This window comes from Notechis scutatus, chromosome 3, assembly GCF_049901735.1.
Source record: "Notechis scutatus isolate UNSWTSFEM ecotype Mainland chromosome 3, rNotScu1.2, whole genome shotgun sequence".
Lineage (NCBI taxonomy): Eukaryota > Metazoa > Chordata > Lepidosauria > Squamata > Elapidae > Notechis > Notechis scutatus.
The window spans coordinates 192,217,627-192,361,805 of record NC_142011.1 but is presented as its reverse complement, the minus strand read 5'-3'; the positions used below and the strand labels follow the sequence as shown (position 1 = coordinate 192,361,805).

Here is a 144,179-nt window from a genome sequence, read left to right as displayed (position 1 = left end):
GCACATAGTGCTTATAAGCAGTATCCTGAATAACAGGCAGAGAGCTTCCTATAATTTTCTTGGCTGTCTTTAACCACTTTCTATCTGAGGCACTGCTGCCACCGAACCAAACAATGATGCAGTTTGTTAACATGCTCTTAATTGTGCCTCTATAAAAAGTGGCCAGGACAGAAGGAGACAGATGTGCTCTCCTCATCCAATGCAGACACATTTTCTGTATCGGGGGTATTTCTCCATGCCCTGTTTGTGAGGTGATATTTCTCCATGTCCTGTGTGTGAGAATCTGCTTGACCATTGTAAGAAACAAAAGCTTGGACTGAAAAGGTCTTGGTTTAAAGCACGAAGCTATTCTTATGTTCCTATCACAACTCTATTTTGTCAATGTCTCTGTTTGAGTCTTATGACCCAACACATGAGTCCTTTGATTAAAATTAATTCTGCTAACAATATGCAAATGATGTCAGTTTGCCAATGAGAATTGGATGTTCAACAGGACTGCGTGAAGTAAGAAAGCCTTTGCAGGCATAAATATATATGAATTGGCTTCCATGGAGTCTGGATCCAGATAATACAGAGAGTGGTTTGCAGTGGAAGCCAGTGTACCTACTACCATTTATTGGGAATTTTTTTTCCTGATTTTGGTCATGCTTGATATGAAAGTTTTCCAGGAAATAACTATATTTTAGCAATGCTGGAAAGAGGTGGAACTTCTGTGGAAGGTTCACGTGATGAACATTTTAGTTTTACAAATAACTTAACAATGTCTTTCTTAAAATTCAACTTCCAGAAGTGCGCATGTCTCACATTTTAAAACTAATACTGTGCTGAAATCTTTCTAGGAATTTCTCAAAAATGTTCTACTCTTGCTAAAGAGGGTTCCATATTTCTACTTTATTTTCAAGGAACATGGCAAGACAGAGGCACGGTGGCAGAAACAACAGTGTCTTTTCTCCAACTGGCACCTTTTAAAGGACCTGCCTTGCTGCACAAGAGATGTCAGAACTTTAAAAAGAGGCCTAGTGGAAGCACAAAATGATACTGTCATTGGAAAACTAGAAGGAAAAAGAAGAGACCTAGAGGGAAAGGAGTGTAGAATGAAGACATGAGGTATCTAATGGAGGTTTTGGCGGCAGCAGAGAGGATGGGAGGTTGAAAACAGCAATATTGCTGTGCAGCGAAGGAAAAAAATGTAATTGCCCAGGCAGCCATGGCAGGCTTGAGCAGAGACATATGATCCAGAATACTATTAGAATAGGACAAAAGTAATAACAATGGAAAACACTGATGAGCACTTGGAGGAACACGTAGCAGCAGTAATCAAGTTAACCATGGAAGCTGGACAAGGCAATGAAAGTTGGATACACAAGTTTCCTTAGTCTGAGTTACAGGACTGGGCAGGGAGAAGATAGGGAAAAGAAACATAAGTTAAAATAAAAGTTAGGAGTAATTTAAGGTATAGGTTAAGGAGTAGGATTTAGAAGTGGTGATAAGAACGAGCTTTAAAATAGAAAATAAGACAGCACATGACTGCATTAGGTGAAAAATGCTAAGGAGGGTAAAAAATAAAATGAAGCTTCAGAAAATAAGCAAAGGTAGGGGAAAGTAATCTAGAAGAAAAGAGGCTAAAATCTTAATTTTACTTTCAACTCTTTAAGAACATTTTGATAATAGAACAACTTTGAAATATTTTCATCCTATTCAACAAATTTTGGCATAAATTTCTGTTTCAGCAAGTTGAATTAGAACTGGCAGAAAAATAGATTGGAAAATTAAAAACAACATGGATAACAAAGCCCATGTGGAAACGATCTGCCTGAAGAGAGGTTTTTCACTTTATGTTGTGTATCAAGACTCAAAGTATTAATTCACTCATGCTTTTAGGGTGAAAGATGTCTGTGATGAGGACCTGTGTAACATTAACACAGTGGGAAGTCCTATAATCTAAAAGCATCCTTGTGCTTCTAAACATAGGAGAATAGAAGTGATGTGACTTGTGAAATAACCACTCTTCTGGGGATAATTGGAATAGAGAGCTATGTTTTATTCTTGCCTTTATTCCTGTACATTTTATGATGAAGTGATTATTATAATTCACCAACCAAGAAAGATAGGTAGCATTAATCAACAATGTAATTTTTTTTATGGACAAAGCAATTACTTTAAATAGTTTGATGTCAAGGTTGCCTGCTACTCTACTTTTATTTAATTCTCATTTGAAGTAATGCTTTCTTAATCTGAAACAATAAAATAGGGCATATCAAAAAAAGCAGTAAGTCTTTGCTAGCCTCAGCCACTAAATCTATTAACATCTGCTAGACATCTTCCATAGTTAGCTTGCTTTAAATCTCCATTAATAATGTCACTGACTCTTTCATTTATGGCAATTTTGAACCTTCATGAACATTATGGAATCCTTTACCTGGAACTGTATATTGCTGATCTTTCCTAAGAGCTAGTAGTCTTTGTGTTGTCATTGAAAGATAGTTATTGTTTGGGTTTTATTTTTGTTTTTCAAAGTAGTAAATGTGAATTTGAGATTAGGAGACCATCAGTAATCCTTGTTCTTCCAAGTTATTGTTGACAAAGTTAAAGTAGCTTAGGAAAATGATAAAATAGAGTTTTCACTGTACTTTCCACAATGTCAAAGAGGCAAGTCATTTATATGACATGCTAATGAAATAATCCATTTCAACATTTATAGCAATTTATGAAAGTTAGAGGTAGAAATATTTAAAGGTACCTCCCAGGCAATGTCATTCACACAGAGAACAATACAACAGTTACGTTTGAAATATAGAAATGCTTTTAGGTGATTTGGGGTGAACTGATTGTAAAATGAAAAGAAGCAAGAATTCATAGCAGGGAAAAAGTTGAAGGAATTAATACTACTCATTGAATCCACAAAGATCACAGATGGCATCCATACATAGAGGAGGATGCTGTATTCTTAATGGCTACTATACTAATCAATTGGATGAAGAAAACCTTTGACTCAACAACTAGAATGTGAAATGGGCAGACATACATAACAGATTCAGATAGATGATGGGTAGGTAGGTAGATAGGTAGATAGGTGGATGGATAGATGGATAGATGGATAGATGGATAGATGGATAGATGGATAGATGGATAGATAATCCATCCATCCATCCATCCATCCTCATACAATGTCTTTGCTTTATCTCAGCATATCATGATTTAAAGAGCCAGTTTGGTCAGTGGTAAAGGCAACAGGCTAAAAAATGGGAAGCCATGAGTTCTTGTCCTGCCTTAGCCATGAAAGTCAGCTGGGTCACCTTGGGCCGGTCACTCTCTCCCAGGCTAACTCATCTCACAGAGTGGTTGTTGTGGAGGAAAAATAGGAAACAAAGGTTTATTGGATGTGTTGGCCATTTTGAGTTAATTATAAAAATAATAAAGGCAGGGTACAAATAAATAAATGACTTATTCTTTGTAACATATTATATTCAAACAATGCATAGTTCTTTTTATTTTATTCTACATACTGGAAGGATTAAGCAAATTAATAATCTGTTTGCAATAAAATGTACCAAGACCAAAACAATTCATTAATTTAGTATGGCATTTAGGTAGTTTTGTTTTAGATACCTCATCATGGTGCATCTTACATATTTCTTCCTAGTGTTCACTCAAACTTTTAATGGAAAATTATGGCTCTATGAACATCAAACTTTTTGTACAAGTCTTAGGGCTGAACAAGCATCATTCTAGGAAAAGGTTTCGGGACTGAATTGGCTTTTACTCTTTCAGTGTGTTCAGCTTTTCAGCCAGACTTTGACAGGACTTTAAGGTAAATGAGGAAACCTTTGCACATAAAAAAGCTAATATGAATTTTTCCATAGTAAAAGTGATATAACAAAGGAAAATATGGCCATGGTTGAACAGGAATGAATGTGACCACCGTCCCTATTCTTTTGAATGGAGCATCCCATAATGCAGTGAGAACTGTCTTAGAAACAAACCTGTGCCAACCGGAAATATCTCAATGGCATCACCATAGCAACATGCAGATGTACTGTACATTCCATGCTTTATTTATCCAGGGATTTTGACTCCAGTGCATGCCAAAAGTAATGATAAGTGCTGAACTAGCACAGCCTGCAAAGATTTACAAAATACAGCCTGAATCAGGGGTGGGATTCTACCAGTTCACACCTATTCAGTAGAACCTGTTGTTAACATTCTAAGCAGTTTGGAGAACCAGTTGTTAGAAGAAATTACTGGCCTAATCCTGTAAGGAAGGCAGGAAGGAAACATTCTGGTGTTGCTTACAGAAACTGCTTTTCCGTTAACTCTTATTACATTCTTGGCAGGACTAGACTTCCTGTCTCAGGAACTTCTCTGGAGACATTTTCCCTCCTTTGCTGGTACTTTGCTTGTGTGGAGTGACCATTCAAAGTTACAATGGCACTGAAAAAAGTGACATGACCATTTTTCACACTTACGACTGTTGCAGCATCCCCACAGTCATGAGAGGCCAGGCAAGGAGATGCTTGCCTCGATGTGAGTGATATTGAGTTGGCCATGCCCAGCCAATAACATGACCACCAAGCCACGTCCACCCAGTCACATGACCACCCAGCCACTCCCACCAACTAAGCCATGCCCACAGAACCGGTTGTTAAAAAATTTGAATCCCACCGCTGGCCTGAATTAAAGCACTTTAAAATGAGCTTGGTATACAAATGTACAGGGAAGAAGAACAATCTCTGCCCTGAACGATTCCCCTCAAACCCAACTTCTGGGAAGCCTTCCCAGGTGTGCTCAATCTTTGCAAGAGCTGGCAAAGAAATGTAGACCTAAACTATGATAGTTAATATGAACAAAAATGTCCTGTTATGAAAAAGCTTTTCATCCTGCTTATACACACACTTCTATGCCTTAGCCTTGAATAAATTGTAGCTGAGTCTTTTAGTTTTATGCTTGAAGCAAAACCACAATTCCTAGATTTCCTTAAGTTCTTGTCCATATGCACACACATTTCAAGAGCACCTGAAACAAAAGGGACTCAGTCCAATATACAAACCCTGTTAGAAAGAGGGGGGGAGAAACATCTTTCTCCAATCTTCTGTGATGGAGATAATTTCCATACAATAACCCCTGTTATCTCCAGTTCCCCTATATCAGTTCCACTCCACCAAATGTATGGACCCAGAAAAATATTCCTTATGAAGGTAGCAATGGGACACTGACTTCTATCCATTACCTCCTCCAGAGCTCTTACAATGAGCTGTAGTTTAAATTTGTGAACCCATCAACTCTGAGGAAATGTTAGGGGCCATAAAAGGGAAGATGGTGGGCCATTTTTAGTCTCTCAGCTGCAACTTGGCACACACTTGCTTCATAGATAGTAATAGGTAGCATCAAGAGCACAACCAATTCATTACCTTGTTCTAATTTCAGTGCTCTGGTTTATAAATAGGGCTGTGAGTGGCTATATGTTACCTGGATTGTACTGCCAGAAGGAAATTGAATGGCAATTGCTGAGGAAAAAATATGATTTTGGTAATCTGTGGCATTTATTTCTTTGGGGCTGAGCTTCTGGTAGTCATTAGGAAAACAATTTGCCAAGCTAGATGGCTTTTTGTGTTCTTAAGTGAACACAAAGGCTATTGGGGAAGGGGATGGAGGATTCCTTTTACTTTTGAAAAACCGTTTTCAGACAAAATTAGTAAAAACCAGAAGTAATTCTCTATAGAAAGCCTCTCTAGGATATGTCTTCTTTCTTGGCTCCATGTTAAGAGTGGAAGAAAGAATCTCTCTCCCTTAACAGTTCCACAGTGAATCTTTTTATTTCAATCTTTAAATCACATAAAAAGAGTCTGTTTCAGCCTTAATGAGCACGTGTTATTGTTCATTTGTTGATCATGTCAAATTCCAGCTTAACAAGTTCCATATTTCCTCATGCAGCAAAAGCAGTGTAGCTGAACAATTTTTTTTTTTTAAAAAAAATCAAACCTAAGTTTGATTTATGAAGGCTGTGGAAATAGCTTAGTATTCTGTATTGGAATGAGAGAGGGGCACTGGTTTTAGGTAAAAAAAGCATCTGTTGTCTAAATAGCATTTCTGCTGCTTATTCTAGATCGGGTCTCCAAACATGGCATAAGACATGCTCGCTGGGAAATTCTGAGAGCTGGAGTCCACCAATCAAAGTCGTAAAGATGGGACACTTCTGTCCTAGACAGAAAAGGAAAAAAAACCCCCCCACTTTACACCTAAAGAGCTTTGTTTTGTATACTGTGCCAGCTTTGTCCAACAGCATAATAAAGTAAATGGTCAGTCTATTCAAATTCAGGTGTACAACAGCTGTTGCATGACACAATGTGAGAATTCTGGGCCACAATTTCCTCTTCCTGCACACCTGGGGATCTCAGGCTTCAGTGAACTAAATACAGCCCATCTGTTCTGCTGTTTTCTCAAGACTCAAGAGAAAAAGGAGAAACCTTTTTCTCTGCTAATCAAAAAAGCCAAAAATAAATTGACTGTTAAGGGCAGTGTGATTTCTACATGCCTGAGAACTGCACTAGAGAATGGGGCAGAGGTGGTATTCAGCCAGTTCTGACAGGTTATGGAGAACCAGTAGAGGAAATTTTGAGTAGTTCGGAGAACCGGCAAATACCACCTCTGGTTGGCCCCACCCCCATCTATTCGCTGCCTCCCGAGTCCCAGCTGATCGAAGTCCCAGCTGATTGGCTAAGTCTCCTTTGGGTGCCCTGCACAGGAGAACAGAGCTGGAGAGCAGGTTAGAGGGGTGGGAAAGGAAAGGGGATTTTACAGTATCTTTCCCCTGAAATGGAGTGGAAATGGAGATTTTACAGTATCCTTCCCTTGCCATGCCCACCAAGCCAAACCACGCCCACCAAGCCATGCCCACAGAACCGGTAGTAAAAAAAAAAAATTGAATACCACCACTGGAATAGAGGCATGAACACTTATATCCGCATGCTTGTTCCTGTGTAAACCTGTATTCTGATAAGCTTTATTCTTTGTCCAGAAAATATCCAGACATTTCAGTGGACCTGCTTTTAGCTATAGTATTTGTAACTGAATGTACACCATATATCACTACCATTTCATCACTGTCCTGCTTCTGGACACCCTGGTGTCCATTAAACTGTCTAGGTACTCAATTATCACAACCAAGTGCCTCCATGGGGTCTGAGAATTGGATTTTAGCAATGACATAGTAAGAATGGTCACAATGTACTGTACAAAGTTAGCACCCACCCCTCTCCTAGAAAAGAAATATTTTGGGAAATATTAAAAAGGCAGAATATTATATTTCCCTAAAGAAGAAGCATGTTCTAAGCAGCCCCTACTTTTGTTAATAGCCCCAGCAGGACTGGGCCAGCTATCTACAAGACAAAAGACCTTCAGTCTCAGGGTGATGGGATTAGCCCTCACTCAAGATCTGAACCAGGGCAAAGCCATTAAGACACAATAGGAATTGTCCAACACCCTTTCAGAACACAAGCCTCTTCATTGCATCATCACCCAGCAAGCTACAACCAAGCCGGGGAGCTCAGACTACCTCAGCTATCACCCCACATGGCCCCATGGGAGTCTGACTACAGCCAATAGAATACATACAGGAACAGGAAACTCAAGGGCAAGGCCCAAGAAAAGTATAAATAACCCTAATTCTCAAGTCCACATGGTCAGCTGCCCAGTACCTCAAACCCATGTGGTCTTGTTCATTAATAAACCATCTTTCCAATCAGCCTCCATGTTTCCAATGTCTTTCATCCCACTTGGAACTGAACCAGATGGATATTTCTTCAAACAGTACATAACAAGGATAGGTGTTCTTTTAGAAGCAAAACATCCCGTTGTTATTCTCAAAATCACCCCATATTCCAATTTGACATTATAAAATATCTGTGTAGTGTCAATGAACTGCTGCAGGCTGAATGTTGCCCAACTAGGACTTGGGATTGCAAGTGATGGATGTAAACAATGTAAACTGTTAAATAATATTAACATCACAGTAGAATGTATGATTAAAACTTTGGGGACCTTGATACACTTTAAACTTGGTTGTTTTCTTGCAGAGCTTTCATTACCCAACTAGGTCACATCATCAGAACTAGAAGGAAGTGGGATTTGCTCTTTGTTCATATACTAACAGTGTTGGTAACATTCCCATGAACACTGACAAGTCAAGCCACCTTATTTAAACAAAGAGCAGACCCCACTCCTTCTAGCACTGATGATGTGACCTAGTTGGATAATGAAAGCTCTGCAAGAAAACAACCAAATTTAGAGAGTATCAAGGTGAAACTTCTACAAGAAAACAACTAAGCTCAGACAGCATCAAGGACTTAAAGTTCAACCTTGACCTATTGAGAATATTGATATTCTCTTCTATTGACTGAAACTTTGTAAAAGACATATCCGTTTACTATGAACTACTGAATTTGTTAACAATATTACATATTTTAAAAGAGAACATTTCCTTTGAGTTGAGCTGTACAAAGCCTCACTGCTTCTAAAGATTGTCTTTTCCTGCTGTCAAACGCAAGATTAATAGTTTCCTTTACCTCTCAGTTTCATTCATTGGAATCACAAAAAGCTTAACCAGGGGTGGGATTCAAATTTTTTAACAACCGGTTCTGTGGGCGTGGCTTAGTTGGTGGGCAAGGTTCGGTTGTCATGTGACTGGCTGGGCGTGGCCAACTCAACATCACTCATATCGAGGCACACATCTCCTCGCCTGGCCTCTCATGACTGTGGGGATGCTGTAACAGTTGTAAGTGTGAAAAACAGTCATAAGTCATTTTTTTCAGTGCCATTGTAACTTTGAATGGTCACTCCACACAAGCAAAGTACCAGCAAAGGAGGGAAAAATAATGCCAGAGAAGTTCCTGAGACAGGAAGTCTCGTCCTGCCAAGAATGTAATAAGAGTTAATGGAGAGGCAGTTTCTGTAAGCAACACCAGAATGTTTCCTTCTTGCCTTCCTTACAGGATTAGGTCAGTAATTTCTTCTAACAACTGGTTCTCCAAACTGCTTAGAATGTTAACAACAGGTTCTAGCGAATAGGTGTGAACTGGTAGAATCCCACTCCTGAGCTTAACCCTCCATGCATCACAGCACTAAATAATGATCCTAAATATCACTAAGGTTGCTTCTTCACCTTTCATTTTTCCACTGTTTCCCAAGGGTCTGTTTGTTTGGAAGGATGAGGAGAAGGAATGGAAGATCTTAAATGTACTCATTCAATTCTGAATTCATCCTTGAAAGTTGAATCCTTTCTCCTGAAATAGTGCATTTATAAAAAGAAGTAGAGCTTCTTTTAAGTTGAACTTGTATCTTGGTGTGGGAAAATCCATGTAGTTTTCTTCATGGGAATGCAAAATGGTTTATCATTATCTTCTGAATATTTTCTCATTTCTAGGTCAGGTCTACAGTCTTGATTTCCCTGGTAGTTTTTCAATCTTGTACAAATCAGACCAGAATAACAGACTTGGATGGGACCTTGGAGGTCTTCTAGTCCAACTCCCTGATCAAGCAGGATACTTCATACAATTTCAGAGAAATGGTTGTCCAATCTCTTCTTCAAAATCTGCAGTGTTGGATCACCCACAAATTCTAGAGGCAAGTTGCTCCACTGATTAATTGTTCTAATGGTCAGGAAATTTCTCCTTATTTCTACATTGGTTCTCTCCTTGATTAGTTTCCATCTATTGCTTCTTGTTCTGTCTTCAGGTGGTTTGAAGGATAGATTGCCCCCTCTTCTTTGTGGCAGCCCCTTTGATATTAGAACATCACTATCATGTCACCCCTAATTCTTCTTTTCATTAAACTAGACATAATCTGGTTTGGTTTGGGTTGGTTTGGTCTGAACAAAATCTCCCAGGCAGTGGGTATATAAAGTTTTGGTTTACATATTAGGGTATGTAAAGTTTTGATGAGGTGCTTTGCTTCCATACACTTTCACATGGTACATCCCTTTGAAGCTACTTTGCAAAGAAACATAACACCCCACCTCCTATTTCTAAAATCAACCAAAATAGCTGTTGTTTCATTTTGTATTTCTCCAAGGCCTTTTGAGGTGGCTCCAGAAGTTACATATTTGTTCTGGCAATTCCAAGATGCTCTTTCTCAAATTATCTACCAAATCTTTTAAATGGTAATGTAGATCAGGGAATACACCAGCCCTTCTTTTCCAACAGCTATTCTTCCAGCTAAAATGCTTGGTCTGAGTCCCTATCAAGATTATACTTAATCTTAAACATAAACAGTTAAATGCATCTCATTCTAATATTTATTTTGCCATGATGCTCCCTCCTCAAAGTATTTTATTTGCTAAAAGCTAGATATATTCTTTTTTAAAAAATATGGGCAAGCAGTCAACGTAAACAATGTAAAACAGGCTATAATGCTCAAGGTGTTCAAATAAATTTTTATAACTTTGTCACTTGGAGCATTGTTAGCCATTTATTACTTTTCTCTTACCAGATAATTAGGAGACAGAAAGTAGACAGAGAGGAATATATAAGGAAATAAATGGCTTTCATAGATGCTTAAATGCCAAAGGGAGGCATGACATAATTTATAACTACAACCTTGTTTTATCACTGCTAAGAGTCCTTTCTTTGCCCTTAGTGCTATGCTATTACCCGGTACAAGGAAAGGAAATTAACAGGAAATGCATCCTTAAGAAACAGTAGAAAACAGTTGATTACATTAGAGGTTTTCTTTTCTCTCATGTCTTTAAACTATATCCAAAAGTGTAGGCTGCTTCATATTGGAGACAGTTTTTAATTACCCAGTAGAGCCATAGTTATTTCTTTTCTTAAAGGAAGATCCAAGATGTTTTTGTTGCCTGTTATAAACAAGAAAATGCTATTCTAGAACATCAAATAATAGGATTGGAAGGGACTTTGGAGGTCTTCTAGTCCAACCTGCTGCTCAAGCAGGGACTCTCCCCTACTTCACCTTCAAAAGTTGATTCATTGCCTACTTATTATGTACCCTTATATCAGGTTACAAACTACACCTTATGTACCATGTAACCACTCAGAGTCACTGGGAATCAGGCAGTGTATAAATTTTATAAATTACTATGGTTGGTTACACAGATGTTTAGCTGGATGTGGTATTTTTATCACCTATTGAATCCTTCCCAAGGACCTGGAATAAGCAGATGCTTCTTCTTCTTCTTCTTCTTCTTCTTCTTCTTCTTCTTCTTCTTCTTCTTCTTCTTCTTCTTCTTCTTCTTCTTCTTCTTCTTCTTCTTCTTCTTCTTCTTCTTCTTCTTCTTCTTCTTCTTCTTCTTCTTCTTCTTCTTCTTCTTCTTCTTCTTCTTCTTCTTCTTCTTCTTCTTCTTCTTCTTCTTCTTCTTCCTCCTCCTCCTCCTCCTCCTCCTCCTCCTCCTCCTCCTCCTCCTCCTCCTCCTCCATTTTAGCCATTGTCTATCCTCTGCAAAATGAAGGTCTCTTCTGCATGTTTCCAACTAATATGCTCCTGAGTTTTCTTCTGCCAATTGGGTCTACAATACCTGCTGATGTCCTTGAACTATCTTGCTTTAGGTCTCTTTCATGACTCTTTTTATCAAGTGGGATCCATTCTAGGACTGCCTTGGTTTATCTGCCATCAGTTCTTCCTGCTATGTGACCAGCCCGTTTCCACTTCAATTCTTTTGCTCTCTTGATGATATTGTATACTTTCATGTGTTCTCTAATCCATGTGTTATTTAATAATATTAAAGGTAAGTATGTAAGCCATTCAAAGTAAGGCTGCCTTTTGCAGTTGACTAAGAGTGACTTTGTCAATGCTGATGTTGTTCAAGTATTCCAAATGTTTTGGGATTGCACCAAGACAAGTATTATATAGGTACCATCTTTGCTTTCTTTTGCCACAGTCGTTCTACTTCCATTTGCACAGACTCTCTATTTTGTGATCTTCCTCTTCCTCCTCCATAGAATAACATCTGGCTACTTACATCTGATGAATCCTAAATAGGATAAAAGTGATCACACAGTGATTACCCACTGCTGATCAATAATCAATGTAATTGAAAACATCGTATAGGATAATGCCACATCCGTATCTCTTTTTTTCTGAAGTTTACAGGAAGATGGGCTTTACATATTATTCTATGGGCAAGCCAGATGGTATAGGGTTTGTTCTCCAACCTATTGTCTATTGCCAGCATCTGCTTGAAGCAACTTCAAGCATCTGCTTGAAGATACTTGAAGCAATCACTGGTTGGTAGGATCATCCCTGTACTAGGAAGCTTAAAACAGGCTGCATGCAATTCAGTCTAGATCAGGTGTGTCCAACCCATGGCTCTCAGACCACATGCAGCCCTGAATAGCTTAGTAATGCAGCCCCATAAGATTGTAAACTTTTAATTTTATTATGTGATTTATATACATTAATTGTATTACATATTTTAGATGTGGCCCAAGAAAATTCCTTTCTTACTCAATGTGGCCCAGGCAAGCCAAAAGGTTGGACACCCATGGTCTAGATCAGTGGTCCTCAGACCCCGAAGGGCTGTGATGTCATCACAGGGGGGAGGTCTGTGAAGGCTTTGAAGAAATGTTATGATTTAAATTTGGAGTTAAGTCTGGGTGGTCTGTGACCACAAAAGGTATTTAAAGAGGTCTACAGTGAAGAAAAAATTGAGAACTGCTGATCTAGATTATATCATCAAAACTATTTTCTTCTGTCCTTCTGTCTAAAACTACTGCCAAATTCTATCCATTTTGCCAACAATATTTTGCTATATGCATTATATTTACATGTTCTTTCCTCTCTAAACCTTGCTTGTCAACTTTAGAAGTTGAAAGATATCTCGATTTCAAGTCCCAGAATTCCCCAGTCAATATGTTGGGGAATTAAAAGTCCACACATCTTAACATTGAAAAAAAGTTACTCTATACCAAAATTTAACAGAAAGTATTCAAGGCTGCCTGAGGTGCCCTTTTCTGCACCATGCCCCCTTCATGTTTAGAACTGGAAATTTTATTTGATAGTTTCCTTGTTATGCTTTGCTTAAGACTTATAAGCTCAGCATACTTCATGAGGAAAAAAAAACCCCAAAACTGCAATCTCAACTCAATTATTTGATTGATGGATTGGCTGCCTAAGTCCAGCGGACTATTTAGGTTATGCCTGTTTTGTTTTTGGCAAAGATATTGTGTCCTTTAACCACTGCACTCCTGTATATCCTGCAGATATATTAAGCCAGTTCTTTAATGCTCCAGTTAATTTCACACTCACCATTCCTTGTTTGCACTTTCCCCTTCCCGTGTAAAGACATAACAAATAAGAAGCACTTGCCTATTGTTCCATATATTGTTCGAAATGGCAGTCTCTTGGCAGCTTCTGTGAACCTGCTTCTGAAGATGGTTCAGAGTTTGCTCTGAGCAGGACTGTTTGTTGCATAAATGGAGTTTGATATTGTGAGCATCTGGAGCCCATCAAACAGACTATCAGATGAAACCTGTAATGGCTTCTGTTCACAAGTAATTGAGGAATTGCATTGCTCCATTAGGTGGCATGGTGCTCCAATTTATAATGGGGTAAACTTCTATTTAAGATGTCACGCAGCTGATGAACCATGAAAAGGGGAGATGTGAAGATTCTTGTCTATTAGCATTAAAACAGACAACTCCACTGTTTATCTTATTCCTCTTTAAGAGGAAATGCTTTTCAAAGTTTAAATTATAGCAATTATTTCCAAACCTCTAAATTAGTATGTATAGGTAGTCCTCGACTTATGATCACAATTGGGCACAAAATTTCTGCTGTTAAAGTGAGACATTTGTTAAATGAGTTTTGCCCCATCTTATGACCTTTCTTGCCACAGTTGTTAAGTTAGTCACCCGATTGTTAAGTGAATCTGGCTTCCCCATTGACTTTGCTAGTGAGAAAGTACAAAAGGTGATCAGAGTAGAATAGAGGTACCTTGGAGGTATTCTAGTCCAGCCCCCCCTGCTCAAGCAGGAGAACTTACATCATTTCAGATAAGTGACTGTCTAGTCTCTTCTTAAAAACCTCCAGTGACGGAGCGCCCACGATTTCTGAAGGCAAAGCTGTTCCACTGGTTAATTGTCCTCACTGTTAGGAAGTTTTTGCTTAATTCCAGGTTGTTTCTCTCTTTGATTAGTTTCCATCCATTGTTTCTTGTCTTTCTTTCTGGTGCTTTGTAGAATAATTTGATCCCCTCTTCTTTGTGGCAGCTCCTCAAATACTGGAATACTGCTATCATGCCACCCCTAATTCTTTTCTTTAGACTAGCCAAACCCAAATCCTGCAGCCATTCTTCATATGTTTTAGTCTCTAGGCCTTTGGTCACATGATCTTGGGATATAGCAATGGTCATAAATATGAACCAGCTGCTAAGAGTCTGAATTTGGATCACATGATCATAGGGATGCTGCAAAGATCATAACTGAAAAACAATTGTAACTTTGAATGGTCACTAAGCTAACTTTTGTAAGTCAAGGACTACCAGTACAGATTCTTTTACACATTCATCTCTACCTTTTTCTTTTTTTGATGATGTACTTTCTTTTTCTGGAATAATCTGAGGGGGTGAAGGATTTTGAAGCAAAAGATAACTCCTGGCTGGAAACTAGAGAAGGACCATTCCTTGCTGCAACATTTGGGCGTCTTATTCAAAATGTTTTGCATCAAAGCAGCAATCTGTTTCCCATCATTGTCATGGGTTCCAAAAATATTTTCCAATGAAAGATTGAATCTCCATCTATGTGATCTTTGTAGGCATTGTTCCTTTTCATTTTGTGAAGTATTTTTCTAACTATCCTTTCACCCTGTTCCCAAAATAATTTATGAAATGTAAACCCCCCCCCCCCCCTAACTTTATAAACTCCCCCCCCCCCCCCCCCCCCCCTCCCCCCCCCCCCCCCCCCCCTATTTTTTTTCCTTTTCCCCAATTTACCTATATAAAAAACCCCCAAAAAAAAAAAATTAAACAGTTAAAAAGTAAATAGAAAACAATTACAACAACAACAACAAAACCCCCTAGTCATACAGCCACAATAAAAACAGTCAGCAATTATTCTACAAGGCAGGGATACAATGAAAAAACTGCTTTATGCCATACAGCATTGATGTTTTTGAACATTGGTGTTGGAGAAGAAGACTCCTGTGACTTCTGTAGGCAGCGATGAAAATAAAGAAATGGATCATTGAACTAAATTATCCTACTTCAGGCACATTAAGTGAAGATCTGGTTCTCTGGAGAAGGCTCTAATGCTGGGAAAGTTGGAAGGAAAGTGAAGAACAGGACAACTTGGAGCACAGTGGATGGACTAAGTTACAAGGGTGATGGATGCACCACTGGAAGACCAAGTTTGGGAGTGATTGTCATGGAGAAAATGTATCTGTGTGGTCAACAGAGTTAACACTGATGTTGTGGCAATTGTCTTTCTATTTTGCTGTGATAAAGAGAAGGACTTTGTTGATAGCTTCTCCCCTGTTTCCTACTGTCCAAAATAACACATTTGATGTTGACTGTGCATTGCGTTTTGTCTCTTTTTTCCCCTTTCACTTTTCTATAAAAGTGGGCTTTATTTTTTGCTCAGAATGCATGAGGATTTGCTTTCGATTTGTCTAGGCAGAAAGAAATTGCAGGTGTTTGGGATATTTTTAGTTGACTTGTTGGAAATGGCAGAAGATGCTAATGTTGGTGATGTTTCTTCGGTTACACATTTTTCTGCATTTGGAAGCTCTCTACCTAACCATATTTCTTCAATCTGAAAAGCCTCTAGGGAGGACTTTCTTTTAGAACTTAATTGGGATGGTGGGGAGACTGCAAATTACTGGAGAAAGGACTGCAAAATAAAAGACAAGCTAATTATATATCTGGTGCCTCAACAAATACAATTGACAATTTTACCATGATTGTTTTCTCCTTTAAAATAATTTCTAAAGCATCCTCTCTTTCATTAAATTAATGCGATAGGAAGAAAGCCAAGAAACATTTTCACACAGCATTCTCTGTGTCTCCTTGGATTAGGAAGTTCCCTGTTTTCTATGAAGTACACAGTGTAGATTATGGAAGAGCCTACAACTTTTTGCTTCTTCCATTTCATTGATTTTTGAGAAATTAAAATGAAAAGCCTGGATGCCACTGTAAGCACCTGTATTATGCAAATTGAAATTCTAGATCTTCTAATGACCTAATTCAATTATGATAAATGATAATCTGTTCCAGGTTATTTTCTCATGGTACTGACTTTCATTTATACTGGGGAGTTACATAAGGCTGGGGGTGCATTCCTAGATAAGATCCAAGTTCTGGAAGGTTGCATGGAGACTTACATGCTTGGCTTATGTCCTGCATGAATTCTTCGGGTCCTCAGATCTTGGGTTAAAGGAAAATAGAGTGAAAAATTTAGGCATGCTATTATCAGGGAAATGGAGTAGAAGACATTTGTGTGTCTGGCCTGGGGTATTATTATATAGAAAACACGTAGTAAAGGATAAGAACAGTGGGTACCTCAACAGTGGTGTTTGTCAAAAGTAGAAACTCAGTCATTGTTGACTATTGTATTGAGCCAAACCATTGACCACTAGAAATATGTTCTAATCACGTATATTCATTGATGATTCTAAATTCTGACAGGGATTATGGAAGATGAAGTACAGCCAGGAGTATCAGGTGTGGGTAGTGACCATGTTATATTATTGTGTAAATGTTGTACATTTGTGACATCATTATGGGTTCACTTGGACGACAATAAAATTACCAAATTTGAGGGATCAGATACGGAACCCTTCAGGTATTTGGAAATAGCAATTCACCTAGTCTTTTTGTTTTATTGTTCCTTTTGTTTCATTTAGTTTATTTCTGTTCTCATATCTTCAGTAAAGAGTAGAAACTACTTTTGAGATTTGGCTCACCTACTGTTCTAACCCTTTACTACCTGTTTTCTGTATAATAAAACCTCATACCAGCCACACAAATATCTTCCACTCTTTGAGAATGAATGATGGTTGGCCTAAACACAATGAGTCCATGTGGCCAACACATTATATGCACATTATTTGCAACATATGTATGCCCAGTGAACAGACTGAAATCAGATTGGAAAACATGTACAGATAGTCCTTGAATAACAATCACAACTGGGACCAGAATTTGCTAAGGAAGGTGGTTGTTGAGTCATTTCCAAATTTATGACTATTTTTGCTATGGTTGTTAAGTGAATCATGGTGTCCAGGGGTGGGATTCTACCAGTTTGCACCTATTCGCTAGAACCGGTTGTTAACATTCAAAGCAGTTCGGAGAACCGGTTGTTAGAAGAAATTACTGGCCTAATCCTGTAAGGAAGGCAGGAAGGAAACATTCTGGTGTTGCTTACAGAAACTGCTTCTCCGTTAACCCTTATTATATTCTTGGCAGCACTAGACTTCCTGTCTCAGGAAGTCTCTGGAGTTTTTTCCCCCTCCTTTGCTGGTACTTTGCTTGTGTGGAATGACCATTCAAAGTTACAATGGCACTGAAAAAAGTGACTTATGACCATTTTTCACACTTACGACTGTTGCAGCATCCCGACAGTCAGTAGAGGCCAGGCGAGGAGATGCGTGCCTCGATGTGAGTGATATTGAGTTGGCCATGCCCAGCCAATAACATGACCACCAAGCCACGTCCACCCAGTCACATGACCACCAAGCCACACCCACCAACTAAGCCACGCCCACAGAACCAGTTGTTAAAATTTTTGAATCCCACTCCTGATGGTGTCATTAAGTGACTCCAGTTTCCCCCAACTGACTTTGCTTCTCAAAAGCCAACTTGAATGTCAAAAAGGATGCTCAGATGACCCCGGGATGCTGCAACCATGGTAAATACATGCTAGTTGCCAAGCTCCCAAATTTTGATCATGTACCTGTGGGAATGCTGTTACGGTTGTAAGCACAAGGATTAGTTATGAGTAACTTTTTTTTCCAGTGCTGTTGTAACTTTAAATAGTTGCTAAACAAATGATTGTATATCAGGGACTACGTGTACATGAAAACTCTGGAATAAATGTTTCCTATAATATAATTTATCTTGAAGTGTAGTAACATTTTATGCTGACATAGTCACACATTCTACTAGGATCACAGTGTCTATTAAATTAAGAATCACACCTATGAGTGACACGGCTCTGTTGTTCTTTTTAATGGAATTCAGGTAGACCCAAAATAAGTTCTTTAGATTAAATAAGTTCCTTGCTAATTGATCATCTAAATAAGTTGAATAACCATTAACTGAACCAATAAAAGGTTGTCACTGCAAGTTTTCAAATTTCTCATCACATTCTTTATTGCCATAAAAGACCAATTGAAAATATGATTTTAGCAAATAGATATATAAATAGCCTGAACTCGCAATGGGCTTTTTGAAATAAATCGCTAGCTATTTCTTTGAGGAATGATGTTTTAAAAACATTATCTATTTGAACATTGGTCTTTATCATTAAGGCTATTAGTTTTGGGCTACAACAAACTTGAAGGCAGGACAAGAAGCAATGGATGGAAACTAATCAAGGAGAGAAGCAACCTAGAACTAAGGAGAAATTTCCTGATAGTTACAGTAAGAACAATTAATCAGTGGAAGGGATTGCTTCCAGAAATTGTGGATGCACCAACACTGAAAGTTTTTAAGAAGAGATTGGACAGCCATTTGTCTGAAATGGTATAAGGTTTGTTTTGCTGCCTGAGCTAGGACTAGAAGATCTTCCTTTCAAATCTATTATTCTGTCAATCTGGGTTGACAATACATTTCAGCAGATTTTAATTCCTTGAGACACCTAATGGATGTCCAGATGCTTATACCCCAAATCTGAAAGCCATCTTTATAATGAAATCCATTTTCTGAATTTCTTGCTCCTATCTCTTGTTTCTGAACCTGTTTATTACTTTGGAGAATTATATTTCCACCAAAATGAAGCTACATTTTCATCACATTCCAATACATTAAATTTGTGTTTCTGCCCTATATTAGCCTGATAGAGGCTGGCAGGCATTCTGATTGATCCTTTACCTCCACCCCAAAAATTGATTTGGCAATCTGAAAGGGCCTCTACAAGAATAAGTGACAGTGCAAGGTAAAACTAAGTAAAAACTATATATTAAGTTTGTGAAATTTGTGGAATTTTTGTTATCCCAACCAACATTGCTATCCTGAAGATATTTGGATGCCGATAGAGGAGTATAACAGATAATAACAGATAATTAGAGTTGGAAGGGACCTTGTAGTCATCTAGTTCAACCCCCTGCCCAAGCAGGAGACCCTGCACCATTTCTGACAGATGAGAGTACAATCTCTTCTTGAAAGTCTCAAGTGATGGCGCTCCCACAACTTCCGAGGGCAAGCTGTACCATTGGTTGATTGTTCTCACTGTCAGAAAGCTTCTCCTTATTTTCAGGTTAAATCTCTCCTTGTTCAGTTTCCATCCATTATTCCTTGTCTGGCCTTCGGGTGCTTAATAAATTAGCTTGACCCCCTTCCTCTCTGTGGCAGCCCCTCAAATATTGGAACCCTGCTATCATGTCTCCCCTGGTCCTTCTCTTTACTAGACTAGCCAAGCCCAGTTCCTGTAACTGTTCTTCATATGTTTTAGTCTCCAGTCCCCTAATCATCCTGGTTGTTCTTCTCTGTACTTTTTCTAGAGTCTCAACATCTTTTTGTAGTGTGGTGACCAAAACTGGATGCAGTACTCTAGGTGTGGTCTTACTAAGGCTTTATAGAGTGGTATTAGTACCTCCCTTGATCTTGATTGTACCCCTCTGTTAATGCAACTTAGAATTGCATTAGCTTTTTTGGTTGGTGCTGCACACTGCTGGCTCATATTTATCTGGTGGTCCACTAAGACTCCAAGATCCTTGCCTAACCTATGGTCACAAGCCACAGTCATCCCCATCTTCAAAAAGGGAGACCCAAGCCTAGTTGAAAATTACAGACCAATCTCCTTATGCTGCGTCACCTGCAAAGTCATGGAATCAATTATTAACCAATCCATCATCCTCCACTTAGAGACAAACAACCTACTCTCCAATAAACAATTTGGTTTCAGAAAAAAACTATCCTGTAATCTGCAACTCTTACACTGCAATAACATATGGACGACACAACTCGACCAGGGCAAAGCAATAGACGCAATCTACATAGACTTCTGTAAAGCCTTTGATTCAGTGGTACACGACAAACTACTCCTAAAAATAAAATCCTATGGTATATCTGGACAACTGAATAACTGGATAGAAGCATTCCTATCAAACAGACAACAAATGGTCAAAATTGGGAGAGTCCTATCAAATCCAGTACCTGTCAATAGTGGTGTCCCTCAGGGCAGTGTTCTAGGACCAACTCTCTTCATACTCTACATAAACGACCTCTGTGATCATATTAAGAGCAATTGCGTTCTCTTCGCTGATGATGTAAAGCTGTTCAATACTACAGACAATACTGCTACCCTACAAAAGATCTTGACTATGTATCCGAATGGTCAAACAAATGGCAACTTCAAATCTCAACAAATAAATGCTCTGTCTTACATATTGGCAAAAAAATCAGAAAATAAAATACAAGCTGAATAGTCAAGACCTTGTTGATGACCCAAGCTCTGTAAAGGACCTTGGAATACTCACCTCTAATGATCTGAGTGCTAGAGCCCACTGCAACTACATAGCCAAAAGGCATTAAGAGTTGTTAACCTAATCCTACGTAGCTTTTTCTCTGGCAATATCACACTACTAACCAGAGCATACAAAACATTTGCTAGACCAATACTCGAATACAGTTCATCAGTCTGGAACCCTCATTACGTATCTGATATTAGCACAATTGAGAAAGTCCAGAAATATTTCACAAGAAGAGTTCTCCACTCTTCTACTCGTTGTAGAATACCTTATGCCACCAGACTTGAAATTCTAGAACTAGAAAACCTTGAATTACGCCGTCTTCGGTCTGACTTAAGCATGGTATATAAAATCATACATTGCAATGTCCTACCTGTCAATGAATACTTCAGCTTCAACCATAACAACACAAGAGCACACAATAGATACAAACTCAAAGTAAACCGCACCAAACTTGATTGCAGGAAATACGACTTCAGCAATAGAGTAGTCAATGTCTGGAATACTCTACCCGACTCTGTAGTCTCTTCCCCAAACCCCAAAAACTTTAACCTTAGACTGTCTACCATTGACCTCACCCCTTTCCTAAGAGGTCTGTAGGGGCGTGCATAAGCGCACCAACGTGCCTACTGTCCCTGTCCTATTGTTTCTCTATTCTTTTATTTTTCTTATATGTACCCATCTCATGTATTCACAACTATGTATACACTTATACTTATTATCTTATAAACAATTGACAAATCAAATAAATAAATAAATAAATAAGATCCCTCCCACTGTTACTGCTATTGAGCCTGGTTTCACCCAGTCTATATGTGTACTTTTGGTTTTTCTTGCCTAAGTGTAGGACTTTACTTTTCTCTACATTGAATTTCATTTTGTTAGAAATGGCCCAGTGTTCTAGTCTGTCAAGATCCATATGGATTCTGAGCCTATCTTCTTGGGTGTTAGCTACTCCTGCCAGCTTAGTATCATCTGCAAATTTGGTAAGTTCCCCTTCTATTCCCATATCTAAGTAGTTAATGAAGATATTTTATTTATTTATTTTATTTATTTATTTTGATTTATCAATTGCTTACAAGATAATAGGTATAAGTATATACATAGTTATGAATACATGAAATGGGTACATATAAGAAAAATAAAAGAAACAATAGGACAGGGACGGTGGGCACGTTGGTGTGCTTATACACGCCCCCTACAGACCACTTAGGAAAGGGATGAGGTCAATACTAGACAGTCTAAGGTGAATGTTTTTGGGGTTTGGGGAAGAAACCACAGGGTCAGATAGAGTATTCCAGACATTGACCACTCTGTTGCTGAAGTCGTATTTCCTGCAATAAAGTTTGGTGCGGTTAACCTTGAGTTTGTATCTATCGTGTGCTCTTGTGTTGTTTTGGTTGAAGCTGAAGTATTCATTGACAGGTAAGTCATTGCAATGTATGATTTTATATACCATACTTAGATCAGACCGAAGATGGCATAATTCAAGATTTTCTAGGTCTAGAATTTCAAGTCTGGTGGCATAAGGTATTCTACAATGAGTAGAGGAATGGAGAACTCTTCTTGTGAAATATTTCTGACTTTCTCAACTGTGCTAATATCAGATGCATAATGTGGGTTCCAGACTGATGAGCTGTATTCGAGTATTGGTCTAGCAAATGTTTTGTATGCTCTAGTTAGTAGTGTGATATTACCAGAGAAAAAGCTACGTAGGATTAGGTTAACAACTCTTAATGCCTTTTTGGCTATGTAGTTACAATGGGCTCTAGCACTTAGATCATTAGAGATGAGTATTCCAAGGTCCTTTACAGTCTTGACTATTCAGCTTGTATTTTATTTTCTGATTTATTTATTTTTTGCCAATATGTAAGACAGAGCATTTATTTGTTGAGATTTGAAGTTGCCATTTGTTTGACCATTCTGATACATAGCCAAGATCTTTTTGAAGGGTAGCAGTATTGTCTGTGGTATTGAACAGCTTTACATCATCAGTGAAGAGAACGCAGTTGCTCCTAATATGATCACAGAGGTCATTTATGTAGAGTATGAAGAGAGTTGGTCCTTAGAACACTGCCTTGGGGGACACCACTATTGACACCACTGTTGGTCCTTAGAACACTGCCTTGGGGGACACCACTATTGACAGGTACAGAATTGGATAGGACACTCCCAATTTTGACCATTTGTTGACTGTTTGACAGGAATGCTTCTATCCAGTTATTCAGTTGTCCAGAGATACCATAGGATTTTAGTTTCAGGAGTAGTTTGTCGTGTACCACTGAATCAAAGGCTTTACAGAAGTCTATGTAGATTGCGTCTATTGTTTTGCCCTGATTGAGTTGTGTAGTCCATATGTTTTTGCAGTGTAAGCATTGCAGATTACATGATAGTTTTTTCCTGAAACCAAATTGTTTATTAGAGAGTAGGTTGTTTGTCTCTAAGTGGAGGATGATGGATTGGTTAATAATTGATTCCATGACTTTACAGGTGACGCAGCCTAAGGAGATTGGTCTGTAATTTTCAACTAGGCTGGGGTCTCCCTTTTTGAAGATGGGGATGACCATGGCTTGTGACCATAGGTTAGGCAAGGAGCTGGTCCTGAAAGATTTTTCAAAGATTATGCTTAGAGGTTCGGCTATGGCAGTGGATAGCTTTTTAAAGAAGTAGGCACATATTCCGTCCGGTCCAATAGATAGAGATGGTTTTAATTGCGTAGTGCTTTTCCAACATTGTCTTCTTTGAAATTGATATGTATTAGATCATTGTAGTTGTCTGTGGTTTGGCTAGGAAATACTGGGCATGATCCATTGCTGTTTACAAATACTGAGCCAAAGAATGTGTGAAAGATATTGGTTTTAATGGTGTCGTTGTTGTAGTCTTTACCATTAGGTCCTTTCAGGGGTGGGATGGACCTTGAGTCTTTTAGTTTGTTGTTTACAAAATTGTAAAAACCGCGGGTGGATTTGCTGCATAGGTTTTCCTCTTGTTTAATGTGATAATTGGTGCATTCAGTCTTTATCTGGTGGCATAAATTTTTGTATTGGCTTTTGAAGTTGGCAATGTGACCAGATTTGTTTTTCCACCAGAGTGATCTCTTTTTGGATTGAAGCTTCCTTATTGTTATGGGTAATCTGGTTGTTTTTTTTTGGGGGGGGGGGGAGTTGTTATTGGTACATATAGTTTGATGACTCTTTTCATTTCAAGTAAAAATATGTTGTAATGGTCTTCAACAGTATTGCATCCAGTGAATAGAGATTGCCAATCAAGGGATGAGAGATCATTGTCTATAAGATCATAGTTGCCTTTTTTGAAGTTATAATTGGGGATTCTATCGTTGTGATGATTTTTGTGTGGGCGTATGTTGAGACAAAAGTCAATCATATTGTGGTCACTGTTGGAAAAGGGTTCTTTAGTTTGTATTCCATAAATTAAATTCAAACTATTGCAGAAGATGAGATTGAGGCAGTTGTTAAGTCTAGTATTATTGGTTACTAGTTGTTCCACTCCCAGATTTGTAACAGCATTGTAGAAGGTTGCATGTATGGGTTCAGTTGTACATTTGTTTAGGGTCCAGTTTATATGAGGTAGATTGAAGTCACCAAGAATGATAAGAGCATATGGGCAGGATGCTGCCCATGTTAGTAGTGTATTTAGGAACAAATACAAATATGATGTCAAATTTAGCCAGATTTAGTAAGAGGAGAAATTCAGGTATTTTATTCACAAGGCTTCTTGCATTGAGTAGCTTGCATTTAAGGCCATCTGTAGTTGGAATTGAGGTAGTTAGGGGCGTGTGTGCCTAGTCTTGGGTGATGGTGGATTGGTTGAAGTAGGGTTGTGGTTGAAGGTTAAAGCTGATTTGCGGGTTGTGTGACTTACTTTTGATACAGTCAGCATGGTAGTCAATGTACAGGTCCTTCCCTCCATTGTCTAGATGTTTTTTGAGTTCTGTGCAGAGTACACGGGAGTGGGCATGTTGCTGTATGGTTAGGTCAGGGCGAGAACGGAGGTTCTTATGGTTGGTGTTGCTTTTGGCAAGTGAATTTATAGTATAAATGAATTTACGTTTGCTTGATTCATTTTTGCAAATGACCCTACAGAAGCATGGGGACACAGAGCCGTCTCTGTTTTTGAGCTCTTGGCCAATGTGGGAAATGTCAAGTATTTCATCAGGGGAGATGGTTGATGCTTGATAATCACTGATGATGTTTCAGACAGTTGTGATGTCATCATTGTCATTGATGTCCTCTAGACCAAATAAGATGGCGTTTGGACGTTTCCGTTCGTGCTCAACAGTTTCTCTGATGAGGATTGGGATATCATTATTTGTCTGATTTATATTTTTTGTGGATTGGGTTGTGGATTGGGTTGTGGTTGTTGGGTAGAGATGTGGTTTGTAGCTATTGGATGTTCAGGTTTTTGTGTTGTGTCTTTTTTTTCAAGGTTGGATAATCTTTCTTTTAAAGCATCCAGGGATGCTACTATGGTGTCAAGGGATGTTATTCGTGTTTCTATGGTATCAACTCTTTCAAACAGATCCAGTTTGGGTCTGCATGATTTGCAGAGATATGGAAACTCATTGGATGATTCTAGGTATTGAATCATTTGCTCGGGTAATCCCAAGCAGTCATGATGAGCGTATTTGTTACATAGAAAACATTTGATGGAATTTTCATTATCCTTTAGAGTTTTATAGCATTTAAGGCACGTGCAGGAGTCTTGTGGTTCATTGGTGGGGATTACTTTCTCTTTAGGTTGTGGTTTGGCATTGGATTTTTTTTTCTTGGCATGGTAGGTTTGTTAAGATGGTCCGTTGATTAAATTAATGAAACAATTTTGGGTAATCAATATAGCCAATATAACACCAATCAATCAATTGCAATAATCTCTCTAGTCAAATAATTTTGCTAAGCAACAATCAGCCTAATCAATTAATTACACTAATTGCTAATCAATTAATTATACTAATCATTAATCACACTGTTCAATTAAATTCACTAAATAACTAATTTTACTAATCAATTAAATTACATGAATCTTGATCTTTTAAACTAATCAGTAATCACACCATTTGCACTAAACACTCTAATCACACTAATCAATTAAAACAATACATCAATTAAACCATTAATAAATTATTTTATAGAAATTGATTATCTAATCATTGATATAGGTAGTGAGGTAGAAAAGTTGTAACTTTTGAGGTAATGAATTAATCAGTGTTTGATTAAAGTAATGAGGTAGTATTGAGAGTCTGCAAGGAAAGGATAAATTGTTTTACTAGCAGCTGTTATTTCCTGGGTGGGAGGAATTTATTGCTCCGATGGCTGCTGCTATTACGCTGTAAACAATAGGTTGTAATAGGATGTTCAAAAGCACGCTGGATTATTGAAAGAGAACAAAACTCGTTGAATTAAAACACTTTAACTACAATCAATATGTCTCTGAATAAGATTGTTTTCCAATAGTTTCCAAAGTTCTTCAAATTGAGTAGTAGTAAAAATACAGTCCAGAAATTTGGGTTAACTAATCCAATCTGTCCTTTACTTTTAAAGTTACTTCTAGCTGCAATATCTTTTTTTTTCTTTACTAAATCTGACAGTCACTCCCAATCGTTAATCACAGCTAATTTCCTCCTTTGAGTCCCACTTTCCAAGGAAAATTCCACTGCAGAAATTGGAGTGATTCTTACCAAGACTAAGCACGCTGTTACAAGATCTTTCCTTTCTTTTTCACTTCCGTCTCAGCTGCCTTCCCAGCTTCAATTCAGCCATGCTGGCGGTTCTCTTTTTAGTTCGGATGGAGGGGTTTTCTTCAGGTCAGTCGAGGAAACTCTACTCTCATCCCTCTGCCTTTACCACCCGTCCAGGGTGACTTTCGGCTCCCAAGAGCCTCAGGGCTTGAAGAAATTGGCGGGAGTTCATGTAGCTTCCGCTCGTCCACACTGCTTCGTTGCTTCACCCTTTGCCCAAAGTTATTTATTTATTTATTTATTTATTTATTTATTTATTTATTTATTTATTTATTGAAGAGTACTGGGCCTAAGATGGAACTTTGTGGCACCCCATTAACATAATTGTAACTCCAGGTTGAAATGAGGGGACCTTGGTGTTCTCAGAGTTGGTTGTTTTCTTACAAACATTTCATTACCAAACTAGGTAGTGTCACCAGCATGTACAGTTAATCCATAGTATGTTATTTGGTTGGTATTTGCTGAAACAGCACTTACTTTAAAACATGGGTGTCAAACTCACAGTGTCATGCTGCCATCACGTGACATGTCATGATGTTTTCCTCCTTTGCAGAACTTGGGTGGATGTGGCCTGTGCATGACGCATCCGGCCAGTGAGCCTCCAGTTTGACATCCCTGCGTTAAAGGAGGCCTGTTGCCACATAGTAGAGAAAAAGTAGGAGGCACTGACAGAAACACCTAAAATGTGTTAAGGCAAAATTAAATCATTACCAATACATGTCTATTGAGATTCTCAGTCATCCAGGTCATTGTTGTCCCAAAGGTATAGACTTTCTGTTTTTTCTTTGAAAATGTTTTCCTTCTCATCCAAGAAGCTTCTTCAACTCTGACTGGCTAGTGGGAAATGGAAGGATTGATACTCCTTGCTGACAGCTGGTCATTTGCATTCTTTTAGCCAGTCGCTAAAAGTCCAATTGCCTCTTCAAAAAGCACCTTTGGGACATTACCAATACAGAATATATCGATCAATCCGGGAATGATAAGAGTTTCTTTTGAAGTGCAGCCTAGAATTGTATTTTTCCTTAATTACAAGGAGTCTCAAAAGGCTGGATGAGTTTGTTGTGGGCTCTGATTTGGTTACTTATGCAGAGTTAGTCATCTGATGCAGAAGCAAAAAGAATTATTCCAGTATAGAGGAATGCAATAGCCTCATATTCTTTTAGAAGTTAGTAAGAACTGTTCGAAGGGATGTGGTTGCTCAGTGGCTAAGACGCTAAGCTAATCGATCAGAAAGGTCAGCAGTTTGATGGTTTGAATCCCTAGCACCATGTAATGGAGTGAGCTCCCGTTACATGTCCCAGCTTCTGCCAACCTAGCAGTTTGAAAGCATGTAAGAATGCAAGTAGAAAAATAGGGATCACTTTGGTGGGAAGATAAAAGCATTCCATGCATCTTTGGTGTTTACTCATGCCAGCCATATGACCATGGAGATGTCTTTGGACAGCGCTGGCTCTTCGGCTTTGTAACGGAGATGAGCACTGCCCCCTAGAGCCAGAAATGACAAGGGGAACCTTTAAGAACTTTTCCCAAAGTAGATAGGTTCTTCTCCATGAAGTTAATCTGGCTGACTCTCTTTCTCCCTAACTCACTTGCTACTTTGTTGCTCTGAACATCAGAACACACAAGAACACACACATGCATGCACACACAAACACACCAGTGCAAGCTTTTTCATTTGTCCTAATTAGGAGCCCTTGTCTTACCTTAGTCTGTTTCAAGGTGGTTTGAAACACAAACACTTTGCAACTTTTTGGTTTTTACCTGGCACAATTTGCCCTTGTGGGGAAAATACCTGTAGAACTAAAATAAGTGATGGACACCAGGAGATCATATGCCACTAGGTAGGTTCTGGTATCTGATCTTGTCTATCTACCTTGGACAGGTAACTGGTTTCAGGCCTAATTAGTACTTCACATGATATGTTGAACCAAAAACTACCAACTATATTTTAACCTAGCATGTTGTATTAATTCAACCATTATGGTTATGTACGTGTTTGGGTGTGTAAGCATATGTGAGTGACTGAGTGCAACACAAAAGAAAGGCCTCTTTGTATAATATAGGAAACCATATTTAGTCCACTTGGATATGCTGCCTCATAAAAGTTTGAAAAAGCTACTGCAGTGTGCTATAAGCAAACCATATGCTCAGTAAATGTCCATATTTATATGTGTGTGTATACATGCATGTGGATGTAGAGATGTGCAAAGATTAAAAGAGGGAAAATTAGTAAGAAAAGGGTGTTATGAGAAAAAGGGTCTCCTTTATCTTTCACTAATCTTTTTTACCCATTCCAAATTTTTATGGACAATTCATCACTTGATCTTGAGGGGTGCAGTGGCCTAGGGGTGGAGCTCTCGCCTCACAATCAGGAGGCTGTGAGTTCGATCCTAGGTAGAGGCAGATATATTTCTCTCTCTGGGCACACTGAATAAAATTCCGCATTGGCGACAGGAAGGGCATCCAGCTAGTAAACACTCAGCTCCATTTCAGTTGCCCAGCTCCATTCAGTCTACCCTGCAAGGGATTATGCAGTCGTTAAAAGAGGATGATGATTCATCACTTGATCTTGTCAATAAACACTTTAAATTACTGAACTGGCCTCGGATGCCTAGCAGTTTAAGTGTGGTGACCCAGGGTGGGATACAAAACAAACACAGTTACAGAAAACAGGTGAAGCCCCTTTTATTCCTTCACTTTGCTTCCAAGCTCTGAATATCCTTGACGGAAGACAAAAAACTCCCACACAAACAGTTACAAAAAGGAGGAGAAAGCAACACAAACCAGGCAAGATAGGGGCTGGAAGATGTCCACAGATAACAGAACACACACTGGGAAGGATGCCAAACTCAGAGAGGAACCATAAACTAGAGATATTTCCATGCTTTGTTTCCAGTGCTCACCTGTATGCATGTCCATTCTCTTATTCAGTTTTCAAAACTGCAGCCCATGAAGAGGATCAAGGCCCTCTCCTCCCAAGTAGACCATGTTTCTCCCTTATCCTCTCCTCCCTGCATGCCCTAGGATGGAGAGGGGATGGGCCTGGGTCCTCCTTTGACTGCCCAGCCAGCCTCTGCCCTTCCCCAGCCTCCTCCACAACCTCCAGAGCCACACTTCCACTCCCTGTTGCCTGTTCGTCCTCTCCCTCAGAGTCAGTCTCTACCAAGGGCAAGACATTAGGCATAAAACTTTGAAGCATGGAGAAACTTGGTCATAGTGCTATTATCAGCCGCGGTGGTACAGTGGTTAGAGTGCAGTACTGCAAGCTACTTCTGCTGACTGTCAGCTGCCTGCAATTTGGCAGTTCGAATCTCACCAGGCTCAAGGTTGACTCAGCCTTCCATCCTTCTGAGGTCGGTAAAAGGAGGACCCAAATTGTTGGGGGCAATAGTCTGACTCTGTAAACTGCTCAGAGAGGGCTGTAAAACATTGTAAAGTGATATATAAGTCTAAGTGCTATTGCTATTATCTGTGGAATAACAGAGATAGAGTGTGCAGCTTTTCTTCTGCACTGGACTCTCTTCTCTTATGTAGAAATACAATGTACTGAGCCCCAATTGCACAAATAATTTTCCATGTTCCCTCTAAAGACCAGAGCCTGTCATAAGCAATCATGTGGAGAAAAGCAATCAAAACACAGGGACCAGCTTTCCAGAGTGTCCTTTGTTCCATTTGGTTCTCTGACCTACAACCAGATGAAAAAGAATAATTCAGGCTTTCTTGTGGCCAAGCCTCATATGCTATGGTACCAGTGCTACAAGCCAAAAACATAAAAGTTAACTTCTGGAATGGACTTACGGGTTGACAGAATTGTCCATGTGTTATCTATAGAGCTCTGGAATGTGTTCTTGTGGTATTGAGTTTCCTTGCCACAAACTGCAAGAGCAGAATTAGTGTTTTGTATCCATGACATACTCCGTTATCTCCCACCAACAGTGAGCTCATCCAGATGATACCAAGGGAATTCTTGCATTTTATCAGTGGCGCCTTCTTGCACCATTTCCAGTTGCTTTCTTGAAGATATAATAAAAGATTTATGTCTGGGGGACTCAGATGTGGTTTTTCATGGAAAAGCCAAACTACTTCTTTTTTATTTTTTTATTATATTAAAAAAAAACCAAATGGATGCTTAATTGTAAACAGTGTCAATGAGCCTTAAAACTTAAAATCCTCCTCCTCTTTCTTGATTTTTAAATGTACTTAATGAAAAAACTAATGATAATGTCTCTTGCTTTGTAAGCTGACACATTATAGATGCGACCCCCTATTTACTTCAAACCATCCTAGGCAATTCTCTCCTCCCCTAATTTCATTCCAAATTCTTTTGAGTTATTAATTTTTTTTATACCAAATTAAAACAATTTACTGCTAAGCTGCATCTCTCATTATCAGACATCAAAGGCACTTTCTTCCCTTTGTATATTTGGGCCATGCAAAGGATCACAACAATCCCTGGAATGCTGCACATTTTAATTTCGGCTTAAATTTTCCCTCTTTCTATTCGCAGTGCAGATGTCAATTTAGACTGCAGCTCTTTCATATTTATCCACCCACCCGGGAGCCTCCACAAATTCCCATATTGATTTTAGTGGAAATTCTACCCAGAAAAATAATACATAAAAGGTTTTGGAAGACAATAGGATCTAGGCTGGTTCTCCCACATCTTTGTTTTCTCATTTGCCTACTCTAAGACTCTTCCCACTTCACTCCCAGCACATAAGCAGGGAGCCTGGGGCAGTGTAGTGGTTGTGTTATTAGATAGCAATAGCATTTAGATTTATATACCACTTCGCAGTGCTTTACAGCCCTCTCTAAAGGTTTGCAGAGTCAGCATATTGTCCCCAACAGTCTTGGTCCTCATTTTACCAACTGTGGAAGGATGGAAGGCTGAGTCAAACTTGAGCCAGTCGGAATCAAATCCCAGGCAGTGAGCAGTGAGTTAGCCTGCAATAATACTGCATTCTAACCACTATGCCACCATGGCTGTAATGGGCAATGGGAAAACCAGATTCCAGTCCTCTCTCCAGCCTTTCTCCATCAGTCCAACCTTCTTCACAAGGGGATTATAGGGAAAATGGGAGAAGAGAATGTTGTAGGCAGCATCTTGAGCTTCTGAATATGCATATGGTACATCCAACAAATACATAAATAAAAAGGGTCCTCATTTGTTTCCAAAAGGAAGAGAAAAAAGGGGCACAGATTCCAGAAAAAGGAGTCTTGTAGCTCAACCACCAAGATAGATTCACAGGTCGAAGCTTCCTTCATTATTGTGCAATATCATTTTCTCTATCCAATGGATGGTCTCTCAGTCTAGACTTAAAGTCTAGATTCTCTTAATGTGGCCTTACAATAAAGTGCAGTTAGCTCACTTTGTCATGTTTCCAGTCTTGTTTATGCAAGAGAACTAACATCAATCTTGCAAGTCTGAAGGTACAAAGTTTTAACAGTTTAATTCATTAGGGCAGGAGGTCCTTCCTAAGTTTCTTTCCTTGACCATTAAGTGACTGAGGAGGAAAACATGGAACAAATAGAAACTCCCTACAGAGAAAAAGATAGTTGTCTCTTCTACATATCTGTAAGATCTATTCTCACCACCACATTGTGCATAGTGCAGTGATGGGAGCAGTCTGAGAAGATGCCATTTTTCCACAAGATTTCTCCTTCCATGAGAACTAACACTTGGTTTGTCCTGCTCTTCCTCCCCTCCCCCACTCCATTTTGTTAGTCTGGCAAAATTCCACTATGCTTCATTAGCAACCCTCAGGAGACCATTTCTAAACAAATGAATTTAGTTACTCTAGATGATGGTAGGTGGAATTAGAACAAAAGTAATGGGAGTGTGATTAATGTGATTTCAAGATGTAACTCATACAAAAGGCAGAGGAAGGCCGGAACAGGTTGCAAATTGAATTTTACACAGGGGTAGGGCAGGGAAAAAGGAAGAGAAGGGGAGTGAGAGAGCAAAATATGGCTAGCAGATCAAAGCGTATAACATTGAAAGGATTTCTAGGAAAATAAAAGACCAGAGTAAATAAAAATGGGATTTAATGATGGCTTTCTTTCTTTCACACAATACCAGTAATTAAAACTAATTTTAAATATAGGTTTCTAAATGTTTGATTCAGTAACCAATAAATCTTTATGAATCAATAATATTAAAATAAAGAATTTGGGAGAATAAGAGATAGCCTGAATTATACAGTCATTCCAGTTTCAGCCTGAAAATGAAATGCCAATCATGTTTAATAGAGATAAGTGCATATTGTTGTTTTGCATATTCAAAGGATTTACAAATTGGGGATCCTTGATGTAAACATGTTTGGCTGGAGCTATTGTTCCAATGCTAACTCCTTTATCTAAAAGCAAATTCAGGTGCATACTGATGCTTATTCATTTATCCAATCAATATCCTGCCTTTCCTTCAGGAACTCAATGTGTTATACTTACAGCTCCCACCCATTTGTTAAGATAGAGATAATGTTTGACTACTTCCAGTTACCTGCCAATTCATTGGTTGTCCTAGTGTGATGTTTCTTTAGACACTTGAAGAGAGCTATCATGTCATTCTCAGTCCACTTTAACTGGTTTTCAGGATCTGAGTATGATTTATTTCAGGGTGGGGATATCTTTATCTTATTGACTTTATAAGTTCAATAAATAAATACACAAATGAGTAAATTTTAAACTATTAAAAAACCCCAATGTCTTTTCTCAAGGCTAATGTTTGAACGTCCTTCAATTTTCCCAATTGCCATTGTTCCAGTTTCTCCAAATCCTTTTTCAGATGCAGTGCCCCCAAACACAGTGTTTGGCTATCATTTATATCTGGTTTATAAGTTTGGAAGGGTTGGCTAGGTCAGTCCTCTCTCTCTCCATCTTAGATCAGACCTGGGTATTTTACAGTCCTTGGATCACATCTGGCTCTTTGGCTGTCCCTGTTCAGCCTGAATGAACGTATGGGATCCTGTGTAGCTTTCTGTTTTTACCCACAATGCATCACACCCACAAGTTTCCGTCTATGGTACAAACTCAGTCCTCAATCAAAATATTGAAACGGAACTACTCCAGTCCTCTAATTTATATTTAATTTAATTTATAGTCATCAGTAATTATTGGAAATGGCAGGAATGTATATAATGCAATTATATTGGAAATGGCAGGAATTTACCTCATATAATTTTTAATTTATATAATACAAATCTTTTTAAAAAGAAAATTAATGCATAAGACCTTTATAAATCTCCTGGAGGTTTTTTTTCCCCATGATTTGAGAAAAGGAATTTATATCTGAACCATATCTGATCTGTTGCAGGTCAAAAATATAATATGAAAATCAAAGGAAATATATTACAATGAAACATCTCCTCCCCCTCGCCCACTAACTCTTTCCAGATCCATGAGCCACAAATCCATTAGTGCTGAGTGATGACATTATTTGTGATTTAAATTGTTCATGGTGGGGTATAGCAACTCACATGTGGATTTTGAGTGAGAGGAATGCAAATAACCCGAAGTGGTGGTCCTTGTAGGCAAAGTCTCTATTAATGGCTTCTATCAGCCATTAAGAAGAGATTGGAAAAGCACACCCATCAGCGCAATTTATGAATAACTAAGAATTTATTAACATCTAGAATGAATCTACACTATAACATCGTGCATGGGATAGCGGAGGGTATGTATTATGTGAAACACTTTGTCAGTACGTAGGCTGTGATCTTTTACACACAAATTGGCCAAGGTGCTATTACTTATGGTGCAGCACCAACTTCAGAGAGAATGCAGTTGTGTCTATTTCTAACAGGGACTAAGTCCTATTCATTTCACAATACTTCCAAACAACTTTTGAAAGCATGCATTGACAGAATAGAATAGCAGAGTTGGAAGGGATCTTGGAAGTCTTCTACTCCAACTTCTTGCTCAAGCAGAAGACCTTATACCATTTAAAACAAATGGCTGTCTAATCTCTTCTTAAAAACCTCTAGTCTCCACAACTTCTGGAGACAAGCCATTTCACTGATTAATTCTTCTCACTGTCAGGAAATTTCTCCTTAGAATGGATCTTTTTAAAAAATAAGTTTCCATCTGCTGCTTCTTATCCTGCCTATATGTTTTGGAGAATAGATTGAATCCCTCTTTGTGACAGCCCTTTGAAGAGTGCTAACATAGAAAGCTTTTTTTGTTTTGTTTTGGGATGGTTTTTTCTTTTTTGCACTGATTGCTCTAAATCGGTATTGTCTCCCTAAATCAACCAGGCTGTTCACAATTTAAAATAAGCTAACATAGATTTATTAAAAATAGGGATGCTGGGTACCATTGTGGTTTAGTGATTAGAAGATGGAGGAAGATTGAAGAGACCTGGGTTGGAGTCCAGACTAAAGTATGGAAGATCTCATTGTATGGTTGTATGGGTAAAGTTGTAGAAGGAAACACTTTGTTTATTTTATTTATTTATTTATTTATTTGATTTGTCAATTGTTTACAAGATAATAAGTACAAGTGTATACATAGTTGTAGAAACAATAGGACAGGGACGGTAGGCACGTTGGTGCGCTTTATGCACGCCCCTACAGACCTCTTAGGAAAGGGGTGAGGTCGATAGTAGACAGTCTAAGGTTAAAGTTTTGGGGTTAGGGAAGAGACTACAGAGTCGGGTAGAGTATTCCAGACATTGACCACTCTATTGCTGAAGTCGTATTTCCTGCAATCAAGTTTGGTGCGGTTTACTTTGAGTTTGTATCTGTTGTGTGCTCTTGTGTTGTTATGGTTAAAGCTGAAGTATTCATTGACAGGTAGGACATTGCAATGTATGATTTTATATACCATGCTTAAGTCGGACCGAAGACGGCGTAATTCAAGGTTTTCTAGTTTTAGAATTTCGAGTCTGGTGGCATAAGGTATTCTACAACGAGTAGAAGAGTGGAGAACTCTTCTTGTGAAATACTTCTGGACTTTCTCAATTGTGCTAATATCACAAACGTAATAAGGATTCCAGACTGATGAACTGTATTCGAGTATTGGTCTAGCAAATGTTTTGTATGCTCTGGTTAGTAGTGAGATATTACCAGAGAAAAAGCAACGTAGGATTAGGTTAACAACTCTTAATGCCTTTTGGCTATGTAGTTGCAGTGGGCTCTAGCACTTAGATCATTAGAGGTGAGTATTCCCAGGTCCTTTACAGAGCTTGGGTCATCAACAAGATCTTGACTATTCAGCTTGTATTTTATTTTCTGATTTTTTTTTACCAATATGTAATACAGAGCATTTATTTGTTGAGATTTGAAGTTGCCATATGTTAGACCATTCAGATACATAGTCTAGGTCTTTTTGTAGGGTAGTAGTATTGTCTGTGGTATTGAACAGCTTTACATCATCAGCGAAGAGAACGCAATTGCTCTTGATATGATCACAAAGGTCGTTTATGTAGATTATGAAGAGAGTTGGTCCTAGAACACTGCCTTGGGGAACACCACTATTGACAGGTACTGGATTTGATAGGGCGTTCCCGATTTTGACCATTTGTTGTCTGTTTGACAGGAATGCTTCTATCCAGTTATTCAGTTGTCCAGAGATACCATAAGATTTTATTTTTAGGAGTAGTTTGTCGTGTACCACTGAATCAAAGGCTTTACAGAAGTCTATGTAGATTGCGTCTATTGCTTTGCCCTGGTCGAGTTGTGTAGTCCATATATTTTTGCAGTGTAAGAGTTGCAGATTACAGGATAGTTTTTTTCTGAAACCAAATTGTTTATTGGAGAGTAGGTTGTTTGTCTCTAAATGGAGGATGATGGATTGGTTAATAATTGATTCCATGACTTTACAGGTGACGCAGCATAAGGAGATTGGTCTGTAATTTTCAATTAGGCTTGGGTCTCCCTTTTTGAAGATAGGGATGACTGTGGCTTGTAACCATAGGTTAGGCAAGGAGCTGGTCCTGAAAGATTTTTCAAAGATTATGCTTAGAGGTTTGGCGATGGCAGTGGATAGTTTGTATACTGGGAAAGTAAATGTAACAAAAGAATGAAGAACAGAAGGACTAGGGGTGATATGACAGCAGTGTTCCAATATCTAAGGGGCTGCCACAAAGCAGAGTGGGTTCTTTATTCTCTGAAGGCAGGTCAAGAAGCAATAGATGTAAAATAATCAAGGAGAGAAGCAACCTAGAATTAAGGTGAATTTTCCTGACAGTTAGAACAATTACTGGAACAACTTGCCTCCAGAAGTTGTAGGTGCCCCAACACTGCAGGTTTTTAAGAAGAGATTGACAACCTCTGATATGGGCTTGGTTGTTGTTGGTTTTTTTTGCCTAAGCAGGGGGTTGGACTAAAAGATCGTTTCCAACTTTGTGTTTCTGTTATTCTGTCTCTTCCTCTGGAATGGAAATAATGAATTTGAGGATGATGGTATTCAGCAGATTCTGACCAGTTCTGGAGAACCAATAGCGGAAATTTTGAGTAGTTCAAAGAATCAGAAAATACCAATTCTGACTGGAGATTTTACAGTATCCTTCCCCTTCCATGCCCACCAAGCCACACCCACAGAACCAGTAGTAAAAAAATTTGAATCCCACCACTAGATGAAGCAAAGTGCTTGTTTCAAGGAACGCATGCAAAATCAGCCTCTGTCAGCCTTCAAGATTTTCTCCCTTTGCTTTGCATCTTTCGGCTGTCATAAGTAACGGGTGGAGGAGGGGGGGATTTGGTTGTGGGAAGTGAGCTGGAGGTATTACAAAACAGAATTGTATAAGCTGAGGGGAGGGGGTAGACTCTTGCTTAGGCTTCTATCCTATGCTATGCACAGCTGCAACTCTTTATCAAAATATGTCAAGGTCAATGGACAGAGGCCTCATCACCACCTGGAGATGCCCACATGATGATATACACAACGTTTAATTGGATGAGCCAATTGTACTATTGGGGTGGGAACGTTGCCATTACTTTGTATATGTGATTTACGCGCCCATTTTCTCAGATTCAGAATAATGTCAGCTGGTGCTCCATTCAAAATCCAAGAAAGAAATACTTAGACTCCATTAATTAGAGAAAAGATATCTTTTACTGGAAATCAAGTGGTAGCAACAAAAGAATTCTGAATTCAAAAGGGATTAGAAAGTAATAGCAATGAAAAGCTCACTGATTGGTTTCAAACAATACACAACTTTTAAATTCACATTAGGAAAACTCAGTTCCTGGTGCATTGGACATGCTGTCCCCCTTCACAATAATCCTATTACGATGGCAATAGAGTAACAGTGTCATCCACAGGATCTGACTCTTTAATCAGAACAATGAAAGCATGCTCGTTCCCTCTCTCCCTTTTAAACATGTGCGAGACATCACAACACACTTCACAAAAGAGGTGGAGCTTGTACAGAGTTGATGCAACACTGGTTCCAACATGCCCCTAGACACTCCTTCCATGAGATAATAAACTTAGCTTCAAGAACATGCTGTAGTAATTGCTGTGGTAAAAGGCTTTCCATCCTTTCAGTGGGTGGGATTCAAATTGTTTTACCACCGGTTCGGTGGGGGTGGCTTGGTGGGTGTGCTTTGCCTAACGCCGGCGCACAGCTTTCCTCACACCAGCTGAGACCCGAAGCACCAATCAGTGAGAGGAGAAAGAAGAGAAAGCTCAGGGGCGGGTGGGAGGGCCCATCCTGCGCTTTTCTCTTCGTTTTCCTCTCAGCTGATTGTCAGCTTTTTTTACTACCTGTTTGGCCGAATCGGTCGGAACCGGTACCAAACCACCACTGCATTCTTTCCATTATTACCAAATTTCCATATTACTTATTTTGGGGGGAAAAGATTGGGAAGTTGGGGGGAAAGAGCTTTTATTGTCCTTCTTAGAAAAATATAACTAGCAGGCAACACCCCAATGCTTTGTTTGGAAGTGGGCCATGTTCAGATGACAAAGATAAAACTAAGAGGGGGTGACAGTAGGGTTTGTAAGGGGGGGGGATGGCCAAGGAGGGTGTTAACCAGTAACTTCACCAGTTGACTTTTTAAGAGTTGTGGGGAGATCCAGATTGCAGAAAAATAAAATAATAAAGAAATAGAAAATTTATGTATTTATTTAAATAGGAAAATTGGTCATAGCCACTATGGCAACAATGGTCAGAGTGTCCACAACATTTTTGAATATTTCAAATTTGCCCATCTAACTCAAAAGCTTACCTATCCCTTCTTGGCTTTCATGAAGTTATAGACACTTTTTCAATACTGGCACAGTAAAAAGGAATTCTTTATACATTTCTATCTACCTCTACCTCTACCTCTACCTCTACCTCTACCTCTACCTCTACCTCTACTACCTCTCTGTCTGTCTGTCTATCTCCTGCCATTCCTCTAAGAGCTTAAGCTTCTGTGTAGTGCTCCCTCCTTCCATTTTTCAATAACAACAATCTTCTGAGATAGGCTGGATGAAGAATGAATCACTGGGTCAAAGTCATCGAATAAGTTTTGATGGCTGAGCATGGACTTGAATCTACATCTCTCCCATGCTATCAAAATTTTAATGAAGATCAATATAATTACTATTTCAATAGACGTACTTATGGAGCTAAATTGGAATGGAACTTGCAAAGGTTTTGATTTTTACATTTTCCTGAATTAGAAAACCTTAGCCCTGTTAAGGTTGAGCACATGTGGTCTAAATTAATCCCAACAATTAAAACCAGACCCTTTTATCTAAAGAAGAATATGCAAATCTTGCTTTCAGCTTTACAAACAGCCAGGCTAAAGGCGCTTTAAGTTCTTCAGGATGAAGATAACTTATTTCCAAGCAACAGAATAATAGCAATTGGCAAGGTAGGAGGTGCAGGGTGAAGTCCAAGGAAGGTCATACTTAGGATAAGAAAGGCCCATTGTTCTTGTATTGTAGGGCTGTGCTGAAGAAAACACACAAAAAAGTTCATTGGCACTTATGAAGCATCCTTAAAAGTAATTGTGTGTCCTCTGGAAGAGTTAGCACAACTCCTTTGAAGTCTTTCCCTTAGCTGGCTCTGTGTGTGCATTGGCCAGTAAAACAGCTGTGCATAAACACAGATGTGCCTACAGCCTTTGAAGGGGTTGCATCAGCCTTTTTGGAGGACGCAGCAACATTAATGCTCTGAGGAGTGGTTTCCTGATGCCAGCATGCTTTGCCAAGCACACTTGTTCAAAAGCTTTTTGAATAGCTTGGACCTTGGAGTCTTAGTGGACAATCACTTGAATACGAGTCAGCAGTGTGCAGCCGCCACCAAAAAAGTTAATACAATCCTTGGTTGTATAAACAGAGGCATAAAATCAAAATCACACGAAGTATTAGTACCACTTTATAAAATGTTAGTAACATTACACCTAGAATACTGCATCCAGCTTTGGTCACCACATTACAAAAAGATGTTGAGACTTTGGAAAAAGTACAGGGAAGAACAACTAAGATGATTAAAGGCCTGGAGATTAAAATATATGAAGAACGGCTGCAGGATTTGGGTTTCTCTAGTCTAGAGAAAAAAAGGACTGGAGCAGCATGACAGTAGTATTCCAGTATTTGAGGGGCTGGCACAAAGAGGAGGGGGTCATTTTCCAAAGCACCATTAGGCAGGACAAGAAACAATGAATAGAAACTAATCAAGGAGAGATGCAACCTGGAATTAGAGAGAAACTTTCTAACAGTGAGAACAATTAACCAGTGGAACAGCTTGCCTTCAGAAGTTGTGGATGCTTCATTACTGGAGGTTTTTAAGAAAAGACGGGACAGCCACTTGTCTGAAGTGGTACAGGCTCTCCTGTTTGAGCAGGGTTTGGACCAGAAGATATCCAAAGTCCCTTCCAGCTCTATTCTGATTGATTGGTTGATTGAAACAAAACTCTCATGTTGCATTTTCCCAGAAGAACACCACCCAAAGTACTGAGCTCCTAGATTTTGGAGGATTTGGGCAAGAGAGCCACTTTGCTTGGAGATGTTACTTGGATGTTTCTAGTGTCAATGGTGGTGATACAGTTGGATTGGGCATTAGCTAAGCAGTGAAGTTTAGCCAGTACCACACCTCCCTTCTACTGCCACTGCTTCTAACAATATACTCTTGTTCCTAATGAATAACGACAACCTCCATGTGCTTCCTATACAAAGGGATGATCTCGTTTTCTGAGTCTTTACATCCAGACTTCCTCAATGCATGTCCCAGATCTCTCTTCCTGATAATCTGGCAGGAGAAGGCTGATGTAGTTCTCTGTTCCTGGTTCCAATAGATATTTTGCAACCACATTTTTAGACTGCTGTTTTCTCCCGTTGTTGCACCTCCAACGAAGGATGGGAAACAGGTTTGAATTAACTATTAGCCAGCTGGAATTTTCTTGAACCAGAACCATTTATGATATTTTAAATGTCTGGCTGACTCCTCCACCTTTCCCTGGCATGTCAGTACTTCTTCCTATTATCTGGAACGTCTAAGGAACATATTCTGCTTAAGGGAAGCCTCTATTTGCAACCCTCGTAGTCTGGACATAATCAAGGAAAATTAAAATGCTTACTAGCTAATGTTACAGAAACGGAGAAGGCAAAATAAGAGATTCTTATCTTTTTTTTACTGTGAGTTTTCTTTTGTTTTAAAAAAGCAATATTGCGCTCTGGCTGCATCATGGTTAATGCTGAAGCAAAAAATGGTAAGGTTGACTGAGCATTTGAAATGTGTCAGAACAAACTTTTTATTGTATACATTGGGAATTAAATAGAGTGTTTTGCTGGGATGTTGGTGGTGTGGATATAAATGGGGAACTTTCCCTCCTATTTTTTTTTAATCTATATATAATTTGAGGAAAGTCACCATACTGTTTCATGAACTGGTTATCATATTTGCCAATTAAACATTTCCTTCTCCTTGTTACTAAAGATTTTTGTAAACCATGTTTTATTTGTAGATATTTGATAAAACATAACTAGCTCTTCATATGTGCTTTACAAATCCCATAGTTCCCAGTGAATAAGGATTATGGCAGTTGTAGTATAGCATCTGGAGAGGAATGAGCAAGAACAAGTTTGGCCATAGTAGTTTATAGATTGTTTTTTTAAAATAATATCTTTTTAAGTGTTTAGTGATTCAGATAAAAACTGCTAGTAAGCATGTTAAGAACTCTAACAATTATTTTAAACATAAAACACAGGTTTTTTTTTTCTTTATTTGTGGAATACTCATTTTTAGTTTGGAGATTTTTGAAGACAAAAGACTTGGGAAAATGTTCACAATCACTTTTATTGCAGTAATTTTGGTCTCTGTGATGGAATAAAGGAAATGAAATTTGATTGAATTTTTTTTTTAAGCAATCTGAGGAGAAACGTTTGAATTACAGCTAAACTAGTTTCTAGAGAGCTAAAAAGGCCTGTTGGAGCTGGGGAAAAAGCCTTATTCCAGTTCTTGGCTGTTTCCAATTTATACAAAGAGAAATTGAGAGAAACGCTATCTGCTACTTGATTAAAAAGAGAGAAAAACCTTATTTTTAAGCCTCTTAAAGGAACAACAGCATCTTTAGGTATGGCCAAAAAATCAAGAAGCAAAGCCCCATTCCTTTTGTGATGTCACAATTCAAAGGGGCAGGGCTTGAATTACACTGCCATGACAAGAATGTTTGTTTTGGGGACTCCTTCATGATAATGAAAATAATTTTTTGTTCAACTAGGCAATACTTCAGCAAATAATTCTACTTCTAGAACGTTTGCAGCCATTGGTCATCTTTCATTCCTGCAGAACTGTTTTTTTTAAATTGTTTGTTAATCATTAACAATTAACATTAAAAATATAGGTTTGGTTTTTTTAAAAAATCCACCTACCTAAAGTTGCAGTTTGGGAAAATATGAAATTTTGAGATAATTTTATTAAATAAGTTAGGTTCAGGAAAAGCAGGAATAGGTTCTGCACTTCAGGAAATGCAGGAATAATTGTCAATGGTGATCTAAGAAAACACTGTGAGATACAAAAAGAGGCAAGACAGTCTCTTCTTCAGTATATTTTATTCTTGCAGTAGTTCTTGAAATAGATATAAGGCAAGTTAAGATGATTGTGGAAGTAAAAATTAAAAGAGAAACTTATAATTAAAGGCCATTGGCAGATGACTTAATGTTGATTTTGTATGTTCTAATAAGAGGAATAGAATTATTAATGAGAAAATGAAAAGTATTTGGTACAGTTTTAGTTTTAAGATTACTAATCAGAAGAAGAAGATATTAATAAAAATATGAAAGCAGAGAAACAAACAAAACTGATGAGAAAAACAGGCTTCAAAATTGAGAAAAAAGTAAAATATTTGGATATCAACATGACAAATGCAAATTATATCTTATTTCAAAATAATTATGTTAAAGTATACATGAAGTTTAAAAAGATATGTTAAGATGAAAAAAAATACATTGGCATTGTTGGGGAGAATATATCTGTGATAAAAATAACTACTTTTGCTTAGAATGGATGTCTTTATTTGAGACAATACCTGTTTTGACTATTGATGTGTTATTTAAATAGTGGCAAAAGGATATAGGTAAGTTTGTATAACAAGGGAAAAATCACAAGTTAAATATAAGGGGTTGTAAGATGCAAAGGAAAAAAGGATTTACCTGATTTGAAATTGTATGTTGTAGCTTGTTATTGATTTGGATGAAAGAAATGCTGAGAAATTGAAGACTTAGAGTCTGAAGAACATGACCTGAGTTTTGGATGGCATAGATATTTGTGGTATACTAAAGTTAAGGTCAATATTCATTGAAAAAATCATTACAGTGTATTAGATGTGCCATATTGAGAATATAGAATAGATACAAATACAGGTTGTCCCTATAAACACCCCTTGACAATATAGGGAGCTTTCAGTACAAGAAGCATTTTATAGATGAGAAATAAAGAAGGCAAATACAAATGGTGAGATAATAGAATTCTGTCAAGGAGAAAACAAAATAAAATCAAGACAACAATTGATTGTAGCAGGACATAATAGTCATGGTTTTTCTATTTACAGTAATCAAAAGACACAAAGGAGACAGAAGAATTTATGGTACTGTATATTTTAAGACTGACTTTGAAATGGAATTGTACACAAATGATAAACATGTGATTGCTAAAATGTATAAACTTTTATTGAAATTTGAAACAGAAGAACAAGTGAAAAATGTATGATAAAGTGAGTTAAAAATGTTGATTATAACATACAGATGAAACAATGGGAAAATATGTGGTTGACAGGACAAACATGTACACTATGTTATGATCTTAAAGAGAACTTTTAGTAAATGATGTACTGTTGTTATATGACACTAGAAAAATTATCCAGAATGTATAAAAGTACTAGCTCTATACCCGTGCTTTGCTACGAAACTATGTGATCGGGCTTAGTTTTGGGGGAGGAAAATAAGGGATAAAAATTGTGCCTCTGGCTACCAGCATCCATCGGTATTCATCTGCCTAGCATCCTGTCAGTATGTTAGAGAGTTGAGGGCTGTTTGGAAATTGAAACATGGAAACAGAAACAGTATTTGCTGTGTGAGCAAGAAGGAGACGGCAAGGCATGGCTTAGCTCAACTGTTCTGTACTAAAGCTGATTGGTGCTGTGAAACTAAAACTGAAACTCATCCACTCTGCTTGTGTTTTGCATTTGGAACAGATTTCTTTTCAGGTGGGGAAACTCCTTAGCATCAGAGCGTGTTAATAATAATATAGGAAATACTAATGCTCCGATGGTCATTTTGAAAAATCCTTTCTTAGTGAGCACCTAGAAGCCAAGAGGAACATACATGCCAAATTTCAAATTGGTGGGCTTTACGGTTCTGGAGATTTTGTGATATATACATACATATATACATACATACATACATACATACATATATTTTTTCTTAAGTTTTCGCGGGTACTTACATGTATGGCATTCAGCTTTGTTCGGGTATTTTCCCACGTCATTATAGTTGTGCTTTTAAAGTTGTAGCAACGTTTGGCAGAATCTCATCTGCCATCATCAGGCTTCTGGTTGTGTCCATCTGGGATGGACAGACGGACACAACCAGAAGCCTGATGATGGCAGATGAGATTCTGCCAAACGCTACAACTTTAAAAGCACAACTACAATGACGTGGGAAAATACCCAACAAAGCTGAATGCCATATATATATATAATATATATAATATATAATTCCACCAGGCTGTCAATCATTTGGAAGCCTGCACTCACAAACAAAAAAATCTCCACACCACAAGCCAGGCAAACACCTGGGCACAAACAGATCCCCCCTGATACCTCCAGCTCAAACACACCCCAACCAGGCACCCAGATGAAACCCAGCTTCCTAACTAATGATAGCCGTCCATTTAACCGAAGCCAAGCTGCACTAAAGGCCTCCAATAAAGTAAGACAATGTTGCCAGCCAATCAAGATACAAAAAGAGCCAAAAAACAGACAGAAGATATTAGAAACACCAATCAAGCAGAACACAGCAAACTCCAAGACCAATAAACACAGACCAAGACTCCCAACCAATCAGGATGAAGAAAAAACCATTCTGGCACAGCAATAGGCTGCCCCAAATTTAAATCTGAAACCACTGTAAAAGTCTGACTCACAGACGAACACTATACAGAAGCCTGATGATGGCAGATGAGATTCTGCTGAAACGTTGCTACAACTTTAAAAGAACAACTACAATGACGTGGGAAAATACCCGAACAAAGCCGAATGCCATTATATATATATATATATATATATGTTTTCTTAAGTTTTCGCGGGTACTTACATGTATGGTGTTCGGCTTGGTTCGGGTATTTAGAAGTATTTAGAAGTGCAGTAGAATCCAGCCTAACTAAATTAAATACAGATGAAGCTGATAAAATAAGACACCAAGTTACCAACATCTTATGCACAAGCAAACCACCAAAAAGCAACTTACAGAAAAATGAAATCAAAGCACTACAAACCCTGAAAAGAGATAGCAGCATAATCATCCTCCCAGCAGACAAAGGGAATGCCACTGTAGTAATGGACAGAAAAGACTACGAAACAAAATTGACAGACCTACTCCAAGACTCCACATACAAACCCATAAACACTGACCCAACCACATATCTGGAAAAATTAACCAAGAAGAAAATTATAACCAGCCACATAAGCAAAGAGATCCAACACATGATCATACCCAGAGAGAAATCTTCCAGATGCCCCAAACTATACGGCCTCCCAAAAATACACAAAGAAGGCATACCTCTCAGACCCATAGTCAGCTCCAGAGGAGCACCACTACAAAACCTAGCTAAACACCTAGCAAAGAGCTACAGCCCCATGCTGAAACAGCAGCTTCTCATGTAAAAACTCATACCACTTCTTGGAAATGATCAAAGATCTACACGTGGAGCAAGAAGATCTGCTTGTAAGTTTTGACGTGGTTTCACTATTCACTCAAGTCCCGATAAAAGAGACCCTTGAAATCATCAAAAATAAATACCAACCAGCTAAACACCTCATGGAACTAACAGAACACTGCTTAACCAACACATATTTCATATACAAAGGACAAAGATACAAACAAATAGAAGGAGCTCCCATGGGATCACCACTGTCACCTGTCATTGCAAACCTGTTCATGGAAGAATTCGAATCCAGAGCCCTGGCCAATGCCACCCTCAAACCCAAACTATGGTTAAGATACATCGATGACACATTCGTGATTTGGCCCCATGGACAAGAAAACCTAAACAATTTCCTAACACACCTAAACAGCGCACACCCCAAAATCAAGTTCACCATGGAAACAGAAACAAACAAACAACTACCATTCCTAGATGTACTAATCTACAAAAAACAGATGGCACACTAGGACACACCATATACCAGAAGAAAACCCACACCAACCGCTACCTCAACGCCCAATCCCACCACCACCCAGCACAGATAAACTCCGTGGCTAAAACACTAATTACCAGAACCAAACGCCTGGCAGACAAGACACACATTAAGACTGAACTATGCACCCTGACTAAAGTACTGACAGCCAACGGCTTCCACAAAAGCAAAATCACCAGCTTGATCCACAAAAACACACTGAAACATAATAGAGACCCAGAAGATGAACAGACCTATGGAACAGCTGTCCTGCCCTACATAAGAGGTACTACAGACAAAATTAGTAAGGTACTACACAGACATCACATCAGGACTGCCTTCAAAACAGACAGAAAAATAGCAGCCATCCTTAGCAACCCCAAAGATAAAATTGACCTGGAAAACCAAGGCATATACGAAGTCCCCTGTGCATCATGCCCGGCCACATACATTGGACAGACCAATAGAAGAATAAGCACCCGCCTGGATGAACACAAAAATGCAGTCAAAAATCTGGAACACACTTCCTCACTAGTCCAACACATGGAAGCCACAGGTCATAGCATCAACTTCAATGGCACCAAAACCCTGGCCACTATAGAAAACCCTAATCACAGAATCATCAGAGAAGCCATAGAGATTGAAAAAGACCAGAAAGCATGAACAGAAGAGATTATTCCACCAGGCTGTCAATCATTTGGAAGCCTGCACTCACAAACAAAAAATCTCCACACCACAAGCCAGGCAAACACCTGGACACAAACAGATCCCCCTGATACCTCCAGCTCAAACACACCCCAACCAGGCACCCAGATGAAACCCAGCTTCCTAACTAATGATAGCGTCCATTTACCCGAAGCCAAGCTGCACTAAAGGCCTCCATTAAAGCAACACAATGCTGCCAGCCAATCAAGATACAAAAAGAGCCAAAAACAGACAGAAGATATTAGAGACACCAATCAAGCAGAACACAGCAAACTCCGAGACCAATAAACACAGACCAAGACCCCCAACCAATCAGGATGAAGAAAAACCATTCTGGCACAGCAATAGGCTGCCCCAAATTCAAATCTGAAACTACTGTAAAAGTCTGACTCACAGACGGACACAATACAGAAGCCTGATGATGGCAGATGAGATTCTGCTGAAACGTTGCTACAACTTTAAAAGAACTACAATGACGTGGGAAAATACCGAACCAAGCCGAACACCATACATATATATATATATATATATATATATATATATATATATATATATATATATATATATATATATATATATATATATATATATATCACAATAAGAAGGGTCATTTTTATCGTGATTGATGATGCAATATAGCTAGAAAATTTTGAGTTCTGATGAATACATTGATTCAGTAGCTTTTTTAATATGCAACTGAAACCAGTGCTTTTCTTCTTGAGACTGATGGTTAAACAATTGGAAAAATGTCATAGAACTTTGTTTTCATATATGATAACCACTGTGAGATTATTCTAGGCAGAATGAGAGAAATATATGGCAAAGCCTATGACTGAGGAATGGCTGGTGAAGATGATAGAACTTGCTAAGATGACCAAATTGACCAGTTTGATTAGAGAAAAGACATTTTCTGTCCATCTAACTAGACCACCCTGTAGCTTGACAAAAGGCAAAGGCAATTAAGGGCAAAGGCAAAGGATGGGAAAGTTAGTGTCTAAGACGGGATGAAAATTTCCACATCCTGTTTCTCTCGGTAGCCAACCAGATGTCCCTGGGAACTTATCAGTATATGTGATATGAAGATCATCATTCTCTTCCACTCATGGCATTTTAACGAATTTATACTTTCATCAGAACTCATTATAATTGCCCCTAAGACTTTCTTTCTTGGATTTGTCCATTCTCTTGACATTTATCTTACTATGTAGGGTCTACCAGAAAGTGGATTCCATACTTAATAAGTCATGTTTTTGTGAAGAAATACTGGTTTTCTACTCTGGTTTGAGAATTTCTTTCTAAATTCTCCTCATGGCATTTTAAAAAATGTATTTCATTGTTGGCAGGAGTGAAGGGACTTTGGCTAAGATTGTTTTGCACCTTCCAAACACTTGGGAAACTTCTTGGCTTTCCAGATTTCTGAATATGGGGAAGAAAATCCACAAGAGAAAGGGTCTTCCAATAAACTGATATACTAGATCTGTGATGGCAAGCTTATAGCATGCGTGCCACAGGTGGCATGCAGAGCCATTTGTGTGGGTAGGTGAGCCCCAGCCAAACTTACCTTACTGCGCACGTGTGGGTGCTTCCCAGCTGATTTTCGGCCTCCCAGAGGCTTGAGGGAAGCCTCTGCAGCCTTTGGAGGCCAAAAAACATGCCCGTTTGGTCACTTCCTGTATTTCCGGAAATACCAGAAGTGATGAAACAGGCCCATTTGAGGCCGAAAAAGGCCTCAAATGGACCCAAAATTAGCTGGGAGGCACTTGCATGCCCAGTGCAGGTAAGGGGGTGGCAGCGGGAGGAATCACACGCGCATGCACAGGGAGTGTGGGGGGCTCCACGCACATTGCCTTCTGGGTGCTGGCACATGAGCGCCGGTGCACATGAGCATGCATGCAATTTTTGGCACAGGAGCCCAAAAAGGTTAGCCACCACTGTACTAGATGTTGGAATACCTAGAGCTGGAGGCTCCTAGAGAGATAATTGACATGAAAAGAGGACATTTACATACATACTTTGTCTATCATGTGATGAAAGAAGTGCAGGAACACCACACTCTGCTTTAAGAATTTCACCACTGAAATTTAAAAGAAATGTTAAAATTGTCTTTCATCCAACTGGAAGGAAATTTTGCTGCACAGTATTAAATCTGAAGCAAAATGGAAGGCTCTATTGAATTCTACTGTATAGTGCAGTATTAATGCAATATCAGGAGTTTTCAATTCAATGTATAGAATGTGAATGATGTGTGTTTGTGTTTATTTTCATAGTCATAATGTACACTGAAGATGGTATTTAATTTTGTCATACAAGGTGCAATGACAATAAAGTAAACTAAACTAAACTAAACTAAAGGGAAAATTCTATCAAAGTAATAATATAATATACTTTGTATTCTATCACCAGAATGGAATTTCTCTCAATATCAAAACAACTACTTTATACTACTGCCTAAAATTGTCTACTTGGAGGTCTTGTAGCCATTCAATGGAATACTTTTCAATTTTGGCAACTTTAAGATGTGTGGACTTAAACTCCCAGAATTCCCCAGCCAGTATTCTGGGAGTTGGTCCACAACTCTTAAAGTTGCCAAGTTTTTTAAAAATTGAAATATATTGGGTTTCTAAATCTATTGCACAGATGAATCCTACATTAGAACATTCCTAATTGATACAGATACTTAATAGGACTGTGTCAATGGTGGGAAAAATCAGATTTGAAGCAATCCAGATATTTGATTAGAATTATCTGATCCAGCTGATTCAATTTGGAATTCTGAACTGATTTAGAAAAATGGATTTCTGCTCATATACAAAGGCGCCCATTCCCAAATCAATTCTATGAATTTGGTTTTTATTTGAGTCTGATATTTGATCAAATCAACTTTAGAATAAAAATGAATGGTATATTCGAATGTAGCTTGACCACTGTTAGAAAGTCAACAGCTTAAGAAAGTCCTCAAATTTCCCCAAGGAATTCCTTCCACTTACTGCTCTTTTTTTTATTTGAAATGTGGATTATTATTTTATTTATTGATTAGACTCTCATCCCATCCGTATTCTTTTATAAGTAACTCAATGCATACCTAAAACTTCTTCCTTCTCCTATTTTCTCCACAATAAACACCCTAGGAGATGGTGTTGGCCCTCGATCACCTAGCTGGCTTTCATGCCGAAAGTGGAATTAGGACTCACAGTCTCCTGGTTTCTAGGCCATCATCTTAAAACATTATATCAAACTATAGTGCAACATAAACCAGTAAAATATAATCATTGACACTGGGCAGCAGAAATTATTTCTTTTGCTTAAGATGACAATCTCTGAGGTACCAGAAGAATATTTTCCAGTGCAATGGCCTAGAGGTGGAGCTCTTGTCTCACAATCAGGAGGCTGTGAGTTCGATCCGAGGAAAGGTCTAATATTTGGAATAGACTCTCCTGTTGGAGCACGGGATTGGACTAGATGACTTCCAAGGTACCTTCCAACTCTGTTATTCTGTCTATTTTCTTATTCTTCAAGTTCTTTATATGTCCACATCAAACATGTCAAGTTCTTTGAAGTTTTGCATAGAAGACTTGTTTCTGTCTTCAGCTGCCCTCTGAATCTGTCCCAGTCTCTCTAAATTAGAAGTTTTTACTAAATTTAGGATTGTTCTTTGCTTACTAAGGTCATGTTCAGGGGTGCTTCCGCAAATACAGCCAACTGGCCTGGAATGAAAGCTAAATTTGATTTTATTTCATTGATATTTGAAGGCAATTGAAATTAAATATAAGTTAAATTAAAGGAATATATTTACCCTTCTGTTATTTGTTTAATTATTTTTTTCTGAAGCCTTATTAAACAATATATTAGTTGTTATAACAGCAACAACAGCAACACAACTGCCTCTGGTAATCATTTTTTTGAGGTTTAGTGTGGTAGTGTCTCAAGCTTTTAAGGCTGAGTGTACTGCTATTTTATATTTGGTAGATTGCAGTTTCCAGGAAGTGATAGAGTGTTTTATTTCAGGAATATTAAATAGAGTGAGAAAATTATTTATTTGAGCATTCCTACATCATCAAGGCTCACGTCCTGGATTTCAATGTCACCTATCCTCTTTACAAAATAGATAGCAAAAATATTTCATGAAGCAGTACAAATTTGGATAGTTAATATCACTGAATTATTTACGATGGTAATGAGAATGCTATTGGCGCAAATCTTAGTAGAGCCATATATTTTGTCACGGAAAGAAATAAACCCTCCTCAACATGAGGTCTCAATAATGCCTCTTGCTGGCTGTCATTTTTGTTTTTGAATTATGAACTGCAGATAGATGAAGCTTTATTACTCTGAAAACAGAGGCAGCAGAAGATATGGCCTGAAATGATATTGGTCGTGATTTTTGTTTTTCATCTTGAATGCCCGACAGATTTTTCAAAAAAAAAATATGTTATTAAAGTCTCCCATCTTGCCTGAGAGAGAAATTGAGGGAGCAGCATTTGTTTTATTTGATTGAGAGGAGAGCACACTGATTTTTTTTTCTAGGATTGGTTTTCCTTACAAATGAATGTACAAATGTATGTTGGAAGCAAACTTGTTCCCTTAGTAGCAGCAGCATCTTAAATAAAGGCACCCCGCAAAAAAAATAAATCAAAATGGAGGTTGTGATACAGATAGTTTTCAACTTACAGCCATTCATTAGTGACTTGACAATGTCTTGCTTAGCAATGGAAATTGTGGTCCAAGTTGTGGGATACATTGAGGACTACCTATAGATGATCAAAGCAAGACACAAGTTCAAAAGTGGTGGGGCTTTGATCCCACAGTTGTGGCTGGCATGTTGATTTTTTTTTTCTTCCCAATATGTCCCTGCCAGCAGCAAAACTGCTGAGCTTTCAGCAGATTCCCAAAGAAGTTGTTTTTCTCCTATTCTGCAACCTTTCCATTCCTTTTACTTTGAAAAGACTGTAATATCTATTAGCAGGTTTGGCATCATTGAAAAATGCTGGTGACCTTCTACCACTGCACCATAGAGAGCATTTTAACATACTGCATCTCTGTATGGTTTGCCAATTGCACAGTGGCAGATAGGAAAGCACTCAAGAGAGTTAACGTCATTGCCCGGAGGATCATTGGTTGCCCTCTCCCCTCTTTGGAAGAGCTTTATAGCTCCCACTGTGGTAAGAAAGTTCAAAACATTCTCAAAGATCCATCTCATCCTGGGAACCCTTGTTTTGAACTAGTACCATCTGGCAGACGATACAGAATAATAAAAATAAGGACAAATAGCTGAAAAACAGCTTCTATCCCAGGGCAGTAGCTCTTTTGAATTCTGCTGTATAGTGCAGTGTTGGTGCGGTGTTGGGGGTTTTCAATTTAATGTGTGGAGTGTGAAGGATGTGTGTTTGTGTTTATTTTCATGGTCATGATGTGCACTGAAGATGGTGTTTGATTTCGTTTTATGAGGTGCAATGACAATAAAGTAAACTAAACAAATTAGCTGCTTTGCAATGATGTTTCTTCAAAAGAAGAGGAAAGAAAGAGGGGTCAAACCATCAAGAATTATTAAGGTTCTTTTGATATTATCTCAGTTGGATCACTTCTTGCTTGCCCATATCAAATACATCCTCTCCATCACCCTGTACCCCATTATCTTATCTTCATGAAGTGCTGAACAAAGAAATATTTATGTATGAGTAAATACAGGAGCCGTGATAGCTCAGAGGTTAAAAGATGCTGAACTTGTCAGCTGGAAAGCTGACATCCTAGGTTTGATACCACACAACGGGGTGAGCTCCCATTACTTTCCCCAGCTCCTACCCACCTAGCAGTTTGAAAACATGCAAATGTGAGTAGATGAATAGGTACCACTTTGGTGGAAATGTAACAGTGTTCCATGCACCTTGGCATATAGTCATGCTGGATGGAAGTGTACTATACAGCACTGCCTCACTCAGCTAAGAAACTATCCCCTAGAGTTGGACAGAACTGGACAGGAGAAAACTTTACCTTTTTAAATACAGGAGTAAGGATGAAGTTATGTTACCAACCACCTTAATCCAAAACTTACCTTCCAGAATAGTGTTATCTATAATGACTGCTATTGAGCATATAGGCAATATTGCTTATTGGTAATTTTTATTATCATGATAACTGAATCAATCTGGATTTTCTTTTTTTAAAAAATGATTGAAGTGGTTGGTTAAAGCACCAGTTAGTCTACAATAAAATTCTTAGAAAAAGAGAACAAAATAAAGCACCCAAACCCGCAGAATGGTGGAGTGAGTGGAACATACAAATATAGCAATGCTACTAGCATCGTGCATATGTTGCTGTAGCTTTTAAAAGAAATAATAATTAAAGCAAGCCTTAAATTTCTATTTCCAAGTTTACAATGATATCTTTCAGGCTGTTCAACGAACAGACCACAATTCTCCAGAGAACTAGCTTTTTTGAGGAAAGAGATTTTATATTTGAAACTGCCATTGAGTGTCACTCTCATTCCACTTGTTTCCACTGACTATTGATCTTCTTGCTGTTGTTATTATGGGATGTGACAGAGAAAAAGAAAATACCTCACAAAAAGCACCTTTCTTTGCTGTTTTGCTGCTCCACTTACTTTCTTAGATGTATTGATACATTGTTTTAGTGCTGGAAATTACACTGGGAGCTCATACAGGTTAAGAAGGCTTGTTTAAGCCACTTTTTGGCATCAAAAAGCATAGGATTCTAATTATGTATCAGATGAACTACACTACTACTTTTTTTCCCCAAGAATAATTCTTTAGGTCAGGGCTGTCAAACTCACAGCCCACAGGCCAGATGTGCCACATGCTGCCCACGCCCATGCCCAGTTTAGCGAAGGGGGGGAAGTCACAATACATCATGTGATGCCGCCATGACGATGCAAGTTTGACACCCCTGCTTTAGGCTTTATTTATTTATTTATTTATTTATTTATTTATTTATTTATTTATTTATTTATTTATTTATTTATTTATTTATGTCAAAAGCTTACAATACAGAAATAAGAATAAACATAAGTTTAAATATAAGAAATAGGAACTAATAATTGGGGACAACAGGACAAGGACGGTAGGTACGATTGTGCGCTTATGCACGGCCCTTACAGACCTCTTAGGAATGGGGTGAGGTTAGTTTGAGGTAAAGGACTGGGGGTTTGAACAGGTAACAACAGAATCAGGTAGTGAGATCCAAGCATTGATCACTCTGTTGCTTCCTGCAATCAAGTTTGGAGTGGTTTACATTAAGTTTATATCTGTTGTGTGCTCTTGTGTTGTGGTTAAAGCTGAAATATTCATTAACTGGTAAGACATTGTAACATATGATTTTATATACTATGCTTAAGTCCCATCTTTGCCGGCGTAGTTCAAGTTTGTCTAAGCCTAGAATCTCAAGTCTGGTGGTGTAGGGTATTCTGTTGCGAACAGAGGAATGTAGTACTTTTCTGGTAAAATACTTCTGGACTTGCTCAATTGTATTTATATCTGATGTACAGTGCGGATTCCAGACAGCAGAGCTGAATTCAAGTATTGGTCTAGCAAAGGAGCTATGGCTCCTTCCTTCATTTCTTTTGTTTATTCTCAGAATAGGATTAATAATTATTGTTGCAAAGAAATGCTGGATTGAACCTCTAAGTTCAGGGCTAGACAACTTGCAGGCAGCAAGCCATACATGATCCTCGTAAACCACCCTCTGAATATTAGCACCAGGGACTGAGATTATGCTCTATTGCAGGAATTTTCAAACATTTTCAAGTCACAGAATCTGTTAAAGATAAAAACTGGTTTAAGGGGCAAAACTGCAGGATTCTGCAGAAGGCAGGAAAATTGGCAGTAAAATCAAGATTTCACTTGTTGGAATTTATTTATATAAAATTATATATTATTAAATGTATTTGAATTGCGCCAAAACACATGTCCAAAATTACTGTTTCAGAAAGTTGTTCCATTTAGGGGAGTATAAGTAGTAACTTGTTTATTGAGAATGTAACATTCATGTTTCTCTGGTGCAAAAAGGAAAAACTGAATTTCCTAATTATTTGGGAGGCTAAACATTTTAACCAAACACATCAAAATTCTGCAACTGGGATGTGACTGCTTTTGCTTGGATAAATGTTCAGATTTGGAGCAATTGGTATTACTATACAGTACTTGTAAGCAGATATCAATTTCTGTAGTTAGCTTATTCTTATTTTTTGTTGCTGCATGTAAAGAGGTGTCCCCCGCCCTAGTGATACATGGCTGCAAATGGCATCAGGTCTTTTAGTGCTGGAATGGCAATTTCAGGGTGTTCTTTTAAAAACTGCATTCAGAAATGCACAATTCCTGTATGTGGAAATGTTGCATGCAATGTCTGTACATTTTCCTCTATCCTTTAATAATTGCTTGCTTGCTTGCCTGCCTGCCTACCTGCCTACCTATATATATCCATGCACCCATGCACCCATCCACACGTCCACACATCTGTCTGTCTGTCTGTCTGTCTGTCTATCTATCTATCTATCTATCTATCCATCCATCCATCCATCCATCCATCCATCCATCCATCCATCCATCCATCCATCCATCCATCCATCCATCCATCCATCCATCCATCTATCTATCTATCTATCTATCTATCTATCTATCTATCTATCTATCTATCTATCTATCTATCTATCTATCTATCGGCAGAAGGTCACCCAGCTGGCTTTCATAGCTAAGGGGGAACTTGAACTGTTTTCTAGCCTGGTGCTTTAATGACTAGACCAAGCTGACTCTCTGATGGTAATCTCTCTAATGGATAAATTAATGGTTGCAATAGAATGGTTTGGGATCTAATCAAATACTTTTATTGGAGGGGGAGCAGATTCCTTAATTAATACTTCTTAATATGCCTTAAGCACTCAGGATTATTTATAAGAACATACTTACTCAACACATGAAGTTGAACTGCATCCATTTTTACTTGGAAGTTTAAATCTAGCTAATGTACCTTGTAATGAAACATTAATATTATTCAGAGAATTAGATATATTTTTCAAAAATATCACCATATGTGAGATCATTTAGAATAAGTCTCTTGCCTGGGAAAGCTGATGGCCTGATGTACACAGAGCATAATAACATAAAAATTATAAATTAATAGAATAAATTAATAAGAATAAAAAGCTTCATCTTAATGACAGAAATTCTTCTGAACAATGACAGCTGTGCTTTACTGCATCTTAATATATATTTTTAAGTTCATTGCATGCCTTAGCATAATCATTTTGAAATAACATACAATTCATATTTGTCATAGTGATGCCCTCTATATGTGTTGATTCATTATGATTAGAAAATAAAACTGGCAGGACTTATTGTATATATAGAATATACCACAGTTGTGAGCATAGATTGTACAGTATCCTGAGATTCCCAGTTGTTCAACTTCTCAGCCGACTATGAAAACTTCCATTTCTGCAGTTTACACAAAAGAGCAACCATCTGGATTACAAGTGGGTTACCTTATGAGCTCTCTTTGGTCCAGAGAGATTTTGCCAATTAGTGTCCACCTTTCAGCCAGCGTGTCTTTCTGTACCCACAGAAATGTCAGTCTGCCACAATTCCTCACCGGAAATCCCCTCTGCCTCTAATTTCAATTTCATATCTGTCCACTTGCTCTTCTACTCACCACCCTTGGCAATCATTGCTGCTGTTTCTGTTTCTTCTTATGCTTATTTACAGAATACACTGCACTCTATGTGGCTCTCCTCCTTTCCTTAAGTCTACAGATATGATTTAAGACAAAAGCTCCAAAACAACAGAACAATAAGCTATCATCATTGCAGAGTACGAAGACCTAGCCTGAAGCAGCAATGGGGCAATATCTATAAGCAGATAACACAACTGGATTTTTTTGAACATCTTGTAGGTGCATTCATAACAGATCTACTATTATGGGTGGGGCCAGTTCCAAAAAAATTCAAGTACCCAGAAAGCAAAACGTGAGTTCCTTTTCTTCAACATATCTAGCTATCCAGCTGTTCTCTACAAACCTAGATTACTTGTATCTCTTTTTTAGGACAAAGAGACATAATTTCAAACAAAGTTCTAGACTGCAGCAGCCACATGGTTTGTCTCCAAAAATCAAGTAGCTGATTGCAATAGGGTGATTTATATTTATATTATTTATATTTATTTATCCTATTTCTTAACTGCCATCTGCCTTTGACTCAGTGCCATCTCCCTGACATCATAATTCCACCGTTTTTTTAATGGACATCACAGCCTCCATCTTGACTTTTTTGATCATATCCTGCAGTCCAGTGGTGGGATTCAAATTGTTTTACCACCGGTTTGGTAGGCGTGGCTTGGTGGGTGTGCTTTGCCTAAGCCAGCGTGCAGCTTTCCCCATACCAGCTGAGATCGGGCAGTGCCAATCAGCCGAGAGGATAAAGAAGAGAAAAACTCAGGGATGGGTAGGAGGGCCGATCCTGTGCTTTTCTCTTCTTTTTCCTCTCAGCTGATTGTCCAAGGATTTTTTTCCCCTCCACTTAGCTGATTGTTGGCTTTATTTTTTTTTTACTACCGGTTCAGTCAAACCGGTCTGAACCAGTAGCATACCACCACTGCTAGCAGTGACCCTTCAATATTATTTTCCAAGGATGCCTAGAGTAATTACACCAGTTATAATGACATTATTGGAAATAAATAATAGCAGAATGAGACATGTTGCTTGGCAAAATAATTTACTTCTCTCTAAATAAAATATTTTTTTAAAATAATCAAAGTTACGACATGTTCCGAAGCTTGGTAGAAAAGCAGAGACATTAATGGCTAGAAGCCCATTATTCCATGCTCATAATTTGTAGGCTCCTTTAGAAGATTAACTGTGTGGGCTTGAAGGTTGCTGTTTTCTCTTTGTTTCATCCTTTTTTTAAATAAAATCTGCATAACCTGATATATTCCTGCAGTAGGCGGCATGAGGGTTAATTATTAGTATCCATAAAAGATTCAGAATCTGCCAGGAAAGGCTGCGGCAGATGGATAAATTATTATTAATACTAGTCTCACTAGAATGGAAGTCTGAGTGTTTTTGCGGAATGCAGCACCAGGCAGAATTTTCCATATGTTGTGATTTGATTGAACATTTAATCTGCCTCTTCTCTTTAGCATCTTTAACCTCTTCTGAAAAAGAAGAAAAATTACTTGGAATGCATATGAGAATTTAGCCATCTCTGGCCCTTAACTGCAGTCTGTAGAGCATTTAAAGTGTAGGCTTGTCCTGAAATAATTTGGCAACTAGTCAAATCGACTATTTCAGCTCTAAAACAGGGGTGTCAAACTCAAGGCCTGCAGGCCAGATTTGGCCCGAGGGATGCTTAAATCTGGCCCATGGGGCTGACCTGGAACTATCAAATGACCAGCCCGCGGTGCCTCTGCCAGCCAATACAGACTACATGTGCCCCCCCCCAGGCCCACTTTTGGCCTCCCCGGCCAAAAACGGGCCACACAGAGACCTCCTTAAGTGCTGCAGGAGGCATCCATCCCATCTCCCCCCTGCCAGCCCACAGAGAACTAAAATGCTGATCTAGCCCTCGAAGAAATCCAATTTGACACCCCTGCTCTAAAACAAGTCCTTCTTATACATGGTAGGTGTAATTAAAAATTGCAGGTAGTCCTCAATTTGCAGTCAGTTTCCAGACTTTCTGTTGCTAAGTGATGCAGTTCTAAAGCAAGATATCACACAACTGTATCACCTAGTGATGTCAATGCCATTAGTCCCCCAAAATGTGGGTTATTAAGCAAGTACCTACCCAGGCAAGTCGGTGCTCCATCACTGGAGGTTTCTAAGAAATTGGAATGGAATTGTATAGGTTTTCCTGCTTGTGCATGGGATTGGACTAGAAGACCTCCAAAGCCCTTTTCAACCTGATACTCTGTAATCTGTACCCTACATTCTGTGTTCTGTGCTCACATTCTATATTCTAAGAAGGTGGAGACCACCTGGGGCAGTGAAGCGTAGGGCAGCAGTAGGCCAAAAGAGCATAGATATGGGCAGGTGGAGATGGTTAAAGGGCCCCTGCAGTTATAAGGGTACATTTTGATCATGTGATTACAGAATCACAGAAATGGCTTCTGTTCAATATTATAATTAAGGTTATTCATCCAGCACTACCATAAATTAGAACACTTGCTGAGTTAATGCTTGTAAGTCAGGGTATACCTGTACAAATAGAAAGATAAAAACATAAAAGGATAAAAATAAGAAATAAGAATACGGTAAAAATATATAAATGATTTTATCACAAATATAAACAATTTTAGTATTTTTTTCATCTTCCTTAAAATAAAACAAATGATTTCTTCTCCCCATATCCAATCTCTTATTTATAAACAAATCCTAAAAGCTTTGTCATTTCAGTTCTGAAGTTAGCAAAAGGGTTACCAGAGATAACAACAAATCTATTTTAACCTTGATCAAATCAACTTTATATTCCTTCCTTTTACTTAGAACAATCTCAATCTCTTTAGTCTCTTCAAATAATATCCTAGAACTTGATTTCATTTTTCCCCTTTCCCTTCTTATAAAATTCTTCCAAAATTCAACACTTCTTTCATAAATCCAAATTAGGAAAATTATCTAGGTCACTTCCTTGGTTTCTATTTATATAACCCTTTTAATTATTAAGATATCAGTCAATTCCCTTTGTATGTTTGTTTGTTTGTTTGTTTGCTTATTTATTTATTTATTTTGTCAATTGCTTACAAGATAATAGGTATAAGTAAAAACATAGTTATGAATACATGGATACATATAAGAAAAAAAATAAAAAAGAAACAATAGGACAGGGATGGTAGGCACGTTGTTGCGCTTATGCATGCCCCCTACAGACCTCTTAGGAAAGGGGTGAGGTCAATAGTAGATAGTCTAAGGTTAAAGTTTTTGTCGTTTGGGGAAGAAACTACAGAGTCAGGTAGAGTATTCCAGACATTGACCACTCTGTTGCTGAAGTTGTATTTCCTGAAAATTTGGTGCGATTAACCTTGAGTTTGTATATATTGTTTGCTCTTGTTTTGTTATGGTTGAAGCTGAAATATTCATTGACAGGTAGGACATTGCAATGTATGATTTTATATACTATACTTAGATCGGACCGAAGGCAGCATAGTTCTAGGTTTTCTAGGTCTAGAATTTAAAGTCTGGTGGCCTAAGGTATTCTGCAACGAGTAGAGGAGTGGAGAACTCTTCTTGTGAAATATTTCTGGACTTTCTCAACTGTGTTAATAACAGATACGTAATGCGGGTTCTAGACTGATGAGCTATATTCAAGTATTGGTCTATGTTTTGTATGCTCTAGTTATTAGTGTAATATTACCAGAGAAAAAGGTACGTAAGACTAGGTTAACAACTCTTAATGCCTTTTTGGCTATGGAGTTACAGTGGGCTCTAGCACTTAGGTCATTTGAGATGAGTACTCCAAGATCCTTGACAGAATTTGGATCATCATCAAGGTCTTGACTATTCAGCCTGTATTTTATTTTCTGACTTTTTTTGCCAATATGTAGGACAGAGCATTTATTTGTTGAGTTGCCATTTGTTTGACCATTCTGATACATAGTCAAAGTCTTTTTGAAGGGTAGCAGTATTGTCTGTGGTGTTGAATAGCTCTACATTATCAGCGAAGAGAACGCAGTTGCTCTTTATATGATCACAGAGGTCATTTATGTAGAGTATGAAAAGAGTTGGTCCTAGAGCACTGCCTTGGGGGACACCACTGTTGACAGGTACTAATTTGATAGGACGCTCCCAATTTCGACCATTTGTTGTCGGTTTGACAGATATGCTTCTATCCAGTTATGCAGGTATCCAGAGATACCATAAGATTTTAGTTTTAGGAGTAGTTTGTCGTGTACCACTGAATCAAAGGCTTTACAGAAGTCTATGTAGATTGTGTCTATTGCTTTGCCCTAATCGAGTTGTGTAGTCCATATGTTTTTGCAGTGTAAGAGTTGCAGATTTCATGATAGTTTTTTTTCCTGAAACCAAATTGTTTATTAGAGAGTAGATTGTTTGTTTCTAAGTGGAGGATGATGGATTGGTTTATAATTGATTCCATGACTTGACAGGTGACGCAGCATAAGGAGATTGGTCTGTAATTTTCAACTAGGCTGGGGTCTCCCTTTTTGAAGATGGGGATAACCGTGGCTTGTGACCATAGTTTTGGCAAGGAGCTGGTCCTGAATGATTTTTCAAAAATTATGCTTAGAGGTTCGGCTATTTAAAAATAGCTTTTTAAAGAAGTAGGCACATATTCCGTCCGGTCCAATAGATAGAGATGGTTTTAGATTGCGTAGTGCTTTTTCAACATTGTCTTCTGTAAAATCGATATGTATTGTAGTTGTCTGTGGTTCAGCTAGGAAATACTGGGCATGATCCATTGCTGTTTACAAATACTGAGCCAAAGAATGTGTTAAAGAGGTTGGCTTTAATAGTTTTGTCGTTGCAGTCTTTACCATTAGATCCTTTGGGTGGGATGGACCTTGAGTCTTTTAGTTTGTTGTTTACAAAATTGTAAAAAGTGTGGGTGGAATTGGTGCGTAGAAGGTTTTCTTCTTGTTTAATGTGATAATTGGTGCATTCAGTCTTTATCCGGTGGCATAAATTTTTGTATCGGCTTTTGAAGTTGGCAACGTGACCAGATTTGTTTTTCCGCCAAAGTGATTTCTTTTTGGATTGAAGCTTCCTTATGGTTATGGGTAATTTGTTTTTTCTGGTTTTGGGAGTTGTTATTGGTACATATAGTTTGACGACTCTTTTGACTTCAAGTAAAAATATGTTGTAATGGTCTTCTACAGTATTGCATCCAGTGAATAGAAATTGCCAATCAAGGGATGAGAGATCGTTGTTTATAAGATCATAGTTGCCTTTTTTGAAGTTATAATTGGGGATTCCGTTGTTGTGATGATTTTTGTGTGGACGTATGTTGAGACAAAAGTCAATCATGTTGTGGTTACTGTTGGAAAAGGGTTCTTTGGTGTGTATTCCGTAAATTGAATTCAAACTATTGCAGAAGATGAGATCGAGGCAGTTGTTAAGTCTAGTGTTGTTGGTTACTAGTTGTTCTAGTTCCATATTTGTTACTGCATTGTAGAAGGTTGCATGTGTGGGTTCAGTTGTATATTTGTTAAGGGTCCAGTTAATATGAGGTAGATTGAATTCACCAAGAAAGATAAAAGCATGTGGACAGGATGCTGCCCATGTTAGTCGTGTATTTAGCTTGTTTGCATGTTCGATGTCATAATCAGGGGCTCTGTAACATAGTAAGAACCAAAATTTGATATTTCAGGACAGTTCACAGTTGATGGTCTCAGGAATAGCAAGCTCCTGGGTAACTTGGGTAATCTTGGATGGGTAACTTGGATGTCTGGTATAGCATCTTTTTTCCTATCCATATCCTACATTCCTTGTAATCTGACATTTTAAAATCTACTTTCAGATCCATCTCAATATTATCAGATTAAGATAAACACAATCTATGTTTAGAGACAGACACACTTAAAATGAGTTTCTGAATCCATTGTTCAATAATATCCTTCAATATGTCCAGTGTTAAAATAGTTGGCTTCATTCTGTATTACTAAGTCAAATTTAAGTGTTTTCCTTTGATTGTAATTTTTAGTTCTTTAAGCACACTGGGCTCTGCAGGATTCTCTTGCTTTATTCAGAGAAACAAAACTATTTTTATTATGCATCAAGCTCTTCCCCCTTTGGGACAGACAAGTTGCATGGAGATATATGTAGAAAATGAGTTGCTTGAAACTGGATAAGGCAAAAACCATATATGAAATTAAGGACAACCCATAGTTGTGGATCTTAAAACTCAGCCACTCAACCTCCTTACTTCACTCTTAGATGGTTTCTTACCAACTCCCAAACACATGTCCTCACCTTGGCATTTCCATCACCACCATCTGCTGCTGAGGGAGGCTGAACCTGGATTAAAAGGAATCAAAGCAATTATAAAAACCTGTGCCATCCCTTCTCTATGTGGACTTCCTGATTTGCATGGGGAAAAACGCTGAGGGAGTTCTGCAGAGCTTCAGTTGACCTGCTGTAAAGCAGACTCTTTCCAGAATAGCTATAGGATTCCATGCTTCCATGTCCACTTCTGGTTTGGCTGCAAGAGAAAGTAGAACTTTGCCAGCAACCAACATTTTCATGTGTTTTTAGGCTTGGAAAGTGCAGCGACCTCACAGAAGGCATTCATGAGATTTCTACACCTCTGTCCCAATTTTGCTCTGTTGGCAAAAGTTCTCTTTCTCTCTCTGTGTGAAACCTTTTTGTATGTCAGGTGATTGGTAAAATAGTAAAATGGTGGACTTCTAGATTTATGTATTGAAAAAAAACAGAAGGGAAAAATTAGGTATGGGGGTGGGGGGAATTCAAAACTTAAATAAACATTTCTGATGGGTTTCAAACCAGGAACCTTCACTATGGTGAGTTAAAATCATGTGCTCTTTCAGCTCTTCTGTGCGGGAAAATCTAGGAGCTTTTATGTTGCATGGTAAGGCTCATTGGCTCAGCTGAAGGAGGTGGTCATTCCCCTGCAGAGTGAATTGCCGACATTACTCTAAAATCTATTCAAGCATTCTAGCACAAACATACAGAATCTTGGGAGGCAATTTAGCAGAGAAAGATGTACTTCTGGACTGGAGCAGAAACATGTGTGCTGAGGTCACTTTGAAGGTAAATAGGAGATTGATAGATGACAATACAGGTAGTCCTCAACTTATGACCACAATTGAGCCCAACATTTCTGTTGTTAAGTGAGTTTTGCCCGATTTTACAGCTTTTCTTGCCGCAGTTGTTAAGCGAACCACTGCAGTTGATTGGTTACTAACCTGATTATTAAGTGAATCCAGCTTCCCCATTGACTCTGCTTGTCAGGAGGTCGCAAAAAGTGATCACATGATCTTGGGACACAGCAAAGTTCATAAATATGAACCAGTTGCCAAGCATCTGAATTTTGATCACCCAATTATGGGTATGCTGCAAAAACTATGAAAAACAGCCGTAAATCACATTTTTCAGTGCCATTGTAACTTTGAACAGTCACTAAATGAACTGTTGTAAGTCAAGGACTGCCTCCATTTCTCCACTCCAGAGTTACAAGGCAGTCCACTTTCTATTTCTGCAAAAATTGCTCATCTTTTTCATGTGTTTCTTATTGCTAATTCCTCCCTTGTGGCAATTCCTGCTATCTTTCAATGACAATTTTGGTTCAAAGTCCCAAAGTTTTGGAATATATGTATGAAGTGTGTATAAATGTAGAAGAATACATACATCCCTTGGTGAAAGGGACTCTCCAAAATACAAGATACAAGATGAAGCATTAGAAGATTCTACCCAATGTCAAACGTCAACAATTCAGACAACCTGCTAATTCTTGACTTCACATCTTATTTGAACATGGCAAGAATATTTTTGCCTCTTTGAAGGCTAATAAACTTAGCAGACTATAAGACTGTATTGATCAAAGCTTTCCTTTGATTATCACATGCATCTGAGAGTAATTGATGTAAGCTGTCCTTTGTCAAATGGCAGAGCGTTAAAAAGAATTAGATTTGGATAAACAGACCACAAATGCTTACAACAATGCTTGCAACCATTTTAAGATGCTATCAAAGCATGGAGCAAGACTGACATAAGAAAAAATACAATGGTTGAAATCCACTCAGAACATCCCCATATCAACTATTGTGTGCGAATGAATATAGACGCGCACTTTAAAAAATGTGGGATGGAAAATGGGCAAGCAAGAAAAATTGGCTCATGTTTTACCCAAAGGCTTAATTTTTATGTTAGGAGTGCCTTGAATAGTAATTTGAAACTTACAGGTAAGAAGCCTTGTTTTTAGTTTGTGATGAAAAAACAACTGCACTGAGCAGAATCATTATTTGCATAACAAATGCCTCACTATGGTGTAAGCATAAATGATCAGATGGATAGCTTTAGAATTGTGTTCAACCACAATTATAAATAAGCTGTTTTCCTGTTGTATGAAAACCCCTTCTCCCCATGCTATTTCTACTTTGAGAAGAATGTAGAATACAGAATAACAGAGTTGGAAGGGACCTTGGAGCTCTCTTAGTCCAACCTCTGTTCAAACAGGAAATCCCACCCCATTTCAGACAAATGTTTATCCAATCTCTTCTTAAAAACCTCCAGTGTTGGATCATTCAGAGCTTCTGGAGGCAAGTGATTAATTGTTCTCATTGTCGGGAAATTTCTCTTTAGTTCTAGTTTGGATTTCTCCTTGATAAGTTACTTCTTGTCTTTTTCTTCAGGTGCTTCAGCAGAATAGACTGGCGCCCCTCTTCTTTGTGATAGCCTCTCAAATACTGGAAGATTGTTATCAGCAGGTGTTCAGAATCAACATATTATTTTGCTTGTTGAGTCACAACTGTTGTTGTCAACGCAGAGTAAGAGGTCTGAAATTTGAATAATGGCCACGTATTAGATTACCGTATTCTAAAGGTAGTTAGAGATGTTTAAACTGGAAGTTTTATTATTGGCCCTTTAATTCACAGGACATAAAAAGGAGACATTTCTTCTCTCTGATGGGACACAAATTGGATTTATTCTGCTGAAGTACCTCAGATCATTGCCATCTGATTAATTGCAGCTGCTGAAATGCATTCAGATCCCTACTGATATAGTAAATCCTTCTCAAACTTGGTACACAATCCTTCTAAAGCATTTTTATCAGTTCCTTTCGGGCTAAATAATCATGTTTTGTTTAGAAATGCATAGAAAGTTAGATGTACGACAGGGTGGAGCATTTATATCAAATAAGCTCCCTGAAGGTTAACAACAAAATTAGAAATCACTATTTGCTGAGGACTGCTTGGGTGTTCTTGGCTGCCAGTTCCATAAAAAAAGCATGTTCCATACAAAATGATGTCTAGAGGATTTTTTTTTCATATACCAAAGAAAACACATTTTAATCAAGTCAAACCTCTTTCTTTGACAAACAAAGCACCTGTTTCCAGACCATAGACACATTCTGGATCTAGCAGCAGAGGTGGTATTCAGCAGGTTCTGACCAGTTCTGGAGAACCAGTAGTGGAAATTTTGAGTAGTTCGGAGAACCGGCAAATATCACCTTCGACTGGCCCTGCTCCAATTTATTCTCTGCCTCCCGAGTCCCAGCTGTTTGGCTGGCTCCACTTTGGTTGCCCTGCACAGGAGAACAGAGCTGGAAAGCAGGTTAGTGGGGTGGGGAGGGAATGGGATTTTGCACTATCCTTCCTCTGCCATGCCCACCAAGCCACGCCCAGAGAGCCAGTAGGAATTTTTTTTGAATCCCACCACTGTCTAGCAACATTTGCTAATTTGGATCTCTCTGCATCGATTTGTATTGCAGTACCTAGAATTTCCAACACAATGAACTTTTTTTTTGTAAGGGTTGCATTTCCAATACATCTGATGGATAACAGTTAGGGACAAACAAGGAACATCAAAATGAGCAAGATAGCAGATGGACCCTTTTGTGCGCGCATGAATGTTGCAGGCATGTGCACAAGAGGCAAAGCTTGCATTGTGATGATGCTTCCATTATCATGTTAACTTCGATCAAATAAACCAACTATATTCCATCTCTTTGATTTTAACAGTCTTGATCTTTAATCTCTTCAAATTATATATCAGAACTTAATTTATTTTCATTTTGATTTAGTTCTTTCCAAAAGTACCTTCAAAACTAACATATCTCACTGTAAATCCAAAATAAATAAATTATCCAGGTCACTCTTTTACTTTGTTATTTGTATATCCCTTTTAATTATGAAGAATTAACTAATGATTAGTTTACTGAGTAGTGATGTTCCTTTCAAATCCAGATTCCAATTTGTTTAAGAAAAAAATTAATGCAAAACCATTTTTCTTCTGTATGAGAATTGAAGCAGATTTTTTTTATCAACTTTTTTTTTTTTTGAAAGATTCAATTTCCCAAGAATTAAAAATGGACTTCCTATCAGGCTATTTTGGAATACCTTACTGTTATCTGTTTCAGATGTTAAAGGTTATGATTTAATATCTGCAGTATGGATCCTAAATCAGCATATGTTAATCATTTTAGTATTTGTCCTGTATGTTCGACTTGGTGTGTTTCCTGTTGAGTAAAAATAAATAATTACAAAGTGGGAGATGTTTTGGAGAAAAATGTCAACCCATATTATACATTGTTAAAATTCATTGTTAAAAGTCTATCTGGCATGATGTTTATGAAATGGAGAATATTTATTCTAGGTCAGACAGGCCCAACCCTTGGTGCATGGGCAGGGGTGTGATGCTACCGGTTTGGCCCAGTTCTATAGAACCGGTAGCTCTGTAGAACAGCTGACACTGAACTGGTTCGCTTCAATGACCTTCTGGTCATCTGTTTGGCCCATCCGCCTGTCTGGGCTCTTGGCTGTTCTTTATTTCCTGCTTTTTCAACCTCAACGGCTTTTCATGGCACAGCTAAGGTTGAAAATGCAGGAAAGAAGAGGATTTTCAAATGCTGCGCACCCATGCACAGTGTTTGTCAGCTGTCCGGGCAGCACAGCTGATGATTTTTCGCAAATGCTCCACACAAGCATGCAAAACACACTCTCATCTAACCGGTTGTAACACCGGTTGAATCCCACCATATGCAACCCTGGACAACTAGTAATGTGGCCCCTCTTTGCCACTGAGCCACCACAGTCTATCTATATACTATAATTTTGATAAGGAAACTCTACTATACAGGGAGTCCTTGACTTACAACCATTCATTTAGTGACCACTCAAAGTTACAGTAGCACTGAAAAAAGTGACTGTTTTTTTCACACGAATCCTCAGGGTCACCTGATCAAAATTTGGAGGCTTGGCAACTGGTTCATATTTAATGACGGTTGCAGTGTATCACCTTTTGCAACCTTCTGACAAGCAAAGTCAATGTGGAAGCCAGATTCACTTAACAACCATGGGACTAATTTAACAACTGCAATGATTCACTTAACCATTGTGGCAAGAAAGGTTGCAAAATGGGGCAAACATCACTTAATAACTGTCTCACTTAGCAACAAAAACATTTGAGCTCAATTGTGGTCGTACGTCAAGGGCTACCTGCATGTCCACTGTCTGTTTGCTCAAGAGTCACATCTAAGGATACTCTCCCTAAAGAAATTATGTTTGAAGACAGGATAGATTTTTCTTTTATCTTCACATAAGACTACATGAATACAAACAACAGTTATGAACAATGAATAAAGAATCCCTTAAACAATGCAGAAAGACTTAATGATACAATATGCCACAAATAGGGTTCTTTTTGTAATTGCAGTACACATCTTGCCAGGAGGCAGAAAACTGTAGTCTCCATAACCGAAGAACTTGACAACTCAAGATACTACACTAAACAAGTCATTTCATCCTGGCAATAAATGGAAAAGGTGGGTGTTTGTTTAGGTTTAGGCAATCCCATAATGATTTTAACACTCAACCAAGTACTTTGCCAAGACAAGCAGTTGGAGGCCAAGTCTGTAGTGAACTCTCATCTCAGACTGGACAAAAATGATATCCAATATTCCATCTTCTCCTGGTGCCAAAATTCAGGACGTGCAAACAGCATAGCGGCAAATGGTGTTCTTTTGTTCAGAGAGCCATTTTATAAGGAAAGATCTTGCATAAGAAATTCAGACAAGAAAGGAAGAGGTGTGAGAGGTTTGTGAACAGATTGAGGATTGGGCACATGGAGGAGATGGGGGAGTCTTTGGTTTTCTCTGGGCTTAGTTGTTTTCTTGCACGCATTTCATTATCCAAACTAGGTAACATCATCAGTACTACCTTAGTAAAGAGTACAGGCAGGGGTGGGCTGCTGGGGGTTCATAGGGGTTCCGGAGAGCCCCTAGCTAAGATTCTGTGCAGTTCACAGAATCCCCAAATCCCATGCCTGGCTGGCCCTGCCCACTCGCCCTTCCCATGCCAGGAGTCGCCACATGACACATTTTGGATGCAGGTAAGTGCAGGGTACACGTGGAAGCTTGGGAGGGTAAACGGGCCTCCAAGAAGATTAGGAAGGCTAGAAATGGGCCTGTTTCCAGCTTCCAGAGAGCCCAGGTAGGACAAAAACGCCTCCCCACCATGGTGCAAGAGGCCGACTAGGCCCCACCCACCATGACCACGCCCACCCAGGAACCGGGCAGAGAACCTTTTGTTAAAATTTTTGATGCCCACCCTTGAGTATAAGTAATCTTCAACTTACAACAGTTCATTTAGTGACTATTTGAAGTTACAATGGCACTGAAAAAAGTGACTATTGAATACTGTTCAACTGTGTGGAATCCTTACCACATATCGGACCTCCATACAATCGAGCGAGTTCAGAAGTAGTCTTGCACTCTATCCATAATAGAATATCATATGCTACTGGGCTTGAAATTCTTGGTTTGGATAGCTTAGAACTGCAATGCTTGTGGTCAGACTTAGCTATTGCATAGAAAATTGATTATAGAAATGTTTTACCTGTAAATGACATTTTTAGCTTTAATCATACTAAATGTGTACGGACAGCAACTTTAAACTTTATGTGAACAGTTCTAAACTCAATTGTAAAAAAAAAAAATTTTTTTTTTTGTAAGGGAGTTTAGAATAGAATGTCAGAGTTGGAAGATCTTCTAATCCAGCCCAGGCAGGAAACCCTACACCAGTTCAGACAAATGATTGCCTAATCTCTTGAAAAGTTCCAGAGTTGGAACATTTCACAACTTCTGGAGTCTAGTTGTTCAAGTCTGGAATATTTTACCTGATTCAGTTATCTCAGCCTTTAGCTACACAATTTTAATTCTAGCTTAACTTCCGTAGACCTCTCCCCATATATAAGAGATCCCTAAGGTGGGGTGTGTGTGTGTTGTGTAAGGGCATTAACATGCCTATCCTTCCTCTCACATTTAATTTCTTTTTTCTTTCTCCTGTTTATTTGAATTCATAATTTTCGTTTGATGAATAAACACTAAAATAATTACATAAATGAAAAAAAATTGTGATGGGGTTTCTTCTATTTTAAGTGTGACTTTTGGTTCCTGATTTGGCTATTTTATTTTTTTGATATGAGGGGTAGAGCAAAATTGTGATAGATTAATGGAGTAAGGGTTACTATAATTGCAATAGTGTTATAACCCTTTTTTTGGGGAAAAATGGTTATCTGCTGAAAAATTGTTAGAAATTGAAATAAAGCCACACATTTATAATCCATTTTCCTTCTGTGTTGCAAAATAAAAATAATTTATTATTCTACTGTACAAAAGATTACAGAGGCCATAAGATCATAGCTTTCAGCCAGACACATACCAAGTTTTTTTTTTTTTTTTTTTGCAAGTGTGGTTTTAAGCTGTATATAAAAGAGCTTTATTCTTGTATCACACAGTATGAAAAGATGAGTAATAGTGATTACTGTGGAAAAAACATACGCTGAACTAGAAAGAAGCAAAATATATACATATTATAAGGGATATTTTTAAACATAATTGTGCAAATTAGATACCATTTTTGGAAAAGACAAGCTGAATTCACTTAAGAAGTGACCTACTTCTTCAGCATTAGAATTGCTACATCACAGTAAAATTGGATTGTATTTGTAGCTCTGAGGAAAATATGCATAATCCACATATATTGTTGCTTAAAATACTGTCCTTATGTATAATTGGATGTATATGAATTATTATTATTACTATTAATGTTGCATGTAACTTCTCGCTATTTCAAGGGAAAATAAAAATATATTTAATTAACAAGTAGGTAGCTAAACAGCTAAACACTTAGAAAGATACCTTTAGATATGCAAAATTACAATCTGTTGCAGTAATTTAACTGTACATTAACACAATCATAACATGTTTTACATACCTGTATAGTTACATGTGTATTCCTTCCACTATTCTCTTTTGAGGAAAGCAGTATTATGCCAAAGTAGCAATAGAATAATAAAAAGTAAGAAAGATGTATTGTAATTGGATCTCTTTGATTAAACAGTAACCCCAGAAAGAGAAATAGAAGAAAGAACTTTGGTAACTTTGGAATTTTTTGCAATTATTTTTGATTAAAAATACTTGGGTGGCTGTTTTGGAAAAAGTTTTTCTCTTCACGATGGCATCGCTTGTGGATGAACTAAAAATTGAATATAAAAAATATAAAAAAGAAAAACAAGATGGAAAAGATACTTTGGGCACTCTATTTCAATTTCTAGAAATGGCGGTATGCACTTATGAAAAGTTGACTACGCAGCAGGACGATTGGGACAAAGAAGAAGAAGAAGCCATCTTTGATGAACAATGGGTTCTTTTTGGGGAGGAGGAGAAAGAGGAAAAGAAAAAGGGGATTTTAAGGTTTGAAAAAACAACCAAAAAAGAGAAAAATGAGATGAAAGGTGGATACAAGGTTAGAAAACAACAGAAAGGGAGTAAGGAAAGGGAGGAGGAGAGACAAAGGGGTAAAAAGGGCAAGGAGAAGAATAAGCAAGAGAGAAAGGAGGGGATGAGAAGCCTTACTGGTGGGAAGCAAGATTTAAAGAAACAAAGCTTATTTAGAGACAATGGGTAAATCTAATTGAAAAAAGGGATTCTGGAAGGTACATAAGATTGTGTTTTTATATGTGTATTTAGAGTAAAATGCTTAAGATATAAATGAGTATCAATATATATGATTAGCTTTTTAATGATATGGATAGTGGTTATATATTATTTTATTTAGTTATTGTTATGTTTTTACCCTTTTCATAAAATTTATTGTGTAACTTTAGAATGTACTAAACAGAATCCCAATATACATTAAGTGTTATATTAAGTAATTTTAAGCTAGGGGAATGAGTCAAAGGCGTCACTCCAATCAGTGTACAGGAGAAGTATATTAAAAGAGAAAAGATGAATGGATAGATGGAAACAGAACAGACAAAGAATGATAAGTATTATGAACTGAATTGAGATAAGATAAATAAAACAAAATTAAGAAAGATAAAAGAGGGAAGAAGCTATATAGAAAATTGAAAATGGTAATAAGATATGGAATGATATATAAAGTGAATATGATTTTTGAACTTGTGTCTGTGCGAAGAGTTTTTAGCCTGGGATCAAACAGCCTTCAGAAAAGATGTTTTATGTTTTGTATGTTTGTGTATTGTTTATGAAAGGCAATAAAACTTTAATTAGCAAGAAATATAATTTGGATAATAGAATGAAAAGGAGAAGTTGGGATAAGATATGAAGTTGAATAGATAACGTAAATATCTATACTACAATTTGGAACTATTTTGTACGTTCTATTGGTTTTCTTAGAAAGGATTTTTTATGTTATTATGCCTTGATTGTTTGTGTATTGTTTTCGTAAAACTAATAACATTTGTTGGGAAAAAAAAGAATAATAAAAAGTAAACAAAGAAATGAAGTGCATGAAAAAAGAGAAAGTAAAAAGAAATGTAACTAAATCTAGATATATTTGTTTTGCAATTGACTTTTCATTTATTCTTTTTCTATCACCAAGCAACCTTAATTCTTTGCTTCTTTACTTTTGAACACAATCTAATATCCATTCAGCATCCATCCATTCTTGACCATCCGTTCTTAGCCATTCTTGTGACTGTTCATTCCTAAAACTCTTCATGTAGCCTTTGCTCATTGCATTCAACTTACTTTTTTTGTTCCTTGTGACATACAACTTTCTTGTGTAAGGAACTGGCCAGAAGCATTCTTTTATACACCATCATTTTCAGTTCTTTTGACAAACACTCATTCATCCTAACATGCTCTGTATTATCTAATGTTTTTCTTCCAAACATTTGCACATTTTGAAATTTCTCCATCATTTCCCTATCTTTAGTAAACATTCTACTTAGATGTACAAATTCATCCAGTTCCTAAGTTGAATATGTATGGTTTCAGGAATCAGGCATGGGTAGTCTAGAGAAAAGAAAGACTAGGAATGATATGATAGCAGTGTTCCAATATTTAAGGAGCTGCCACAAAGAAGAGGGGGTCAACCTATTTTCCACACCAGACAAGAAACAATGAATGGAAACTAATCAAGGAGAGATCCAATTTGGAACTAAGGAGAAATTTTCCAACAGTGAGAACAATTAGTCACTGGAATGGCTTGCCTTGGAAATTGTGGGTGCTCCATCACTGGGGGCTTTTAAGAAATGGTATAAGGTCTCCTGCTTGAGCAGGGGGTTGGACTAGAAGACCTTCAAAGTCCCTTCCAACTCTATTATTCTGTGCAATTGTTCAATGTATTCTCTTGTCAAACCTTTGTCTTTGACACATTAATTTTCAGATCCATACTCCTCTTTCCTTCAGTCTTTCTAACCTTTGCTGTAAATATTTGGATTCTCAGCCAATAACCTGACTTCATTAGCAAATAAAACATATGCAAATTCAGTCTCCAATGAACACATCTCTAACACCATCAAAACATTTCTTATACATTTATTCATAAATGTATTAAACAACAAAGAGGGCATCATATAGCCTTACCTTACTCCCTGCTCATACATGCTTTACTTCCACCATGTATAATTCATGTCATATTCATCAACCAACCTTCAGCTCTACATTCATGAAGAACTTTTCATCATTCAAAACTATCCATATGATTTTTGTAAATCAACAAACAATACATTTTCTCCATCAAATTCATTTTCTTTTGTCAAAATTCTGACACTTTTCTCGATACACTTAAAGATGAACCATTCTGAAGTTCTGGCATTTCTTGTTATTAACTGTCTTGTGGACTTCAACTCCCAGAATGCCATAAGTAATAAAGGAGCCATTATTCCCCACCTCTGATGCACCAGTATTCTTCCAATCATATATGTAGTCTTCAAACAGATGTTAACCACATGACCAGTGGTGGGATTCTACCAATTCGGCCCAGTTCGGGTGAACCGGTAGCTCCGAGGATCATCTGTGAGCTGAGTTCATTCCCACTGGTTGTTGGGTCCACCTGCCCACCTCGGCTCTATTCTCAACTTTATTTCCTGGTTTTCAAGCTCAGCTGCTTCACGCATCAGCTGTTTAACACACAGGAAGATTGCAGGATTGCAGGAAAAGGTCAGTAGCAAACTCTCTGTGTGCGCACAAAGTGTGCGCTCACTGAACTGGTTTTACACCAGTTGAATCACATCCCTAAGTAAATTTCATGCATGTTTTAACATTTCTTCAGCTTCTTAATCAAAACTTGCAGTCTTATTGTTTTTCAATCTTCTCATAGCATTTATGACTTCCTTTGCACCATTTTTTCTTGTATACTACAAGTTAAACTATTAATTTCAATTCCACAGTTTGATATATCTCTAACATTCCCTTCCAAAAATATTCTTTCCACTATTTCCTCACTTCACTTTTATTCCAAATCATGTTATTCCTTTTAGTTTTAATTCCATTTGCTCTCCTGGGGACTTCTTGTTTAGCTTTCTTTGCTATTTCCATTTCCTCCCCATCAAAATATATATTTTATCTGACTTTTTTTTTTTTAAAAAAATTACATTTTTCTTTCTGCCTTTGATTATATTTTTTGCAGCTCTCTTTTTCTTTATAAACATTTTATCCTTATTTCAATGTAGGGACGATGCACAAAAAATAGGAAAACATGTTCTTTCTTTCTTGAAACCGGAATTATCAAGGGAAGCTAGTCGTGGAAGATTCAGGTCAGATTTTTAAAAAAGAACAAATTTATGCAAGATGTAGTTACTAATTATTAATATATGTAGTGAAGACCTCAAAATGGAGCAGCTGTAACAAGTCAGACACCTTAATAAGAAAATAGCTATTAATGGTTCTTCATGCTAGCCATATCTTCCCAATCCAAGTATCAAAGGTAATTATAATTATTATAATCTGCTCCTTCAATTTCTTGTTACTCTGGTAATAAAGCATCACTCCACAATTATCTTTGGCCCATGCTAATCTTAATTGTCTCTTTCTCTTGGGACCTTATAAACTAAGGAGAGAAAAAAGATATTTCATGGCCAATTTAAAATACCAGGTGTCAGATATTACAGTGTGTAAGAGGGGGGATTCATGATTTACGGTAAACCCCCAGTCTGACAGGAGATTCTTCCATTATGACTGTTTTCCTAAATAATTTTTTTTTAAATTATAGCCAGAAAGTGATGGTAGATTGAAGGCATAAAGAATTCTATTTTTGTTTGTAATTTCCTAAGAAAAATGGCAGAAATGGATGTTGTAGTAATCCCAAAATTCAAGAGTGAAATTAGTTGAATGAGCTCACCTGTGGTGAAGAGATCTCTTTCAAGGAGGAATATAATTTTTCTCTTTAGGAAGTTGCAGCTATTACAGATAGTGCCTGCACCATTTTCCTTTTTTTTCTTTTATCTTTCCCCAAAAAATTCACTCAAAAGTAAAGGAAAGAAATGAAGGAGTGGGGTTCATGAACACTTACAGGACTTTAAATGCTGTCTACATTTCTATAATTTTGGAAGATATATATGTGTGGAATTACATCTGGAACAAGTTGAAACACAACTTGCTATTCTGATTAGACCATGGACATTAGGCAGGGCCTATTACCATTAACTTGGATAGTTCATAATCATACTTCCTGCTTCACAGAAGAAATAGCATGAGTGAAACCAAGCTTATTATAATACCTTATTGTGAAATTATGCTACTCTGTGCTAGTCCACATGAGTAAAACTAAAACCCAAGGAAAATTATAGGTCCCTTGAATATTTTTCTGTGCATCAAAAAGGACTTAAAATATTTGCTGCAACTTAAAGAAAATGTTCCATTTTTTATCAATTTAGACATAATTAATCTGGCAGGTTGATTATGTACCATTAAGTTGTTGATCCTTAGCAACTTCATAGACAGATTTTTTTCACAATAATATATCCGTAACTCATTCTTTCAAGTCTTCCAACAGTGGACTCATCATTTCTGTAAATGACTCCATCCATTGTATTGCTGGTTGCCCACTTCTCTCTCCTTCCACCTTTCCCAGTATTAGAATCTTTTCCAGAATGCTGAGTCTTCACATTATGTGTCTAGGATAATTTTAGCCTGATCACCTGTGACTTCAGTATGAATGCTTGGTTGATTTATTCAACAACTCATCTCTTTGGGTACTTTTAGCTGGCCATGGAAGTACCTGGAATGTTCTCCAATGGTAAAAATCAAAAGCATCAATACTCTTTCTGTCTTGCTTTATCAATGTCCAATGTTCACTTCCATAGGATGCAAAGAAGAAAACCACTGCCTTTACCATTCTAATAATTCAACTCAGCAACTAAATATATTTTCCCTGGCATTCATTGCCACTCTAACAAATGTTAGTGTAAAACATTTCTTGACTGCTGGTTGTTTTACTGTTGATAATTGACTGTAAAGGAGAGAAGTTGTGTTACTTATAAGGTAATAAAAGTGGGATAAAAATCTAATAAATAAATAAATGGTCTTTACACGATCAATAAATCATGCTGACAATATGGACTCAGTTCAGTTATCAATTCTAGCTTTGAAAAACATAGGAGAATCTCTGTTGTCAAGAAGGCAAGATCCAGTTATTCCTAAAATCTAATTGCATGGATATAGGAAAAGCAAAATCTCAGTGAAAGGTGAAATTAATGGTTATTTAGCAGGAGGATGCCTGCTCATTCTTCTCAGAGATAATCAATGGGATATGCTATCTATCTTTTTAATATTAAGCACAAAGCGGATCTAGAATTTCCATACAGTAATTCAAAAGTAATGGAACACAGGGAAAAAAAGCTTTGGGAAACTGGTAAATATGTATTGAGTCATTCCGTGGCCCATTCCAACACTATGAATATAAAAAGAAAGAAAGAAGAAAGGCAGGAAAGGGTGGAACATGAGCACAGGAGAAAAAGAATACAAGATGTATTGTGGAAAACAAAACATTCTTCTTCCAAGCTTGAAAACTAATTTGGGCAAAGTGGTTTCTTTTCTTACAGTCTCCATGAACATTGTTTAAAATACAGTTTTATATTTTCTGCGATCCAATTACTGTATATTATCTAGGAGTGCAAAACAAGATCTGCAGTCAGTGAGATGTCATTCATTACAGTTTCACCTCAGGGATGGGGATATTCAATCTGAGAAAATAAACTTTCTATGTAGATTTTAGTGAAGCTACATGCTTTGCTATTATGACTGCTCCTCTGATATATAGCTTCTGTCTCCTGCTTGTAGCAATATGAAACCCTGTCAGGCTTACTTTAGCTAAAGGATCATGTCTCTCTCTCTGTGTGTGTATATGCATATGTTCTACCTTTATTACTTTATAAGTAACTCAAGGTGGTGAACATGCATAATATTCCTTCCTCCTTCTATTTTCCCCAATGTGGTAGGAGGGGCTGAGAGAGAGAGAGCTTATTTCATTTTTAAAAATCCATGCAATATTTGTTGTTGTTTTCCAAAAACAAATACTACACATACTTAAACTAAATGACTAGTCATCCTTCTGCCACTCCATTAAAAAAAACAGAGTCAATTTACTACTCTACAGCCTTCAATAAGGCTGAAACCTGAAGAAGAAGGAAGGGAATAGAAAAAAATCAGAAATCCCAGGATTGTTCTGAGACAAGATTCTGATCTTTGAATGGCAAAGTGGTCATGCTGGGTGGGCATTGACTACAGAAGTCTGTGAATCAGGTTCAAAGTCTTCTTGGGGTTTCATCAGGCCTACATGCCAAGAGTTCATGCTTTCAAACTGTGGTGTTGGAGAAGATTCTTGAGATACCCTTGGACTTCAAGGAGACTAAATCAGTCAAAATTAAAGGAAATGAACTCTGACTGTTCTTTGGAAGGAGATATTCAGAAGTTGAATCTCAAATATTTTGGCTACCAAGTGAGAAGAGAAGACTCATTGGAAAACACCTTGATGCTGGGAAAGATTGAACACAAAAGCAGAAGGGGATGGTAGAGGATTAGATGAGTAGGGATCTTCAAATTTGACAGATTTAAGACTGTAGACTTCAACTCCCAGAATTTCTCCTCCAGTCATATTAGCTCAGGAATTCTGGGAGTTGAAGTCCACAAGTCTTAAATTTGCCAAGTTTGAAGACCCTTGAGATAGGGTCATAGATGCAGTGGACTTCAAGAGACAGTGGAGAATGGGAGGTTGGCATGCTATGATCCATGTGTCACACAGAGTCAGACACAACTTGGTGACTGAACAACAACAACACCACAACCAGGGAAAGATTTACATCCATTCCAGAGTTGAATATTGCTTTTCCCATATTGCAAAAGGTGCATGGAAGCTTTATTGGTGAAGAAATGTGAGAGATGACTTCCCCTCTTCTCCTTGACTGAAAAAAACAAATGGCTTAAGAGTTTAGAACTGTTTCCATAAATTTTATATCTGGCTTTTCTGTCACACACCTACACCTTGCTTATCAAAACAGCTAATAGTTAAATCATAAAATAGCAAAATATCCTACTGTGAAGGACCTGATGTAGTAGAAATAGACAAATATGAAAAAAGCATGTAAAGGTAGCAGAGGACAATAAGACCCCTGTAGTTCATAACATTGTAGGATCCTTAGTTATATAACCAATTAATTAGAGGAGTGAAGCTACACATCAATCTCACTGAACTAACTAAGAGTACTTGGATTTAAAGCTTACAACTAGGCTGTGCTTTTACAAAATAAGTTACAATATTACAATAATTATATGCCAATATAGGTCTACTAAATTAACTGGGAAGCCTCATCATTCTTTGTGTGATCTTCAGGAAAATCCATACACAAATATTGCAGCCCAACAGTTGGTTGCAGGAGTTGTAAGTGTACACACAGAGAGATAGAAGCTCACTTTCGCCAAACCAGAAGTGAAGCATATTCTGGGTTTGAGGTTCTTCAGTAGCACTTTCTTCAAAACAAAAGTGACCACTATATAATGTAGTTTTATCCTCAGGAGAGAGGCATGTGGTTTGGTTTGCACTCTTTATTTTTCCAAGGAAGTTTGACCATGAAAGCAGCTAAGAATCTTTAGATATACCATTGAATTAAATTGTTCAAGAGGGCTTGGGAGAAACCATTTAATGCAAAATCATTGCTTGTGAAGTATAGAGGACATATGGGGATCCACAGCTCTAGAAATGGATTAATCAGCTTTGGATTGATCTGAAAAATACTTCATCTGGATCAACCTATGAACATGGAACTATGCCCAGAATATGGAGATTCCATTTTCTCTAAAGCATACCATGAAAAAAATTGCTATAATATTTTATTTTTGTATGGAATTGGATGTAATTTATTGGCAAGCTGTCTTATTATGAGGCGATAAGTTGTCAAATTTCACTTAAATTTGTTCAAGCATTTTTAAGCTACATTCCAGCTTTTTCCTTTAAGTGCCCAGAACTGTTGATCTGAGATATAACTGGTGAAATTTACAAAAATAATAACCTCTTAAAGGGCAACAATTATGCCAAATTTCTGTCAGATATATTGAGAGTCCTTTGGGGAGAAAGGAAATAAAGGGTGTTTACCTTCTTGCCTGAAAGAAATGGATTTGATTTTCTGGGGATCACTGGCCTTTTCCAAATATATCAGGCAAGGTCAACTAGCTAAGGCAGCTCACAAAACATCATCATCTCACAATTGTCTACTGCAATCACTGACTGATAATGAGAAGGAACAAAAAAGGAGGGAGAGAATTTTTATCATCTTTAAAGATCCTTCAACCTGTTTTTCCAAGACCTGACCTGAGCAATAGATGGTTTAGGTAGACCTCGACTTACAACTATTCATTTAGAGACTGTTTGAAATTACAGTGGCACTGAAAAAAGTGACTTACAACTAATCATCACATTAATGACTGTTGCAACACCCCAAGGTCATTCCTCATTGACAGGAAATTTCTGCTTAGTTCTACTTCAACTCCTCCTTCCAGAAACATTTAGAGAAAAGCATTGACTGCCTTAAAAATTAGAACACATTTTTAAAAATTATCTATTTTGTCTTTTACACGCTTCCCATTTTCCCCCTCCCAACAAATTTTGGAAATATATGCGCCCCAGGCAAATCTTCTATCTTGATTTTTGTTCCACCATTTATCAGAAAAGCACTGCTGAAGACTGCAGAAACATCAGCTTGTTTGGAAAAGGTGGAGGTGAATTCTTGGCTTAATTTAACAATACCCTTAAGTTAGCCTTTTTCCCCGCCTCTTCCATGAGGCTCTGCAGGAAGCAGGTTGATGGATAGGATGACATTGTAAAAAAACCAAAGGGCACCTGGAGCCAATGCAAAACAGCAGAAGAATAAAAACAAGACACAAGTTTTGAGTCGTTTTATACATTTGAAAAATATTAACCTATCAACAACAATCAAAATTAAATGCACTCATGAGTGCCAGATTGAACCAGGCTAATTTCTCTTGAAAAAAACTGGTGTGGGTACTTGATCCACAGTATTTTATTTTATTTCTCCCAAATGCTAAAGAGAGAGAGAGAGAGAGACTGTGAGAGGGAGGGAGGGAGGGAGGGAAGGAAGGAAGGGAGGGAGGGAGGGAGGGAGGAAGGAAGGAAGCAAGCAAGGAAGGAAAAGCAGTAGAATGTTTGGAGCAGAGAAAGGGATATGATTGCATGACAGATCTGATAACGTACACACTGAATGTTCAATAATTGTTTTTCCCAGTTGAGATATTTCTAGCAGTGAAGCAGAAAGTAATTTTGGGACCAATCATGTTAGCTGTTTCTTCAAAGGACTTGCATGGTAAGGCTTCCGCTTTTTCAGAATGGCAGCCATCATAGACGTAGCTAGATGTCAAACACCTATTGACCACTTTGTCACATGACCTATACCTGAGCTAAATGGATAAACAGAGCAGGTCCTTTCATTTGGAGGAGGTGACAGAGGAAATTTTCAGAAACAGGAGTGATAGCCATTACAGCAGACCTTCTTGGAGAAGTTTGTTCATTTTTCTTTGTTGGAAAACAGAGCTGGTTGTGGCACACAGCCCATCTGAAGTTTCTTAGTTAGTCCATACCCAAAGGCTGTGATAGAGAATCTCATTGCTTGGCCATATTCCACTTCAGATAGGTTGGACCTCAAGTTCCAGAATTCGCAGAAAATAATGCTGAAGGGGACCAAGTTGCTGATTCTTCAGGTGGAGTGGTTGTGGTGGGGTGGTTTGTTTTCCTTAAACTTGAAAAATAAAATGAAATCCCACCCTGGGGTTCCTGCAGTTCTGCTCCACTTGAAGCCAACAGCAAAACTCCCAAGATTTCAGTGGAGCAGGATTGAAGCCTTGGGAAAAACAATAGTCATATTCAGAGATCCCTGTGCCAGCACAAATGAGCAAAACCTTCCACGGCCTCTCTTGCAGTCCAACAAGTACAATTTTGCTAGCGATATAGTAATGTGTAACAGCTTTCCCCGGATGGCTGTGTTAAAACAAAGAAGTGGTTGTCAGGCTTTTCGGAATCAGATGTTAATGATATTTCATGTCTTTGTTGAGTCTGTGAAAAGCAGCTACTGCACCTACAAGGGAAATGACTTCCATACCGGGTTCCTCCAGCCAAAAACTCTACAGAATGGGAAAACTGGACCCCATCCATATTTATGCTTTACAAAAGAGGTGCAAAAGAGGAGCGTTTGAGGCAGCGTTGATGGAACTGCCTCCCGCTTGTTTAGTCCTAAACGGAAAACTTATCATTGGGGTGGGGGGAACTTCAGCGAAAAGGATAAACGTGTGTGTGTGTGTGTGTGTGTGTGTGCCTGGGTGTGTGCGTGCTTGTGGTTTTTTTTCGTAAGGGACGGGGGGCTTTAACTGCCCACTCAATTATATTTTCAAATCTATCCCGGGCGGGAGGGAATATAAAATAAACTCTGTGTGCTTTTGGCAAAAAGAAGAATCAATAAAAACAGAAACAACAACTAAGCCATGCACACAGGCACACACACCCACACACACCCACATGGATAACTCTCATATACTTTGGGAAGTGCTGTGTTCCAAAAGGAATACTTCTTTCCAATTTTGGAAGAAGCTTTTTTTTTTTTTCTTTTGGAAAAAAAAGGTGGAGGATGCAGAAACAGCTGTCGACCAAAATTGTAACAAATGGTTGGCTTCCTTTTTTTTTTCACAGTTGTCTTTTTCCCTTCCATCCAACCCCAAAGCTGTTTAACTTACTGTAGATTCTAGAGAATAATACGTTTTCCTCGAATACTATTGCTTTACACCCTTACTTTGGCGATGCTGCAGCATGTCTTCACTTCTGCAAAACATTTCTATTTTCAGGAGAAGATTTTACAGCTAATTCATTGAACAGCTTTTCTTGCCTGTATTCCAGCTGGTGGGGATTATTTTAGTTCCTCTACTGAATATATATCATTTTAATCTTAAGACTTTAGACAGTGTACAGCGTAGTATTAAGTCGGCGACCAAATAAAATACAAAAGGTCTGATTCACTTAGGATTGCACACCCCATGCAGGGAGAAAACTAACATTTGCAAAGGAGGCCCTGCCAAAAATCACTTACATTCTCACCTTTCTTCTATTTACTAAATCCCACATTTCCCCTTGTGTGCAAAAATCTCCATCAAAGGTGCCCCTGAGAAATGAGGAAATCAAAATAAAGAATTCGGCTCCTTCGCCAGGTCAACTATCCTCCTTCTTTGCCAAAGAGTGATTTATATAAGGTTTTTTTTTTAAAGGATAAAAAAAAGAAAAAATCAAAAGTGAGCAGAAGGAAGAGACCTGGCTGGTTTGTTCAGTCCTGAAATGGAACACCAGCAGCACCACAAAATTTGGGCTGGGACTTTCTGAAAATGGATAAATTCTTTGCAGAAATGCAAGCCAGAAAGCAACCTGTGGATTCCAATAGTTTTTAGGATGCTCAGCCATTCTTCCCTATGTCCAGAGAGTAGGACAAGAAGTAATGGGTGGAATCTTGTTGAAAAAAAAAGTCTATGGAGATTCTCAGCCATCCAGTCCTGGTTGTCTCAAAGGTGTTTTTTTTTTCCAAGAAGCAACTGGAATTTCTGTTTTTTTCTTTAAAGACATTTCACTTCTCATGAGCTGAAAAAGCTTCTTGGATGAGAAATGAAACATTTTCAAAGAAAAACCAGAAAGTCCAGTTGCCTCTTGAAAAAAAAAAAAGCACCTTTGGGACTTGTTGAAGAGACATCTAACCTAAAAGTAAGGAGAAATTTTCTGATGATGGGAATAGCTTGCCTCCTGCAGCTGTGAATACTTTATTTATTTATTTATTTATTTATTTATTTATTTATTTATTTATTTATTTATTTATTTATTTATTTATTTATTTATTTATTTGTTTGTTTGTTTGTTTGTTTGTTTATTTGTTTGTTTATTTGTTTGTTTATTTGTTTATTTATTTGTCAAAAGCTTACAATACAACAGAAACAAGAAAAAAACATAAATTTAAATACAAGAAATAGGAACTAATAATTGGAGACAATAGGACAAGGACGGTAGGCACGATTGTGCACTTATGCACGCCCCTTACAGACCTCTTAGGAATGGGGTGAGGTCAATAGAGGTTAGTTTGAGGGTAAAGGAGTGGGGGTTTGAGCAGGTGACAACAGAGTCAGGTAGTGAGTTCCAGGCATTGACCACTCTGTTTCTGAAATCGTACTTCCTGCAATCGAGTTTGGAGTGGTTTACATTTACTTTACATCTGTTGTGTGCTCTTGTGTTGTTATGGTTAAAGGTGAAATATTCATTAACTGGTAAGATGTAACATATGATTTTATGTACTATGCTTAAGTCCAATCTTAGCTGGCATAGTTCAAGGTTGTCTAAGCCTGGAATCTCAAGTCTGGTGGTGTAGGGTATTCTGTTGTTAACAGAGGAATGTAGTACTCTTCTGGTAAAATACTTCTGGACTCGCTCAATTGTGTTTATGTCTGATATACAGTGTGGATTCCAGACAGCAGAGCTGAATTCAAATAATGGTCTAGCAAAGGTTTTTACTCCATCACTGGAGGTTCAGAAGTGATCTCCCAGATCAGCAATGGGTTGCTGTTAACATATCTATGGAGATTCTCAGTCATCCAGGTCATGGTTGTCCCAAAGGTACATTTTCAAGAGGCAACTGGACTTTCCAGAAAGTCCAGTTGCCTCTTGAAAAAGCACTTTTGCTGTTTTAACAGATGGAATGTGCAGCCATCTTCACTAGAAAAACAAAGAAGAGGGTCTAACTTCAACTCCCATGATAGCTGGAGTCACAGCTGAGAAATGGTTACAGGTAGTCCTCGACTTACGACCACAATTAAGCCCAAAATTTCTAAGAGACCATTGTTAAGTGAATTTCACCTCATTTAACAACCTTTCTTGCCACTGTTAAGTACCGTAAATCACTGCAGTTGCTAAGTGGGTAGCATGGCTCTTAAGTGAACCTGGACTCCCCATTGACTTTGCTTGTTAGAAGGTCGTAAAAGGGGATCACATGAACCTACTGAATAACAGAATAGCGGTAACAGAGTTGGAAGGGACTAGCTATGTTTCATAACAGTGCAGTTGTAACTTGGAATGGTCACTAAATGAATGTTCATAAGTTAAGGACTACCTGTTTTGAATGAATGAATGAATGGATGGGACTACCTGTTATGAATGAATGGATGAATGGATGAATGAATGAATGAATGAATGAATGAATGAATGAATGAATGAATGAATGATGAATTCTTTATTGGCCAAGGGTGATTAGACACACAAGGAATTTGTCTTGGTGCAAATGCTCTCAATGTACTTAAAAAGAAAAGATACATTCATCAAGAATCATAAGATACAACACTTAATGATAGTCATAGGGTACAAATAAGCAATCAAATCATACTAGGAAACAGTCAATAAAAATTGTTAGGATACAAGCAACAAGGTTACAGTCATATAGTCACAAGTGGGAGGGGATGGGTGATAGGAGTGATGAGAAGATTAATCGTAATAGTAACGCAGACTTAGTAAATAGCTGGGGTTATCTTTAGAGTGTGAATGGTATTAAGGTTAAAACCTGTTTTTCAATAGGAATCTTCTTCACACTCTAAAGAATGAATGCAGGCTTGCATGTAGAGTTCATGTAGAGTTCAGTGGGACTTCAATGCAGCATCCTATCAAGTCATGATCACAAGACGCTTCACTTAGTAATAGAGTTGCAGGTCCCAATTAGGGTTGCTAAGCGAGGACCACCTGTAGTAACAAAAGAGAGATATGAGGGGCATGGAGTTCTGTGAGAACCCATCTCTTCTAGGACTCTTTAATTTATTTCCCCACTCTCTGGTCCAGGACTAACCCCAGGACACTTCAACTGATATAAATATGATTCAGTTGTCAAGCATCTGAATTTGCTCATGTGACCATATGATGCAGCAAGGGTCATAAATGTGAAAACCATTAGTCACTTTTTTTTTAGTGTTATTGTAACTTTGAACGATTCCCTAAACAAATGGTTGTAATTTGAGGACTAGTTGTATTCTACCTACGATGACCCAGATCAGTGGCAAAACATTAGGCAAATTTTGCCAAATCACATCCGTTCTTCTGCACCTCCAGCCCTCTCTCCCATTTGTTCCACTATGCCCAGCGTAGGTAAACATCAATCATTTATATTTTCAACTGTCATCAAAGCTGCAGAGAAGACAGCTGCAGATTTCTGTTTAACACAGATGGTGGAGATGTGGAGGGGAGGGTGGAGGATACAGAAGCTGAGGGCTGCCTGGTCTTCCCATTATTTCAGAGCCTGTTTTGCATTTCGCTCTTCTTTCCCGATGTGTCTGAAAAATTAGATATACGGAAGGAAGTGTTTGACAGGCTGCAGATAAGTGTATTTCACCACCTTTTGATAACTCAAGCCCCCTCAGTCATAATGCATTTTGTTGACTTGTAAGATTTATGTGGGTCCTGTTGGGGAGAGGAGATACACACACACACACACACACACACACACACACACACACACACACACACACACACACACACACACAGACACACCAGATCTCTTGGATTGGCTTTCTGATATGAAAATCACAAGACAAGACCACACACAAGTTTGAATGTGGTTAAATGCATTTAGCCAAAAGCAATGTTACTTCATTCTTGTCAAGGGGAGGTGGGAAGTTAAGCAATACCCCCCCCCCCCTACACAGATCATAATCTATACTGTGGAAAGGAGGGAGCTTTTAAAACTCCCGCAAGAACTCCAAGGTTCTGCTTCACCAAGCAGATCTTATGACAGTTCAGAAAGCGCTTGAAATTTCTCTTAAGAATAATAATTTTTTAAATGTATTTACTGCCTGTGTCAGGGCTCCAAGTAATGCACCAAACTCCGAATGCAGGTAGATTCCTCGAAGAACAATTTATTGGATATATCATATTGGTGCAACTGGTGAAAACCGACTCTGAAAGCTCCCGTGGTTTTCACTTGATTAAAAAAATGAAAGTTTTCCCCTTCTCCCAAGTCATCAGTCATATTGTCCAATAGAGGTGCTGGCCGGTTGCTTGGTTACTTCACTCCTCCTCTCCCGGCCACCTGTTGGAATGACCTTGGTTCTAACAATGCTAACAATGTTTTGTTAGCAAAGTCACAGCTAACTATTCTCCCCTACTTGTCTCCTTTTCTGCCTTGTGGCAACCCTGAAGCCACAAAGATGGCCTCAGCCAGCTCTGCTTTAGGGTTGACAGTCTGACTCCCAGGGACTCTCCTAGCCTGTTAGAAAGGGATTGCTCAATAGGTCCCTGCATGCAAATGAGATCTTTGAACTAAATGGGATTTAAAATCTATGGAACCCAGAGCAAATATAGACTTCAAAAGTGATGACCTTCAGGGGAAGAGATTGGATTTTGTTGTGGAACATGATCACTTTTCCCGAATTGCACTTAAATCATTGTCTGAACGCTCCTAACTACCTCTTTTTTTCTGCTGTGTTCTTATCAGGTTCCCCTCATTTCACCCTCATATATGGGGTAGCTTAAAATCAACCTTAATTCTTCTAATCCTTGTGGTGTTTTCCCTTCAAGCATGCAATTAAACACTGCAATTTTGCTGTAGGTGCAATGTGATGACTTTCACTGATCATTTGTTTAGTGTTATAGTCTGGTGAATCCTTTCAAGATGGAATCAGCCCAGAATCTGCTGGCAACTTTAAGCTGGTGTAGATACTTGATCCTTGGGCAATGTCTGAGAACAGGAATTCTCTATCAGTTCTAGGAAAAGGAAGGTAAGAACAAATTACTTGCGAAAATGCTGCCAAGAAAATTGCATGGACTTATCCAGGTGGTTTCAGAAATCAAGACTGACCTGAAGGCACCCTTCCTCTATACCAGCCACAACTTTAAATAAAGTCAGTTTTCACTTTCCTGTTGTTTCATGGCAGGGGTGTCAAACTCGATGTCATCAAGGGCCGCATAAGGGTTGTGTTTGACCTCGGGGGCAGGGGCATGGTTAGAATGGGCATGGCCAGGGTGGGACTGGCCAGCTTTCAACATCACTCGTGTTAGGGGAACCTATGGTAGCCAAGTGCTAAGGCAGGAATTCCCTCAGACCCTCCCTCTCGCTCATTATAGTCTCCTTCCTTCCTTCCTTCCTTCCTTCCTTCCTTCCTTCCTTCCTTCCTTCCTTCCTTCCTTCCTTCCTTCCTTCCTTCCTTCCTTCCTTCCTTTTCCTTCTCTCTTTTCTTATTTTTCCTTCCCTGCTCTCTTTCCATCTTTCCTTTTCTTTATCTTTCCTCTTTCTCTTTCTCCTTTTCTATCCCTTCTTGCATGCTCAAATGCAAAAGGGGAAACATTTCTCCTTTTGTTTTTGTTTCTAGTTTGTTTTGCTAGCTCTCTGCCAGAAAAATGGCCCCCTGTTTTTGGCTGTGATGGCCTCCTGCAGCCCACTGCCAGCAAAAATAGAGCCCGGGACGGGCTGCACACAGCCCTCTCGAGCTCCGTTCTCACTGGCAGAGGCACCACAAGCCAGTCCTTTGCTGTTTCCAGGGCAATTCCATGGGCCAGATTAAAGTACTCCGGCCTTGAGTTTGATACCCCTGTTTCATGACGTAAGTCTCCCTGTATCTGTGACTACCTTTGAAGGCTGTCTGCTGAGAGGCCACTGACTTCCATGTACAATTGATGAGCCATTGCTGTATTTAGTTGGGAGTACTTATCTCAAATGATCTAAGCCCCAGAGCTCATTGAAACAGCATTTCCAAAAAGGCTTTAAGAATCGTTAACCTTATTTTAAGAAGCTTCTTCTCTGGCAACATTGAATTTTTAACTAGGGCATACAAAATGTTTGCCAGACCAATTCTCAAATACAGCTCATCTGCCTGGAATCTGCACTGTATATCGGGCATTAACACAACTGAGCGGGTTCAGAAGTATTTCTCAAGAAGAGTACTCCAGTCCTCTACTCACAATAGAATTCCCTATGCCTCCAGGCTTGAAATTCTGGGCCTGGACAATCTGGAACTGCACTGCGTGTGGTCTGAACTAAGCATAAAAAAACTGTCTGCTATAACAACTTGCCTGTCAATGACTTCTTCAGCTTCAATCACAATAATACACGGGCAAACAACTGATACATACCCAAGGTAAACTGCTCCAAACTCAATTGCAGAAAATACGACATCAGCAACAGAGTGGTCAACACTTGGAACGCCCTACCAGACTCCGTTGTTACAGCCTCAACCCCTCACAGCTTCAACCTCAAACTGTCTATTGTGGACCTCACCCCATTCCTAAGAGGTCCTTAAAGGGGGCATGCATAAGCGCACCAGCATGCCTACCATCCCTGTTTTACCGTCCCCATTTATCTGTATTTATTTCCCTTGTTCTTGTTTATGTTCATACTTATACTTGTTATCATATACATGTTAAACAAACAAACAAATAAATAAATACATTACAACAGATACTGCTTAGGTTTTTAAATGGATGGTTTCGCTACTTTTGACCTTGGTTCTAGCAGTCTTCTATTGCATGTCTTGCTTATTTTCAAAACAAACCCAGTAATCAGCTGTCTTTCATCTGCTATGTTTGGTATTATAAAAGGAACCAAGATTTGCTGACAACTTTTAGACCTGTGTTAATGCTATTCTAGGAATACCTGTCCAAGAGAGACCAATTAACTTCTGATATCAATAGATGATCAGGCTTCCTTGAAGATACTTATCCAAAACAGCTGTGCCAAATCAGAGTTTTTTGACAGATGATTGCATTGAAAGATTAACTACTACCATGTGTCAAAATTTGCCTCCTTCTCCAGCCCCAATATCAGCTCACGTCCAGGAAACTAATTGTTTGTTGTTTTCCTCATAGCAGGTGACATTTGGTGGGAGCACACAGAAATAAATCTTGAGGGCCAATCCCTGTATTTAATAGAGCCTGTACAATTGAAACAAGGGCAGACTCATTTGTTATCATCTTGTCTACAAGACAGGCATTACTAATGAAGGGAACAAATTTCATATCAATTTAGTTTTCTGCTCAGTCAAGGACTTCAACTCAGCTGTGAAGTAGAGTCTTATGAAAACATGTTAATGGGAAATAGAAACAATGGTGCCCATGGCAATTTTGGAAATAGCATTTGAGCAATCCAGAGGGAAGCAGCATTGAATAATCCCTGGGGGGGATAATGTTGTCATAGAATGCACATTGCAGTTTTTATGCTTTGCACAAAATCTATTTCTCCCTCTCTGTCTCTTTTTGTTTGGGAGAAAGACAGTGAACTTTGGATAAGCAGGAATTGGGGATATATATCTTAGCTTTTGGAGAAAGCAGTTCAGTTGAAAGAAAGATTAAAAAAGCAGATAGAACAGGAAGTGTGTGTGTGTGTGTGTGTGTGTGTGTAAGAAGAAAAAAAGAGAGGAGATGTGTAAAGACAGAGGGGGTGGGGGAGATAATGGAGGATTGGTCTATCTTTGTTGTCGTCCAGTTGCTAAGTTGTGTCCAACTCTTTGTGACTGTAACATGCTAGGTCCCTCTATGGAGATAGGAAATATTGCAAGCTAATGCAAGACAAAGACTTCTGTTACAGCTAATAGCAATAGCACTTGTAGCATTCTCTGAGTGGTTTGCAAATATCAGTATATTGCCCCCAACAATCTGGCTCCTCATTTTACTGACCTTTACTGACTTTGGACGCATAGAAGGCTGAATCAACTTGGAGCTGGTCAGGCCCAAACTCCTGGCTGTGGGCCAGCGATACTGCATTCTAACCACTGAACCACTATGTCTCTAGAAAGAGAACCAAAGTTGCAACCCAGCATGAGAAGGACAACCAAAGTTGCAACCCAGCATTCTGTTTCCCCAGTGCCAACCAGAATGTCTTGCAAGTAAGAATAAGAAAAGAAGACTTCTCTTATGATTGTTCCTCAGGAACAGATGTTAAGAAACATGTTGTTTCTCATATAATATGCATCCCTCCCTCCCCCTCCCTCCCTCTCCCTCCCTCCCTCTCCCTCTCTCTCCCTCTCTTATATGTGTAGTATAGTAAACTATATAGTAAATATATATAGCCCCAGATAGTTGAAAGTGTATTATTCACTCTTAAAGCCATCTATAATGATGGCTATCATCATATTTGTGGCAAACTCAGCAATAATTTGCCTTGGTATTACTAAAAATGACTTCCTGAAAACAAATTTGTATAGAATCTGCCAAAGACTATTCACTAATTAAATGGAATGGAATCACCATATTATTGATTGATTAGCTAGATGTACTTTTAGTTTGCCCAATAAATATATCTCTATACAGTGTTTAAATCGATTCAAATAGAGTTTTTATAAAAACCTACGTAATAAAAATGGAAACTAGAACAATAGACAACAGTATACCTCTGATTTCAATGAATGCAAGTTTATTCCTCAGTGATTTACCTACTAGTTTGTTATTATTTGAATTCTGATCCAGAAAGGCAAATTAAAAAGTTATATGTTGATTCTGAAAATAAAAGTTAAATCTGCAGTAGAGTAAATGTTATGAAAAGCCCAACATGTATACATGATGTAATAAAATGTTAACCAATACAGAGAATGTTGAATAGATTCTTTCTTTCTTCTACCTCTACATTTCCTCTGTGAAATGGATTTGGTTATATTTCAATCCCTTGTAGTTTGGGACAATATTGACTGTCTGGGATAGAAGCAATTTTGACTACTTTGATGGATGACATAATGGCAAATGAATGGGTTGAAGGACAAGTTGGTAGCACTACTGGTGCTTAGAGATCTCTGAATGATTTTGAGATTCAACTGATTAAGGATGGGGAATTAGATCTCTTTCTTTTTGGGGTCACTATCTCATTTTGCCAATTTGTTTTGCTTTCCCTGTGTGTATTTTTACAAGAAATTTTTTCCTCAGTAAAATGGAAAAAATGTGCACGTGTTTCAATAAAATGTGCATGATTAAATGAGTTAGATTAGTTTATTGGTGCCTTTTGAGTCCAGAATTCTGAAAAGTGTGAATTTTGGTATGCATGTTCTCAGGGGTAGGATTCAAAATTTTCAACAACCGGTTCTGTGGGCATGGCTTAGTTGGTGGGAGTGGCTTGGTGGTCATGTGACTGGGTGGACGTGGCTTGGTGGTCATGTTATTGGCTGGGCATGGCCAACTTAATATCACTCACATCGAGGCACGCATCTGCTCGCCTGGCCTCTTGTGACTGCGGGGATGCTGCAACAGTCGTAAGTGTGAAAAATGATCATAAGTCACTATTTTCAGTGCCATTGTAACTTTGAATGGTTACTCCACACAAGCAAAGTACCAGCAAAGGAGGGGAAAAGAACTCCAGAGATGTTCCTGAGACAGGAAGTCTAGTCCTGCCTAGAATGTAATAAGGGTTAACGGAGAGGCAGTTTCTGTAAGCAACACCAGAATGTTTCCTTCCTGCCTTCCTTCCAGGAGTAGGCCAGTAATTTCTTCTAACAACCGGTTCTCCAAACTGCTTAGAATGTTAACAACCGGTTCTAGCGAATAGGTGCGAACTGGTAGAATCCCACCCCTGCATGTTCTCCTATACATTAAGAAAGATCTAAAACCTATGCAGGAGCCAGTTTTGTGTAGTGGTTAATGCATCAGGCTAAAACCAGGAGACTGTAAGTTCTAGTCCTACCTTAACACAAAGCCAACTGGGTGACTTTAGGCCAATCACTCTCTCTCTCAGCCCTAGGAATCAGGCAATGGCAAACTATTTACCTTTAAAAACAATAAAAATGTTTATTACATTTTAAAATTCAGAAGAAAAAACAAAAACAAATACAAATCATGTGTGTGTGTATGTGTGTGTGTGTGCGCGCGCAGAGGAAAAAAAGAAGGGGAAAAGCAAAAGAATAAATATGAAGAAATGACTTCCTCCTTCATTGAGACAAGAATAATTTCAGTAACTGATCACCTTTTCTAAAATTTAAATCAAAATGCCTCTTCCTCCTATATCTCTTTTATTTATTAACACATAATAAAGCCTCATTATTATCTTTATCAGCAAAAGTCCATTAAGAGTTAATAGAAATACATATGTTAACCTTAAACAAATAAAATCAATTTCATATCCATTTTCTGTACATAGCAACATCATTTTCTCTAAAAATGCAACAAAAACACTCTTCTTCCCATATTTCATATTTCATATCTGTAAACAGAACTTTAAAGCCTTGTCAATCAAATTGAATCAGGAAAAATTCCATTAAGAGCTACCAAAAACAACATATTGAGAACCTTGATCTTTAATCCCTTTAAATAATGTCCCACATATTGATTTCTTATCATTTTCTTTTTATCTCCTCTCATAAACTCTTTTGCAAATTTAACAATAGCTTTAGCAAATTCCTTCAATAGCTTAGCATTTTCTCTAAAAATACAATGACAAAAAAATTATTCTATGGCAAACCATAGAAACCTTCTGAAACCTTGCTAAGAAAACTGTAAGGATGTTGCAGACAGCCATCAGGAGTCAACACTGACTTGAAGGTACAAATACATTTTTTAAAAATAATATTTTTAATGTATCCCACATTCACTTCTATTGACCATGGAATCAATCAATCAATCAGAATAAAGCTGGAAGGAAGGTTGGAGGTCTTTTAGTCCAATCCCTGCTCAAGCAGGGGACCCTACACCATTTCAATCAATTGACTGTCCAATTTCTTCTTAAAAACTTCCAGTGATGAATCACCTACAACTTCTTATGGCAAGCTGTTCCACTGCTTAATTGCCCTCACTGTTAGGAAGTGTCTCCTTAATTCCAAGTTGCTTCTCTTCTTGATTAATTTCCATCCATTGTTTCTTGACCTGCTTTGGAAAATAAGTTGACCCCCTTTCTCTTTGTGGCAGCCCCTCAAATACTGAAATACTACTATTATGTCCCTCCCAGCACTTCTTTTCTTTAGACTAGAGAAACCCAAATCCTGCAACCATTCTTCATATGTTTTAGTCTGCAGGCCTTTCATCCTCTTAGTTGCGCTTCTTTGCATCTTTTCCAAAGTCTCAGCATCTTTTTTGTAATGTGGTGACCAAAACTGGATGCAGTATTCTAGGTGTGGCCTTACGAAGGCTTTGTAAAAATGGTACTAGTACTTAATATGATTTTGATTCTATGCCTCTGTTTATGCAACCAATGATTGTATTAGTTTTTTTGGCTGCCGCCACACACTGCTAGCTCATATTTAAGTGATTGTCCACTAGAACTCATTAGGGAATTCTTGATCATTGGCATATTGGCTTGAGAAAGTCCAATGTTATGGTGACTGCAGCAAGATTACTGTACAGATGTCTATGGAGATTCTCAGTCATCCAGATCATGATTGTCCCAAAGGTTACTTTTTCAAAAGGCAACTAGACTTTGTTCTTTCCTGAAGATGTTTTGCTTCTCATTCAAGAAGCTTCAGTTCTGATTGAAGAAGATTCTTGGATGAGAAGCAAAACATCTTCAAGGAAAACAATGTCCAGTTGCCTTTTTGAAAAAGCACCTTTGAGACATTACTCTACAGAGTTAAGAAGATGCTCAGCTTCTCTTTCATATCTCTTAAGGCTTCACTGGGGTAAGTCACGAGAAAGAACATCATTTTAGCTCTCATTTCCAGTGGCTTATCCCAAAAAAGCTGTTGAACTCAGCCTGAGAACAGTTTTGAAATTAAAGAGGATCAACGATGTGAAGCATAATCCCAATGAATCATGGTTGGAAACACTGGATGATCCAGACTGAGTTGCATTCTTCCCTAGCGAGCTAAATCCAAACCCCCCTTTGAACATGCAAATCTATAGAGCTATATGGGTGGTCTGCCTTGAATGGCGGTTGGAAAACTTCAATCTCAATGAAGAATAAATTATTCATATACGTAGTGGAAATATCTCAATTAGAAAATCTGCTATTGCATTTGTGGGCACACCTGAAAGTGTTGATTGTTGTAGCTCTATAAAGACAGGAATGATACCATCCACACTTTTACTTGCTCCAAGATATGACCATTGGAATGCCATTAGAGGAAAATATCTGTGTTTGCCAAAGAAATAAATGAGAAAGACAGCTATACAAAAACTTTTGTATAATGATACAAAAATTTATTCCTCAACATTTCTTTCCAACTTTGTTTCTATTTTTTTACTGTTGCCTCCTGTTTGATACTAACCTCTCTTAGAAAATTACAATTGCCAGGCATTTGAACGTGTGTTTAGTTGCTATTTTTGTTTGATCTACATATTAAAATTACATTCTGAAAGCTAATGGCATAATAATGGTTGTAATTAATAAAAGAAAGCACCTCAAAGCAGCAGAAGGGTAGATGGAGGTTCACTTGATTGGGCCTCTCAGGTAAGAAATAAATAGGAGGGAAAAGTCCTCACACATAGCCAGCAGTTGTGAAGATATCTCAAGGAAGGTATAGCTGATCAAAATGTACCTTAATACGTTTCAATCAACTGAATTTAAAGAATTGCCTTGCAATTCCTGCATACATGTAAGGATACATGCTTTGACCTGTCCCCTTTTTCTTGGCAGAAATTATGCTGTAATGAGAAAGGTATTTAATATAAGTATAGAAGGAGAAGGATCTACATGATTCCAGTCTTTAGTTGTTTGTTTGTAGAAGACATCCTCAGAATGAAGGAATAACAGTTAAAATGATCACAAAACTTGTAACCATTTTCTCTTATTAATCTAAGAAGCCAATAGCTTAGCAACAAAAGAATCTCAGGCAATGGTTGGGATCTGTGTTCTCCAACATACAAAAAGCATTCTAGATGGACTTGGTTTGTAAATCTATTATCTGGATCATCTAAAGCAGGGGTGTCAAACTGGTGGCCCATGGGCTGGATGTGTTAAGTGCAGACCATGCCCACCCCAGCTCCACGAACAAAAAAGAAACACATCGTGAAATGTCATGTGACCGCAATGTGATGCCATGAGTTTGACACCCTTGACTTAAAGTCTCTCTTTCTTATAGTTAATTTTAGAAATATAAATGATGAACCATTTATGGCAAATCATCACAAATGGCTTAATGATGTTGAAGATGATTTTTGCTCCAGAAGTTTGAGTCCTAGTACTGAGTGTCGGCATGAGCTCCTATCACTCATCTCAGCTTTTGTCCAGCTAAGAAGCTTGTTCTATGCAAGTAGATAAAACAGGTACCACTTCACTGGGGATGAATCGGTGCTTCAGGCAGGCTGACCTATTTCTGCTCTCTGAACCTTCTCTGTTGTGGCACCTGTTTGCAAGGCAGCTCAAGGGAGGTAAAGGGGCCTTGGATGACACTGCAGGAATTGCTGATTCATACATGCCTAACAGAGGTGGTATTCAGCAGGTTCTGACCAGTTCTGGAGAACCAGTAGCAGAAATTTTGAGTAGTTCGGAGAACTGGCAAATACCACCTCTGACTGGCCCCACCCCCATCTATTCTCTGCCTCCTGAGTCCCAGCTGATCGGCTGGGTCTTCTTTGGTTGCCCTGCACAGAAGAACAGAACTGGAAAGCAGGTTAGTGGGTGGGGAGGGAATGGGATTTTGCAATAACCTTCCCCTGCCATGCCCACCAAGTCACGCCCACAGAACTGGTAGTAAAAACAAAATAATCCCACCACTGGTTAAGCTGGACCATACAACCAAAATCATGTATTACTTCTCTTCACTATTGTAAAGAAAGTTGAGGAAAAGTCTCATCAGCATTAACAAAATGTGTGCTGTGGAAGTTGGCACCTGTAATGGGGGCATAATAGAGAGGACTGTAAACTCTAATTCTGTCCCAATATAGTTCCATTCATATGGAAAAATAGTAATTTTGTTGGCATGTGTTCCTACCCAGGATGGGGAGAGGAAAGGCTCTCATACATAAATTAAAGTGCTCAGCAGGTTAATTAAGGTAATTAACAGATCTTAGTTAACATAAACAAAATAACATTTACAAACATACCAGAAGTTCCAAGCACAGCAGAACAGCTGCATCTCTCTTCAGTCTTCTGAATAACTTTAAAAATTGGCAAACTGGAGCTTCATTGGAGAGAAAAAAAAAGATAATAACTGTAGGAATGCAAATTAACAAAGCTAAATTAACACATTTAATAAGCACTCCAGTTCAAAAAAGGAAGAAAAAAAAAGGAAATAATATGTTCCAATATACTTGACAAAAAAAATCTTCTTGAATTGGACTGTCTCTCCTTAACTATTTAATTCCCATTAATAGAAATTCAAGGCAGGTAGATATTCTTCATAAGAAATATTTTTTCAGCAGTCATATCCATCGGACTGTCTTGTCTTCCTTCTATCCATTAATTTTTTAATTCTCCCAAGTACTAAAAACATATTCTAAGCACTGCTTAAGCTGTTGTTCTGAGATATATACAGTATATATTCTACCAACATCTACTATATAAATCCAAATCCAAAAACACTAGAGAATTCCTGGAAGGCCGGCTCTCAGACAAATTGGTCATCATAGGCACATAGAGATAACATCTGCATATAATTCAAGAGACAACCAAAAAGCCAAAAAGAAAACAAATAAAATCCAAAAAGCCGAAAAGAAAAACACCTCCTCATCCATCAATCAAACTTCAGACGAGCAGAGATTAACACCAAGATTAACACTAGACCAGCAAATAAGAAGCAAGCAAGACCCCAATCAAGGAACTAACCAGAGTTGGTATTCAGCAGGTTCTGGCTAGTTCTGGAGAACCGGTAGTGGAAATTTTGAGTAATTTGGAGAACTGGCAAATACCATCTCTGACTGGAGATTTTACAATATCCTTCCCCTGCCACACCCACCAAGCCATGCCCACAGAACCGGTAGTAAAAAAAAAATTGAATCCCGCCACTGGAACTGCCAACTCAAACAAACAAGCAAACAGTACACAGCCCAATCAAGAAACCAGTCAGTCAATTCCCACCAACACTGACAGGGCAAGCTAGTAGAAACACTATTCCCTTAATAGCACAGATAATGTTACCTAGTTTGGTAATGACGTTTTTGCAAGAAAATAACCAACCTCAGAAAGGACCAAGCACCCACTGTCATGGTTCCGACTAACAAGCCCAAGCAAATCAGGGACTCAAATCTGGGACTCAGATCTCTCTCAAAGAACTTCTTTACTGGGCACATCATATCAGCACAATTAAATGTAAAAACAACTCCAAATATTTCCCGCAGTTTCAGTGTAATTAAAATGGAAATAACTCCTTCCCCAAAAGTTCCAGGTCACGTTGGCCAATTAGGTTAATAGGCGGGCTCTCCAGGTATTCCTCCCCATCTCTTTTCACCATCTGTAGATGTAAATTGGTTCCCATTTCATCCTCCTTCCCCCTCCCCACTCAGTGTGGCAACTGTGAAATAGAAAAATGGCTTTGGCCCGGTTCGATTCGAAGTTGACACCCACCCTTGAGGTTGGGACACCCGCAACCTTGAGGTACAAATATTTTCTTCTATCTACTACATACCCTAGAAATATACTATTTTTTATTTTTGATATGCTTAAATGTATAATTAAATCTATAATTAATTAAATATAATTAAACCTATAATTCTTGTGACAATACTTTTATCAAATGAGAACCATGTGGAGCAGTACTCATGACATGCAGATTATTTCAGAAAAGTTGCCTACAACACTTCAAAATTAGGGCCCTTCCAAATGAAGATTTTCTGTCCAGTTGATCCAGATAGTTGTCTAGAAACAGACTCAAATATTTTGACTTTCAACCAGTCTATGCAACAATGGATATCTGTCTTTTCCGACAATGGTATGATATCTTCAGGAAACCTGAAGTTTTTGCTTTCATATAGCACAGAATTATTTCTCAGAGAAAGCTGCTAATTGTTTTCTATGGGTCCTGGGCACCTCTCATAGAGAGTGCTAAAACTAGATTGAAATCCATCAAGCAGGGAAAGTGAAAATATCTGCCTGACCATTAAAAATAAAATAAAATAAATTTTGCATCATCCATATTTTCATTCCTTGTGGATGTTGTTGAACTGTAAATCACAGCACATGTTATTTTTGTCTGTATGAGTTTCCCCCATTTTAAGGAATCTGAATGAAATTAATAAAAAAATTATAATCAGTGTAATGGCTTATTCTAAAACTGACAAAAGTTCCTGTTGATCTCCTTTGATATATTTGCTTTTCTGCAGAAGTTGAAAATCTTTCAATTGCTAAGGAATGGCAGGTCAAAGCAACAAATAGGATTTCCTAATACAAGAGATAGGAAAGTGGTATAAAGAAAATGGAACCATGGACTGTTACCAAGAAGGAAATTATCCAGCAGATGGCATTCTTCTCTCATAGAACCATTATTTATTTTACTCAGGTGATTATGTGTCATAGACCATTGGAAAAATACATAGGTAAACTCAAGCCACTATTGACTCAATTGTCCAAGTACTGGCCATGGAAAGGAACAATTAAGAACGGGACAATTTTATTGTTTCTCTGTCTTTCAATTTTTTTATTTAACTCAGGTTCTTTTCATCCATTTTATGACCCCACCCCCCCAAAAAAGTGATATCAAATAATGAATAATATGAAATTTTTGCCCATCCCTATTAGCTTAAAATTGCAAAAAGCATTGAGGAAGCATGAGATAAATTAAGTGTCACAAATAAGGTGGAATACATTACATTATATCCAGGCATTCCAGTTTTTAGCGCGCAAACTTCTGTCTCTGAATAAGCAAATCAGTCCCTAACTGACACTTAAAATCTCAACTCCTTTTTGAGCTGTTGATGAAGTTATGTAGATAATTGTCAAGATCTTATAAAGCACAATGAACATCCTGTGGACCACATTAATAGCTCATCCATTACCCATTATTCTATATGGAGGAAATTTATTTAGGAAGTTCCCGAATAATGAGAAGAATGATGCTATGAAGTACTGGATCACATAAGTATGAAAAAAATAAATGATGTTCCATATATTGCTGACTAATAACTCCGGTCAACTGAACTAATATAGGCAAAGTTAACATATGCTGTGATTTACAATTGAACAACTTCTGCAAATCCTGAGGCTGCATATCCCCAATCTCATCTTTCTGATATCTCATTATTCTGATGCCATGAAAAAGTACTACAGTTCCCATGCTGACCAGGAGGCAAATGACCTTTGTGTTATAGGTTTGACAATTTTGCAATTATGGTATTTTTAAAAAAAGTTAGGATCTCTATCAATTCACCAATGTTAGATTGGCAGCATTGGATATGGCTGTTTATGAGTGTTTCTGAGAGTGGGAATCTAACTTGAGGAAGGGTTAGTGAAGCAGATTTTATAAATAGAATAGAATAGAATAGCAGAGTTTGGAAGGGACCTTGGAGGTCTTCTAGTCCAACCCCCTGCCTAGGCAGGAAACCCTACACCACTTAAGACAAATGGTTATCCAACATCTTTTTAAAAATTTCCAGTTGGAGCATTCACAACTTCTGGAGGCAAGTTGTTCCACTGATTAATTGTTCTAACTGTCAGGAAATTTCTCCTTAGTTCTAAGTTGCTTCTCTCCTTGATTAGTTTCCACCCATTGCTTCTTGTCCTGCCCTCAGAAAGGAGAATTATTTGCAGGAAATGCATTATAGGAATAAACAAAGAATAATGCTAGCTATACATCATCTCATGAGGAGGATCAAAGGTGTTGTGCTAGCATAAGAAGAAAAGGAGATGGAATCAACCTCAGATCAGCAATCTCTTAGATCAAGAGTGAGTAAATTGAGAATCAGAGGATATAAAGAATTAATACTGATCTTTCTATCTACAGCCCACTGCTTTCTTGTGTAGGTCATGGGGTGCCAAAGAGTCAAGGACACTGGATTTGCACTTTCAACATGCAACTCCTGGTAAGTTTCATGTCACATTTTATTCTTAATATAGATTTCAGTTGGCATATGATTTAGTTCCCTTTGCAATGAACTTTATGATGCTGCTGATGGGGAACACTTAATCTCCCGCTTGGTACAGCTGACAAAACGAGGAGAGCCTATGGCCCAGAGGTTAATACATGTGCCTAATATGCAAGTGGCCAGGGTTCTAATCCCAGAAGGGTGGTTAGCTGAAGAGAGCTAAACAGCTTGAAATAGCTATACTAGTCTCCCTTTATTTCTTTGTTAGTAAATTTAACACATCCAATTTATGTGCAAAACCGTATCACATGAAATAGATTGATTGAGGAATAAAGACTGACCCAAAGTGGTCAGTTTGGAGATTTGAATCTGGGACTCATCAAAACATAGATGCATGTGCGCACACAGAGAGAGAGAGAGAGAGAGAGAGAGAGAAATACAGATATACAGTATATCCTGGGGGAATTATGAATCTATATCCTTCGAATTAGAGAATTGCATCATAACTTCAGCTATAAATACTGTACATTTGAGCTATCCAAGCAAAGTATTCATAGCAGCCAAAAGATAATAATATATGAGAGGTTCTTAAACATTCTAATTATTAGGAGAAAGAGGATAATCATCAGCTATAGTTACAGAAAAAAAGTTACTCAGGACCTAAGGAGGGTTGATTCATCTGAGACAAGACAGGGGAGTGGTCAACTGCCCAAAGAACAGGGAGGGATGCATCTCTCCCATAATCATAGTGATCCAATATAACTGGCCAGTCTCCAGTTCCATCATATAAGGAGATACTTGTATGCTCAAGCATCTCTCCTGCAATTATATAGATAGGTATATTTAGAAAGTACATTTACTTCTACTTGGTGACACATGCAACATCTGAAACGGAGCTGTTATGGAGCACATCAAACTGTACTGAGGTTAGAGAAGTTGCCTTGCGTCCTAGAGAGGATGTTTGTGATTTTGTGACTTTTCCCCATATAAACTACCTCTTTGTTCTGTGGGCTTCATGAAAAAAGCTGGCATTTATACAAATGTAGATATTGTCAATTGCACACCAGCAGCTGGACCCAGGCCCACCAGAGCGACAGCCCAAAGTGTGGCTGGTGGTGGTTAAAGAAACTCTGTGTTAGTCATTTCTTCCATCCTGGTCAGTTGCCTTCCCCATCTGATTCATTACTTTGAACCTCCATGGAGTAGCAAATGTTGGCCAGATACAGCTGGATGACCAATAAGAAAAATATCAGCAGTTCAGTGGGGAGAAGAAAGTTAGACTCAGAAAGTTCTGAAAAAGCCTGCATCCTCTGTTTAGGAAAACAGATTTGCAGCTTGCCTAAGTTTTCATTTCCACCATATTGAGGGATGTTCTATTTACTGAGCAACACGTATAATCTTCCTTCAATTTTGTAGCATGCTTCAAATTACCCTTACTGAAGAATCCTAATCTTGCTTCGGTTACCTATAACTTAATAAGGTGTCCAGATCACATTACTATATTCTTCCTCATGGGATTTCCCATGTAACAGTTTGAGAATGTTATAATTTCCAAAATATAAGTATATTTTCCCATTGCAGCAATACATTTATGCAAGGGAAATAATTTCACCAGCATTTAATTATTTGAGTTATGCCGTTACTTGTTTGTACCTGTACCACAGTTAATGGCTCTTCTTTTGACCATGGAGCCTTAAATGTTTTAGCATTAAAATAATTATGTCTTATGTGAATCTGACTGCAAGTCTCCTCTCTATGAGCTACAATATTATAATGTCCACTTGCAGTAATAATAGCACTGCTGTTATAGAAAAAAGTCCTCACTACCAAGAAATGCTGATGATCATGACAGTGAAAACAATAAAGTGTGGTTTACTGAAACAGATCACGTAAAAAGGCAGCCCATAATCACTGAAGCTGACCAAAGGACCACTTGGTTATAACTTCCAGGAACTGAGAGTTCAACACCACCCATAGATTGGATACCAGCTATTTCTGGAGGAATATAGACATAGCCAGGGAGAAATTTATTATCCTGTAATCAGTTGACTTCTGAACCCACTAGCATACTGTCTTGCTAAGGTTAAATCTCCTTTTTTCTGCCCATCCAGACCTTTAACCAGTGGAACAACTTGCCACCAGAAGTTGTTAATTTTCCAGCACTAAAAGTTTTAAAGAAAAGATTGAACAACCATTTGTCTGATATATGGTATATTTCCTGCCTGAGCAAGGGGTTGGACTAGAAGACCTCCAAGGTCCCTTCCAACTCTGTTTTCTATTCTATTCTATTCTATTCTATTCTATTCTATTCTATTCTATTCTATTCTATTCTATTCTATTCTATTCTATTCTATTCTTTACGTCTTCCAGATATAGAAGCAAGTGCTAAACCATAGATAAACCTTCACCTAATCTCCTCTCTTTTCTCTGACACTCCTTAACATACTTCTTCATGCTTCCAACATTTTTAAGCAGTTCTGTGTTTTGGTTTTTCCTTCCCTCATTTTCAGTTGCAGCTGTCCATCTACTGTCCACCTATCTCCTGATCCTGACCAAGATATGTAATACCCTTCTCCATCTTTCTAGCACGGCCTTCTGTTCTAGTTTTTTCTTCTGGTCCTGCAATTCTAATAAACATCTCCCCAAATCTCCTTTAATTTAGCCCTACTCTTAAGTTTGTCTCTCTCCCTTTTTCATCCACTCCAGTATATCACAGTGCTCTTCCACAAATCCTTTTTCACTGGATGACACTCTAGAGTTTGATGGCAGCCAGTTTGGTCTTCTGCTTTCTCTTACAGTTCAGACAGTTCTACCATTAGCCAGATCAATGTGATATCATTCTGTTTCCTTCACTTCCATTAGTACTTTTTCCATTACCTACTACTCATTTTCACACAGAGACTCTTTTATCTTGTTTTGCATTACATAATCAAAATAGTCTCTAATAAACTTTAATTTTCCAAACTCTAAAGTCTTACTGCCTGTGTGCACTTTCTTTTCTTGCTGGTGCAATTTAAGAGGTAGAGAAGATAGAGAAGGAGCTGTTCCCTGTCTAGAAAATGTTATTTGAAAATGTGGAGAAAGAGAAAGCTACAGATATACTAGGCAAAGATACCACCACCGTGAAGGCAGTTAATATTAGACACATTTGCAGATATTGCAATCATCTGTAATACTTTGAGTGGTCATATCCTATTCCCACCCTCAGAATGAAGATCTAGACTTGTGTTCTGAATACTATCCTTAGCTCTACTACTTGTAGCTACTGAGTAAGTATATGGAGTTTTAATAGTTAAAGGATAAAAAAAAATCAGATGGTATAAGTGAAGATCCACATGTGCTGGACCCACATTGCTTTAGCCATCAACAAAATTATGGAAAAACATCCAAAAGTTTTTTTTTAAGTGTGGCCATCTTATATACAATACATGCATTGATAAGTAGACATTGTTTTCTCAAATACATTCACAGCATGCCAAGCAATTTCATCCCAAGAAAAAGTTATTCAGGCACACAAGGCAAAGAGTTAGTTACTGCCACAGCTGTTCCATGCCAAATTATCCATTGTAGCCCTAAATAAAATCCCAGCACTCAGGTTTATAAATGAAACTAGTGGAACTGATCATTGGAAGGTTGGCCCAGATGTGTGGGTTTTTTTTAAAAAAGCATCCATTAGACAAAGAAAGTCCAATGAAATGACTATTATTGTAATTGTCCTCTTGGAAGCAAAGCTGTATTTCAAGACAAAGTAGCCAAAGCTTTTTTAAGTAGCCTGTGCTTTTGAAAGAGCTTTATAAAGCCTAATAAATAGCTTTCCAACATTTGGGCCTAATAATTAAAATTAAACATATTCAAGTTGGTGATTTCATTTTGAAGCAATTGATATTTCTACAGTAGGATCAATAGACAGAGAATCTGTCCTTCAAATGCCTATTCTTTACCAAAACTAGCCACACCCCAGCAAAGCATAAGAAACCCCACGAGGTTTAAACATATCTCATTGTTTTTTTTCCAGTCTGTATTTTCCTCCCTAATTCCAGGAATAAAATTTGTCACTGAGGCACTAAGGAATCTCTGAAAAAGATTTGTCCTGGTTTCCCGGCAACGGTAACTACACAGAGTGTTCCCGGTTACATTGCTGCGTAGAGTAGCCTTCTCTTCATTCAGCAGCACAACTGTTTTCAGATATATGTGGGGGAAAGGAACTGGTTAGACTCAAATTAATAGGGTAAACAGAATCAAAGGGAACGGTGGCAGGCTTGGCTTCTTTCCACAGTTGGAAAAAGGGCAAGGTCGAAGCAAGCTTTTCCAACCACTGTAGAAATGTCATGGGAAAAGCTCAACTGGTAAGGATTCTCTTTCATGTCTCCTGTAAAAGTAGACAAGGCCAGTTTTTGGACTCCTTCTCTCCAGCAGCACAAATCATTGTAGTACCAATTGTTATGATCTCGAGATTTGATTTTGAACCTATGTGTTGTGGTTCGCTGGCAGCCAGTGCAGACAGCAGCGGTATCAGAAAGTGACAAAGAAAGGAACCAATCAGGGAGTCTGGAGAGGACTTGGACAAGGGTCCTGATGCAGGGATGGGGCCAGGACCATCTGGGAGTCGGGTGCTGCTTTCGGAGCCTTCGGAGTCTGGCAGCAGCAAAGCAGAGGACAGAAGGGAGCCTGTTCCCAGTGTGTGTGCACAGAGCTGCTAGAAGGCAAGAACAGCTGAAGCAGAAGGGGTGACTTGGGAGTAAGGCTGGGAGGTGATTGCCCCTCCCATAAGGGATAAAAGTCAGACCTGAATGGTGAAAGCTTTGCAGGAAGCAAAGCAGTTCAATAGATTCCGAGCCCTCTTTGAAGCTCTGTGTATTCTGGTTGTTTTTTTTCTGGTACTGTTATATTTGGATACTTCTGCTTCTGGCAGCATTCTACAGCACTGACAGGCATGTGCTTATCTTGGGGAACTGTTTAAGATTAGTTCTGGCTGTGAATGAAAATAATTCCCAGCATTGCATTAAAATAGGTTTTGCTTTTAAAACAAGTTTGGGTTTAATTACGTTTGATGAAGCCTGGGTCAGAACATGCGTGTAAAAGAATGCAAGATCCATATTTTAATGGGATTCAATGCAACATATTGACTGGGTTCACCAACATAGTGGACAGAATTGGGTCACTTTCTGGGTTTGCAGCAGACAAAAAGCAGGGGGAAAAATAATGTTCCCCAAACTGTGAGGTGTACCTCCCTTGGTATAATAAATCCAGTGTAAAGTGTAAAGTTTCCTTGCACTGTTTTCATTGCTCGTTTGTGTTCATTTTAGTGTTTGGATTTTTAGGGGAGATGTTGTGCATTAGGATTGTGCTAATAGGGCATTTGATGGCAAAACATTTAAAGACCACCTCCTTAGGGGGTTAATATTAACAAATGCTGGACAATGAGACCTGCTAGGGCTTAAATCTCCTAATTAAGCTGCATAAGGGTCTCTGTTTTTCATATAGACTGGCATAAATGACATACATTTTTATTGACTATATAACCAATGCAATTTGAGGACTTTGCTGTATGACACTGTCCATGCCTGAGACAGGCTTGTTGATTGAAATCCAAATCTTCTACAATCATAAACAATATTTAGCATGGGAAGCACTCAAAAGCAAGCTGAAAAATGGCCCCTTTTTAGTGTAAAATGGGAGCTGAACTATCTGCATTTGCTGATTATCACCCCATTATTTTTTCCTAGAAGTATTTCAACCTTTGTATTGTGATGATCAGGATATGATGTCTTACATGAGACTCCAGAAACAGTGAAAAAAAAATGCAGTTCACTTCAAGATAACTGGAAGATTTGATAAATATGAGATTATGCTATTGCTAATTGCAACAGGACTGGATTTCTCTATTGCAAGGAAATGGTAACCCAGATGCAACTGATATCCAATTTTAAATTTCCAAACCGTATTCCGATTGCTATGGAAAAAAAAAAACTTATGTAAGGCTTTCTCCATAAAACAACCATAGAATGTCCTTGAAAGGGATATTTAAACATTGCAAATTATTTCTACAAAGCAAAAACTTAAACATCTTTATCTACTTTCAAACTGCTTCAACTTTTTTAATGCTTTGTTTTTCTCAGAATCTCAGTTAACCTTTTTCATGTGAATTATTAACTAAACACTCTTATCTTTTGATGAAGAGAATCATCTGCTTCTTCATCAAATGATTTTGTTTCATCTCACTGACTGCATTTTCCATGTGCCAACATTCAATGATTTTTAACAAGCATATATAGTAAGCAGGAGCTTTTAAACTTTCAAGCATTTCCCCATAATTTTCTATGTTTAATGGTTTCTCTTGTGGCTCAGCTTGATGGTTTCAACTCTAAAAAGATTCCCTTCAGATGTAGAAGATGATGAGTCTTGATTTTTCTTCTTCTCAGCCTTGGATATTGGGTCCATAATTACATACCACAGACCAATGGCTTAAATGAAGAAAGATAACAGAAGCTTTCTGATTACCAATTAAATGATATGGTGGTCAAAAGATGAAATACAAACCCTTTAAAATGATTAATAACATGAGATTAGAAGGTTGCCCTGGCAAATCAGAAGTCCAGTTTTCCTCATTTTAAATTATATATATGGAGAAGAGATTGTTATAAAGAATTTATGCTAAAATAGCTATCCAAAAATATTGTTATGGATATTATAAATCATAATCATTTGCTGAAATACTTTTGATCACTTCCCTCCTATTGTTAATCAGTTTGCTATTCATGCTAGTCATTTATGGGTGGATAAGTGAATTACTCTGAAGTTATCTGCATAGTTGAAATTCACAAAATACAAATATTTGTATCTATAATGGGTTAAAAAAAATGCCACAGTCTAATAAAACAGGAATTATAACCTTGACCTTTTTTGGTGACAATTTTTATTCAGTTTCCTAGGAATTATTTTATTTATATTTATTTCCAGAGGGGAATAAAGCGTAGATGCAATTCTTATAGGTATAGATTCTTTAAATTTGTGTAATTAAGAAATGTTCAAGTTTCATGGTAGAAACTTCTTCCCAATGGCCTGTAGTCTCTCTAATTTCCCACATATCAAATACATATGAAGCAAAAATTTGAAATATAATTTCTCCATTTTAAAATAGATTGGGAAATCTGGAGAATAAAGACTGAGAGAAATATAGTTCTTAGCAACAGCAATAGCATTTAGACTTATATACCACTTCACAGTGCTTTACAGCCCCTCTCTAAGCAGTTTATAGAGTCAGCATATTGACCTCAACAACCTGGGCCCTCATTTTATGGAAGAATGGAAGGCGTGTAAAATGTCAATTTTGAGCCAATCAAGATCGATCTTCTGGCAGCCAGCAGAATTAGCATGTAATACTGTACTCTAATCACTGCACCACCACGGCTCTATAGCAGTTATTGTCTTATAGCAATAAAGGAAGTTAGCTAAGAACTATAATCTTAGGGAAAAATTGACATTGTCTTGGAAGGAGATAGAAACAATACTTCTAGGAATTTGAGGAAATACTTTGGCAGAATATTAGTGTAAATGCAATACTGGATTTCCACTCCCTTAGCTAAAAAAAGAAAGTAAATTTCTCCAAATATGGTTCTCCAAACAGATATCATGATGGTTGAGGAGACGTTTACTGTGAAAGGAGAAGATTTACTTGTACATAGATATAAAATAACATCTCATTAGTTCAGAAACTGGTTTCATATATATCATTAGAGGGAAAGGGGAAAAAAAGACAATGTACTAGTAGTGAAGTTGAAGCCAAGTACATGCATATTCTCTCTCTGCATTTTGGATTTAGTTTAAAAACAAACCCTAAAATGACAACAGGTTTCCACCACCAATTGCAGTCTCTTCCACCAGTTACATTTTATTACTTGATCTTTTGTCATGAATATAGATGGAAAGAAAATAATGCTTTTTTAAAAGCAGAAAGAATTATTTTAGAGTTCAATTTCAAGTTTTCACAACCTCATGGAGGAGAGTTTTGGTTCAATAAGACAGAGAAAAGAATTTGGGTTATTACCCAACTCCAGCTGTACAGGAAATATTCAACATATGTTTTATAATTTTTGAAAGGCACATAGAAATTCCTATAACAAATCTTGGGTAACAGTTTTTCATGACTTTTAAAAATATATGTTTTTCCTTTACTCCCATTTTATCATGACAACAATCCTTTGAAGCAGATAAGGCCAAGCAATCGTGCCTGAGACTACTCAGAATAAAAATTTGGATTCTGTGTAGAACATGGGTGTCAAACTTGCTGCGTCACATTGCCGTCATGTGACGTATCACAATGTTTTTTTCCTTTGCGGAGCTGGGATGGGCATGGATTGTGTTGTGGTTTGTTGGCAGTCTGTGAAGACGGCAGCAGAATTGGACATGGGGAAGAACGGGGACCAGTCTGGGAGTCTGGGGAGGACTCAGATGAGGGTCCTGCATCCGATGCAGATGGGGCCAACACCATCTGGGAGTTATGTGCTGAGTCTGGAGCCTCCGCAGTCTGGCAGCAGCGAGGCAGAGGAACAAGGGGAGCCTGTTTCCAGTGTGTGTGTGTGCAGAGCTGCTAGAAGGCAAGAGCAGCTAAGACAAAAGGGGCAACTTGAGAGTAAGCCTTGGGTGTGATTGCTCCTCCCATAAGGTATAAAGGAAATGCAAAGGTAGAGAAACCTTTGCAGGAAGCAAAGTTGTTCGCTCTGTTCAAATTAAACTTTGAACCTCTGGGTGGACTTGATACTTTGGCTGGTTTTTTATATTCTTTTGGCACTTTAGTTGTTGGCAGCAATTCAAAGGAGAGAAAAGTGGATGCTTATCTCAAGGGACTGTTTGGGACTCATTACAGGCTGGGAATGAACATAATTCCCAGCGTTGAAATAAAATGAGAGTTGTTTTAATGAAGTGTGTGCTTAATTACGGTCTCAGGAAGCCTTGGTCACAACAGCCTGCGCATGACATATCTGGCCTGTGGGCCACCAGTTTGACACCCCTGCTGTAGAAGGTTGAACTTGAAGACCCATTTCCAGCTTTGTGATTCTGCCCTGTTTAGATATACATTTTTGTTTTTATGTAATAAAACAGTGAGAAGCTTGTCTTTCCTCTAATCAATTTTATGATGCTAGTGACTCAGTGGTTATTCATAGGTAGAAAGCAACTATCTATACTTAAATAAGTTTTGTATATACATGAAGGTTTCTTTTTGAGCAAAACTCCTAATACAGAAGATTTCAGTTGAAATGAGGAACAGTTGGTATACAAAGAAAACCTCCCCATTATTGACAATTGTGCTATAACTATGTAAACCAACTCCTAAGTGATGTCGCTAGTGTGATTTGTATTACATGTGAAAATGCATCATCTGAATAGAACTTTTATAATGATCCAGTGATTAAAAGGGTAGAAATCATTTGAATTTTTTTCCTCAGATAACTGTAGAAATATTAGATAAATTTTCTTTTGATTGATAAGTAGTTTAGATGTAACCCAAAGAGTAAAATCTCTTGGCTTTATTTTACCTATTATAACAATAACTGTATTATATTTTGAAATAAATTTAATATGGAAGAAAGGAATTATGAAAGTGGAATGTTGCTTCCACGATATTATCTCTGTTTTACATTCCATATTTTTCTTAAAAAAATAAAAAGTTATCAAACTAAATTAGAACTCTGAATGAATTATGGTTAAGATGAAACCACTGGCATGATATTAAGATCTTTAAAAAATCTTATTGTAAAAAAATATGAGAAGAATATAAGGGATTATATCATTTCATTTCAAATTTTCATATCAACTTCATTAGTTTTAAATAAGCTTGGCAAAATAAATTTCAGTGATAGACATTGCAAACAAATAATTTCATCTAAAATTTCTACACATATTATTTCATGAAATATGTCCACACTGATCCAATGTTCGGTGGTTTGTAAACTCAACTGCTTATCAAACTCTTTCAGATATTATGGTACATCAAAATTGCCCATCCAAGCACTAGTTGTATAGAGTGTCCCATTATAAAAATAGCTCTTAGACTGGAACATTTTGGCTCATGTACCTGTTCTTCCATAACTCTGGATGGCCTTTAGATTAATCCACACAGGATGTTTTGAGAAACAGGGCTTGAAAAAAAAAGTTGAGTGGATGTATGGTCTGTGTTGATTTTGAAGGTAGACTTCAATTTGCCAAGCATTTGTGGACAAGCAAAGGATCTTATCACAAAAGATTGAAACAGATGTATGTCCTGGAAAGCTCAGTTTGGCTGTTGTAAGGACTTTCTTGGTTCATCTGTGCATTTGTCCATCCACTGATAATATTCCACTGAGTCTACCAGGGAAGTGAAATGGCAACACACACATGCATATGTGGAAACAACCTGGCTGCTGCAGCATTCTGAGCTTCACTCATGCCAGTGTGTGAACTGTCCTTTCAAATTCTTTGCACATCTCCCTCAGTTTTGCTCAGTTATTCTGAGTCTGTTCTAGCAACATTTTGATGATATACCCCTTCCCACAAGCATTTTTACATTCAAATTATTTTGATAGGATTGCAGGAACAGCCCAAACAAAACAGCTCAATATTCTTGAGTCGGAGTGTCTTTGAAAGAAGAAGAAATTATTTTTTTAAATTGTAATTAATTTCCTGGGTTTTTCGCAAGTCAATCAACAAAGGCCTTCATTGTGAATGAAGATCAGCACTTTCAGAATGGTTCCTTAGATTTTTAAAAACCATGTTCCAGGTGTTTCCTTTTTTTACAGGTAAATCATGTCCAAAAAGAAATAATTTTTTTGGTACAATGCCAAGTTATGACATTCTTGTTCAGTTTCTAGCTTAATAGTCTTTGAGTATCAATAACGAACAGCCTGAAATTTTAGTGGAGGATCACAATATCTTCCACTTCAATCATTGATGAATAAAGCAGTTTTTCTTTTCCTTTTTGGAAGTTAGCATCTTCCTTAGAAATACATTTGCTTTGTGAACGTTGGTCTTTCAAAAGTTGGCAAGAGCTTGGATCTGACCTTCCTGCAAAGAAGAATGGGAAGTTTTGATAAATGATAGTTGACTATTCCTATATTTCATTTTAGTTTAAAAACAAGTGATCACATTTCTTATTATGTGTATTATAATAATAATAATAATAACAACACTTTCTTATTCTGTGTAATAAATATACCTGGGGAAACTGGATGTAACTAAGCTCTTCTGAATAGGCTGTGGATCAATACTTCAGTTTAGAGTTGGATTGTTGTTTTCTAAAGAAGGAAAAGGAATTCTGGAAATAGGGTTTCCACTTCTTTTTTGGGGAATGCCAGTTGGTGTGGAAAGCCACTCCCCCCCAGAAGAATGAAATATTTTAGGAAATATTAAAAAGGCAGAATATTATATTTGCCTAAAGGAGAAATAGAGAAACATGCTCTTGAAGACAGAAAGCATCCCCCAGGTTTTTCTTAATAGCCCTCAGCAGATATTTTGTTCCATTGAGAAAGATTGAGTCAGCCTGTCTACAAAAGAAAAGACCTCCAGCTCCAGGATGATGGGATTAAGACATGACCGTCCAGAACATAATAGGATTAACTCACTAGTAGCAGAGCTCACTACATTTTCCTAAGGACATTGCATCAACCAAACTTCAACCATGCTTGGCTCAGACAAACTCCTAAGATTTGTACATGGCACCATGGGAGTCTGACAATAGCCAATAGAATACATGTTCTTGCATAGGAACAGGAAGCTCAAGTTCAAAGCCCCCACTCTCAACTCCATGTGGTTAGCTGCCCAGAAGCATGTGCTTTGTGGTTCTGCTTCACCATTAAACCATTTTTCCAATCAGCCTCCATGTTTCTAGTATCTTCCTCCCAGCTTGGAATTGAACTAGATGGATATTTCTTCCAACACTAGGGGGAAAAAACCCAGCTATGTAGTTGCAATTGCTACTGATTATGCACCATGCAATTCTATCTTTGCAGGAATAGTATCTTACAATTTGTCCAGACAAAAGGTTCATAATCATGTTTGCTGTAGTCCTTACTTGACTGGCATCATTAAACTTATGATAGCCTTCCTTAATTGCTATTATTATCCCACTTTGCTTAAATGTTGAGTTCACTGTAATTTCAATAGAAGAGAATATTTGTAGTTCAGGGTTGAACTGTGGGGTTCTTGATGTTTTCTGAGCTTGGTGGTTTTCTTGCAGACATTTCATTACCTGACACTGTAACATCACAGTAATTCACTGCACCTCGCTTTAATTAAGTCAAAATGTCTTTGTTTCGGTTTTAGAGAGTATGAAGTTAGAAACTCCATCCCTCCAATTTCTTTTCTATATTTAGTCCAGGTTTGTATAGCTCTTCATTCTTTAATCTTTCTGGAATAAGAGCTGCCCTTGGCATTTTAAGGACTCCATTCCAAAATTATGATAGGCCAGGACAAAAATAAATTTTAATTTTATATATTTTTTTAAATTTTGAACTCAAAATTATTATTCAAAGATCACAAGTTCAAGATCATGTGAAGTGTTAATACCATTTTATAATGCCTTGGTAAGACCACACTTGGAAAACTGCATTCAGTTTGGGTTGTCATAGAGTGAAAAAAGATGTTGAGACTCTAGAAAGAGAGCAGAAAAGAGCAACAAGGATGATTAGGGGACTGGAGGCTAAAACATATAAAGAACGGTTGCTGGACTTGGGTAAGTCTAGTTTACTGAAAAGAAGGGCTAGCAGGTGACAGTGTTCCAATATCTCAAGGGTTGCTATTCTCCAAAGCATATGAAGGCAGGACAAGAAACAATGGATGGAATCTGGATTTCCGGTCTGCAGCACTTCGAGGCAGGCAGGAATCCACGACTGTGCGCGGTTTCTTCCTGCACTCGCTGCCGGAGTGCCCTGAGCCATCTGGCTCCAGGGCTAGCCACCTCCGTAGAAGGTGGCGAAGATAGGGGGGATCTGGCAGGGTCGAGAGATATCGCACCTCTCTTCTCTAGCTGGCTAAACCCTCTTTTCCGAAGGCAGCTGAGCGGCAGTCAGAAATGGCTGCCACATAGAAGCGCTCAGCTGGAAAAAGAAAGTGCAGGAGGAGTCAAGAAGAAGTGAAAGTTTTTTTGCTGACCGGGACAAAGCAACAACGAAAGTACCCTGGAACTTAAAATTTGCGAAAGACACATCGTTTCCAGAGATTTGCAAGCGGCGAATGGAAGTTAAAAGGGAAAGTTTTTCTTTTTTTTCACTCTCCTTCCTAACGTGACAGCGAATGGAAATGCAAGAGAAATCGGAAAAACCCGCATTGGCACTAATAGGTAATTAAATGCTAAAGGGATAAGGATTTCTGAATATTTTAAAAAAATCTTTTTTGCTGTAAGTGGGAAGGGAGAGGAAAAGAATTGGAGCAGGATTTGGAAGTAAGGAGGAGATTGCCTAGAATCTCAAAGAATTATTAAATACTAACAAGACTTCTAAAAGATACATTTTAACTGGAACTTTGTAACTAAATAGTAACCCCAGAAAGAGAAAGTGAAGAAAGAAGAAAGTGCTAAAAGAAACAGCTTATTTGGATTGTTTGGTGACTTTGGGATTTTGGGGAATTATTTTTGACTAAGAACACTTGGGTGGTTGTTTTGGAAAAACTTTTTCTTTCTACAATGGCATCACTTGTGGATGAATTGAAAATTGAATACAAAAAATACAAAGAAGAAGAACAAGAAGGGAAAGACTCTCTTGGCACTCTCTTTCAATTTTTAGAAATGGCGATTTGCACCTATGAGAAACTGACTGCGCAACAAGATGATTGGGACAAAGAAGAAGCCATCTTTGATGAACAAGTAACTTTATTTGGGGAAGAAAAGGAGAAAGAGGAAAAGAAAAAGGGGACTTTACTTGAAAAAACAACCAAAAAGGAGAAAAATAAGGTGAAAAGTGGATACAATGTTGGAAAACAACAGAAAGGGGGAAAGCAGAAGAAGAAAAGGGAGGTGGAGAGACAAGGGGGTAAAAAGGGCAGGGAGAAGAACAAGCAAGGGAGGAAGGAAGGGATGAGACGCCTTAATGGTGGGGAGCAAGATGTAAAGAAACAAGATTCATTTAGAGATAATGGGAAAATTTAATTGAAAAAGGGATTCTGCAAAGGTACATAAGATTTTATTCTTATATTGGTACTTAGAAATATTGTTAGAAAATTGGAAATAACATGTGACCAAAAATGGGATTAAATGTTTAGTGTAACTTAGTGAAATTTTTGTGAAGAAAAAGAAGGCAATGAAATAAATGAGAGAATTGAAGTAGGAGGAAATGGGAACATTTTAATGATACAATGACTTAAATACAATGGTTTAAAATATGTGATGTGGGGGGGAAATAACTATGGAAGGTATAAGTGTTCCCATAAAAGTATGATATTCAATTGAAAAGTGATGTGTAAAATGTTTAAGATATAAATGAATATTAATATTAATGATTAGATTTGTATTGGCATTGATAGTTGTTTTAATTATATTATATACTTATAAATTTTTTCTTTTTATAAAATATAATGTGTAATTTTAGAATGTACTAAACAGAATCCCAATGGAAGTCATGTATTATATTAAGTATTATAAATTTAGGGGAAAGAGTCAAAGGCATCACACTCCAATCAGTGTACAGGAGAAGTTTTGTTTAAAGAGAAAAGAGAAATAGACAGCTGGAAACAGAACAGACAAAGAATAATAAATATTATGATCTGAACTGAGATGAGATAAATAAAATAAAACTAAGAGAGTTAAAAGAGGTGAGAAGCTATATAGAAAATGGAAAATGGTAATAAGATATGAAATGGTATATAAAATGAACATGAATTTGAATTTGTGTCTGTACGAAGAGATGTAACCCGGGATCAAGCAGCTTTCAGAAAAGATGTTTTATGTTTTTATGTTTTATGTTTTGTTTGTTTGTGTATTGTCTTTGAAAATCAATAAAATTTGTTTTAAAATAAAAAAAAAGAAACAATGGATGGAATCTAATCAAGGAGAGAAGCATTTTAAAACTAAGGAGACATTTCCTCACAGTTAGAACAATTAATCAGTAGAACCAGTGGTGGTATGCTACTGGTTCAGACCAGTTCACATGAACCCGTAGGGAAAAAAAAAAGCCGACATCAGCTGAGAGGAGGGAAAAAAAATCATCTGACAATCAGCTGAGAGAAAATAGAAGCGAAAAGCGCAGGATCGGCGCTCCCACCTACCCCTCTGCTTTTCTCTTCTTTATCCTCTCAGCTGATTGGCACTCTACATCTCAGCTGGTATGGAGAAAGCTGCACGCCAGCATTAGGCAAAAATATGCCATGAAGCCACACCCACCAAGCCATGCCCACTGAACCAGTAGTAAAACAAATTGAATCCCACCACTGAATGGAGCAACTTGACTTCACAGATTGTGAATGCTCCAACACTGGAAGAGATTGGACAACCATTTGTCTGAAATGGTATAGGGTTTCTTGCCTGAGAAGGGGGTTGGACTAGAAGACCTCCAAGGTCCCTTCCAAATCTGTTATTCTATTGTACTTATATAGTGTTTTCAAGGGTGGGGGGGAAGTAGTATTTGGCATTTAAGAACTGTCCTTTCTATCCTGACAAGAAGAAAATAGTTGTTCAGCCAATTTTGGACATCCAAATTATTTAGCTGATTCACCTTCAAGTTCATTTGTGAATGTCCCATTGCATTTAATGGAATGTCCTTCTGATTAGATATGTGTCTAACTTTCTGTAACCTGCAGTAAGAAGGAATGGAAAGATACTTATGGCAGTACTGTACATATCTGAATGATTTATAGCAAGTTGTTAAAAGTCAGAAAGACTCCAACTAATCTCTTTCAGATAGTAAATAAAGATTTCACATCTTATTACTGCACAACTCAGATCTAGTTACTCCTTAATTGCATGACCTCTAATCCATTGGGTGGTGACCATCCACTTTCTCTCTTCTGCCACTTTCTCTCATTTAGTGACTAGCTTGCACGTCATGGAAAAACATCATGTATTTTTAATAGCAAGAGGTTCACTTTCGCCTGATGTGTGAAACTAATCATGCTGATCATTGGTAAACTATGATCTATGACTCAGTGTGATATGTGAACAAGGAGTTCTGGCTTGTTTAACAAGCTAAAACAAAACATTTGTGAAATGTGAAAGACCAACTATTCTTTCTCTGTCACAAGACACATGACTATTCACTCAAGCGTGTCTTATACTAAAACATATTACAGAATATGTTTTGCAGGGGAAAGGAACTAAATGAATGAATTGTATTTAAATTCATATTAATAGAATAACTGATAGAACTATCTAGTTATGGATTTTTCATTACATAACATAGATTAGAAGAGTAAGTCAAAATTATGTAAAGTTTTCTTTTATATATTGGGTTAGAATTTGAATCAGTTTCTGAATAAGTATAAACCGGAGCATTAAATTAGTATTGAAGTATTAAACTAATTACATTCTTTCTAAAAAATTCCATGCACCTAAACTTTCCTTTCATAAGATTTCTGAAAAATGTGATTTTTTTTTGTAGATTTAAGTTTGAAATCAGCAGGTGCTTCTATCAAGTATCCCTTTCAAAGTAAATCAAGTATTTAGTTACTTGAACTAATATATTTATTTATTTATTTATTTATTTGATTTGCCAATTGTTTAGAAGATAATAAGTATAAGTGTGTCTAAGGTTAAAGTTTTTGGGGTTTGGGGAAGAAACTACAGAGTCGGGTAGAGTATTCCAGACATTGACCACTCTATATGCAGAATAGAATAGAATAGAATAGAATAGAATAGAATAGAATAGAATAGAATAGAATAGAATAGAATAGAATAGAATTCTTTATTGACCAACTGTGATCTAATTATATGCAGAACTGTTGTGATATGGCCATAGTTACCAACCTAGTATGGTAACATCTGTCTTCACATTTCCCTTCCTCATTCAGTACCTGAAAAGATCAAAGGTTTCTCTTTAGGCTTGTTGAGAAATAGAATGAGCTTTCTGAAAGTTAATTAGGACACAGGAGTCCCCTATTCCACTACCAGCTTAATTCTCATGAAAATTCATGGATGTTATATGGTTGATTTTAGCCTTTCCATTGAAGTTAGATGAACAAATAAAGATTATGGGGTGGGCGCATGCAAAACTCATTTATCCAAAAGCTTTCTGAATCAAGACTTCAATTACACCATGATTTCTTTTCTTCTAGTTGTTTTTGAAAATCAGGGGAACTTTAACAAGTATGCATCATTTCAAAACTTCATTAACTGTCTATGTATATGTTGATTTGATTTCAGGAATGCACTTCTATATTAATTCATAATTTTCTCAAGTATGGCTAAATAAAACCAAACATGTCTTCATGTACATAGGAAGAACCTTGTTGTATTAGACCAAAGATTCCATTGGAATCTGGATCATTGTCTGCTTAATTTGTTCCAACTTGCTACAACCTTACATTCTCCAGATGTGCTTTGCTATAACTCCTGGAATTCACAACCAGTATTCTGGAGGATAAATCCCAATACATCAGAAGAGCACTAGATTTTATTAGGAAGTTCTAAATTAAAAGTCCCTCCCAGAATTGGCTTTCCTATGCTTATAAAGTTTTCAGATACTTTTCGTAATTTAAAGTAAATGATAAATTTGCTTTCCATACAGAGCCTAATAATTTCTGACACCATCTAGGCCAATGGCTATCGTACTTCACTCTGTCAAGTGTGAATGGTAACCAAAGATTATTACAGATTGAATTAGGGTTTGGATTAGTGTGGGTTGTGGTCCCCTTGTATACTGCTCTCATTTTTAAATTATCATTTTCCCCCAATTTTTTGATGATTTTTATATTTTATAGCTGCATTTCATAAGATGCTCAGAATTGTAGCAGCTGTACATTATATCCATCCACTCAACCACCCATCCATTCATCCATCCATCTATCCATCCACCCATCCATCCATTTGACTACCCATCCTTCCTGTTTTTCTTTTGGGCACATAAATACCCACCTCCCCAATTACCAGTCCTTATTCAATTTAATGAATAAGACTTTGATTTTCATAATTTATTTATTTTTTAAAAAAAGAATGACTTTCTATGGAATTCTCATGGTTTGAATGGGATGTTCTTGCACTTTTCACAATGCAAGTTGGTTGTCCCAACTTGCATTGTACAAGGAAGCCTGTAATGGCCTATATGTGACATCTTGGTGTCTGAAAAAGTATCAAGAGATTGAGCTTTTTCAGTAGTAGTTTGGCTATAATTGCTATGAAGGAATCCTGACTTTGCATTACTATTGATGAAGTTATCCTTTCTCTGGAAAAATTCAGAGAAAGCATCCACTTGAGTTCTTTATCCAGAAATTGGAATGGAGATTTTCAAAAGTTCATTTCAGACCTGTACTAGTTCTGCAGCAGGTCACAACTTAACAACTACAGAAATTAATTCTGACTAAGACATTAATTTGAGGGAATTAAATAGCCCTACTGGCTAAACAGCATAATAAAACAAGGGATATGGTTTCATCCCCACCTACACAGCAGAATATAGGAAGACAGAATAAATCTTTGCTGTTTTCCCCCTCAGTAATAGTTCAGTTTGGAATTTGAGCTCTGTTTCAAATTAGTTATGAGCAAAAGGAAGATAACCATCTAATTTATTTGAAGGTCTTGACAGGATATTCAATCATCTTATTGGAACCTGTATAATTCAAAATTATATAAGTTTATCTTAAATCATGTGGCTATTAATTTAAATTCAGAAAATAAATTCAGCTGATTCATCAGGACTGGAATACTGGGAAGAGAGGAAGAAGGATCATTTTGAAAAAAGAAACAATAACCATGATTTGCTATGCTCCTTCCTCCCTGGAGGTATCTCAAGGAACTATTGCTAGGAAATGGAAGGTACCATCAGTAAATCTTCAACCAATCATGAATGAAGGCTAAGTTTACTTGATCTAAGTAAGATCTAATTAAAGAGATTCTTCAAATTTGTGTTTTGCAGGTGAACTTTATAGTTTATATGAAAGAATATCGAAAGACTGGAAGAAGTATGAATTATTTGCATTTCCTTTCCTTATGGACAAGATGAATTTACCATGAGATAACTAGTGCTTGGATTTTTTAAAAAAATTATAATCTTGTTTGCATAATATTAACAAAAGCATTGAACAGCAACACCAGATCTTAACAAAATAGATACTTAAAACTCATAATAGGAAAACAGAATTGTGATATGGTGATTCTTATTATTTATCTGCTTATGCAATACAAATTTATATGCTACCAGCAGCCATTTAAAAAACTTCTAGATATATACGCTTACTTTAAAATTAGTTCTATGACTGGGCAAGTTTCACTTCACCATTAGGCTTAATAAATTGCTTAGAACATTGTTGATGCTACAGTAATCATTTGACTCTGAACAGGGCTTTCAATTATCACTGTGCATTATCATCATATAGATATAGAGATAGATAGATAGATAGATAGATAGATAGATAGATAGATAGATATAGATAGATAGATAGATAGATGATAGACAGATAGATGGTACTGCTTCATAAAATGTAGAAATTTGTTCAAGACTTACTAAGTTTCTCCTTCTTATAAAGATAAAGCCATGACAATCTGTTGTAGTGTTGACACACAGACTAATGCATAGATGTTGTACATCATCAAGCTATTTAGGGTAAACACTGAGGGGATATTCTATACCATTATGCTTCAGGCCATCCGTGACTATTCTTCAGAAACATTCACAGGTCTATATAAGTGAAGTGATTATTATTTTAAACAATTAAAGGTGTTCTACATAATTTTAAACCCTTGGATTAAAAAAAAAGTGGCATTTGATCCTAACATTGTTATTATGATGATGCAATAGTAAAATAATAAGCCCAAGAAATATGCTTATTTTTTTTCATTCTCCCTGTCTTCTCCCCACTCTTTTTATTTCAAGTTGAATATACTCTGCTGAAATTTCCATGCACACACACACACACACCACACACACATATATGAAAGAAAAGAACACATATATATCTTCTGCTCTCTATATGGCAGGGCTTTGAAGTTCATGCTATTACCATAGGATGAGTGAATGCTTTTCTTGTTTGTCTTCTTTATCTCATTGCAATATAGCCATTGTAACATCTGCTAGGTCTTGTCTGAATAAACCCATGGATCAGGGTTTCCCAACCATGGCAACTTTAAGATGTGGCTAAGGAATTCTAGGAATTGAAATCCATGCATTTTAAAGGTACTAAGGTTGAGAAACCCTGCTATAGATAGATTATATCATAAAGGGGTCTTTGGGATTTAATTGAGATTTAGGCGTAAGAGGTGATGCAGATTTCTGGAGAGATGAGTAAACAAGTTGGGACATACAGAGAAATCACTGACAAACCAGACATAATGTAAGCACGATATTTTAACTTCTGTAAGTACCGTTGTGTCAGCTTTGGAAGCCATATTAGCACCAGAAGCTTCCACACTGCCACATTTTTGAGCCTGGGAAAATGGGAGGGGGGAATTTCTTGGAGTGTATGTGGTTAGACATAATAGCATTCTTCCTTTAAGTCAAGGTCATGTTATTTCTGCACCTACCGGAGGAGTGGTTGAGGAGATGTCTCAAGTTGGGATGGATGGTGATTGGGGCATATGATGCAATGAGGGGTGCAGGGGGTCAATTTGTACATTTTTACTTATTGGAGGGAAACCTGGAACTTTCAGATTTGGGATGTCCCAGTTTACTACTTTAACAAAAGGAACCTTTGAGAAGATGTCTGTCTCAGAGATATTGATTGGAGTTGAGGTTTTCTGGAACTCTGACACGTAGAGATATTTTCATCCCCTTTGAAAGATATTTCCAAAGCATTTTGTTTTCTCATTGAATGGAAGTTGACTACTTGAAAAAATGCAGATGAAATTTACTGCAAGATCCAAAAATAGCCTTATAGCCTTAGCATTAGTTTTTCCCCTATTATGTTGTATATCAGGCAGCAAAGAATATTCAGTATTTTTGATTTTGGGCAAATACATCAGCTTCTTTCCATGTGATGTTTAAAGTCTTTAAGCTGTCTATGAATATTCTTCACCATATATTTTGAAACCTCTTGGTTTTTTGGCATTAAGGGAGATCTATCTCACTGCCATCTTGGGAATTCAATTATTTTCCATATGGAATATATGACCTGCAGGCTGGAGTCTTCTACATGCAACTATGTTATGTAATTTGCAAGAGAAATTCTTCTGGAAAACTTCTTCATTAGTAACAATACTAACTGTATTGTACTGTAACAATACTGGTCAAAGTAATCTTATAGCCCTTTCAGAAAATCTCCTCTGTTTTTTTGCCAGAATAAAGTTTCTAACTGAAATCTGAAATGACACTATTATTTAGCTTATTTAACTTCAGATCACCTCAAAAAAAATAGAGTGAGTGCCCCACCCAAGCTGTAGGTCATTCAAATTTCAGTGCTGTTTACTGTATTCTCTCCATAATTTCATTCGTTCATTCATTCACTCCTTCATTCATTCCTAATATTTTATGATGTCTTCTTGTAAAATAATCAGTGATAAAACAAGCATTCAAGAAAATGATAGTGGAAACAAATTTGAATAATGCAAGATGAACTGTTTTTCTATCCAGAAGTGAGAGTATGAGAGGATGTTATTCAGATGCATCTGTATAGATGCAATATAGAGAGATAGACAGAGTGTTAGTGATGATGATGATGCTAGTGTTGAATGACAGGGAATTATAATGCTTTATAAGAAGGTATGGCTGCTAATTTAGGGATTAACTAAGCTTCCTTGATTCTTTTCAGGCTAGCTTTTTAGAAAATATCAACTCAGAGTTCTGCTACTAGGGATCAAAAGACACATTTTCTTCTGCTAAGTCAGACTAGGAGACAAAATATATGGTGATTTGTGCTGAATTTGTGGAATAATTATTTATTTTATGTCTTCATTAGATTTAGTTTTTTTTTCCCCTTCTGGGAATTTACACCTTTCTTCATTTAGCTTTTTTTCTTCCACAGCATTCCTGTGAGTAAAAAGTCCAAGAAATATTTTTAGATCTCTTGGTCCTATCTAAGTCACTTAACTCAACCAGGCTTGAGATGTCCTTATATTGCATATGTTGCAGATATCAAGGTGACCTTTTTCCTCCTTTAAGTATAGGATAACTTCTGAACCTGGAGCTTTATTACCCTCTTTCATGTATTTTCCAAAGGATGGATTTAATGAAAAGAAGTTCCTGTTTTCTCCAACTAGTATGTCCAAGGCACTTCAGCTTTAAGCTGTCTGAACATTTTAATAGGGATGCGGTGGCTCGGTGGCTCAGTGGCTAAGATGCTGAGCTTGTCGACCAGAAAGGTCAGCAGTTTGGTGGTTTGAATCCCTAGCACCGCATAATAGAGCGAGCTCCCGTTACTTGTCCCAGCTTCTGCCAACCTAGTAGTTCAAAAGCATGTAAAAAATGCAAGTAGAAAAATAGGGACCACTTTGGTGGGAAGGTAACAGCGTTCCGTGAGCCTTCGGCATTTAGTCATGCTAGCCACATGACCACAGAGATGTCTTCAGATGGTGTTGGCTCTTCGGTTTTGTAACGGAGATGAGCACCGCCCCCTAGAGTCAGGAACGACTAGCACGTATATGCAAGGGGAGCCTTTACCTTTTACCATTTTAATATTTCCACTGTTGCTTGTAGTAGAAAAAAAACCTTGCAGAATTATTACCAATATGGAGCAAGGAAAGAAGAAAAGAAAAGAAGACAAGATAAAAGAAAAAGAAAACTTAATATTTAACTACTGATGAATTTATAAAATTTAGGCATTCTCCAAGTAGCACAGAACAGAATGAAACATAACAGGCAAATTGCACAGCACAGTTTGTGCCAGCCCAAGTCAGAAAACATTATTTTTGATACCCAACAGAAGAAGACAGGTGAAGGTTGCCTCCAGTGGCCTGGTGGCAGCAAACAAGAACATGTATTCTTGCCCTGGAAAAAATGGCTAATGACCCTTAATTGTCCAGGAGACAATCTGGTCAGGTAGATCATCCCCAAGCATTCTGTAGATTAGGGCTGTTGATGTAGCATGTTGTTTCAGTGACAACAGATATTGTCATACAGTGTTAAACATGCAGGAACCTTGTAGAACAGGAAAGTCAATGATGCATTCTCTGAATGCTGTTTTATTAAAGTTTCTTAGTTTGTTTTTTAAATATATCTTTCACCTTTTTCCTGAATACATTTCTGGAGAATAAATTTCAGAAACCTTCCTTTATTTTATTTTTTTTTTCTGTCAATCTTCTCTTTCCAGATCACACTTGCCCATCTGAACTGGAGAATGAAGAAGAATTAATGAGGTTGACTAGTGGAAGCAGGAGGCCTTATAGCTGTTAACCACTAATCATCCTCATTAATTTTTGGAGGTTGGTTGTTTGATTGGGTTGGATGGGTTGGACGTTTCTCAGGATTATCATTTCCTGTTGCCAAACATGAGATTAGTAGTAATTTCATTCATCAAGCCACAAAAACAAAACTCTCCATCCACCTCAGCAGGAAATAATAGTCTTGAGTATCAACAATGCCTTTTCATCTCTCCACTCCCTTTCATTTTCTCACTCCTTCCCCACCAAAGGTATGTTTGCTTGGGAACAAGAAGAGAAAACATGGGAAGGGCTGCTGCTAAAGTTGGCAAATTCTAATTTTCAAGGATTTTTAATTCAATTCAGTTTAGAGTAAGATCTTGAAATTCCTTTGCAGGGTATCTTCACAAGGATGTAAGAAAATTCAAGATGGTAGTCATGTCCATGCAATCAAAGTCCTACTCAAACAATCTTATCCTTGAATTATTGAAGTAACCCTAGCCCACAAGGATTTAAAATGAAAGTATGCTTGGTTGGAAATGGTGTGTGTCTTTCTGTAAGTATATCCTCCTATGTTCTGAATGATATTTCTTTTTTGAATTGAAATGTCTGTATATGTTAGGTGCAAGGAACCATAAAAGAGTTCAGAGTAGAAATGAGGGGTGCCTGGTGCTGTCTAAGTTTGGTTGTTTTCTTGCTGACATTTACCCAAACTAGTAACATTATCAATGCTAGCAAGGAGCTTTGAACAACACAAGGAGCTGATCAGAGTAATGTTTACTCCTTCTTGCCTATTAACAAGAATCTCACCAGACCAAAGCTTCCTCATTACAGACTGATATACACTACAGACTGAAGTTCTAGAAAGTATAACCTTTCAACCACTTCCTTCTTACCAGTGACTCAAGGGTGCCAAGCCTCTTCACTTATCCCCTCAATTTAGCTCCACATTATGCCACATCAGGGCCTAATAAAATCCTCTTCAATGTGAGGCCAATTTTAGACAACTGCATAGATTTTGTTGCCATCAATATAAACGTTCCATCATCTTCTAGATTTTTGCCTAGCAGAAAGACAGCACTCCTTCTTTATTCTATTTGTAAAGAAAGCACACCTATGCAAGAATCTTTACTGCATAGTAGAGAGAATCAGAAAATAGGTTATGGTTCCTTTTCAATACAAAAATGGAGTTCTCTCTTTATACTCACTTTAGTTTAATTTCAGTGGGTTTTTTTCCTTCATTGTTTAATATTTTGCCCAACTCTGGTAATTGCTGGTTATTGACATAGTTGACATCTTTGGCCTGTCATGTGAATTCAATTGTCCTTAATGATTTTCCAAGGATTTATACAGACATTTTTTTCCAGGTAAATTTTTATTAGTCATATTTCCACCATAAACAACACATTTCCATATATTACAGTTTTCCGGTATCGGTATTCACTCATGTTGACATAGTTTCTATTTATATAGGTTACCATTCTATATATTATTTAAAAAAAATCTACATTTAACATAGCAATATTTACAGATGTATATATAGTATGGCTCCTATACACTTCTTATGTAACAACTTTACACCCACCTTCTCCAATTTATTCCATTCTAGAACAAACAGAGAATTCTGGAAATTTATAATTCTGAAGGCACAAGCTGGGAAAAACTGTCCTATAACATTGGTGATTTTTTTTTGCTCCTGGATAATATTAGGTTACCTAGACTTGAAGTCAATCAAGTTCATGTGGGCTACAGTGAAACGTACAGGTTTACATATAAAACTCATCAACCTTTGTCCTGTGGGAGGCACTGCTGCATATATGTATGTATGTATGTATGTATGTATGTATGTATGTATGTACGTATGTATGTAGGTCTAGGTGTGTTCAGGTCTTTTCCCATGTAAGATTAAGAGTATCTTGGCGACGTTTCTCTCTATAAATACTGGTGGTGGGGGCTGGTGTGCTGGGCTGCCTCTTGATTGGTTGATGGAGTTCATGTTGGTATAATGGGCTGTGTGATGGCCTTGTGAGTTTTGTTGTGGAGATATCCTGGATCTTGTGCTGTAATCTCCTGGGTCATTTGTTTTGCAGTGATCTTTTTTCCATTAGCCTCTCGTGTTTTAACAGCAGTGCAGCCAACCAGCCCAGCACACCAGCCCCCACCACCAGTATTTATAGAGAGACGGCAGCTCTGATCACACACTGTTTGCACTGGCATGAAGCCGAAAGCACCAGCTTGAGGATAGCAAGTGGGACCTCGCCGAAACATCACCAAGTTACTCTTAATCTTACATGGAAAAAGACCCGAACACACCTAGACCTACATACCTGTACCCGTGAAAATCTACGAAAATATGTATGTGTGTGTGTGTGTGTGTGTGTGTGTGTGTGTGTGTGTATATATATATATATATATATATATATATATATATATATATATATATATATATATATATATATATATATATATATATATATATGTGCAGGTCTTGGCGTGTTCGGGTCTTTTCCACGCCAAGACTTGCTTACCTGTTCCCATGAAAATCTATGAAAACAAATATATGTATGTATGTATGTATGTATGTATGTATGTATGTATATATAATATATATATAATATATGTATATATATACATAGAATATATATATATTCTATAAACTGTCTTTTTCAAACATATTTAAGTCTGCAATTATAGTAATGATATCCCTTTGAGCTTTGCAGACACAAGTCTAATTAAATTTCAAGGCATTATCCCATGGAGGACACATTATTATATAACAGTCTATTTCTGATCTATAGTTGAAATATTTATGCAGTCACAATTAACATATGAACATCCTTTAATTAATGCAAGAAAACTGGGGCTGGACCTTTATAATGTAGATAAGTATTATCTAGTGAGGTGGGGGAAAGAGGTAAACAAACAGACCATGGCAGTTTTCGTGTGGCTGAAACTAATTATGATGTGTGACAATTACATCTAATTGTAATATTACATAATTTCTACCTGTTTATGTTTACACATTTTGTAGCCCCACAACTGGTTGATAACTGGATTAGATGATTTACTGCTGACTAATTATGTGCTGCTTTGCCAACAATGGGAGAATTTAGGTTATCTTCAATCTTTGAAACCAGCAGAGTGCTTTGGGGATCAGAGTATTAAAAGGAGCTTCTCTTAATTAAAAAATAATTTGATGGGAATAGTCATATTATTCTATGGCATGCATTGCAGAATCTCCTGAAGCAAATTGTCATCTGTGACAATGGTGGGATCATTATTTTTTTACTACCGGTTCTGTGGGCGTGGCTTGGTGGGCGTGGTAGGGGAAGGATACTGTAAAATCTCCAGTCAGAGGTGGTATTTGCCAGTTCTCTGAACTACTCAAAATTTCTGCTACTGGTTCTCCAGAACTAGTTAGAACCTGATGAATACCACCTCTGATCTCTGTGTTATCCCAGGTTGAATAATCATTTAGAATATGGATGACCAAGACATTGTTTGTGGCTTTGGCTTCAGTGTTCTTCAAAGCTTTAATCCAAATGTGGGAAAGAAAGGTCTGTTCATGATTTCACTATAAAGAAAAAGAAGCAGTGGTGCATTCCTCACAAATATTTATCACATTGCTATCTTACAGTCAGAGAAACAAAGTATCATTTCCCAGAGAACATCTTTTTAAAAAGTTAATGAGTTTTTCAGGCTTTTATCTCAAAGCTAGGCTTCTCCTAGCTTTTTCTATGGAGATTCTCAGTCATCCAGATCATGATTGTCCCAAAAGACAAATGGGCTTTTTCAAAAGGCAAGTGGACTTTGTTTTTTTCTTTTCTTTGAGGATGCTTTGCTTCTTGTTCAAGAAGTTTCTTCAGTTCTGAATGAGGCTTCTCCTGATTTACATTTTTATCAGAAGAACCTTATATTTGCACCAGAGGTGGTATTCAGCAGGTTCTGACCAGTTCTGGAGAACGGGTAGTGGAAATTTTGAGTAGTTCGGAGAACCTGCAAATACCTCCTCTGACTGGCCCCGTCCCCGTCTGTTCTCTGCCTCCTGAGTCCCAACTGATCAGCTGGGTCTTCTTTTGTTGCTCTGAACAGGAGAACGGAGCTGGAAAGCAGGTTAGTGGGGTGGGGAGGGAATGGGGATTTTCCCTGCCATGCCCACTAAGCCACGCCCACAGAACCAGTAGTAAAAAAATTTAATCCACCACTGATTTGCACCAGATAAAATTCAGATATTTCCCGCAGTTCACTATTTTTTGGTTTGAGTATTCCCTTGGAACAAACAATAAATAAATGTCTCCCAAAATGTGCCCAAGTTGTGAAAAAATATATGAAATATGGGACTGAAGTGTCTTAAACATTGATTCTAATTTTAATGGAATGTAACTAAATGAAATCAGAGGACTTTTTGGTGTTATTCTGACCCCATCTGCACCTTCTGGAAATGTGCTCCCAGTCTCTAGCACCTCCTAAAGACCACCTTAATTGGATAAAATTGTGAAAATTCTTATATATGCCAGAGGGATCCAAAATAAGCCACAAAAATTTCCAAATGTTGTTGTATGGAACACTATGTCTTGGCTCACACTGGGACTTGGGAAGCAGAGAAGCTATTAATTTGATTAATGATATTAATGTGATTAATCACGGTGAATGATGGAATGATGGAATTATGTAATTTGGATTATTTGTATGAAGTTATCAAGTTCATATACATTACTTCATTCATCCCCCAACACTTGTAGATTCCAGTATACGTGTGTGAGTGTGTATGTGTTTGTGTGTGTGCGTGTGTGTGTGTGTGTATACATATAAAGATAAATTGTGATTTAGACAACTATGGTCCTCTTGCCTTAATCTGAAGCTCAACACTGCCCAATAAGAAAAGAAGTTTTTGGCCATTCCTATTAGTGAGATGGGGTATAACTAGGGCAGACAAGAGAATAAATAGCATTCTATTCAAAAAGCATGTATGGAACACTCCTTTCTGGTAACTTTTGCAATGTTGACATACTTATTATCTGTAACTTTGCAGTAGCTGGTAATGTTAACTCCATATAAAACCATGTTCAACTGATTTTTATGAAGATAATATTAATCTCAGACTTGTGTCTTGCTGAACTTCTTTGCTAGGACTACAGATCTTTATCTGATCACAATTAGTCAAAATTGGTGCCCTTCCATATCAGTAAACACATAAGAATGTTGCAGTAGATCTGACAATAGATTTAGAAACCCTCTGAAAATCCGGAAAAACCTCTATGATACACACACTCCAACACTTCTGCTTTCGTGTCTAAGTACTTGAGATATCTCTGTGAAATTGTTATGGTTGTCCCAGCCTCCATGAGCTAAAGATATTAACCATTGCCACCAGGCAACAAAAGGTGATGCCTAAAATATTTTATAAAACAATGTCATGTTAAATTTTTTGAGAAAAAAAATATTTAAAGCCATTTGATGGAAATTCTTAATCATGCTTAATCTTAAAAAAAAGAAAGAAAGAAAGAAAGAAATTAAATATTAAATGGTAGTGTCATGGCCCTGGTAGAGACTGACTCTGAGGGAGACGAGGAACAGCCGACAGGGAGTGGATGTGTGGCTCCAGAGGTTGTGGAGGAGGCTGGGGAAGGGCAGAGGCCAGCTGGGCAGTCAAAGGAGGACCCAGGCCCATTCCCTCTCCATCTTAAGGCATGCAGGGAGGAGAGGATAAGGGAGAGACTTGGTCTACTCAGGAGGAGAGGGCCTTGATCCTCTGCATTGGCTGCAGCTGTGACAACTGAATAAGAGGACGGACATGCGTACAGGCGAACGCTGGAAACAAAGCATGGAAATATCTCTAGTTTATGATTCCTCTCTGAGTTTGACGTTCTTCCCAGTGTGTGTTCTGTTATCTGTGGATGTCCTCCAGCCCTTATCTTGCCTGCTTTGTGTTGTTTTTCCCTTCTTCTTGTAACTATTTGTGTGGGAGTTTTTAGTCTTTTGTCAAGGATATTTGGATCTTGGAAGCAAAGTGAAGGAATAAAAGGGGTTTTTTTTCACCGGGTTTTTGTGACTGTGTTTATTTTGTATCCCCACCCTGGGTCAGCACAGGTTATTGCTTTTCTTGTTTTTACACTTTGTTCACTATATAATACATTTAGCAAACCTTGTTTGTTACTAATGGTAAACTTTAATTCATAAAGTCCTAAGAACAATACTGTTTTTTAATTGTTTAGGACTATTGCCATGTTGCCATATGTACTTTATATGCTGGTCATCATTAATATTATTATGAATCTGCTATCCCTCTCATTCTATCTTGGATTTAAGATGAAGCCTGGATTTTAGGACTCTAGAGATTTATTGAGATTTCTTAGATGTCACTTAGAAAGACAGATGATCACTTTCAATAATTTCCCTAAAAAAAATCTGAGTTGTAATGCTAATGTTTAAAGGAGCATATATTATAACTGCCTGTGGATACTTTGTGGTTATGCATGAACTTCTATGCAAAGATTAGCTTTTAAAGAATTTTCCCCTCTGCATGAAATGAACAATATATATTTCAGTACTTTAAAATAGAACTGAGCCAAGCAAATCATATGTTTGCTATTTACAAAATCTTTTCTTAATGTTTCTCATTCCTTACAAAGTTTTATCCTGGGGAATTTCCATATTGCTTCTTTTATGTTTGGAATCAAATTACTTCCCATTTCTATTGTGAACTATCATATGCTCCATGCAATATAGTACGGCTTGCTAATAATACGGATTTATGGAAGTGCATTATAGCCTGACCCTGAAATAAAATGAGAATCATTTGAAGGAGAGCTTATTTGAAGGAGCTGAAGTTTGTGAGATTTTCCTATCTTAGCCTCTCATCCTCCAACATTCTTTGAGCAGAGGGATAAGGGTACTGAAAATATGAACAGATCTTCTATCATTTCCACAAAGACCCAATATGTTAAAAGTCTATGCCTGGGCAAAGAAACTAGTGTAATCCCTATCTTTCTGCAGGACTATATTTGTAAACAAGAGCATCATGAGCTAATGTATAGTGTGAATCTACTTATTTTGTAAATGGCTTATTTTGCCACTTTTTCCTAAGCTCAAACAGCTAATCTTCCATTCCAGTCCTTGTTCAATTCTCTGCATTTTCAGTTCTTCACTCATGACCATCAGTGTCCTTAGATATATTGTTAGACATAATATAAATTAGTCACTCATAAACCCTGTGGCGCTAACAATACCCATTTTGGTACACTCACAGAGCCAAGACTCTTACTGGCTGTAAAACACTATAGTTTTTGGGGCCACTAGTTGTGACAAAGTTGTGAGCTGCAGCTTCTACACAGCACACTGCAATAGTTACAAACATTCCTGACCTGTAGACACAATTCATAATATTAAATCCTAAATTTGGCTGGCTTAAAGCCATTGGCAATATCTGCAGAGAATGTCTTACTGTAGGCTTCCGAACAGAGATAGGAAACCATAACCTTGAACTCATGAAGGGATGCATCACATCTATAATGCTCAAGTTCAGGCCATACTTATCCAGCAGTCATGTGTGTTTTCTTGGTTTGCTACTCCATAGCTCAATGGCAACTTAAATAAAAAATCCAGGTAGTTGAGCTAAACTACTATATGTAGCTGCTTCTCACCCAGTGTCTTTCTACTTCCATGCAATACATACCTGCAAGATATGACTAGAAATACACCATTAATTCTTTAGAAATGACTTTAGTATTCTGTTAGCATATGAATCTCTTACAATCAATCTTTTCCTGATCAAAAAGTAGGGACAATGCATAAGAAGCCTACATTATTAGCTGCTGTGAAAATAAATATGGATGTGTGTATGTATGCATACATGTGTGTGTGTGTGTGTGTATGTATGTGTACTTATGACCATTTCTCGCATTTATGGTTATTGCAGCATTCCTGCTGTCTCATGTTCAATGTGGGCACTTGGAAACCAGCATGTATTTATGATGGTTGCAGCAAACAGGGATCACATGGTCGCTGTTTGTGACCTTCTGAGGGAGCTTCCAATAAGCCAGTTCAATGGGGGAATTCCCTTAACGGCTGCATGATTTGGTTAATGACTGCAGCAAAACAGATCATAACATTGGGTGTGACCCTTTTAACATTGTTTAGCAACAGATGATCTGGTCTTAAAAGTGATTGTACATTAAGGACAACACACACAGACACAGACACACAAACACAGACACGTAACTATGAGAAAGAGTATCCAACTTTCAAAGTGGACAGAAAAAAGTAGGATTTTGATTCTCACGTATTTTCATGGGAACTCATATTTTGTATTGAGCCTGGGTGTGTAAAGTTTGGAAGGATAGCCATTTAGTCTGCTGAACAAATGCATTAATCTTTTAGGCTCCTCAAAGCGCTTTGTTATTATGACTGCAATTCTCCATTCTATCTGATTTAGAGAGTTGTGAGACTAAAGCAGTAACTCTGAATTCCCAGAGTGAGAGGCAATCTGTAAAAAAAAGAATACATTGATGATGCCCAAGACAAGAGTTACCCCTCAGCATCAGTAAATGCAGAATAGCTTGCACCAGCACGAATCAGTCATACTTCCACAAATGTGTGTAGGGACATTCCAAAGCTGGAATATCTGCTGGCCACTTATCCATTCTGAGAAACTGTAAGGGTTCTTTTAGAACGAGACTATATCACCAGGCAACTGGCATTCCTCCACATCACCCATTTTTGTGCCAGATCTGAACTCATTGGTGAGTACAGTTGTCTGCACATAATCCCCGTGCTGTTTTCAGAGAGCCTGTTCCGCCTTGTTGCTATTGTTCTTTTATGAGTTTGTCAGGACAACTTTTATTGTCCTTATTGTTTCATAGGCACATCACCTATTGTGTACTTGCAACTCTTGGGAACTCTTGGGTGTGGAAAAGTAGAAACACAATAGTATTTTCAGACTGGGAAATGTATTCCAATGATTGCCCTTTGAATTAGGAACCAAGCATTCCACTTTGAAAACAAATGAATCAATAGATACTGATGGCTTTGCTGTCTTGGGGCAGCATGATCTTGGTGTCATTGGCCTGCTACCTTTATTTTTTCATTACTATTATTGAAAATTATGAAATTCCTTCATAAGTACATAGGAGCTTTGTAAATATATAACAATTGAAGGACACTTCAATTCCTAGCATGGAAGAATCACTGCAGAAATCGATGGAGTTGGTGGAAATGGCAAAACTGACTACTCTGATTTTTTTAAAAAAGAATGTAAGTACTTTTATTTCCATATGGAGACTGCTTCTGAACTGTGTGCTTGAAGTGGAAAAGAATGAAACTGTGATTTTGGGTTTTAGATCTTTATAGAAATGGCTTGTTCATATTATTATGAAAAAACAAAAGGTTGTGATTTGATGTTAATGCCTTATTTTACTGCAACAAAGAAGTCAATGTTTCTGTTTCTTTTTTTTTTATCCTCCCTCACTTCTCTTCCCGTGTTCCTCCCCACTATTTTCCTATTTACTTTTGTATTTTGTATCTTATTTTATCTTATTTTAACACAAATGTTAAACTAGAAAAGATTAAAAAAAGAACGGGTGATTTGTGCTTTGATTGCTTGTTAGATCTCACCTGAAGTAACAAGAGGACCTTATTTTTATTTATTTTATTTATTTATCATACTTAAGAACTGCCCATCTGGCTCACATAAAAGGCAGAATGTGCATTTCCCACTCAACCTGGTGGAGATGTTAATCCCTCATGGTACCTCAATTGTTATTTTCTGACGCAACCAAATAAGAAGAATTAGAACTCCCACTGAATTTGCATAAAATCTGGATCTGCTTTTCTGGATGCTTCCTAAGCAACCAGAGTCACCATACTGAATAAAGTGAGCATGAACAAAAAGAAGGTATTTTATTTATTTATGTCTTAAATTTATATGCCTCCCACCTCATTGTTAAGCGACTCTAGGCAGCTTAGGACAACATAAAAACACAATAAAAAACAGTAAGAACATTGAAACATTAAAACATTCAGCATTAAGAATGAAAACATTAAAAAGTAATAAAGAACTAGATAAAAAGGGACCAATATATATAATAAGGATGGAGATAGAATCTTCTCTTAATCTTCTCCTAGCCCTCTCCAGAATAGATTTATATTGGTCCCTTTTTTATGTTGATCCCTCTTGGGGCCCCAAGCCAGTTGGCCTAGCCAAGTTTTCAAGCTCTTTTGAAAAGCCAAGAGGGTGAATCTCACATTGAGGGCCATGATGTTCCAAAGCAGAAAAGGCTCTTCTCCTGGACCCCACCAGCCAAAATTATTTGGCTGATGGACTCTGTAGTATAGCAATAGCAATAGCACTTAGACTTATATACCAATTTACAGTGCTTTACAGACCTTTCTAAGTGCTTTACAGGGTCAGCCTATTGCCCCCCAACAATCTGGATCCCCATAATGTACCCACCTCAGAAGGATGGAAGGCTGAGTCAACTTGAGATTCGAATTGCCAAATTGCAGGCAGCTGGCAGTCAGCAGAAGTAGCTTGCAGTACTGCACTCTAACCAATGCGCCAACATGGTATACCCCCTTCTGTCAGAACAAGTGAGGTAGGTTGATTCTATTGGGGTGAGATGGTTCCTTAGATAGTTTGAACTCATGCCATAAAGGGTTTTAAAAATGATAACCAACATTTTGTATTAGACCCAGAAGCAAACTGGCTACCAGTGCAGTTCATGATATAGTGGTATGACACAGGCCACACTAAAGGTCTCCAGGACTGTCCATTCTGCTGTATTTCAGCTGTAGTTTCTGAATACTTAATCATGTCAGTTCCCCAAAATTTTAACTTCTTACCCTGGGATACACGATCACCAGTTCTTGGTTCCAACTTTATTAATTCAATCTTGCCAGAAAACAAGTGTTACATTGCAGATTAAGTAATAAGCAAGTTGGACTCGCTGGTCAAGCTGAACAAGTCACAATTTCTCTTGAATTTTCTTCTTCCTTGAAGGACCTCATCTGGGAGATCAGACAGACATAATTCCTCTTCTGGATTCCCCTTCTGTTATTTTGGGACAGCTATAGCAATTTGTAATCTACCCATGCATCTTCTTATTTTCATAAATCTCTTTCATGCTATCCTTGTACCACCAGCCTTTCCCAAGAGTTGACATCAAACAAGATTATAGACAACCTGTTTTTCAAGTTCTGAATAAAGAACTCTTCTATTTTGAAGTGTAAGTTCACACCCAGGAAAACTCTCAAACCAGTTATTTGTATCCAGGTGGGGCATCATATCCAGACGGCTGTGCATCCCTTGCTTATGACAGATCTGGGGTTAGACATTGCCTTTACCATGTGTCTCACTTATCTACACCCAGTGATGATCCATAGCATAGTTGCCTCTTTCAACCTCTTCCCTTCTAACTCGTATTTAACCACAAGAAACTTGTCTCATAGCTTGCTCAGAGTTATTAACAACTGCAAATGTTTAAAGTGAGAAAATAATGCTTATACTGAGAAAAAGCAAGTGAAACATGATAGACATCTTTGAACTATGGGTTTAGATTTGCTTGTAGAAGATGGTCAACAAGAATAATTGGTCCTTCAATCCTTGTAGATGAGCTGAGGGTGGCATCAAATACATTATCAATTTGGGGTCTCTGCACCACTATAAGAGACCTAAGTACAGCCTCCTTTGAAGTCAGTTAATTTATCTAGCACCAATTTGCCTTCACCATTAGTAGTTCAGATTCTTGGGTATACATAGCATGAAATAAATGTGTAATATTTTTGAACTCTATCCTAGTTCCTGACTTCTTGTACCTGGCAATCTTACACCAAATAAAGGATGACTTTTGGTGATGATTAATAAAGAAAAACTCACAAATTTGTCCAGGTAATATGAACAACAAACAACTAGAGAACATTTCTTGTGACATTAAGGGAAGTTGAAGACTTGTGTGAAGTGGATGGACAGAATTAAACAAATTACTGGACTATAATTAGAAGATCTATGGATCATCAATGGAGAAAAATGAGGTGCAAGTATTTGTACAACTTCATAGCATCTACTGATTTACTACAATTTTTGCTGTCTAGAAAATTATATACTGTGCCAACTTTTTCCAGGGTTTTTGAAATTTTTGTTTCTTGCACTTTCTTTTCATTTGATTGGTCTTTTGTTGTCTGAAAAAATCTTAATAAATATACATTTAAAATACATTGTTATGATGACATTTTACATTTTTTAAATTATATTTTAATTATTTGTTGTTGAGTGTCATGTGGACAGAAAGGTGGAGTGCCAGTTGAAATCATCATTATCACCTTCATTTTCATCATAACTGGGAGTGGAGATGTTATGTTTTTTGCATTTTCTGAGTACTTGCAAAGCATTTGGAAACAAAGAAAAAGCTTTTGCAAAGTATGATTTATAGTCTTTCATCAAATCAGGTACATTTGCCACATTTCTCAACAATATTTTCATAGGAAACCATAGCAATATGTTCTACTTTCTTTTCTTTCTCCGGTGCAATTTGTATTAAAATCCTTGAGGGCTGCTGCTTCAATGATGGAAAGGAGAGAAAACAGCTAGACAGATAGAATGAACTGTTTTCTTTATTAAATCATCAAACTCCCTAGTTTTATGGAAATTTGCTCAAGCAGGAGACTTTATACCATTCTGGACAAATGACTATCCATTTTTTCTTAAAAACCTCCAGTGATAGATCGCCCACAACTTCTGGAAGCAAGATGTTCCACTGATTAATAGTTCTCATTGCCAGGAAATTTCTCCTTAATTTTATGTTGGATCTCTCTTTGATAAGTTTACAACTCCTATTACTCCTTGTCAGGTCTTCAGTTGCTTTGGAGATTGACCCCCTGCTTTCTGTGACAGTCCCTCAAATATTGGAAGAATGTTATCATGTCACCCTCTTTTCTAGACTAGACAAACCCAGTGCCTGCAACTGTTCATTGTATGCTTTAGCCTTCAGTGACCTAATCATCTTTATTGTTCTTCCCTGTGCTCTTTCTAGGGTCTCAACACTTCTCTCATGGCCATCACAACAGGACACTGTTTTCCAAGTGTGGTCTTTCTAGTGCAGGATAAAGTGGTACTATCATTTTACATGATTTTAATGCTATCTCTCTGTTAATGCAGTCTAGGACTATATTTACTTTTTTGACAGCTTTGGTGTTGAAATATGATGAATGACTTAGTGGATTAACAGCAGGACTTTCTTAAAATTGCCTTATCCAAGAAAGCATATAAACAATTTTTCTTCCTTTTGCACTTCATTTAGGGTGCAAGATCTTGTGACCAAAGTAAGACTATGGCTGCCATCAAACAGGTTGTCCCTCTTTCAGTGTAGCTGTGTCTCTTGATTATTTAAGGCTTTCCAAGAATTCGTCTTTAGTACTCTTCATGCAGCAGGAAATTATCCTGTGGAATTCATTGACATAAAATATGATGATGGTCACTAAAAAAAGATTGGGTAAGAGCTAGTAGACCTCAAAACACATTGTTACCTCTGATTTGAGAGCAGATTACTCAAAATATCAATTTCAGAGAAACAGTGGCAGGAATTTACATCTCTTGCTTGTAAAATCCCCAGACACATCTGGTTTGCCATTGTAAGAAACAAAATACTGCACTAAAATGGACCAGGGAATGACCCAACAAAAGTATTATTATATTCTTAAAAACATCACTGATTCACAGTGCTGTGTATGGTAAACAATCATAAATAATGATGGAAAAATTTTCCCCTGTTTGATTAATTAGTTAATGAGTCATGAATAGAAGTATCCTATGTTTAGAGAATTTTATGAGATTTCCAGATGAGATTGATGCCATACAACACTATTTATATCAGGCCTGGGTTTTAATTTATCTGATATGAGATTTCTACTGTGACCAGAAGAAGCTTTTCAGGTAGACATTTTTTTTGTAACATTCCACCACTCCATTCTTTAAATTGGAGAGCTGGAGGAAACATAAGAAGTTTTCCATATCTATTCAACCCCAGAGCTAAGCTTCTCAAATGAGTGTGAAATGAAAGTCACTGGATTAAACTTGTACATGTTTTAAAGTAAAATGTGTGAACAAAACCAGTTTCAGATAGTTTCCTAATTTAGAAAGCTGTTGCACTGTTGTCACACTATGCTGCAGGTATTTTCCAATTTCCTCCAAGTCTTGGCTGTATATTGAGCTCAAAAACCCAAAGACAATTCATACTAATGATCACTAAGCCAACAGCAATCATTATTATGACAAGGTATCACTGGACAGAAGGTTTATAATGACATTGTGTTTGTTAGGTACCTCTACAAACTACTATTATGGAAGTTATGGACAGTATGGCTGGGTTCACATAAAACAATGAGGCAGATTTTTTTAAAAAAAATATCATCGCCAAAAGTGCTCATTTGAATCCTAATTTTTTTAATTTACATTTGTATTTTATTTTAATCATGCTACTATCTTGAGGAATTTTCAGCTGCTCTAATATGTCCAAGTGAATAAAGTAAACACATATGTAAATATCTATGTTTGCTCACATGGAAGATTTTACTATACATTATCACAGGTAGAATAGAATAGAATTCTTTATTGGCCAAGTGTGATTGGAAGCACATCTTCATACATTATCACAGGTAGAATAGAATAGAATTCTTTATTGGCCAAGTGTGATTGGAAGCACATCTTTGGTGAATATGCTCTCAGTGTACATAAAGAAAAAAAATACTTCATCAAGAATCATAAGATACAACACTTAGTGATAGCCATAGGTTACTAATAAGCAATCAAATCATACTAGGAAACAAATAAAACTATATAAATTGTAAAGATACAAGCAACATGGTTATAGTCATAAGTGGGAAGAGATAGGTACTAGGAAGGATGAGAAGAATAATAGTAATACAGTCTTAGTGAATAATTTGACAGTGTTGTGGGAATTTGTTGTTTAGCAGAGTGATAGCATTTGGGAAAAACTGTCCTTGTGTCTAGTTATTCTGGTGTGCAGAACCCTATAGCATCATTTTGAGAGTAGAAGTTGAAACAATTTATGTCCAGGGTGTGAGGGGTCTATAAATATTTTTAAAGCCCTCTTTGCATTTTTTTTTGTAGAGGCAATTTACAAGTCCAAGGCTTTGAACAAATTTCACAGTAATTAAAATTCAGCATACTGAACTCATCTGATCATTTCAAATATTGAATCATACTTTAATGGAATTCCTTTATGTTTGGAGAAAAGGGAAATTTCTTTGCTTCCTCTGCAAAAGATCCTAAGATTATGGAAATATGGTTCTTTGTTCAAGTATAAGGGCTGAGATGAATTGGAATGCTTAATAGTTGTTCTTGGAATGCTTAATAATTATGGATACAGATACATCATTGTAGACCATCTATGTCAGAAATCTGAAAATATTTAGTTTATCTGAAAATATTTAGTTTATCTGAAAATATTTAGCAAGTGGATCTCACAGAATATAAACCAAGCATATAACCAAGTTAATTCAAACAGGCATTTTGTGTTAACATCCTGCACTTATTTCAGTTATTTTCTTAAGAACCAACTTCTATTCTCTTTATTTAAACATCACATAACAGCCTCAGGCACCTTTGGTGCCAAATTTGTTCTATAGAATTATATGCCATACATTTCACAAAGCAACTCCCACATTTCAAAATGTGCATTGTTTGGGGTATATACTGAAAGGGGAGATTATACAGTTCTTTAGCAAGTTAAATTTGTTTAATGGATAGTTTGGTCTATAACACAAGCAAAAGGTATTGGATGTTCATGTAAACAAACATTGCCTTTTGGGGCATGATTTCCAAATGCATCTTGCTTCTTTTTTTTTGTTAGAGTAAAAATGTGTTTTCTGTTAAATCTATTGTTATGAGGAAATTAAGCCCCCCAAATATGCCAGCATGGCTTTTTCCATAACTTTGAAACTTCTGTTTCAGAGTCATGAAAACTTTTTCTTCAAAAAAAAAAAAAAAAGGAGGAAAACATCAGCTTTTACTTTGCCAATTGCTTCATAAAAATGAGCATGTGCATGCGCGCATGCGCACGCACACACCCACACAGTTTTAACAAGAAAGAAAAAAGGAAAGAAAGAAAAGAAAACCCCAAAGAGAAAAGTATTTAGAAATGTTATGCCCTCTCAAGTATTTACTCTTTTATGTATATGCAAGATTTTTCAAGTTAACAATAATGCATTCTCTTTGAAACAGTAGCACAGAGGTGGTATTCTACTGGTTTGGCCTGGTTCGCCTGAACCGGTAGCTCCGAAGATCATCTGTGAGGAAACCAGTTTGTTCCAATGATCAGCTGCTGGGCCTGCCCACCCGGGCTCTATACTGACCTTTATTTCCTGGTTTTGAAGCTCAGCTGATTCATGTGGCACAGTGGATTGCTGCACATCAGCTGTTGAAGACACAGGGAGAGTGCAGGATTGCAGGAGAAGGTCAGTAGCAAATCCTCTGCGCACATGTGAAGCACATGCTTGGCACACATGCATGCAAAATGTGCATGTATGCACAATGGTCACCCACCAAGCCACACCCACAGAGCCACTTGAATAGCACTGTATAAATCTACTATCTTGAGAATCAACAGTTAATTGTATTGAAAAAGCACTTAATGGCAATTTTGGATTTGTTACGTAAAAATTAGGTACCTCAACAGGTAACAACCTCTAAGAGACCTTGACACATCTCAGAAGCAAAGCAGGGGCAATCCTGAGAGAAAAAACATAGGGAAACACCACTTCTGCATTCTATGCTGAGAATTTTAAAAAATTCAGAAAAATATATTTGTAATCCATGTTCCTAATGCCACCTAGCATGGATGGATGGATGGATGGATGGGGTCAACAGTACTCGAACTCTGTGGAAAAAACCCAACTGCTTAATTAGTATTACATTTTGAGGGATTATTGATGCATGATCAATTGTCTAATGATGTCTCAATTGACTATAGATATGTCTTTCTGAAATCATCTGAAGTTTATAAAACTATATGTTTTAAGAAGAAAAATACTTTTGTTGTTAGTTATAAATTTCATCACTGCTTTCTTCATTATCATACAACAGGCCTATAGTAGCCAAAGAGATTACTCATATTAAATATATGGTATTCCTTGTAGCTTAATTTACTTCTCCAGGTATATATATAATTGGACCAAAATAGACAGCTTTGATTCCATAGGCTCTAAAAAAAATAGGACTAGATTTTTGAAATGTGTCCTATATGACCTTATTTTACAGGGTGAGACTGAAGTTAGTAGTTGTTAGAAACAGTACATGACAGTCTATAAAGTACATCAAGGACACCCTTTCTTAAAGTGTGTGTGTGTGTGTGTGTGTGTTTGTGAGCCAATAGGCCAAATTGAACATGTGAATACTTCTGAATCTAAGAAAGAGTATATCCCCCTAGTATTAGCTAATAAATATTTTAAGTCTGTGGTCTGTTTGGTACGAATGAATAGGCCATGGTCTGCATTGAAATAGCAATAGCAATAGACTTATATACCACTTCATAGCTCATTACAGTCCTGTCTACGTGGTTTTACAGAGTCAGCATATCAACGATCTGGATTCTCATTTACCGACCTCAGAAGGATGGAAGGCTGAATCAAGCTTGAGCTGGTGAGACTCGAACTGCCAAACTGCTGGGAATTGGCAGTCAACAGAATTAGCCTGAAATACTTCATTCTAACCAGCTTGAAATAGGTCCTTATCAGTGTTAGAACCTCAAGTATAAAATTTCAACCCTTGAACAATCCCAGTGTTCTCCTGCCCCAGTTAGGCACAACAAACCAGGAATACTTGTTGAGTCCAAAGCAGTAAAAAGTTTATTATTGTTACCTAAACACAAGAATTTGGTCAACTAATGGTCAAAACTAAATTTGCTGTAGATAAGGGTTAATGGAATTCATAGGGGGAGCTGTGCTTGGGTCTATTGTGGCTGTGCAATGATTCCAAATTGATGACGCATTTATCCCCACCTTCCAGCTTACCCTGCTTATTTCCTACACCCCAGACCTCCACCAAGATGAAAATGTTGTTCATGTTCTCTCAATAAACTGATTTGTTTTCCATTATTTATTCTAAATCGATTTGACGGAGCCATAAATACTGACTTGATGTTATCTTTAATGGTTAATTGTTGTTTTGTATATTAGTGCTTTTACAAAAAAAAATAACATTTATGATTTTCCGTTGTTTTACTTTATGTAATAAGGCAATACTAATAGGTTTTGTAGATTCTGACATATTTACACCAAATATTATTATACTGACCTTGAAATGTTTTTATATAAAAATGATATACAAATATTATTTGTCTGATTATTGAATGATCCAGATTTTCTCAATAATGGTGCAGTTACAGGTGTTGCAAGGATGATCTCATTTGTATCAGTGAGCACTGGACATCAAGATACAAGAAAAGCAGTAAATCTGCTAAACTCAATCTGTTCATCAGGGAAAAGCTTTCCATCTGCAAGATACATGCAATCAATTCACAGTTTTCTTTGGCATTCAGTGGATGCCAAATAGGTATCTCTCAAGTACATATTCTGCCAAGCAGTTAACCAAGCCAGAAGCTGAAGTAATCATCAACTTTTTCAGATGCTCAGTACCCATAAATAAAATAAACTTGTCAACATCTTGCCAGATTTGCCAAATGTCCTGAGATTTTTCATAGAGTAATACATTGGAAGGGTAAGAAGGTAAACTGGAGGTCATCTACCAAGTCTACCTTCTGTGCAGTGCAGGACTTCACTGTTAAAATAGTCCTCGACAATGGTGGGATTCAATTTTTTTTACTACCGGTTCTGTGGATGTGGCTTGGTGGGCGTTGTGTGACTTGCTGGGTGTGACAGGGGAAGGATACTGCAAAATCCCCATTCCCTCCCCACCCCACCCCACTAACCTGCTTTCCAGCTCCGTTCTCCTGTGCAGGGAAACAAAAGAAGACCCAGCACTCAGCTGGGACTCGGGAGGCAGAGAATAGATGGGGGCGGGGCCAGTCAGAGGTGGTATTTACCGGTTCTCCGAACTACTCAAAATTTTCGCTATTGGATCAGAATATTCATTGCTAAGCAATTTGCATTGCCCTTGATTTTTATGACCTTTTTGCCATGATTTTTGAGCAAATCACTGCTGTTGTTAGGTGAATCACACGATCTTTAAGCGAATGTGATTTCCTCCATTGACTTTGATTGATGTCAATGGGAAGCTGGGAAGGTTGCAAATGACAATCATATGCCCCTGGGACATTGCAACTGTTGTAAATACATTCTGTTTGCCAAAAGCACAAACTTTGATCCTTCGACAGTCATATGTGCAAGAACTGTTATAAGTTATTATTTTTCAATGCAGTGGTAACTTTGAATGATGGCTGAATGATTGCTTATAAGTTGAGGATTATCTCTAGTAACCCAAAAAAAAACCAAAAAAAAAAAAAAAAAAAAAAAAAAAAAAAAAAAAAAAAAAAAAAAAAAAAAAAAAAAAAAAAAAAAAACATCCTGTTTTCCTTGTAACCTTCTGGAAGGAGGCTTCATCGTATCTGAAGCAGAACAACTAGATTCTGTAATAGCTTTAAACCGTACAGTATCAACCTTGTTAACTCTCAAGACTCTTTTTGTAACCATGTAGTCAAAATGGACTGTGATTAATATACAGTATATGCAATATGTATGTGTGGCATGTGTGTGTGTGTGTGTGTGTGTGTGTGTGTGTGTGTGTATGTAATGTGTGCGTTTGTATATGTATATGGAGAGGGGGGGAGGGAGGGGAGGGGGGGAGGAGAGAGAGAGAGAGAGAGAGGACATCAAAATTTCATTTTTAATGTGTGCCAGTGGGCTCACAGAAAAAAATTATCTTATATCATCTTCTTACCTTACCTTACCTTACCTTACCTTACCTTACCTTACCTTACCTCATCTCATCATCTCATCTCGTCTTGTCTCATCTCATCTCCTTATCTTATTTCATCTCATCATTCCATCTTCTCATCTCATCTCATCTTGTCTTACATGGCAAAAGTTTTCTGGTCCAGCAAAAGAATGCTGGAAGGAGCTTGAGAAAGAGGAGGAACTAGTTTTTTTAAAAACTCATCTTCCCTTGGTTTTACCCCTACAAAACCTGAAACAGATTGGACCAAGAGAGCAACTGACTCCAAATCACCAAGAGACTTTCAGATGCTGATGAATATGTAGAATCGGCAAAATTATTTTAGTCCAGTATCACTTTCACTTCTATCCCATTTCTCCATTAAGATGTACTAGTTATTACTTATTTAGTAGATGCATATTCAACCTGCCCTCAAGGCATTCTCATCTCCTATTTTTCACCGCAATAAACCTGTGAGGTTAGAAAAAGAGACTGGTTAGAGCAAATCCATCAGTGAGCTCCCATAGCTGAGGAGTGACTTAAAACCAGATCTGAGCAGTCATAGTACAGCATCTTAACCCCTACACAGCAATGGCAACACTTCTGCCATAAATTTGTAACCTATCATTAAAGACCTTTTGCAATAATCTTCAAATATTGTGAA

The 144,179-nt window shown here is 37.6% G+C and overlaps 2 long non-coding RNA genes across 4 annotated transcripts; both read left to right on the top strand.

The window, feature by feature from the left end:
- The first annotated feature begins 40,533 nt into the window (after positions 1–40,533).
- On the top strand, positions 40,534–120,080 carry LOC148131536 (uncharacterized). Of its 3 annotated transcripts, none has more exons than XR_015748391.1 (3): positions 40,534–41,028; positions 100,133–100,211; positions 119,243–120,080. It is a non-coding gene; the product is annotated as an uncharacterized LOC148131536 (long non-coding RNA). The 3 variants fall into 3 exon arrangements; XR_015748392.1 differs by lacking the exon at positions 40,534–41,028 and adding an exon at positions 68,262–68,365; XR_015748393.1 differs by lacking the exon at positions 40,534–41,028 and adding an exon at positions 98,602–98,692.
- Positions 120,081–136,772: 16,692 nt separating this feature from the next.
- Positions 136,773–141,823, top strand: LOC148131535 (uncharacterized). Its single transcript, XR_015748390.1, has 3 exons — positions 136,773–138,143; positions 139,850–140,082; positions 141,192–141,823. It is a non-coding gene; the product is annotated as an uncharacterized LOC148131535 (long non-coding RNA).
- Positions 141,824–144,179: the final 2,356 nt, after the last annotated feature.